A 111,131-nucleotide genomic window follows, 5' to 3' on the forward strand; every position below is an offset into this window, starting at 1 on the left:
CATAGAGAGACAAGGACAAAACAAAACTTTAGAAAAGAGAAGCCAAAAATTATTGTCAGGTAGCAGAAACATATAAACACATGTGGAGAGGAAATAGGTGAGTGGAGAAGAAGCATCGCAAAACTACAGGACGCTTCAGGGTCACCTGATCCAGCACAAACACAAGTGTCAAGCTTAAAAACTAAAGAGTGTGCATGTCCCAAAACCAAACTGGGAGCTGGATCTAAAGGAGAAGGAGCTGATAGCTAAAGGCTCAGCGTCCTATTCTACTTTTAGAAACTCTAAGATCTTAAATGCTCTGATGGATAATATGATACTATGAGGTCTCAATGATGTGATGGGGCCTAATTATTGAAGACTTTGCATGTAAGGAGAAGGATTTTAGTTTCAGTTGTTGATTTTAGAGGAAGCCAATCAAGCAAATATGGGAGAAATTTACTCTGTTATTCTCCCCCCTGTCTCTCTGCAGTGTTTTGGATTAACTGGCTTTTAAGAGAGATTTTTGAACAATCGAGTGTGGATTTTAATCCACACTAAATTGTGTGTCTTCCTTCTCTCACCCCAACCGGTCGCAGCAGATGGCCGCCCCTCCCTGAGCCTGGTTCTGCCGGAGGTTTCTTCCTGTTAAAAGGGAGTTTTTCCTTCCCACTGTCGCCAAAATGCTTGCTCATAGGGGGTCATATGATTGTTGGGTTTTTCTCAGTGCCTTGAGGCGACTTTTGTTGTGATTTGGCGCTATATAAATAAAATTGAATTGAGATGTTTTTCATCATTTCATCAGGTTTGAGTAAAAATAACTTCATTTTTGTCTGAATTTAAAGGTAGAAAATCATTCAAGCTTTTATTTCCCCAAGACATGTCTGGGATTTAAATAACTGATTTCATAGATAAACATGTGTATGACTGATAAGAAGTTGTAGTTAAATACATTTTGTTCCTCTCTTTTACTTAAAGATTTATAGACACTCCTTAGAATGACTTTATATTGTGTAACAGTTGTGAACCTGATGATTTATATGTAAGTGTGTGTAGAAAATATGTAATATTCTGCAAAAGAGAAAGTATACACGGTCATATCGTGTAGACACAAATCTCTTTACACACTGATATCATGGGCATCAGTCTTATTCTAACTAAAAGCAATTACCTGTGCAGCCAACTGTTACAAAATTGTGTGTGTGTGTGTGTGTGTGTGTGTGTGTGTGTGTGTGTGTGTGTGTGTGTGTGTGTGTGTGTGTGTGTGTGTGTGTGTGTTTGCTTGCTTGTGGGGGTTAGTCAGCAGTTTCTTAGTTTATTGATGGGGAGCAGGAGGAGGACTGGAATGCTGCTGACCACATTTCCTGACAATAAAAACAACCAATCCTCTGTTCAGTCACTGTACACTGATTCTCTGTCCTTGTGGTCACCCGGCTCTCTCTCTCTCTCTCTAACTGTCTCTGGCCATCTGTGCCATTTTAGTCATTCTCCTTGTCCCTTTTATCTGTCTGGCTGGAGCTTTGCCCAGTCTTTCTGTGTCTTTATCTGTATGTCTGCTCGGTGCATTAGCAGTCCAAGCAGTAACCTGAAGAACTCCAGTGATAGACCGCTGTTGAAAGTTTATTAATTAATTAATTTAAAAGAAAAAAGAAGTAAAGATGAAATTTCAGTCTATGGTCAACTTTAAAATTAGTTTCATTAGGCAAAACTTACAATTTGCGTTGTTGTTTGTTTACACATTTAATCTGAAGCTATTGATCTGATGATACTGCACTGGGTTAATGAGAGGTGCGGTGATCAGTGTGAGGCTAATCCATTCATGACAGATTAGATGATGCGTTGAAGATGAAGACAGGCAGGAAGACAGTAGCGGAGTGTAATAAGTGAAGAGAATAATGCACAGGAACAGTAAATAAAGACAGAGTGCGATAACCACTGCATGACTGATGAATGATGAGGGATTAAAGTAAGGGAGGAAAAATAGTGTGCTAACGGGAGTGAAATACTAGCTAATCTCTCAGGGATTAACATGTGAGAATGCTACCAGCTGAGGGCTACGTCATCCTCACACATACACACAATAATCCCACGCTGTCCTTGTATCAAGCTACTGTCTTCACAGTACAATTTCACAGGCTGCGACACGGCAGCTTTATGTGGCACTGAATGCAAGCGCAGATAGGCTCCTCAAAATATAGCTCCTGCATCCTACAACAGAGCAGAGACTGATAAAAAAGACTGCATCCTTTCTTTTCCTCTAACATTAGGCCTACTAACATTCTTGTCCTTTCTACCTTCCTTCATTGTTTGGCTCGTTCTGTCTCTATCTTTCATTTAAAAACACTCCATCCATCATTTCTCTGATGTTTTTCCTAAAGGGGCCTGTCTTAGGGAGCAAGGCGTCTTTGCTGTGTATTTTTTATTTTATCTTTTGATTGATGGCTCTGTGAATGTGTGTGTCTTTGTCTGCCCTACAAACAAACAATACAAGCTTTCACACACACTCAGAAATTTTCTCCAGTAGATGGGCAGAACTGAGCTATTGCAGCCTACAGTGGAGAGAGCACTGGTCTTATTCTGGATATTGTGTTGCAGTCATTAGTTTTGTGAGAAAATAGACCTTCAGTTTAGTTTCACAGCCCGACTAATTCTCTTCAAAGATACAATGAATCAACGTTTGAATCCCAGGCTTAAACCTCTGAGTGGAGTGGACAGTGGAAGAATTAGACGCCACAATGCATCAAAACATCAGTATGATGAGAGCTGCTGGACACCAGCTCTGCTGCATCATGGGGAGCCTTTGTTGATTAAGGTAACTAACTTATTTATGGTAAACTGAAAGACCTCTGAGACTGAATAAAGAGGTGACAATGAATATTATTATTATTATTCAATTCAATTCAATTTTATTTATATAGCGCCAAATCACAACAACAGTCGCCTCAAGGCGATCAATCAATAATATTATTAAGAAGAAGAAGAAGAAGAATTTGTTATTAAGCTTCTGAAAATCTGTATCCATTTTTTCCATGTGAAGTACGTTGGAATCAAAATTTTCTGTATATAACTTTAACTTATAATTATCTGTATTATGACTGTATCTGAAAGGACTCCTTTATTTTAGTGCATAAAAATGTTATAATACTGTACACTGATCATTAGAAGTACATTTATATTTACAAATCACAGTTTCATAATTGCACACTGGTTTCTCTAAACCTTCCTTGTTTGGTATGCATTCATTATCTGGTATAATTTGTGGTGCCTTGATGTGACCATTTTCTATAATGTTTACAATGCCAGACCTTATAACAGGCGGATTGTTACAGTGTTGTGATTTACAGTCTAAAGACTTAAATAACTGCAGTTAAACTTTTTGTTCTTTGTGTTAGTCAGAGGAAAATTTGATGTTTGACGTGGCAAGTTACTGGATAACGCACTGACCTTGGTGGTATTTTACTATATTTCATATTTGAGTGAAGTGCTTTATGAAACCTATATTTTAGGTTTCATATAGTTGGAGAAATGATCTCCAGCTCAGGTTTCTTCAAGGAAACCATATCATTGTCTAAAATATCAACAGTAAAGTTAACCAGACACTATCGTGCTCCAGTGTTCGTCAGTCTCACACAGAAAAATCCATTGTATTCGTGAGTCATGCATCCAATGCACATAAAGCGGTTTATTTTTTGTTTAAGCAGCGTGCCTCTCATGAGCATAACAAGTAAAGGCAGGCTTGCAGGCAGTGTGTCAAATATATAGTACCCCAGAGAATGAGGAATTCAAAAGCAATAGAGACAGATTGATGCAACAATTAAAAAAAAGACCACAACTGGACTCTGGAATGAATTAATAAACTTTTACAGGTGTCATGTGCTGTAAAAGGCTCAGAAAAGTTTTCCATTAACAGTACTGATACATATCTCTGTTGTCTTCAGCCTTTAAAAAGTAAAAATACAAAAAAAGATTTTTATTTTATTTTTCATGAAGTTGAACGCATGAAAAATAATTAAAAGAAGGTAGAATGAATTTAGAGCCAACTTATTAGATATACAAAATATAATAGTTCTGACCCTAGTCTATCAATGTCCTAAAAAGTGTCTAGAGGCAGCTGTTGTTGCTGCAGTGACAATGTCACATCTGTTTGAAAAGACAGTTTATGAAAGTAGCAGGCTGATGGACTGAATCTTGAGAAAGAAGGCCGAGTGAATGAATGGCCTTCATTCTACTTAAATTATGGTCAAGCAGGTGTAGTGCACAAAAGGAGCGGCAGGTGTGTGTCCTTCTGTTAAACAAAAACAAGCTGAAGCAGTACATCACACTTATCTGCATCACAAACATTCAGTTTATTGTCTAAATGCTCGGTCACGCAGAACAAATACCTTCACCCGTGGGGGAGGTGGGTCAGAAACCAGAAACCTCCATTGTCAGTAAGACAAAGACACTGTGGGACAGTAGACATGTCTTAACTGGAAGGAAGATAGCGTGGAAAAGGCAAAAAGACCATGTAACTTAAGATGAAATGGTACGAATAATAAATAAATGTCTATCCCAAAGATTAATGTGGGGAAAGTGCACTCACATTGCAGTAAATGTGTGAAATATGGCCCGAGGGGTAGCAGTGTAATAACCCCCACTCCTCAAAATCTCATTCAGATGATGAGCCTGTGCTGCTATACTTCACTATATTTCAAGTTGATGTAGATTTCAGGTTGGGGTTTGTTTGTTTTTTTGTTTTTGTTTTTGTTTTTTTTTGTTGTTAATAATTTCAGCCTTTAGCCATTTTTGATTCAGTTATCTAATGTGTGTCCCTTAACTTAGTCAGTATGACCCTGAGGGGAAAAAATATTACCCATTCCTGCTGAGCAGTATCCAGTGCCCACAGGAAACACTTCGTAATGTCCTTAACTTCCTGGTATGTCCCTGAGTTTAGAGAACCAAAGAGCAATAAGTTTCCCTTGAATTTCCTCACAGCTAGCCGGCAGCAGTAACTAAAGTGGCACTTTACAGCAGTCTGAGTAATACCATAACTGTGTGGCTCATTGTCTTCCTGGCACAGGCTAAACAGAATGAAACTTTACAACTTCCTTTTGACAGTAAAGCTCAAATCCTCACGTCTCTCCTCTTAATTACCCCCTCCCTCTTCTTCCTCCATCACTGGGTTTGCCTCCAAGGCATCAGCAGGCCCGACCAATAGCAGGCCAGAGGATGTAGCAATAGTTCTGTCTAGCCAATGAGCTTGCAGGCAGTGGGCGTGTCCTTTTCTGCGGCACTCCTGCCTCCCTCTCCCCCCCTGAGTGTCTCTCTCTCTCTGCCTCCCACAGCCAAACTTGCTGTATCATTCATGCTTCCTGGCTTCACTCACATGCACAGAGAAGGAAGAGTTAGAGTCTTAGCCACACATGAAGGAGCTCCGGCTATTTTAAACCACACTGGACTAGACTCGGGATATCTTTATACCTCTTGCAGATTATATTTACGAAACAGGGGCAGAGAAAAGTCTGAGTTAACTTTCTTATCTTTGGAGTTTTTTAAATCCATCTGCAGGTTAAGGCGTGTGAGAGACTGAGGAAGCGTTTGAGTGAGTCTGTATGAGTGTGTGAGAGAGACAGAGCGAGAACAAGCAGCAGAATGATTGCGGCTCAGCTACTAGCCTATTACTTCACTGAGCTCAAGGATGACCAGGTTAAAAAGGTGAGTGTTTACCTCTTTCCTCCCTTTTTGATTCTGTTTGTTTGTCTTAGATACACGAAGAAGACGAGCTTATAAAAGATGAGAGAAGCACATGTGTTGTAGAGGTCACCGGGTTTACTAGGTATCTCCATCATAAGTTTTTCCACCACACGGGTACATTTCTTCGAGGAAGTGAAAGAAAGCTTCATCCTGTCGCGAGAACAGACCGATTTCTCGGACCCGTGTCATTTTCACAGACACGCGTTTTAAAGGGAATGACCCCGGCCTAGTGAGACGTGACAAACTGCACAGGGAGGTGTGTGTGCGTAGTAAAATGTAGTCACAACATGAGTAAGGTTTTTGTCGTGATAGAAGATGTGAGGGGGCGTGGCAAAGAGCAAGAGAGGAAGTGAGCTGCAAGGATGAAAGGACGCATGAGCACAGGATGAATGGGTAGAAGTTACTTCAGGGGTCACAGAGTTTCTATTATATTCTTGTTTAAAAAATGCCCACACTTTAATTTACCTTCAGTGGAGCCCGAAGGGGTTCGGTACGGCCCGGCCGAGGAGGCGGAGGCCTTGAATAGGTTGAATTATTCATGGTGTGTTCATGTGTCCCTATTTAAAAGTGATGAGTGATGTGATGTACACTTCAGGAAACTTAAAGAAGTCTGTCTGATCATTAGGACCAGATTTAGTTGTCCTCAGAGAGGTGTGTGTGAGAGAGTGAGATCAAAAAGTTGATCTTTTCCAATCAGTTTCCAGCACCTCTTCATTGAATGCACCATAAAATCTGGTCGCCATAGTTACGAAACAGTAAAACTTAGTCAGAGGAGGTTAAATTACTACCAGGCCCACTGGTGTCACAGTTTTTAGTCTTTGTGTCTAAATTTAAAATTGCCGTTTCTCATCGTGTGCTTAAATTTCACACGGCACGGTGTCCATTTAAGGTCGCTTGTCGTGTCACACACAAGCTGCAGATTCAGCAACAAGTCTGTTATCACACTTCCTTCTTCCATTCTCACTTTCCCATTCTTATTCGAGCTAATCTTTGTGGTCTGTTCACACGGGGCCCTGTCGTCTCCAGCTGTGCCTGCTGTGCTGCACTAAAGTCAGAGCGCAGTCTGTAAAGGTAAAAGACATGAATCAGCAGCCAGGATCTGATGTAATACAACACATCTCCCTCCCTTTTTACTCCTGCTCTCTTCCTCTCCCTGCTTCCCTAAAATAGGCCAGCTTTGAACCATGTGACCACAGGTGGACAGCAGGAGGAGGCTTACACCCACACACGCATACACAGACAGGCACACAACGCCAGCTATTTTGGAGCTTTTATAAGAGCAGGGTTTGTGTAGCACTTTCTCTAGTTGTGAAATTGTCAAACATGCAGTTCAATATTTGAGCAGCTATAATTAAACGTGTACACACAATCTGATCAATAATGAGTTTCTAGATGACCTGTGGTTGCCAAAGAGACTCGATCAGCTGATTGTCTCTCCGGTCAACCCAATTCACCGCCGTGTCCTTGACCGTACGTTCCCGCTGCAGCTGGTAGGTCATCCAGAGTACATCGTGCGAGTACGTCTGTGTACACGGAGTTGAAAAAGGGAAGCTGCAGCAGGGGGCATTGTAGAGGATGGTATTTTTCCACATGGTGAGGATGCGTGCGCACAATTTCTTGTGTGCGCACACGTACACACAGTGGAGTCATGTTTCAATGCTTCCCTGAGCCACCTCGTGGTGAGGAGGAGAGCAAGGCATTGTTGAGAGAAGGAATGCAAACAAAAGGGAGAATGAGAAGGAGGGAGGGAGGGAAACAGCGGCAGAGAGTGTGACCTCTTCCTGAAACTTGCACCGAGCTCTGGGCGGAGGCACAGAAAGCTGTTTTAGAGGTGTGTTGAAGGGCCTTTACAAACTCTTGCCTCCTGTCTCCTCAAAAAGGGAAACTGTACAAATAAGAAAATGAAGTTGGTCGTGAAATCTAAACAGTCTTAGTCATCACACACACCTATTTTCTCTACAAACGGCAGCGGAGATATTTTTTATTTATGAGCAATATCGTATCAGATAGTGTCCTGATACGATGAAATGCTTAGACATGAATTTTTGCTGAGTCAGAGATGTTTTTTCTTTTCTTTGAAAGGAACTGTACAAGTAATATTTAGTCAGATTTTGGAGGGGATTTCATTTAGGTTAGTGTGAAGCAACTTTTTAATCCTCCTCCTTTGTAGCTGAGCATCAGGCAGGACAGCTGAGAACACATTGTTATTTAAGTAGAGGAGAGAATGCCCCCCTATTCACTTAGCTAATTGGGCACATTGTTTTAAACAAGGCAACAGAATAAAAACAGTCTCATGCAAGTATGTTAGCCAACAGCAAACATACACCAAGGGTAGGTGGCAGAGAGTTTGAAACCTCTGCCACCTATAAGCATTCATATGTTGTATGAATGCTTATGCAATTGTTGCTTTTACCGTTACAAAGTTCCTGCCAGCAGCAGTTAAAAACGAAATCTAGAAATCAGAACATGAGGAGATCCTCTGATGATAGGAGATGTTGAAGCAGCACTGCGGGCTAACTGGCTGGGCTGCCAGCAGTTGGAAGATTAAATAGCTCAGAGCTGCAAACCTGAATGGATCTATTTACATCAGCTGACAGTCAGTGCAGTGCACAAGAGCTGCACTAAATAACGAAATGCTTTCATTTCTCCATTCACAAAAAGTAGACTCTAAATATCAGCTTACTGCAAGCTTTCTAATGGGTGAAAGATAACTTTAAGAAGACTCCCTCTATTGGCGAGCCTGCACTCTTTTGGCCTGTGCAGTTTTCATTATTAAAAAGTGCCACTTAGCCTTTCAGCAGTTATTCACGTTCTGAATATGATACTCAAGCGAAAATATTGGGTTAGATACTAAATAAACTGAAACAGACTGCGCAGACCACCTGAATCAGTACTGATCAGTAGAGTCTAGGACATGTGCAGTATACACACATGCATAGCGAAATGGATAAAAGATGAGCTGACTTCCAAAATTGGGTGAAAAGTTAAAGATTACACTTTTTCAAAACACTGTTGGCGAAATTAGGAACTGATTTCCATCACAATAACAAAAATGTCCTTAACCAAACGTTTGACCCCCACTGCATGGACTTTCTTAAGGCCTTTTGTTGCAGCTAAAGTCTTTCATCTCTTGTTTGGGAGATTTTCCCGTGCTTCCTGATAAAGGCTTCTCGTTCTGTAAGATTTTGGGCCTGTCTTGTTATAGCTTGGAGGACTGTTCGAGCCCCACAAACCTTTAGGTTGTTCCTTTAGAGTGAGCCTGTTGTGAAATTTGAGGTACAGAAGCCATAAGCTTTTTAACTTTAGCTTATATTTGTCTTTTTAATCGATCTGTAATATGTAACTCCAGAAAACTGTAATAAAATTCATTATTCCATTTGTTGGAATAACATTTTTTGTTACTCCTCTACTCCTTGCTTAACAAAGAATTGCGTTTCGTTTGTAACCTGCAATTATTTAAATTTTGCTGGCTCAGGGGAGGCCAGGGCTGCAGAGTCAGACTATTTACAAGGCTCTGAAATATGATCCTCCTGTCCTTTCCTAAAGATGACTGTAAACAAGACATAACCCCAACAAGCTAGATGACAAGCGTGAAGCTGAAAAGAGGTCGAAAAGAATTCAAGATATTTAACTTCAAGCGTTATGGAGATCAGCCATGAAGAACAAAGACGTTTAAATAATATCAATATTTGTGTAATGCATGTAAACTGTATCAGTTCCATTTAGTTTAATTTAAAATCTCTAATCACTGTCTTATGAGTATGAAAAGCAGAATGGAAGACATGTTTGCATGCACGTGTAAATGTGTGTATGTGCACACTGTAAATGAAATAACAGATGTAGAGTTACAAAGGGAGGACGTTTGCAAGCAACAACATGTCACTGCTGTTAAACCATCCCTTCTAACTAAGGACTACATTTGGGTGTAAAATACAACCCAGCACAGGTGTGGACTTGTTTTTGGCTGTATCCAAAAAGTTTCCTGTGCCTGCATACTCTAACCCGAGTATGCAGTATATTCGGGTTAGAGGTTACATTTACTCAGCTGTGCCCTCCTGTCTGACAAGAGCTTGTGCACATAATGAGCCTTTATTCCACACACTCCACATTAGGCCCCATACAATGAATCCGTTAGACTACTTAACAGTTACTGCAGATAGGATGGTCACATACATGAGAATAGTACTATGGGTTGGAGATAAGCTTTTATATATTATTCATGAATGGCTGCAAGGTGAAACTAGCTGTTGGTCGCATCTACATAACAGTTGACTGACCATTTAAGCAGGTGAGAAAGACAAGTCTCTGCTGGTTGCACTGGATTTGTGCCTTAGTTTCACCACACATGTTTTCTGTGATATAAAATCCAACAGTTTTTCCTGTTTCACAGCAGACTGCCATTGTCATGTCACAAGGGCCAGATTTATAAAGGAAGTACAGTTAACACCCCTAAAAGAGGATGTTGCGACATTCCTATGTGACAGATTTGACAATTTCTGATGCCTGTAAGCTGTCACATTTCCCTGGCTTCACATTACACTGTGACTTTTAATACTTACCAGCTACAGAAGCTTAGCCAACATTGTTGAGAGAGATCATTGCAAGATGTGACACTAGTGACGATACAAGAACAAACTGAAAGATGCGAGTTTTGTCCATGCCTGCAGTATTTTTGAGTAGTAATCACAGACTGTATAAAAGCCACCCATTGGTTCCCGAACTCCACACTTTATCGGCTGCCGTGATTAAGTTAACATTGGAAAGCTTGGACAGCAGGCTGTATAATCTATAATCACAATTGAAGTAATGCACATTCATACCATAGATACCTGCTATTTAGGGGTAAGTAACAGATGAATAAAATTTTACTTCTTGGGTGGTCTCCATATGTCCATGTCTCTTCTCTGGCAGGTAATTAACTCAATTAAAACAAATTAAAATGCTCTGGATTCCTTCAACACCACAAATAGAGGTCCAGATCAATGAGACCAGGCAAGCAGACTGACTAGCTCCCTTTGTCAGCACACCTCTCAGTCAAAGCAGCCGTGGCCCCAACTTTTATGACCCCATCTACAATTCTTTAATTAGTTTTTCCTCCTTTGAAGCCTACTAGCGTTAATTAACCCTTTTCCTTTTTTTCTGGACTGAGTGGTTTTGCCATATTTTAGTCCTGCTTCCACAACAAAATGACTGAGTGTGTATCAGAAATTAGTGAGGATGATCTCTGCCTATGCAGCTTATTAGGAAAAACCGAGAAGAACCTATTCTGATGGTCGTCAAACCAAGTCTTTAACCACATCTTTATATAATACCCATGGGGCAACATGTTGTTCATTATGTGCCATGTCTGTGTGACCATTAAGCATAACATCCAGCCTACTGTCGACTGAGGTCAAATGATTGGGACTTTTACCCACAATTGAGAATATATTCTGTTTTTGGTTTCTGAAACCACAAAAGCATCTCTTTGCTTCATCACAGTGTGTGATGTAACACTGGATTTCAGCAGATTGTTTAACGTGCTGTTCCTGAAGGGTCAGACAGTTCAGCCTTTGCACAGTTGCTAAAGTGGGAAGTTTCAATAGGGAGACTTTAGAATTTCAAGACTTGATGGTTTAAGGCAATTTAAGACAACTGGCTCTTTTTCCTGGTAAGAATAATGTCTGACTGAATTCTCGGCATACCTCCTACTTTGCCTTATCACTGTCATTCGAGCAACCCTACCCTGCTGTGCAGTGTTGCCTTTTGCTAGGACTGAGTGACACACAGTGGACTTCCTTGTTTCACTGTGTCACCAAGGTGACCCTGTGCACACATTGCGATGACTCCGATCTGAGAAATTGATCTGATTATTTTGGAATAAAGCTATATAAGAAATCTTCATTACTGGTATATTATCCAGCTACAGGTTATCTAACATTTTATGATATCGAAGCAGGTTATCTTTATGCATGAGTCCAATCATTATAAGATAGGGAGTCATATTTACGATATCCTCATGCTTGGTCATTGTCACTGTGTGTGTGTGTGTGTGTGTGTGTGTGTGTGTGTGTGTGTGTGTGTGTGTGTGTGTGTGTCAGTTAGAAGTGTATTTATTGCAGACAGATGCTTAATAGTTTAGATGGAAATAATTTCTATTTTTTGTTTGTCGTTATTTTTACTCTTAGATCGATAAGTACCTGTACTCCATGCGTTTTTCTGATGAGACGTTACTGGACATCACGCAGCGATTTCGCAAGGAGCTGGTCACAGGACTGGGTCGGGATACTAACACCACTGCTACACTGAAGATGCTGCCAACATTTGTACGCTCAATCCCCGATGGATCAGGTTAGTCCATCTAAACCTGCTTTTATATCACTGTATCAGGGAACAGAAGCCAGTCTCCACAGGCAGTAAAGGCTTGGTAAAGTCCATGAGGTCATTTATATTTAGATCATATTTCTTCATGTTTGGTGTGTGAAAGTGTAGAAAAGCTTTACAGCTCAGAAACAGGAACACTGACCTTAGAGTTGCAGATCCAGGAATATCCTTTTATTATGCAGGTCAGTAAAATTCAGAGAAAACCTTAATGGGACAGTGTTTTGTAGAGAGTGTGTTATGCAGGAGCAAGGTGACAGACGGTCCCTTATCTTTTACTTGCTGTACTTCTGGGAGCATCGGTCCAACGAAGACTGACTTTTGTTACTTATGCACAGTCATCATCATTAACAGCAAAGCTCTTTGAATGAACACAACATTTCTGCCTTGCAACAAGTCTACTTTAGTTTACAGTGTAAGAGCTGTGAGCCCTGACACACATTACACACACAAATCAGAGATTAGCACTAATCCTGCTGCCATTGTTGGAGAAGACATCACTGTGAAAGCTGGTCCTAAACTTACAGAAATGCACATGGAGTCAATTAGAGTTATATAACAAATTCAAGGAAATTAGTTACTGTTGCAGTTGCAGACGAGGTGTAATAGCTCAGCCAGTGTTGCTTTGTAGCACAGTTTTTTACTTATTTTAATTCACAAATAAATAATTTGTGAACAGGAATTTTACTCCCTGATTTTTAAAGAGAGACAGCTTAATGTGTGGTGATTTAAAGTGAACAGATTTTTACAGCACTTGTCTATTCAGGGTTGTGGGGGGTTTGAAGCCTATCCCAGGTGTCACAGGGTGAAAGTGCAGGTACTCCCTAGGTCACCAGTCTGTTTGGGGGCTGTTTCATCACCTGCTTTTTTAAAAATGTGCGCAGATATCACTGAACAGCTGTGGGGGAAAATGGGTACATGTAGTGGAAGATATTCGATGTTTGTTGTTTTTGTTGTTGTTTTTTTTAAAATCAGGTCCAACAAAATCAGATTGCCCCAGTTGTGTTAATTAAAGGGTACGCCAAATGGGTCTGTTATTATCAACAGTGTCTCAGTCATGTAAGATAAAGAATAAAAAAAATTGTAGCTGTGTAGTTGAGCTCAAAATAAAAGCCAAGTTAAAAAATGCAGCCAGTTTTTGCAAGCTTCGTGTACTTTTAACGCTCCACATGATCTCTCTATATGTACTGTAAAAACAAAAAATTATTTTCCAAGAAGGATGTCGGCCGAGAACTCAATGGCTTCACTGCAGGAGTGACCCCATCGCAAAATTGTCCCTGGTTTGTACTTTCTAGAGTTACAGCTTGATTTGTTTGGACTGACTTGCTGCTCAGTAAGCGTTAGGAAGTGAACAGACCTTATGTGATGAATCTGAGATTACTGCCAGTTTTATCAAAGGTCAGTATGCTTTAAATTCAAATGAGCCATGATGACGCAGCCCGGTTTATCTAACTCTACTGTTTATCTAGTCAGAAAGCTATAAAGAAATTAAGTTCCTCGTTGAGATACACTAAATAAACTACTGTACCATTATTCAGCTAAATATACACATAGGACTTAAAGGGATATCGGTGGTGAGATTAAGTAGTACTTTTTCACAGCCCATCAACAGCCTATTGACCTCTCACAAGCTTTTATTATGCAGGGTATTGTCAGGAGTTAGGATTTCACCAGCCGTATAATTGTTTCATTTACCTATGAAGCACCATTTCTGATAAGCTGTTGACCTTGTGAATATATGTCCTTGATCATAATGCCCCTGGTGGTGGTAATCATTAACCAATGAATATACAGGAAGCCACAGCAGGACAGACAGAGCAAAGTAAACCTGAGCTATTCATACACATGAACAAACATAGGCTCACAAGAAACAGTAGGAGTTTATAGATGGGAGCTTTTAAGCAAACATTAATCTTATAATCTGATTCTTTACCTCATCTTCCTTATAGGCCACTCTCACTATATTTGTTTAAGCTTACAGATATTAGACATGCAGATGAGGCAGTGACATTGGACACATTCAATGCTTTCTGTAGGTAGAAGTCTCAAACACTAATGCTCATGTGTTGCCCCTTTCAGTGAATAAAATATTCCTGAAATGCTCGGACTCGCTTTTTAGTGTTACAAGTGAGTTTTTCCTTTCCCACATGGCAAAGTGTTCGCTCTAGGAGGTCACTCGATTGTTGTTTTCTACAGTACTGCTGGATCTTTACCTCACAGACTGTTGTTGTGAATTGGTGTTCTGTAAATGAACCTGAACTGTACTGACGTTTTTTTCGCTCTTCCCCTCTCCCACTTTTGGTCTCTCCCTGTATTCCAACTCTTTCCATCGCAACAGAGAAAGGAGACTTCATTGCACTCGATTTGGGAGGCAGCAACTTCAGAATCCTCCGCGTCAAAGTGAGCCATGAGAAGAAACAGACTGTGCAGATGGAGAGTGAAATCTACGACACGCCCGAGGATATTATTCACGGCACTGGAGCGAGAGTAGGTTTACAGAGAAATATACACATGTAAACAGCTTATTCTGAGCTCCACATGAGATAACTTCCCTCTCTTTCCACCTCCATTCCAGCTGTTTGACCATGTGGCAGAGTGTCTTGGTAACTTCATGGAAAAACACAACATCAAAGACAAGAAACTTCCAGTTGGTTTCACCTTCTCCTTCCCCTGCCAGCAGACCAAACTGGATGAGGTAAACTAAGCAGTCAACAAACTTCCCTCCACCCTTTTCCCGTAACAAGTCGTCACAGTTTGCAGACTCAGCCAAGAAAATAAACACTCAACAGAGACTTGAATCTCTTACTTTTTCCTCTGGCTTTCTTTGGTTGTCTCCAGGGCTTTCTGATAACATGGACTAAGCGTTTCAAGGCCAGTGGAGTGGAGGGGATGGATGTTGTCCAGCTGCTTAACAAAGCCATCAAGAAACGAGGGGTGAGTGTCTGCTGTCATCTCCCTTGGTACCACACTTTAGTTAATGTCATTAAACTGGGATATAGTTGAACAAAAATGGTGCTAAAAGGCTCTCTTATGTATTTTGGCTTTTAAATATTTCAGGACTATGAGGCTGACATTATGGCAGTCGTAAATGACACTGTGGGAACAATGATGACCTGCGGCTTTGATGACCAGCGCTGTGAAGTCGGCATTATTATCGGTATTGCAGATTTACTGTCCATAAAAATAAAGAAGCAAAATAAAAATTAGATGCTTATATGGGAAAAATTGAAGACAAATGGATAATTGTAGCCAGTCTGTGTAAAATCGATGTAACTGTAGGCGTATTTGTGCTTTAGGTACAGGTACTAATGCATGCTACATGGAGGAGCTGCGTCACATTGACCTGGTGGAGGGAGACGAGGGCAGGATGTGCGTGAACACTGAGTGGGGAGCCTTCGGGGACGACGGCAGGCTGGAAGACATCAGGACTGAGTTTGACAGGGAGATAGACAGAGGCTCTCTCAACCCAGGCAGCCAGCTGTAAGTCAAACCAAAAGTATCACACCTTTCCTCACATCATAAAATTAATACTTAAACTGCTCCCAGTTAATTTACCAGAAAACCATGAGAAACCTGTAAACATCCTTTCAGCTGCTACAAACACAACTACCGGCAGCTGTGAAAGAGCAGCTATAGTGAGTAGTGATGCATTTCTGAACCTCAAGCTGAAATGTCTTTTCTGTGCATTAGATTTGAGAAGATGGTCAGTGGGATGTACATGGGGGAGCTGGTTCGCCTCATCCTGGTGAAGATGGCCAGAGAAGGCTTGCTGTTTGAGGGAAGGATCACCCCCGAGCTGCTCACTAAAGGAAAGATCGAGACCAAGCACGTCTCAGCCATAGAGAAGTAAGTCACACCACAGTTTTAAACCGAGTAGACAAAAAAATTGAATGATTTTTAAATGAAATTGTAAACTTTTTTTTTTTATTTATCTCTTTTGTTTAGGAGCAAGGAAGGGTTGATCAAGGCGAGAGAGATTTTGAACAAACTGGGTTTGGAGCCATCAGCGGACGACTGCATTGCTGTGCAGCATGTGTGTATTGTTACTGAGAAAACACTTCAGTTATTTATTTATTTCTTTTTGGTTTCAGAGAGGGAACTTAAATCAGGAAAATCATATAAGATGAAATTGTATAGTTAAGTAGTTAATTTGTAACTTTTAGTCTGTTTAAAATATTAAGATCCATGGAACAAATGAAATCAAATATTTAAGACGTTTCTTAATAATTTGGATGGTCTTGATGCATTTTTGCTTGTCTTCCCTCAGGTTTGTGCCATTGTGTCTTTCCGCTCCGCCAGCCTTGTAGCTGCTACTCTGGCCGGCATCCTGATGAGGCTGAAGGAGAACAAAGGAGCGTCACGTCTCCGAACCACTGTAGGCATCGATGGGTCTCTCTACAAGATGCACCCACAGTAAGTGATAAGTTTAAAGACGAACCGTTTAGATTAGTGTTTACTTAAATGCTCTCTCGCTCTTTAGTTTTGTACTAGAATTGCCGTCCGGCATTTGGGAGTTAAATGTGTACCTATCGTCTTACTTTGATCTTAAGTAAAATGTGCATAGTTAAGCAGAATCTCATATGCATTTCAGATATGCCCGTCGTCTTCACAAGACAGTCAGACGTTTGGTCCCGGACTGCGATGTTCGATTCCTCCTCTCGGAGAGCGGCAGTGGAAAGGGTGCTGCCATGGTAACCGCTGTGGCCTACAGACTCGCTGAACAATCGCGACAAATCGCCCAAATACTGTCCGAGTTTTCCCTGACGACTGAACAGCTGCTGGAGGTGAGAAAAGATGCTGCAGTGTTTGTTCTGCCAATTTGCGTTTCACAATATTTAGACTCTGACAATAAAATATTAATTTTAGGTGAAGCAGAGAATGAAGATAGAGATCCAAAATGGCCTTTCTAAAAGCACACAGGACATTGCCACAGTCAAAATGCTGCCAACCTTTGTGCAAAGCACTCCTGACGGCACAGGTAATGCGCGCGCGCACACACACACACACACACACACACACACTTCAGCATATGAAAATATCCAACTAGATAGTCAAAGGAGCTTGCAAAGAAAAGCGTCTGGACTTCTTTAAGTTGCTAGAAGACATAGATGGACATAGTGGACATAGATGTCATAGATGTCAACCAGTATGACATAGATGGACATAGAGATAGCTCACAGTGGACATAGATGTCCACTGTGAGCGACCATCTTTGAACAGTGGCGGGGGTTTACGACACCAACTGTCTGCCATCTATAATCCAGTTCTGAGATCCCTTCCCAGACGCCTTAACGCCCACTCACATCCTGGGCCATCTGACCTCAGGAAATCGCATGATAAGGTGGGGCCAGGTTTCACAGTGAGCTCACCCGAAACCCTGGCTGATTGGGACCCACACCCATTTTCACACCTTGGCTCATGTGATTAGAGGACCGTCAGGGGGTCCTTTTGTCCCTCTTTGGGGGGAAACTCCCACAGGGTTTAAATCTGGGACTCTCCACCATTTGACCTTTGAACTGAAGAAGCTTCTCGGATGAGAAGCAACTTAAAGAAGTCCAGACGCTCTTCTTTGCAAGCTCCTTTGACTACGATGACCTGGATGACTGAGAACCTTCACAGTCAAACTAGATAGTTTGACCGCAGATCTGTTCGGGAAGAAGGAACCGTTGGCTTCACTACTTCACACCTTTTCTTTCTGCAACTCTTGCAGCTTTAACAAAAAAAAGATGTTTTTCTTAATAGAACAGCTTCAGCTCTGTACATACACAGCAACACACATGTACCCACATAACTGTATGAATATTATGGAAAACCTATGGCCATAAGATAAAAGATTAGTCTGTTTATTCTGTTTTTCAAGCTTACATTGCCTATTAAGTCTTTTCCTAATATGTTTGAATGTTTTGACCGCTGGTCATTTATCTTTCTCTTGTTTTGTTTATCTGTGTGTCCAGAACATGGTGATTTCCTGGCTTTAGATTTAGGAGGAACCAACTTCAGAGTTCTGTTGGTTAAAATTCGCTCTGGGAAGAGGAGATCAGTGGAGATGCACAACAAAATCTACGCTATTCCTCTCGAAGTGATGCAGGGCACAGGGGAGGAGGTGAGATAAACAGCCTGTAATCTAGAGTTAACGGTGTAAAATTATACCGGCAGGTAACTGCGACGAAAGGAGGACTGGTGAATATCTCCCCGTTAAATAGAGGGTAAAGATTAGGATGGTAGATGGGGGATGTGAGGCTTGTTGGTTTAAGAGATAAGTAAATAGGATAGAAGCTGGGAGGAGGGTCAAAAGTTTAGGGACAGACAATTAGAGAGGGACAATTAGAAAAGTTGACTGGCTTAGATTGGCATCGAGTTGACAATCTCTAAAACAGAGAACTTTAAACTTAACCCTTAAGCACCAGCTTAAGCTTATCCAGTCACCTTTGACTTCTTTAGTCTCACTCCTCTGGAAACAGGACAGGAGAGTGATATTTAACAGATGCTCTTTACAATAGGATAATTTTAACACCTTTACAGCCTGTGTTATGTATTTTAGCATTATCACATGTTTCTCAGTAATTCTCAGAGGTCCCATTATTCAAAGCAAGTGGCCATTAATGAATCAGATTTGCCACGCAGATCATTTTAAATGTCTTTGAAATCATCTGTGTCCTAATATAACAATGCATTTCACACACAATGCATCAGATTAGTGCATGGGCAAAAAAATAATACATTTAACCACAACACTCTAAACTGCATCATTCTTGAATTCCTCTAATTGAAATTATGCAGCGTTTTGGATGTTAAGCCACTAGTAAGTATCACAGTACATGCAGAGAGAGACTTTCCTCTGGTTTCTGTGATGAGGAGCAAATACGGTCTTATGGCGTAAAGTGCTTTGAGTCATCATTAAGACTAGTGATGTACTTTACAAATGCAATTTTTAATGTGTCACTTTTTTATTTTTCCAGTTGTTCGATCACATCGTGCACTGTATCAGTGACTTCCTGGACTACATGGGGATGAAGAATGCCCGTCTTCCTCTGGGCTTCACCTTCTCCTTCCCCTGCCGACAGACCAGCCTGGACGCTGTGAGTAATACTCCTGCTTCTTCGTCTTTTATGTACAGCCCTGTACTTTCTTCTATACTCTGAGAGTCTTAAACTGGCTGTATTGCAAACTAAAGCTGTGATTTATGCATAACTTGTCCACCGTTAAGCAACATCAAGAGGGGAAAAAAAGCCAAATAACATTTCATGAACTGATGCCTGAGCCATCCATGAAGTTGTCACATGATAAACTAAACTTGTGTGCGTCTGTGTACAGGGCATCTTGGTGACATGGACCAAAGGCTTCAAGGCGACAGACTGCGAAGGGGAAGATGTGGTGGGACTGTTGAGGGACGCCATTAGGAGGAGAGAGGTATGAGGATATGAGGAGCAGCATCACTCAGTACAACATGGAATCATGGTGTTTTTGTGGCACGTCATATTGTTTGTCTGGTCTGCAGGAATTTGATCTGGACGTGGTTGCTGTAGTGAATGATACAGTGGGAACCATGATGACCTGTGCCTATGAAGAACCCACCTGTGAAGTTGGTCTTATCGCCGGTTAGTTCACCTTAAAGTAACACTTGTTTTTATAAAATATTCAGCTTTTTTGTGCTATATCTATATAATGCGTCTCTCTGATTACAGGTACTGGCAGTAATGCGTGTTACATGGAAGAGATGAAGAACGTTGAGATGATTGAGGGCGATGAGGGTCAGATGTGTGTCAACATGGAGTGGGGAGCTTTTGGAGACAACGGATGCCTGGACGACATCAGGACAGAGTACGACCGTTCTGTGGACGACTTCTCCCTAAACCCGGGGAAACAAAGGTGCCTCATACACACCATCCCATGCTTGAAAAGATACAGGGCATTCATTCCTATCTTTGAGGTGCATGTAAATACCGTATATTTATGTTTCCTTTGTCTTTGCTTGAATTCTGCATTTTAGATATGAGAAAATGATCAGCGGCATGTACCTCGGTGAAATCGTGCGGAACATCCTCATCGACATGACCAAAAAAGGATTCCTGTTCAGAGGACAGATTTCTGAAACACTAAAGACCAGAAGCATCTTTGAAACAAAGTTCCTGTCACAGATAGAAAGGTAAACAATGAACGCTATCTTTGTTTGCGTCTAATAAGAGTGTCAGTTCACCCTTCCACGAGATAAGAAGTCATCTGGACAGGAGATTATACTCCATTAGCACCGCTTGCTATCGTACCACTGATTGTGTTGTCTATTTAATGATAAGATATTGCTCCTGTCTCCTTACTAAAGTTTCATTTGTCATCTTTTAATGACTTTCTGTATGTGTCTTTGTACAGTGACAGATTGGCTTTGCTGCAGGTGCGATCAATCCTGCAACACTTGGGCCTGGACAGCACCTGTGATGACAGTATCATAGTCAAAGAGGTAAAGAAGAGTTAGTTAGTTAGTAATCAAAGTCTTAGACTTGCATTTGGACACTGAGAGAGAACCATAATACTATCTTGTTAGCCTTATTTTATGAAAGACTATGTGACACAGGAGTAGGAGAGAAACTGAAACTTAGGCTGTATTTGTTCTCAGTTTGACTGATATGTACTGTACTTGTGTGGCTCAAAAAGCTGTTGCAATAATGATAAATGTCTTCTTTGTTAGGTTTGTGGAACAGTGTCACGTCGTGCAGCTCAGCTATGTGGCGCAGGAATGGCGGCAGTGGTCGATAAGATTAGAGAGAACCGTGGACTGGACCATTTGGACATCACCGTAGGGGTAGACGGGACCCTGTACAAATTACATCCACAGTAAGTTTAATCCATTAATTTATTTATTATTTCATATGTTAAAAATAATTCACTGGCAACTGAAGTGAAGAGGAATATGATGACCTCATAAGCTGCTGTGTTATGTCACCATTTTCACAAAAAAGTATCTTTGTAGTTACAATAATAACGCAGCAGACAGACAAATAGAAATGATAGTAGGCTCATCGAGTTAAGAAGAGCACCAGGCTGCTAACAGAAAGGATCATTCTTTGCTACTTTTTAAAAGGTTTTGTGAAAGTATTTTTTTTCTTAGTCATGGTGATAAATTTATTTGGAAGTAAGCTAAATGAGCTAAAAGTAAGCATTTGACATTAAATAGCAGTCGCAAGATAGCCAATGCAAAAATCCTTTATGATAAATGGATGATCCCGAAGTGTCAAAGTAGCATATTAACTAAAGCGTACACATAGCACAGAGAGTCTTGTGTCAAGTTGAGTCTTGCTTCAGTCCTGTTATAACTGCATATGAGATTCACTGCACAATGCAAGAGAAAAACCTCAGGTTAAGTAAATATTCTCTGCCCGTTTGTTCTTATGTCCAGTGTCACCACAAGAGCACTGCTTAGGAGACATAGTCATTAATAGGTCATTGGTTTGGACATGTTTTCGAACGAACGAATCAGTGGCAAGTTGATTTATTGTGCCTTAACCCTTGAGCTGACACATAAGCTTTCCTTTATTTATAAGATGGTGGTGCAGATCCGATTTTAAACTGTCATTAACTCTCCAAATCCCGTGTGGAAAGTCTGTGTGATGGCTGATTGCATTGTTTTGTGAAACCAGTCCAGATAATACTCCTGTGAATTCAAAGCTAGCAAGTAGCTATCTCCTGCACACCCCGAAACATCTCCACTGTGGTACTGCAGCTGATAGAAATGAGCTCCTGCTGTGTGCTAAAGCTGAGGAAGCAAAACTGCAGACAGTGTCCGTATCTGATTCTCTGATTTCTTTTTTGGATGTGTGAAAACAACTTTTATTTTATGCTAAGCTATGCAGAAAAGCCTGTTTCCCGGTTAGATAGTAGAGGCCTGGTTGTCTTTCTTTTGTTTTTGAACATGATTCATTTTGGCGAGGAGATGGTAAACCATATCTTCGCTCCCTCTTGTGTCACTTTCACACCCATTAACCGTATCATCAGACTGGCTCTTTTTGCTTTTCTGTCTAACGTGTACATCCTCTGTCTCTGTGTAGCTTCTCCCTGATCATGCACCAGACGGTTAAAGAACTGGCTCCAAACTGTAATGTCAAGTTCTTGCTGTCAGAGGATGGAAGTGGAAAAGGAGCTGCACTCATCACAGCCGTGGGCTGCCGGCTAAGACAGGAGCTGAACAGCAAATAGAACATTTTCTACATCTCACTGTTATCTCATCCCCTCTCCTGCCCCAGTTCTCAACCATTGTCTCCTTTCCTCCTAAATCAAACAAGACCAGTCGACATATCACGCTCCGGTAGCTGCTTTAGTCCGTCTACGTGAGGCAGAGAAAAGGAGAGGTTTTCTCTCTGTTGTGGTTAGATTTATTAACAGCACCCAGTCTCTTAAGGATATTGCAAGTTTGCAATTTCTGTGGATAAAACACGCACAAGTAGCCCTTTGTCTTCTTTTTTTTTTAATGCAGGACAGTCGCATGCCTGTAAACCCCCTTTGTCTCCATCTGGAGGAATTCTCTGGTAACTGCATTCTATTATAAGTTGCAGGTCAGCACACCAGTTGCAGAGAAACATCGCAGATTGACTTTTAACTTGTTCAGTAGAAACAAAAACATAAAAACGCTCTTTTAGACCAAAGTCTGTGTGTCTGCTGTAGATTACGCGCGTATGTACAGGAAAGCATGAAAGGGATGCGATATATAAATGTGTACTGAGATGAAAGGGAAACTTTTTTTTTCTTCTTTTCTTTTCTTTATTTTATTTTATTGCTTTTTTTTGGTATTTGATATCTTACCCACATATAAAACAATGTTATAAATACATTGTTGTTATTTATTGTATTTTTATATATCGGGAGATGTTGAAGAAAAATGTTACTGTTGCAAAATATGATGCACACATAGGAAGCCAGCGAAGAAGTTCCCTCACATGGTACCTGTCCTGTATTTATGTGCTCAAGCATGACAGAAGAGGGACTTCTGCAGTGGCAGATTTAGAGAACCAAGTGGTGCTCAAAGTCAACGCCCACACGTCTTTTAGCATTTAAAGTTCATTCCATCCTGTTCTTTGTTCTGTTTATGTTTCCTAAAAACATTTCTCCTCTGGTCCTCTCCGGCCCACCTGCAGTTGCTCCCTGCTCCACGGTTTGAGAACCACTGGTCTTATCTCAGAGAGCAGTATCTTTTTATTGTCTGTAGTGTAAACTATGTGTCCTGTTGTTGGTACCGGTCACAGCTGCTGTTAGTGTGTTCATTTCTTAAGAAGTCCTGGCTAACCTCATCACCATGATGATACCTTAACAGCTATTTAATTATGAAACAGAAATGTGGTGCTAACACGGATGCCAGGGGAATAACAACAGCAGCCATAGTGTGTATAAACTCACATGAACATTACAGAACTTTTAAAAGAGTTTTAACATGTTGGCCAATAATAAAAGCACGTACTCTACTCGCCCCTTTAATATCACCATGTGCTCCTAAAAGCTCAGGAGGATGTCTAAGGTAACTACTGTCAGGCTCATTCATGTAGCATAACTTATGCAAATTGATATTTATTTTCATTGTGTTAAAAGCAAAAGGGAAAAAAAAGTCTCAAAGTTACGACGGCTTAGATTCATTATGAAGCAATTAAAGAGCACAAGAAGAAAATATTCTATTGTTAGATCAGTGGTGCCCGTGGAGGACGGGATATGGTTGAGATGCCACCTTTTTAAATATTCAAATGAATACCAGCTGAGCTAAAAGAATGTCCTTTCCTACCTTTTAGTCATATTGTATGATTAAAGAAGTCAGGTAGCTCCTTTACTCTGCCTTCAGATTGACCCCAGAATGTCCAGTCGCACACAAACGCTTGAATCTGTGTGATTCTGCTAACAAAGGATGTATCTGTCCCACATCGCCAATCAGTCACTTAATAAAGTCAAACCTGTGTAAACATGATGTCGTGGTTGGTTTGTTTTTGTTTGTGCATTGATCATTTAGCACTCACGTAGTTGTGAATCTCTTCAGTGGTGTTACAAATGTATTCAGTGTGAGCTAAAGGTCAAAGCAACCCTGCGGTGCTGAAGTTGCACACTTAGAGCTCTGTTAACAGCTACAGCAGTTATAATTCAGGCGTTAGATGGGGCACAAATAAATGTGTGTCAGTACTTCCTGTATTGTAACTTTATTAGCACTGTCACATTATTTAAACTTTTTTATTTCAGCCACAGACGACAAAAATCCTGCTTCGTATAGACAACAAGACATTTAACACAACCACAGTGCGTGCTTAAAACATCAAAAAGTTTCCAATAATCAAACGTTTTTACTTCATCCTGAAACCTAATGCTCACAGGTTACAATATTTAAAGCGTCATTTTCTGACTCTTTAACTGTGCGACAACCACAAGTTTCATATTTACTTCTGGGTATTTTACATGAATGTCTTCAGTAGATAGCATCACTATGTTTCACATTTGATTGTACTAAGTAGCGGCACTTGAATTTTTAATGTAGACTTTATCCAGTGAACTCACAATATAAGAGGAAAAATACTGTATTAATGTGCACCATGTAACAAATGTGTGAAGGGGGAAAGAACTGCACAGCAACAAATACATGCAAACCAGACAACTGATTAATTTAAGGCAAAAATGGGAGAAGGAGGCGTATTTACTGGCGATTTTCTGACATCACTTTGAGCTTTAATTGATCTCTGAATGTTTTATGAGTAATCAATATGAGTAAAAGCCAGATTAAAAAGACTAACTACGCTGTTGCTGCCAATTCTGAATCCCAGCAAACTTAAAGAATGAGTGAATTACTTTGATTATCGAGAGTTAATATAGAAGAGAAATTAAATAAAACACCTATTTTAGCTTAATTGTTAAAGAAAGCCTTATATCAAATGAAGACGCTACACAACAACATTATTAAGGGTTTGGACTGTTTGTCCGTTCTCTGCACAAGAAAACCAGTAACCACAGTTAAATGTTTCCAGTAACACTTGAATGTCCAAGATGGAGGAAAGAGAGCATGTAGAGGTCTGGACGGCAACGGGGGGAGGACACTTTTGGAGTGGAATACACTTCTAAAAGCATGAAGGGAACACTTGATCATCACACTATGACACAAAGTCAGTTCAGCTTCAGGGAAATCAGTCTGTCCAGTTAGGATGAAAGTCACAGCCGCTGCACTGGAGGAGCATCAAGTGGCCTCAGACCACTGCTCCTTCCTTAACCCTTTTCTCTTGTTTTAATTTTTGCTAACGTCCTTGACACTACTATTTGCATGAAATTGTACCTGCATCCCATTTAGGACGCAAACGTAGTCCACCTCCTCCAGTAGATGTTTGCTGTGTATCCCAGCACAGTCCCGAGAGTGTGGAGGTGATACCAGGAGGAGACAGGCTGTGCCACAAGGAGAGCTGGACAGAGCTGTAGAAAAGCAACGACCTAGCAGCAGGACAAGTATCTGCTTCTTTGCTCTAAAGAGGGTGAGGAGGAGTACTGCAAGAGCTCTACAAAATAAGGCTACTGATGTGCATGCCCCTGACAAAACTGTTAGAATTAGACCTACAACGGTCTTATGTCCTTTAGTGAGACCTGTGCACACTGAGCAAATATGACAGCTTTTAAAGAGATTGTGGACGCCATGATAAACATGACCTTTTGGCAGTGGGTCAGTGATAGTCTGGGGAAGCATATCCTTGGAGGCTTGCACAGACCTCCACCTGCTTGGTCAGTGATACCCTGACTGCTATATGATACCAGAGAGAAATCCTCAGACTGACTGTCAACTAGCCAAATAGATTATCAAGTAACTCACTGATGCCTTGAAACAAATCTGGGAGGAGATCTTCCAGGATACTATCCAGTATCTCATCAGGAGTATATCCAGACATATCCAGTAAACATTACCGAGGCACATTATGACACAAGCTGGAACAGCCTGTGAATTTATGTTTGACTTTGGTGTGAGGATTTTGGTTTCCACTTTTACTTCACTTTAATTACACAAAGTATATCAGTAAAGGTTATCTGACCACGATGAAAACATATTTTAGTGTTCGCGTAATTTCTTGGAGCAGTGTAAATAGATCAAGGTTGGATTAATCTACACACAGCCACAAATGTTTCAGTGGCATAATTAAATGTTTTGCATGTGCTGCAATAGCTTGATAGTCACATTCATTCATCCATCGTGTATTATACAAAGTTCCTGATCCACAGGAATGAATGCCTTAGTTTGATTAACTCTGTCCAGTACTCCGCAGGGCTTCCTCTGTCTCCACCAGCTGTAGTGTTTTTATTCACAATTCAGAAAAATCCTGCTGCCTTCCCTTTGAGAATGTCCTCATCATGATGTCTGTCAGCGATCACTGGGTGTGCTCCATAAGCGCCACAGCTGGAGATTTTGTGTCGTCCAGTTTCTTCACCGGATGCGAGTTGCGTGTGTTCTTCTTAAGGTGTCTGCGAGCATCTCTCTCTGTGACCAGGTCACTGCTGGCAAGCGTGTTTGAGACGTATGTAGTGTTTGTTCTAATAGATGACATGTCATTGCGGTGGCTGCGGGTCATGGTGACTCTGAAGGTGTGTGTGTGCTGCAGTTCCATCTTGTCCTCCTCTGACACTTTGATGAAGGGACACCAAGCAAAGGCATGACGGAAACCAGCGCGAAACCTGCAGGAAAAGATGGATTTATGTCCGATTTACTGACGTTTTTGAAGCTATAATATTATTTTTAAACTCGGCACAATTACTGCCAGATCACCTTTGGTTTAGACAGCAGTAAATAATAGGATTGTACATAGTTGAACTCATTGCCAGCCAGAATATGGCCAGATACACCTGATGAAGACAGAAAATAATGAGTAAACACAAAACTACAGATTCAAGAATATAAAACAGAGAGGCATCCGTGAACCTGCTGAATGTAATGTTGCTTATAAATGTCTCTGTTAAATGATCCCAGTATGAAGTAGACATGGTAGGGCAGCCAGCATAGGGCAAACGTCACCACCACCACAACCATCATCTTCACCACCTATGGAAAATAAGAAGACATATGAGCCTGAGTAATTGCTGCTGTGTTTTTTTCTGTTAAGATCAGGTCAGCTCAGAGGATTTGTAGTCAAACTGAGTAGTAAAAAAAAAGGAACAGTGTAACCTTTCTCTTGGCATTTATCTGGCTATGGTAATGGTCTGACGCCTCTCCAGGGATGTGCCCACCCCACAGCGATCGGCCGACTATAGTGTATGTCACCAGCATCACCAGCAGAGGGAGAAGGTAGATCAGCAATATAACCGCAAACTGATAACTACATGGAGAAAAAGAGATGAGAAACGGTAACACAACATTCAACCTTTAGATTGTGTCAGCTGTTATCACCAAGCCATCACCACAAATCCGATGTTAGTGTGCCGTTTGCAAATTCAATACCATTTAAATTTTTTCAGTTTGTGCTTTTCTACATGTCTCTCACCGAGCAATAACTACTTTTTGCATTTGATGAAACCTGGAAAATTGCTTCGAAACTGTTTAGCAACATGGATATTAAATGCTTAATTTCTATGTCAGGCAGAAAACAACAACAAACATTTTAACCTTCCAGCAGTTTTAGTGCAAGAGGTCTCAGAGAAGCCAAGGCTCTGTCTTCCTGTCTGTGATTTTCTTTCTTTGTCAGGCTTTAGAGAATTAAGCTTGTTATTGGAGACCTAAGCCAATCACAGAGATCAGATGAGTACATAAAGATCAAATTGAAGGAGTCAGGCAGATGGATTTGTCCTTGGAGTTCAAAGATAAAGTTCAAAAGTAATCATGTATGAAGACACTTTCCTTCTTTTCCTTTCCTCAGCTGCCTTCTGCAGCTTGAACCTGTGTCAATAACCGACCTTTCTGCCACACTTCTAAAATGTATGCTCATTAGCAACTTATAGAGGTTTTGATGAATTATACAATAGATAAAATATGAAAGAGTCAAGTTGTTGAAACTATTTTCAAGTTTTAAACTATTAAAACTTGAATAACTGAGCTTTACAAATCTTTCTGCTACCCGTCACGTGCACAGAGTTTATGAGGACACACAACACAAGGTTGATGAACAAGAATGAATGTAAACATGAATGTGAGATCTGAACAGTTTGTGTGAAGGAGAGCTTCTTAGACTTAGATTTGTGTTATCTGAAGTGCACTTTGGAAGACATATATATAAGTTAAAACATGAAAGACTTCCAAGGCTCTTTTTTAAAAAGCTTAATTTTAATGCCATAGTCTTGTTTGACCTTAAAACCACCTACACGGTGGGGAATCAAGTTTGCCGGTAGTTGAAAAGCTGACTTTTTCTAAAAAATCTGTTTAGCTTTCCAATCAAAGTTCTTAAATACCTTTATTAAATGTTGCATGCCAAAATGCATTTTGGCATGCAACATTTAATAAAGGTATTTTAAAATGTTATTTAAAAGGAGAGTGCCTTGGAGTTCTTTGATGTTTTAGATGAACACAAGATTGATTTAACCTGAGCAGTCATAGCAACATTTAACACTCCTCGCTTGCTTTCATTGTAAATGTAAAAATCTGATCAACCTCGTTCACTTTTAAATGCTGTATTAGAAGAAATGAAGTCGAGCAGAAGAAAAACAATTTGGAGATCCAACTTGAGGTCAAAGTTTTTACCTTCTATGTAAACATTTATTTTATTCAGTTTTTGTCCAACTTTCTTTTAGATATTTTTGCCAGTGCTTAAGTAGAAACTTTTGCTCAATCCAAATAGGTAAACACACACATCTGCATTTAAAGAGTGGCACAAATAGCTCCTAAACTGACAGACCTGTTAGCGATGTCACCATCTATGCACGTGTGTGCCTCTTTATTTCACCTTAGTTGATGTGTTCCTCCATAATCATCAGGCCAGTCAACCATACACACAGTTCTGGGGTAATAAAATCTTGTCACACTGTAGTAGCACTGAGGAAACGCCAGTGATACTGCCACAATCCATATCAGGGCAATCACCACCTTTGTAGAGGTGGAGGAGAGGCGAGGCTTCAGAGGATGGATGATGGCCATGTACCTGAAAAAGACAGAAACTTTTGTATGATTACACCTTCACATGTCTTTGTCTAAAGAAACTCAGTCATAGGTGTACTGATAGGGAAAACAGGGCAATGCTTTAAAGCTTTTAGTGTGTGAAAAAAAGTGACATTTTCTTTTCATGACAGAAAACTACCCACTCATCAATCAAACCATCAGCTGCAAAACAACAGCTTCAAAGCTGAGCAGTAATCAAAAGGTTCCTGCTGAGTGTTTGTTTTAAACAACCTTTTTTCAAAGTGTTTTTCCTATTTTGAACAAACAAAAACATTTCTTTAGTAATTATTTATTTGTGGAATATATGCTAACTGTCAGAGGTCAAGTGATAAAAGCCCAGGATAATAACCATTTAAAACCCACGCAATCCTTTTAAAAAAATATTCGGATACAATAAAAATAATTAAAAATCAGTGACATCCCGTAATTCAGGTTAATGATGGTATATTAAAAAACTCCTTTCCCGCCAATCTACCATATAATACAGAAGTTACCTCATTAAAAGTTGAAGGTGAAATAATGTTAATAACTGCCAATGAATGCGGTAGCTATGGCAACCCATCTCAACCAGTATGCAGTCTACTTTTTTCAACTTAGCACTATTGCATGGTATTGTTAAAATTACGGTGAAATTGGTCATCTGTGGTTATGAGTCATAAACTTACATTATTGTGGAGTGGCTTTGTCAATGTTCTGTGGATAATAACAGCTTCATGAGATCTTACATAAACGTTTCGCATAAAGATGAAAGTTTGAAAGTAGAACCTATAACAAGTTTTTATTTCCTTTTTACCGACATCTAGTTCTCACTAGATGTCGGTAGCAACCCATCCAATCCACACATGGAAAGAAATCAAACCATATATGTTATGTGTAGTGATGAGAAATGACACAGGGGAAAAGTACTGAAAACACAAAGAAAGGGAGATGCAAAAAGACATGGAAATTATTGACACCAGCTGAAATTACTGCGGTGTTACACGAAACATGATGGGTAAAACCAATGAGCTCTCTCAAGACCTTTGCAACCTTATTGTTGCAAAGCATACTGATGGCATTGGTTACAGAAGAATTTCTAAACTACTCTAGGTCCCAGTGAGCACTGTTGGGGACATTAGCTGAAAGTGGAATTTCACCATAAACCAGCCATGACCAGGTGCTCCCCACAAAACTTCAGACAAAGGAGTGAAAAGAATTATCAGAAAAGTTGTCAAAGAGCCAAGGACTGCTTGTGGAGAGCCAAAGAAATACCTGGAAGCAGCAGGTATAATTGCTTCAAAGAAAGCAAGCAATGCACTCGCCCATCATGGCCTATATGCACGCTCACCATGCTGGAACATGACACAGACCACTGCTAAAGAAAGAGCATGTTGAAGCATGTTCAAAGTTTGCTGAACAATCCTGTGAAATACTGGAAGCATAAAGTCCGTGGGGCGGCTTTTCTGCATACATCACCCTTCATGTAACTGATCTAAGGATGAGAGTTCATAGGACCCAAGGAGCCTTCGGGATTTGAAGACTGTCTGTGAGGAAGAATAGGCCAAAATCACACCTGAGTAATTTGACTAGCATGTGACTAGTTTCTGTCATTACCTGCAAAGTCTTTTGTACAAAGTATTACATACATTTCAGTAAGCGGGTTCAATACTTTCCCCCCTCTGTCTTTTCTTATTATTACACATAATTTATGGAAATCAATGGTTTGATTTCTTTGCGTTTTTGCATTGGATGGGTTGTTACTGACATTTGGTGAGAATTTCATGTCAATGTTTCCAGCACCTTGATCAATCTGAGCCAAAAAAACCCCAGTAAGAATTAATGGATCTGCTAGAAAGATTTGGTTAATAAACTGCTTTTTTCAGGAAAAAAAAAAAGGAAAAAAGACAATTAATTGCATCAGATTTTTAAAAAGTCACATCAAAGTAGATACTATAAGAGTAATGGAAAAGAAGAGTATTGGGAATTGATTAATACCATTTAAAAATGATTCACACTTTCAAAATTAAAATAAAAAGCTAGTCCTTCTTCCATTATCTGCTCGTTATCCAGGTCCTGAGCAACAGAGCAGCAATCTAAGCACATTTTCCAGACCTTCCTTCCCCGTGAATACTAAAGATTGCTGATTGCTGTTATAATGTTTCAGTATTTAGTCCAGCATCATTTTGCTTGCAGAGCTACCTGAAAACACTTGGACACTTGGAAAATCAGAAAGTTGCTGCGACAGCTGTGGTTTCCTTCATGTTTCAGTCAAAGCTGTCAGGTCATCCCCACTAAAACATCAATGATCTGACATTTTTCAGCAGCCCACAGGTGTTCTGTGGGATTTAGGTCAAGCCTCCAAGAGGAGGACCACACTGACTTGGATGTTTTCTAGTTTTTCTTTGCATCCCATAATGGTTTATTTTATATAAGATAGCTTTATTACAATCATAAGAGTTTATGGATAGTCTAAATCCACAAAGAGGTTTTGCTGCATCATATATAGGTGAACAATTCTGAGTTCATCAAGTAAATCATGATGAAAATAAAACAAAAAACAAATAGTTCTTAATAACACATTTAATTCTCAGTTTGTGTTCCTGCTGTGTGTTCAAAATCATTGTACGGTTGTCATTAGGGTGAAACACCCTTCTTTGATGTTGATTATTTTTATCTTGAAGGAGTGTCATATTGCATAAGGTCGGTCCTATAAATTTGTAACTATCTTACTACAAGTATCACATACTGAGCATAGATTTTATACCTTACTCAGTATATGATATTTTATTCGGGCTGACCATTCATGCTCCAGTAAGCATTACTGGCATCTGTGTTTCATCTGTGTCCGCCTGCTGACCCATATCTCCTTCATGCAGCATTTTCATTTGTACTGCCTGCTGAGAATGAGAGCAAATCATGCTCCTCAAGGAGCTGTTGTTTGAGCTCAAATGTCGAAACCCTTATTCTTTCAGAAACTCTGAAAATGATCCGTGTTCTTGCAGAAAAGAGATGCCTTTGCCCAGATCTGCTAGTTGCTTGAAACAATATGCCACTATGTTGATTTTTTTCATTAAGTTGTGATGATTCCTTTTTTTGACTGCTTTCATAATGCACTTTCTAAATAGTGTTTGCATAAAATGGGGATCAGTCACCCCATTAGTGTCTGATTGGTAGCACAAAAGAGCCTCTGATGTAATGACTTGTTCATTTTAATAGCAGTTGACCTCATATTTTTCACATGATCCCTTTGGCTCCAGTGCTGAGTTCCCCTTTTTTCCCCTGTCGCTCATGCCCCCAGTCTCCCTCCCCTCACCTATTTAAATCCCTTTTTGTGTAGGTGTTTCTATGTTTTTGTTGCTGTTCAACTCTGTGAAGGTGGTGCTACTCCATCCCTGCCTTTTCCTAATCGCCTCTAATGACATTTAAACTACAGCTCATTAATCTGTAGACATGTTCAGACAACTAGATTTTCAAGCCTAACGCTGTGATTTTTTCACACTTCATATGCTCACATGCTGGTTTCCCTGTACTCCAGATTGCCTGCTGTGCCAGTCTGCAGCTCAGTGTTCAGTCTACCTTTTTTAATGCACAGTATAGTTCATTGTCGTTATTCACTTATTCTGAACTCTATAGGAGAGCGTTCTTACCTGTCCACTGCAATGGCAGCCATTGAGTATATGGACGAAAACATGGCAGTGATGGGGAAGAAGTTCTGAAACCTGCAGTAACCCAAGCCAAAGTACCAGTCATTGTGAAGCGCATACACAAAGTTAAAAAGGGTGTTAAAGCTCGCCATGGAAACGTCAGAGAAAGCCAGGTTGACAATGAAGTAATTGGTCACAGTCCTCATGCGCCTGTGAGCGAGGATAATCCAGATCACTGTGACGTTCCCAGTGATGGACACCAGGATGATGAGGGAGTACGCTATAGCCCAGAGAGCCACCTGGGAGAGGAGAGGAGACCTTTAATGTCAGCATCTTATACGCAGTTACAAAAAAAAAAACACAATAAAGGAACTCACAAATACGTATATATTTGCAAACCCCACCCTATCCCTGCACAGGATGTCTACAGCAAGTGGTATATGGACTGACACTTTTGTAGCACATTCCTAATTTATTTGAGCACTCAAAGCATTTTCTTACTACAACCCTCATTAGCCCATTTGTACAAACATCTTTTCCTGTGTCTGAGTGCTTTTATCCTAACGCTCACACTCGGATGGATACATCAGGGGAAACTAAGGGTTTAGTAGCTTGCTCAAAGATACCTCAACATAATGACAAGAGGAAAAGAGATCGAGCCACCAACCTTACAATTAGTAGATACCTCAGTCTACCTCCTGAGACGTAACAACTCTGAACAACAAACATTTTCAGAAATCTTAAGTTTCTTTACACAGGGAATTCCTAGTTTATCTCATCCCCCAAAGAGAGATAAACCGATCAAAGTCAGCTTCCAGGTAAAGTCTATTCTGTGATAAGCAACCACCAATCTTCAGCATTTTTTAATATCTGTAGACCCCGTTCCTTTCATTGTCTGACCTATAAGAAAATTAATAGGACAGACATGCTGCACTTTATCTGGGGCCAGAAATGAAAACCCTGACATCCATCACCTGTTCATACCCAGTCAACCACTGTCGCAGAAATGTAAAGCAATGAGCTACTTCAGACAGCCAAGCACAGATAGGAGGAGAGGACTGTAAACTGTGCACGGTGTGGTGCAGGTTTAAATGACTGTGGGGGAGTTAAAAGTGTTTAGAGGAATGAGCAAAAAGCCTTCAGATAACTTAACTAATATACAGTCTGTGAAGTGAAAATGTCCTTTGAATCAGCCCCACATTTTGTCCCTGAGACAAATCACATTCACCAGTAAGCCTTTACTTCATTCTGTTGAGTTTCTGTCTGTTTCAGGCACTTTACTTAGATTTCACAACAATGATGTCACTAACATATGGTTTTTACCCTTCAACATTATACAAGTAAAAAAAAGAATACACCTGTTTACTTCACTGAGTCGTCTTTCTTACTTCTTTCATTAATATCATCATCAAAATGTCATCTTTTTAAATTCTGCAGTTCTGACTTTAATCACTTTCATTTGTTATCTCAGTGTTTTTCTCTCACCTGCCAGTCGGGCTGTTGGAACTGATTCCAGGTCGTCTCGTTCCCGTCCTCCAACCACTCAGTGGTCATCGACAATGGCCACGAAGTGGTCTCTTCATCTCGTTCAATATGTTGTATCAGACTACCGGCGTCCATGTTGGCTTTCTGTCTTACCGGTGACAGAACCTGTAGATATAATTGTATATACGTTGTGCGTCATGCGTAATTATCCACAATGACCGACAAATTAAAACAAACAAACAAACAAACAAACACTCTCTTGTAGGGGGATTATGAGTAAATACACTCGCGTGTGTATCATTGTGTCTATAAAATGATTTCTTCATTTTGTACGCTATAATTAGAGGCACTGAAACCACCCCAATAATAGCTTATTTTCCCACTTCAACACGCACTAGCTTTAAGCTGCATCAACTCCAAAACAAGGTGCGAATGTGTTAATCTCCTTGCTGTTCATTGTAGTAGGGCGGTTTCAATTTGTATTAAAGTTTTTGAGTCTGATTTGAGACAACCATATCAATCGTTGTGACGGCATCCGGCTTTTGATTACAAGCATTAACAACAGGATGCAAGTATTACCGTGGTGACAACTTCCGGACTCTCCCGACAGCTTAATTTTTTTGCTACAAGACGATTGTTTTAAAAAAAAATTAAAAATGACTTTCTTTCTTATTTTGTTTTATTATATCTTAATTCATTTATTAATTCATTAAAGGTGCTTTGAGATTAACTAAATAGATGCACGACTGAGCATGAATTACGCACATTTGTCACATACAGTGTGTTTCTTTGGCTGCCTTAACTCCACAAGTGATAAATTCATGCACTGGACAATACCCGGAGAAAACCTAAACCTGAATCATATTATTAGTTTTCATCTGTCTTACCCGTCTATTAATGGTCAAGTTGAAACTCAATCCATTGCTTTTGTCCAAAAATCAGATTCCTTCTGCGTAAAGGACAAACAGGTCCATCCAATAATCCATTAAGGTATTTCTCCGGATTCCCCGCTCACTCCTTCTCACACACGCATATATTCTGCCTCTCTCTACTGGAATGTGTGACTTGCTCGTGTTGATCTGAGAGTGAGAAGCGCAGACATTCAGGCAAGCTACCGTGCGCGCAGAGTCGCGCCAAAATCCTCCACTACCAGAGGGAGAGAGATGAAGAGAGGTACGAGGTGTAAAATCCTGACAAAATAAACGTCTAACAAGAAAGATAAATGTGATGGAAAGAACTAAGAGTTAAACAGAAAATTTAAAAATTGCGAGACTTGTGAGAGCAGTGCCTGATTTACGTACTCCACCTCTAAAATAGCCGAATATCAACAAGATGATGGAGAGGGGGAAACAAATGTAAGAGCCTGGACAGAGAACGGGAAAGCTAGGGTGGTCCGAGAAGAAGGAAAGAGAGAGGTGTACCCCTGCATTTTACCGCTACTGCTGTAATTTCTTTACAGCCGTCAATTTTCACCGCTCGACAAGTCTGAAACACTTGAGATGGTTTCTTGTGAAATTGCCCGAACCCATCAGCACTACCCATCTTCTATGCCTACAAAAAAAACAAAAAAACAAAAAACGAGGACACACATATGTGTCTATCCTGGTGGTCTCATACTGAGAGCCTCTAGAAGAGAGAATGCTGCGCTCATTCACCCTTTTTCATTGTGAATTTGAGCGTGCTAAAAATGCACAATCAGGTGAGAGCTAGAGAAAAAATGATTCTTCAATTGAGTTTTCAATAAAACTCTGAAAGCAACAGTGAAGCTCTTCTATTATTGAGGTGTTCAGCCAAGCTGCAATCACTACAAATCCATCTAAGTAAGAATGTCCCCACCAAGAGATTACATTTGTGGATTTTGGCATGACTGTAGAGAGTTTGTCCTTCTTTTTTAACTGCATTGTTAAAAGCAGCAGGATTATGAGACTCTCTTGTCTACACCTTCTGCATGCTTTTTCTAGCCTTCCAAACTGTTGTTCAATTTTGAGGAACATGGTTTGTGTCTGTGAATTTTGTTTGAGGTTCTTCATCTTGTTCTTACCACTTAGTCATTAAAAAAAATGCACAGCAGAAATCCAGCATTTACCAGAATTCAGCTCACACTGTCCCACATAGCAAGCAGGTCTGGCCCGGATCTGGTATCAAGCCTGCACTGCTGGTTGACTTCTGGCATGATAAGACGTATTTCATCCAGATATGGGCCACGGCCGGCATAGATGGCACTGTTTATGTGATGGCATGCCACATCTGGCCCGATTGTAGTTTGGGTTATGTTGCCCAGGCTGATAGAAAACAGGTCTGGCCCAGATCTGGCATCAAGCTGGCACTACTGACTGACCGGTGTCATGGCAGGGTGTCTGTCAACCACATGTGGACTAGGTCCGGCAAAGATGGCACTATTTATGTTCCTATTTTAGTTAGAAGACCCAAATGCCATGTTGTAACACTATACTGCTATAGTAGCCAACTTTTCAAGTACAGATTTGACAGGTTTGTGAGTGTACACTTTATTCAAAACCTAGTGACGGTTTACTCATCTTTGCCAGTGGGTGGCTGTAGCTCAGGCAGTAGGGCAGGTCACCTACTGATCGGAAGGTTAGTGGTTCGATCTCTGGCTCTTCCAGTGTTCAAGAGTGTGAATGTAGTTAGGAAGCACCCGTTTTAGAGAAAGTGTGTCGTTGGGTGAATGTGGCATATTGTATAGAGCACTCTGAGTAATGTGGGAGAGTAGAAAAGCGCTATATAAAAATCAGTCCATTCACTGTCTGAACAGAGTTTCGTCATGTTACTTTTGGACTGTTATGTTCCGGCACATGTTGTTATTACATGGCTTGATTAAGGTACACATTAGGCTGACATCTGGGCCAGCAGTGTGTCTGCAACTGGCCACGTGCTGGCCCATGTGTGGGCCACCTCTGGTAAACCTGATCTGGGCCACCAAAGGGCCATCATTCTTTGCGGTATGTGGGCCATGTGTAAGCACATTGTGTGGGCCAGATCAGGGCCATACCAATTTTGCTATGTGGAGTCTGGGAATGAGTAATTTCTCCCAATGAAAAACAAAAGAGGTGCCCAAAAGAGTAGCAGTTTTGATATTTTATCTAATGCAGTTATCTGAGGCAAACAGAAAAGTGCCGCAGAGTTGAAAGTGATGTTAAAAAGTCATGCCATGATACTTGTTTAAGTCCAGCCCTGTGCTTGCAGTTTTTGAAAAGTCACACATTTAAAAAGGCTGCAGCTGTCTACTTTCAGTTAGAGCTGTGCCTCTGAAACATGACAAAACACTAACAGGTCTCCAGGAGATCGTATCACTGCCAAACTGCAGTAAAACATAAACCTGAATAAAAGTATTTACATGTGAGTTGTGTGTTGTTCTTAGGAACAATCCATGTGTTGGACTGGAAAGGGTTCTCTTCACATGAAATTATAGACAGTCTTTTTGTGCTTATATTGAAGAAACATGAAGCCACAAAAACTCAAATGCAGCAGTTTGTCACTGGAGTGGTAGAGTTGTCAGACATGTTGTCTGAACACCAGAGGGTCTGATCTGGTCTGCTGGTTGGCTTTGGCTTTAAAGTGTATGATAATTGCTGTGCACTCAGTGGTTTTTCATTGAAATTACTGTTATTCCTGGTGTGTTGATGTCATGCAAACATTTCTTCACAAGAACAAAAACGTACTGAAAGTTCTGGTTCTAGATGAAGTGTTTAAAACATGCTGTTTACTTTAGAAAAAAAACTGTGTGTGACAGCTTTACCTTTATGAATGCACTTTGATCTGTCAATGGGAAAGCATGTAATGATAGCTGAATCACTGAATGAGGGGAAACTGAGATGCATCATGTTTTTGAAAACGTTTTGCTCATTAAGTGTGAAAATGTTTCAACATGAGAATGATCCCAAACACATTGTCAATACAGTAAAAGCACACCTGGATAGAAAAGCACTTGGTGGAACACCTGTGGTGGACTGGGCTCCCCAGAGTCCAGATCCCAACATTAGTGATGCATCTTGAAAGAGAACAGAACAAAAGGCAGCCAACAGCCAAAGAAGAGTTTTGAATGTCCTTCAGTAACCCTGGACAACTACTCCTGAAGACCACTTAAAGAAATTAAAAGAAAGCTTGCCTAAGAGAGTTTAGACTGTGCTGAAGGATAAAGGTGGTCACACCAAATATTGACTTTTGTACCGACTTTGTTTCAGCCTAGTCTTGCTGGCAATTCAAAGCTTTATTTATCTAAAATTTGCACGTAAGGCTGTTAGATACACAGAGGACACAGAGACCAGGAATAGTCAACCAGGCAGCAACCCCCTCCCCATTACATCACCGATACAAATCAGATATAAAATTATACTACTTTGTATTAAATGTGTCTCATTTAAAGTCTAAGATTAAAATTTATTTTTGTGCATAATTTCTTTATCTTTATGTGTCAGAGTGTATCCTGACGCTGCAACTTAAAATTCAAAGCAAGTGTAGGTTCTGTATTTACAGAAACTTACTTTTATATTGTGCCCCTATTTCTAAGAGTGTGCTTTCTATCCACATTGCTTATCACCAGCTAGAAGGTGCCTCTAAGGACACGCCATGTACACTTTCTTTTATACTGTTTGTAAAAAAAAAAAAAACCCTCTTGTCATTGCATTGACTTTGAGTTTATCCTCGAAGAAATTCAACAACATATCTCACAGTGCAAACAGGCAGATTGTGACTCCAGTGATTTTTTTTTTCAGTCTCACTGTTACTGTTGTAGATTTTTGTGCTTTGTGCTTCTGTGATAGTTTCTCACTTTGTTACCTGCTTCTCGTTGCATGCCCGTTCCTCACATTCCTGCCTTGCAGGGGAAATCTACTGCATATGCCCGTGCATGTAATTAGTGAACAGAATGACCAAAGGTAGAGTTTGCTGACTGTGTACAATGTGCACTGCCTGTGTGTACTTTCATGTGATCACACAAGCTTGTTTGCCCAGTGACTGACACGCTGAAGGATGCAGGCCCAAAAATTTAAAGTTTCTGAGAAGGTGTAGCAGTTCTTAATAAATGTGGTTGCCCGAGTGAATCTGGGCGAGAGCTGGCTATCAAGGGTCAAAACCTAATCAAGAGGGGAAGAAACTCATTTTCACCACCTAAACTAGCAAACACAGAAATAGACACCTGCAGTGACTCTTCAGTTGCACCTGAACACATCTCAAATAAATACTTTACAAAAACTAGACAGTCTGTACTCCCAGGCAACCAGAGGACACAAAAATTCTCATTTTGCTGAAGGTTGAATTTCATAACACTTGAAAATCTTTGAGTTTCTTTGTTGCTTTCACTCCAAGGTCATTTTCTGACTGAAGAAAGTAATAAAGGTGATGTATAAGTAAGAAAAGTACCAAGAGGGGGGAAACAGCCAATCACACAGCTCCCTCCTATTGATGTGAAATGTTTTGTTGGCTGAGTCACTGCTGATTAAGATGTTGCTGCTTTTGGTGCTTAGAAAACTGCAATAAGGGCGCTACAGCAGCTAAAAAGGCGAGGGATGGCGATTTATCATATACAAACTAATGACTGGTTTATCACATCCGATGTCTTCTGATCCTCTGATATATATTCAGGGATTTGAATGTTTGCTTTGGATAGAGTCTGTGCTGTGAACTCTTTGATAGGCGGTTATTTAAAGAAGATCGGATATGCATGTGTAAGTTGTGTGTATCGGATCTGTTTATCGAGTCGCAGATGCCAACAGACTCAAGTGACTGATCCGCAAGGAAAGTAATGTTGTGGCGATGGACTCTCTTAAGGTGGTGTCGGAGAGTTGACCAAGATATTGACCAAGATAAGGACAATACCTCCCACGCACTCCATGATGCGCTTGCCAGTCACAGGAGTATGTTTAGTGAACGGCTGTGGTCATCAAAATGCACCACTGAATTACACAGGAAGTCACTCCTGCCTTATTTATATAGCTCCAATTTTAATTAATTAATGACAAATTTTATTTATTATAATATATTTAATTAATTAATTTTGGCGCTCAATAGCCTCCATACTAAAGCTGCTACCTCTGAAAATTCTTTGAAGAACCCTCCAGTGATCCAGTCAGTGATCCAGTCAATGATCCAGTCCCTCACAGCATGGGGATGCATGGTCCCTCTGCCAAATGTCACCACGAGGAGAGAAGGTACTGTAGATGTTTTTGTTTTGAGTAATGTTTGATGTACTTTCTGTATGAAGGTAAATATGTTGCAAAATGTGAGAACTTGCAGAATAAAATGTGAGAATTTTAAAAAAAAATCTGAACTTGTATTTTTTGAAATTTTCACTTGTAAAAAGTTTTCACATGCTTGTGTTTTAAATTTACAGTTACAAAAATATGAATAAATGTGGAGACTGATACTTACACAGATATACTGAGAGCTTCAAACTTGTAATTCTGATTTTATTGATATTTATTTAATTTCTTTTACTATTTCCACAACTCTGATCACAGCCTCTCGAATCAGTTAAAACAGCTGCTCAAGTTGAAATTTTTTTGCACATTCACATATTTCATTCTACAGCCTCTAATATTTGGCAGTATATTTACCTTCATATATCTGTTGCATTAGCGTAAAGAAAACAAACATTTTTATCTTTGTGAAAACAGTGATAAGAGTATGTTTGCCGTTCAGGTTTCTGCTACGATGACACATTTCTAACGGTTGGTTCATGCTCATCTCACATAATTTCTTATGGCCAGACAGACGGGTTAGTAAGCAGGTATCTGTATAAAACAAATGCCCGTGTGTGGGGCAATAATTCGGGTAGTCATTAGGTCAATTTACATGCTGAAGAAACTGTACTTTCCTGTTGTACCACTTGAGGCTTGGGCCCAGTTATGTAATAGTCCTGCACTTGTTTGTTCCTGTTGTTTCTGGTCTCTGAGTTCTGGCTGGAAGTGGCAGGTTTTGTCTTCACCTTTTGGTGGGGTCTTTGGTTTCCCGTCTTTCAGCCACTGTACCTGCCTCCTGTCATTGTCATCAGGAGCAGTATATATGGGCCCGCTTGCATTCTGTGGGAGAATGCTTCAAATCAAAGTTTATTTCTATAGCACATTTTGAAAGACCAATAATCATCATCGAAGTGCTTCACAGTCGACCACAAGACACATAAAATTCGGGACAGAGCATAACAAGCAAACAGGGAATAAAAAACACTTTTGCATAGTGCAGAGCAAACCAGATGAAGGTCAAACTAGTTTGATTCAAAAGTAAACAAGTGAGTTTTTAGGTGCGATTTGAAAGATTGGATAGACTCAGACATGCGAATATCAGCTGGGAGATTATTCCAGAGTCTAGGTGTAGCAATAGCAAAGGCTCGATCACCTCAGGTCTTTAACCTAGACCTTGGTTGCACTAAGAGCAACTGACTCGAAGATCTTAGTGCTCTCTTGGGGTTGTACAAGTGCAGGAGATCAGTTAGGTAGCTAGACGCCAAGTTTTTTTAAATTTTAAAAGTGATCAAAAGAATTTTAAAGTCAATACGGTATTTAATGGGGAGCCAATGTAAGAAGATAAATGCTTATCTTCTCAGGCTCCTAGATTGCATTTATGTATTTTGGTGTTTCCCCGGGTACATTTTGCAACATATTTGCTCTGCTTTTCTAGTCGAGCTGGTCCGTCCTGCTGTCTGCCTGTCCACCCACCAGCATCTCATGACAGCCTCGATGAACAAATCCTTCGCATTCAGATCAGAGCCTGTTGCATTCACTCTCTCTTCTGAGTCACTTTGTGCCAGTAAACCAGTTTCAGTATAACACAGTCCGTCTCCTTGAAGTGCACTTTGTCGAAAAATCCAGTCTTGTATAAAATGCTGAGTTAATACATTTTAATTGCATTGGTGTATTTCATACTTGTTTTGTTCTAATAACAGAGGGAATGAATCTTGTTCACAGTGGACTTTATCTTGTTTTTCCTTGACTTTTTGCTTTCAACAGCATCAGATTAGAGTACAAACAAGACTCAGATCAAAGTATGTGAATGTATTCATCTTCACTTTGTGGCCATGTTAATCTTAAAATAAAATGATAGCAGATAAGAAAGAGTCTACCTTCTCCCAATAGTTTCGGGTCCAGACGTCTGTCTTTATGTGGATCTCCACAGCATTTTTATTCCTTTTTCCCTTGTTCCACATCTTCAAACAATGTCCCACATTTTGACTGGCTCTGCAGGAAATGCACTTCTCTAAAGTCCCAAAACATTGATCCGGTTCATCTTTGCAAATTTTGTCAAATATGATGGAAACAACCCTAAAAAAAAGGAAGTGCCATTATGTTCCTAGAAATAGAGTTTCTATTCTTTCTGAACAGGAAGTGGAGGGGCACAGTAGATAAAGATTGCTAAAACTGCCAGCTTTGGCAGCCTGTGGCTACATCCAAACTGTGCTGTGTTTTAATTTGGATGCATCCAGACAGAAGAGAAGTTGAAATAACAGAGAAATAAAAGAGATTACAGGAGTATATAAAGACTTTCACGTGAAAGCAAAAGAACAAACTTTAGCTTCCCTTTATCCTTATTGTATTTACTCAGTAATAGAGCAAAATGTATATTTATCCTGCACAGTTTATTGCATTTTTATTTGTGAGTTATGAAAATTTAGGGTTACATCTCAGTCCCATTTTGTCCCATGCAAACTCAGTGTTTGTCATGTTTACTTCTGAACACCCTACAGCATAAAATGGTGAGATACAGATAATAACGTCAAACTGTAGACCTGCACAGTGTGGTGAAGCTATTGCTGACACAGGCTGCCCAAAAACTTCTAGATATTTACATAGGCGTGTACGTTAATGGGTTAGAAATACCTGGGCAAAGTACAGAAGATGTTGTGAAATAGCCGCACTGTTCATAAGTTGTTCTGCTGGTCTCCGGTTTGGCTCTTTCAATCATGTGTGTTGGTTTTTTAACCTATCATAGGAGCTTGTTATCAGTAACAACTATATGCTGGATAGCTTAGCTTGAAAGATACCTTTGTAATTTACTGTGATAGTAAAAACCAGGTAGATACTCAGTTTAAACAAAAATATTAAAAACAGGCTTAAAACAAACTGAACAGAAAGCCCCAGAAAAATCAAAGAAGTTTTTTATTGTTTTATTTTTTGACAATAAACAACGGGAAGCGAACCCATCTGTCACTTAAAATGACCACGTCCTTAATTGGGCAAAGATTTGAATCTTAATAAAATTTGAATTGGATTTTATTAATGTACTTATGTCACATAACTTCTACAAGTTAAAAGTCTTGCACAAGCTCACATCCACCAGCCCCCTTCGGCCGTCCATATATCAGACTGTACGCGCGTTTCCAGGTGCTATGACGAGGACAACGCGGAAGTGAATTGTCAACAGTCCAAAGAGCCGCTGAAAGAAACTATCTTCCGTCCAGACACGATGGCAGAGGGAGAGTCTAAATGTTGTGCTGATTGTTCCTATTATATCATCAAATTCATACTGTTCATCTACGCCTGCTGTTGGTGGGTGAGTACAGACACGATTATCCTAAAACCTAGAGTGTGCGCTTTGTTTGCTCGGAGATCCCGGCTGGCAGGGAGGGAAGGCTGGGTGTGTTTTTGTGTATGTGTGTGCTTGTGTGTTTATCTAATGCTTTTGATTTGTGGGTATGCGAGCTCCGGTCAGATCCGTGGGGTGGACAAAGGGTGATCCGGTCTTATTTCGTTTTTCTAATAAAACCATGGGCTTTGTAAGCTACACCTGTGGACGGACAGGTGCTGTAGGATATTGCTCACAGAAACCTTCCGCCGCCACACCCTCCTTGCTTACCTTTACCCTACCCGAATGAGAACTGGGTAAATTAAATTAAATTAAAACAGAGAAAAAAGGAAGAACGGACGAGGCGTCATTTTTCACGCAGGAGTCTTGTGTCCTCCCGTGGTCACTGTACCACAGTACGGGTCATGTGGACCGATGAGCCGCGTGTAAATCAAATGACAGTGACAGCACTGCAGCAGCGTCGCTTCAGTAGTTTTTCATTCAATCTGCTGACCACTTAACTCCACGCAGGCTATCAGTAAAGTTTCTGTTTTTCTTCCGTAGAATTTTTTTCAGTGTGTGGAGCATTTTTATTTTATTTTATTATGTTTTGGGGGTTTTGTAATTGAGTGGCAGTGTGAGATCAGGGCTGCACTGCTCCTTGTTCTTCTTGTCTGATTGTTTGGGGTCACTGATGCATTGAAAAATTATATGGGGACATTTTTATTCTGCAGAGGTTCATACTGACTTGGAGGAAGGACGCATTAGAGGATCTGAATGGAAAATGATCAGTTATGATGAAAGTATTACATTAAATGCATTTTAAAAATCCACCTAAAAGTTATTTAGACGTACTTTTATTTGTTTACATTTAGACTGCTGCTGTACAGGTCACTGATGAAACACTGCAAATGAGTCAAAACTCTCCAGCCATCATCAGTCATTCCCATCGAGGTTCCTCAGCATAATGCTGCCATAGCAGACTTTCTGGGAGTTATCTTGTTTTCCCTTTAGGATTTTTCAGGAACGACAGACATAGCCTGCCTGGAAACGACCTGCAGATCATCTTTTCCAAGTGTGTGTGTTTGAGTGATAAAGCCATCTGAGATAAGAGCGGGAGTGTATTGTAGCTTCTTGCATTAGAACAGTTTAGGCAGTTTAACACATGCACATACACGGCAGAGTAAAACTTTGCAGATAGTAGTCCAACACTATCTACTTTTCTTTTCTTTTCTTTCTTTTTTTTTTTTTATAGCTTTTCTTGGGAAAACCACACAATCTCCCAGACAGAAGCACCTGGAACTCCCCAAGCAGAGGAAGCCGAGGGTCCCAAATTATTTTGTATGCCCCTGTGAGGACCCACACTTCATATAGACACTGAAGGTTTTCAAGGTTATTAAAAGTAGTCGTACAACGTACAGTACCCAGTTTGCTTCAGTTTAAAACGACCAAAACACATACCCTTTTCATTAGTGTCATGTCTACATTAAAACTTGCAATTTCCTATAAAGAAATTTTTGATTTAGCCTTCTACATATTGGATCTATATTTGAATAAAATGGTGTGGTGGTTTACACATTTGCCTAACAAGTAAAATATCTCCTGGCTGCTTTCTGGGTGGAAACACAAACTCCAGCTTCAAACTCTGCCAGATCAAATATACAGAGCAACCTGTTGTGATGACGCTTTGTGATTTTTTTTTTTTTTTTTTAATTAATGTATTTTTTTGAGTGGCTGGAAGCCCGCCTTTATCGTTGCTGTCATTTATTAAATTTGATTTTTAATTATGAATTTGGCAACCAACAAATAAAACCAGGAAACCTTTGAGAAAAACTTCAATCTGACAATGCTGCTCTCATTTTGATGATGAAATGATTGCTACAGATAATAATAAGTCTCAGAGCAGACTGTGCACCTGATTTTAGTCATATAATCTTTCAGAATAGAAGAATATCACTATATATGATCCCAGTTTAGTTGACATGTTAGCATAGTTTTGTTCTTACATTTCTCCACCTTATCTTCTACTTTAATAACCAGATATATGGGGGGATATAAACAATGGCTAATTATTAGATCAATAACGCATTGAGATATGCCAATTCTGATATAGTTACAACCAAAGCGTCACATGAATTTAAACAGTTAGTCTACAGTTTTCAAAGGATGTCATGTTGGTTGTTGAGCTGTAAGTAAACTTTGACCTTTCATCCATCTGTTTAATTCAGTCTTACTAATGCTTGGCTTAAACTAACACAGAGTGTTAGTTTAAGCCAAGCAGAATTTCAATAAATGTTAACACTAAAGTGGATATACTATGTTTTCCTTTTTTTTGTCATATATAAAAATATTGTGACAGTGGTGGATGGAGGTCATTGTTTGCTTCAGTAATCCCTGTGAGCAAAAAGCTCAGGCTAAAGTCTAAACTCTCTGTTTCAGACAGGGTCTTTTTTCTACTCTTGGTTTTCACAGAGAATGGATATCCCTAATATGGTCGTCATGGCTCTGACTGCGGGTACAGAAACCCCACTGACCCATTCTTCAAACCTTTTGCTTACGAGGGTCAGCCAATCGGAAGAAAGTTGTCTTTTTGCTTTAGTAGAATAAAATACAGTGCTGGAAATCAACATTATAAATCCGCTCACCAAGTTTTCTAAATGATAGGTTTGTAGCTTGAACCCATCCGCTGGAACGTTAAAGGCAATATAATTACACTGCAAAGCAAGACACAAGTAGGCAAGCTTCTTCATGTTTCTCGTGCACGGGAGAGAACCGGACAGGCACCGTTCCTTCGCTTGACCCCAGTTGCTCTCGTCCGTTCTCCCGTACCACTGTTCTTTTATTGAGGTTACATGAATATGCATAAGTTCATTAACATATGACGTCTACATACACACAAAGAGTACCTTGCCTGTGTGTGTGTGTGTGTGTGTGTGTGTGTGTGTGTGTGTGTGTGTGTGTGTGTGTGTGTGTGTGTGTGGACTGCTGATCAAAGGGTCAAACATCCTTGGTCAGGAAGAGGGTAGCCTCCCCCTCACCCTAGATGGTTCATCCTAGATAACACGGTGAGGAAGTCCTGCAGTTCATCTAAACAAAGAGCACTTAGACTAGAACAGACGCAACTACGTTAATCCTACCATAAAACAATAAGACACGGTATGACCTCTCATGCTCCCAAAGTGCTGTCTAATACACACAAAGTTTGCAGACTATCAAGGATCAAAACCTCTACCAATCTACAACTAATTACAAAACTCTAAGCATATATAAGTAAATATTTCTAAGCATAAATGACAATCAACAATACAAATCTAACACTAAACACCTGAAAGGTATTACAGCGAGACAAGTTCAGTACAGCCAGGCCGGTTGGAAATGGGTATCATGACAGTAATTAACAACTTAAGCCGGGCTTTCCACTTCAGGTCTCTGCACATTTGCATTAAAAGGGACATTTTGTGGGTCATGTTACTCTTTTTTTTTCCATACAAACTTATCCCTATGATGTTATCTGATGATGATAAGTCCGATAAGTAAGTGATAAAGAGATTCTAAATAACAAAATTATAGCATTAGAATGCAAAACTTTTGCAAATAAGATGAGATTAATGCAGCAGAAAAATCATTAATCTTTGTATAGCGTGTTAAACATTTTAATTCAGGTTAATTATTTTATCACTGAGTGCAAGCTCAGTCCTGCTGTTTATTTCTAGAGCTCTGAAACTTTAAACTGGATGCATTTAAACTGTTACTGCCCCATAGGATAATAAAGTAAACGTGGAAATCTCTTTAGCTTATAAGCAGATTAAACTGAAATTCATTTCATTGTTTGAACAGGTATTCTTTGTGCGCTCTGTATTCCTCTAGCAGATGAATAGAAATCAATACATGCACGTTCCTGTGACAATGTGTTGCTTCATTCATTGTTTTTAGCAAAGCACAACTTAAAAAGTTGCACATTTAAAAATTGTTTCCCCACCAGAGAATGTAGTTCCTGTGGCACATAGACAGACACAGAAAACTTTAAGCTTGACATCTGGTTTTTCCACAGGTTCTTTTCTGTAGACAAAAGTAGTGGATCAGTACTGGAACACAGAGTTCATGCACACAGAGTTGTCCGACCAGTAAAAACTGGGCCACATTAGAGTATATTGACCATTTAATCCCGAAACAATAGCCTTACTTGTAACTATTTATTTTTTTTAAAGGCAGTAACATGAAGTGATATAATTAGATTCTTGAACGTGATGTTTATTTCAACAAATACCTCCAAATGGGAGATATGACTGCAACAGTTTATACTGCTGGCTTACAAGCTTGTCTTTTTTTGTCTTCCTTTCTGGGAAATACTGTATAACCAACCATGCAGCTGCTCCCTCTCATAGATGATGTGACAGACTGTATATTTTTGAAGACGGATGGCTAATTGAACTTGGTGCACTTAGAAAATTCATTTATTTGTCTCTTCTGAAAGAACCTTTTGAGAAGTTAATTTGCGATGGGAGGAAGCTCAAAAAGGAGTAGAACGGGAGGCAAAGGCATAAGACTCAGTAATGGGTTTATTATGGAGAATGAATGCTGCCTTGATAAGGAAGGTGAAACAGATAAACATGTTATATTTACTTTGAGCCTGCTGCTCGTTGACTCAGTCACATTAATAAGATATTTTTTGCCACATGGTGCCTCTGAATGAAGAGTTCTGGCACATCCTCCTGGAAACCTAGACACAAAGATTGAACGGCAACAGCGATTCTCATAAAATGTTTCCTGCAACAGGTGCTCAAAATCTTTTTTTCAGTTCACCGCATGATGCTACAGTAATCATTTCACACTATAATATAATATAATGAGTAATGAAAACAACAAGTAATGATGCACCAGTTGGTTTTGGAGAAACAGAGGACTCTGCAGTGTGAGTACTCTTGTGGAGATTTACTAGAATTCAGAGCTTCACTTACTAAAATGTCAGTCGGTAATTTAAACCACCTGTAAAAAGAAACTCGAGCGGGTTACTTTCAGATCTCTTTGTGCTTCTTCATTTGGTTTTGTTTTTCTTTTGCTCTTAATGACCTGTTTTTCACCCCCATTCAGCGTTTTTGCAGAACAGGATGTGCGCGTGCTGGCTATCAACTGCTTAGAGTGTAAATGTCCAAACAGTGCGGTGTATATTTTGGAGGAACAATGTACAGAAGATGATGAGTCATTTCCTGCTTACTGTGGGAATGATTTAACCCACATTAGGACAACAGATTAATCTCCTCTGGCTCTGTATTCAAATGGAGAACAGTTGACAAAGAGTAAACGCAAGATTCAAGCAAAGCTCGAGGGTGACGAGAATGCCTCGGGTCATATTTAACAGTGTTTGAACGCCGCTTTGATTTAAATTCTTATTCCGAAATTAGCATGAAGTGAAATAATGTAAACAACTGATTAGGAGGACAGAACAGAGGAGCACGACTGGAGAGGTGCAGAGAGGATTTGTCAGCGGTTTTGATTGCCGTCTGTAATTTGTCACAAATTGTTTGTTCCTGTCATCTGAATCTCAGAGAAATGTAAAAGCAGCTGGAGTTCTTCCAATAACCTTCCCGGCATGTTCCCAAGTTTGCTGCTTTCTTTTTGAATGATTGATTGATTGATTGAATCTTTATTTTGAACATGTTGAAAAAGTATAAAAAAAATAGAATTAAAAGAGACAAATGAACAAAGCAAACAAAAGGAAAACGAGGAACCACAACTCCAAATAACGTCCATGTTCAAAAAGGAGCAGGAAGAAGCATAAGCTTATTTAATCCCACCCCTTTTCCACTATCTAGTATCAATAGACTACAGAAATACCTCCTTGCAATTACATTATATGTTATGTGTAATTTTTTTTTTTAATATATACACATATATGTTTCTATCCATACATACGTATATACACACATACGCACATGTACACATTTTCAATAACCCCATTAACACCTCAAGGATACACAACCTATATATATATATATATATATATATATATATATATATATACACATACACACACACACACACACACACACACACACCAACAAACCCGTGCATGCGCACACACATGAAAATATTAGACAAGAACACCCTATCAAATCTCTACCTTTTCCCTGTACCCTGTAAAAACCATATCCTTAAACCGCTTTTTAAACTGCGCCATGCTTGGACATTGCTTCATATCTTTACTTAGTCTGTTCCACAGCTTCACTCCACACACAGAGATGCAAAAACTTTTTAATGTTGTACGGATACGAGGATGTTTTAAATTTAATTCCCCCCTCAAATTGTATCCCCGTTCCCTTTTAGAAAACATTTTTAGAATATTTCAGTTTGCTGCGTGAAGTTATTTGCTGCTCTTAACCTTTACTTATCCAGTGAAGGTTGACTGAGCTCACTAACACACAGGAAAACGCTGGGATGTCATATTTTTGAATTTTTGTTGCGTTTACTTTGAGACCATTAAAACATTCATCTGTAAAGCCCAAGGTACAAAATGTAAAAACTCAAATGCTAGCTCGTGCTCTGGTGAGATCTTTGTCCACTGTTCACAAGAACTCTGCCTACAGTGTTGGAGAATTTTGGTCTTTACCCAAATCGTCCTCATGATGAAGGTCAAATTTGTCATTTTCACTCTTGACACACTGATTTATTATTTAATCCAGTCTAATATTTTCAGTGTTAATACATTTTGCATACAATCATGATCTCATTAGTCATGAGCATTACTTATCTTCCACATTAGTAAGTCATGCTTTGGGTCTTCCTAACACCAATATCCTGAAATTAGGATCATGGTCAATGCTATGAAATGCTGATATGTTCCCATATTTTCATTCTTTTGATTTCTATAACTGACCGTGTAGTTGTAAAACTCCTGAACCCATATTTGGAGGTGATCACAGATTATTCGGGTATATATTTACCTCAATGATGCAATGCTCAGAGAAATTTGCAAAAAAACCTCAAGATCTACATCACAGACTCCACAGGCCTCGGCATGCTACATTTTAAAGTTCATGACAATACAAAAAAGACTGAACATGTATGACTTGTTTGGAAGGGTTACCAGAACAAAGCCTCTTCTCTGTAAAGAGAACACAGCAGCACAGTTGGGTTTGCAAAAATGCATCTGAACAAACTACAAGGTTTCTGGACAAGGTCATTTGGACATTCGAGGCCAAAGTGGAGATGTTTAGCCACATTTGGTGATTAACAAACATCTCATAGGAACTGTCCACTAGTGGTAGAGGGCTGAAGCTTGATTTTAACTTCTTTATATGCCAGAATACTCTATCTAAATGTGAGGCCATCTTTCCAACAGCTTAAGCTCGGCTGAAATTGGCTCGTGCAACAGGACAATGATCTCAAGCATAGAAAAAAAATCTTCAACAGAAGATGTTGCAGCAGCCCATCCCAGTCCAGACCTGAACCTGAATACATAACTGGATGCCCACAGTCCTCAGTGAACTGAAGCAACGTTGTAAAGAAGAGTGAGCCAGAATTCATCTGCAATGATGTAGCAGACAGAAAAATTGTCTCCAGAAGGCATCACAGACCCTTTCGCTATTGTTTTAGCATTGGCTTGAGGTCAATATAAACACACAGATCTGGATGCATATTTATTAGCCTTTATTATAATTTGAGGGGTTTTTGTAATGCATATGATCATTAACCAAAGGACTAGAGAAAGATTCTAACATTTTGTGATAAGGTACATCAGTGTAAATTCATGGAAACGTGGTATTTATATATGGTACACTTGCCTACTGCGCATTAAAGTCCATACTGACAAGGAATAAATGTGAAAGATGGAAATCAATGCAATAACTTGTGAAAAGAGATTTTTCATCCATAGACTGACCTTTTTAGAGGAAAGCTCATCAAAGTTTTTAGAACTGGCTGTCTGGCCACAATTAATAAATATGCTAGAAATTTCAGACAGGTTAGTAAATTGTTCTGTTATTTGTTAGATATTTACATCTGGGGAACAAAATCCACATTTACTGAGCTGCTGGACTGGCTAAAAATAGCCTATGATGTCATTCTGAATGTAGATGACAAGATTTCCTTTTCTCTCAGATCTAACAGGTGTTCTGATTATCACATAGGGAAAATATGAGAGCCAGTAGTTTACAGATATTTGTTAGTTCCATGTTGGTTTCTTAACTCTGCTTTAGCTTTAAAATGTCTCCAAAAGCTAATTTAAATTAGGACGCAATAGCAGTGACAATCCTAAAGTTACATTTCTTTTCCTTTTCTGTCTGTGCTATGTCTGCAGATTGTACCCTGGTTTCAAAGCTGCACTGCATGCCTTTATAGCTGTGAGCTGTGTCCAGTAATAGCACCACGAAGTTGTTTTAGCAGAGTGTAATAGGTTATAAACTACCACTTGATCTTGGCCTAATGCCCTGAAACTGTTGCCGAGCCATCTGCAGCTAAGTGCATGATGATAAACAGTGTGTGACCCGTTTTATTTTATTTTCCCGAGTACGTTTGTTAGAAATCTGTTTGCATGAATCAGAATGATCCTCAAACAAGACAGACTCTTTGTGGAGATTATCACTCTTGACTGTTGACATATTCTATCCTTGGCAGAAATTTCAAATTGCTGTTTAAAAGGCTCTAAGTGATCTCCTCTCCTCTTGGCTGAATGGAAGCGAGTTCGTGGCGTACAGGCCAGCGGCCAGTAAGAGACCATAACAGACACCAAGCAGGGACATGTAAGGGAAAGGCATCATGGTGGATTATAAACAGTGTCGGACCTTCTGAAATCTGCATAGGCCCCCTCCCCCTTTTTCTCTTTTGCTGTGATGCGCTGTGCATCTCACAGGATGGCTGAAATCAGATTGGGAGGGGGGATGGCGGCAAACAGCAATTAGCAATATGTCATACAGTGGTGTTTGCAGAAGCAATATGCCGTGATTATTGGATCGTTTAGTCTGCTTCTCTGCTCACGCCATGCATTTCCCTCTGCCTCTCGCTCACTCTCTCTCTGAAACATTGCTACTTTGATATTTCTGTCCACAATAAGCCAACAAGGCAGAATTAAAGCGATGTTTTCTCCATTTCCTCCTCTGATCTATTCAGTACCAGGGATAGCGCCAGGTGGCTTAACACAAATATCCTAAATTTGTCTGTTTACAGCATACCTCACAAGCAGAAAAATAAACCAGCTCTTCTATGTTTTCTCAGTAGCAGCCTTCCTGATAACAAGCTTCAATTATTATAGAAAAACAACAATTTCATTACAGTCATTGCTTTGAAAATGAAATGGGGAAAAGTTATTTTTTTCAGGGTACAGAAGAGAAAATGCTTGTTTTTTTGGTAATGGATATGTGGATGAATATTGCAAGAAGTCGTGCTCATTTTACCCCTTCCAGCATGCAAAAACAGACCAAATAACTGAAATCAGTATAAATGGATTGTTGCAATTTGGCCAGTTTCCACTTCAGCTGCCGGATCCTATTTCAGGACGTGCCATGTGCTATTTGGCAGTCAGTGAGTTTGTATAAATGGCTCTTTTAATTTTAATTTAGCCTGGAAGTCATTGTTGAAACACACCTGGGCATTTAAATTTGTTTCAGCAAATGCATAGTTGTTAACATTTAGCTGCTGTTATTGAGAAACACTGTTCTCAGACTGAAATTTAGTTTTATATGGTGCAAAAGCATTTGCCTCATAACTGATTTTTTTTCTTGTTTTGTTTATTTGCATATTTTTCACACTTAAATGTTTCAGATCATCAAACAAAGATGACGTGAATAAATACAAAATGCAGTTTTGAAAAGGGGGGGAAAAAAGTTATCCAAACATACATGACCCCATGTGAAAGGTAACTGCCTCTTAAATCTAATTCTGCCACCATTTGTAGCAACTGCTAATGAGTCTTTCATGTCCATGTGCAGGAATTTAGGCCCACTCTTCTTTGCATACTTGCTTTAATTCAGCAACACTGAACGATTTAAAGAACGAACAACCTGTTAAAAGTCAGGCCAAAGTATCTCGCTTGGATTTAGACGTTTCGTGACACTACCGCCATCCTGCATAACTCTTGGTATGATGTTCGTTTTCATAAAAAGCTTCATCAGTTTTACGCCAGATGTAACGGGACTCGAACCTTTCAAAAATGTAAACTTTTGTCTCGTCAGTCCTCGTCAGCTATTGTTGAGTTTCTTTAGATCACAGCATGATGTGATGCTTATTGAGATCCCTGTCCCTTTGTTGAAAGTGCTGCAGCTGCTATACCATCTTTAAGATAACTGAAGATGAGTTAGTGAAATCGTACTTCAGAATTGGTTTTAGTAAAAAGAAAATTATTTCTTCTTTAGCACATAAACACAGTGTGGTGATAAATAGAAGGATGCAGAAAAGATGGTGCAGAAAGCTACAATAGTCAGAAGGAAAGTACACAAGCCTGAAGGAGTTGGCCTGATTTGTACACAATGAAATAGCTGGCAGTGGACAGATGCAAGGATATTGATGGTCACACCGTTGTGCAATAGACAGGACGTATGTTAAATCACAAGACACAATCAGATGGCTGATCAGTTTGTTTCACTAACTTATTTACACAAGGCATAAAATTATCACTAATATATATACATTTTTTTAAATGTTGCCCTAATACTCCTTAAGAAAGATGTGACCATTTTACAAATGATAATGATCAGAAGGTGGGGAAATACTTCACAGCACTTTTAGCTAGATTGATATGCATAGAATAAGCCAAATATTTGAGGTTATATGGTGCAGTTTGCTCAAAGTGTGTCTGTAATAAACAAATAAACATTTTCAAAGTGAGCCAGAAGAGTATAGCACACACACAGGCTTGCTTTGACACAGTAGAACAGCCTGTCGTTTCTAAAGATAGGATTCAAAACAGCGTCACGTGAGGTGGTGATAAGTTTCCTCACGGTGTCATTTTAGATGCAGGAACCTGAGGATGTCAGCGCTGGAAACACCGCTGTAAGGGAACAACAAAAAAACAGTTTTATATTGAGACCGACCACTCATTCAGACGTCTACACACTTGACCCGGCTCCTCTCTGTGCAGGGGTTGTGTTGTGTTTAAAAAAAAAAAACTAAAAAAAAACCCCAAGTAATTTGGGTGAGCTGACCCTTTGCGCTCTCCCCTCTCTCATTTTGCTCCTCCTAGACTTTGACAGGTTTGTTTGCTGATTGCTTAAATAGCTTCTGCCACTGTTAATTTGACTTAATTGACCTTTTGATTAGGGTTCTCATTAACAATTCTAATGTCTACACAGGAGCATTCTTGTGATATATTATTCAGCTGGCGTGCAGCAGTACGTGGCTGTTCAACAGTGCTTCTTTCACAACACAACAGAAAGAATAATGGAGCTGTTGGTCTTTATATGTTTAAAAATATACCGATGTTGAGGTATAATTATGTGAATCCACTCTAAATGGAGGTTCTTGAGCTAAACCGGCCTTGCAAGTTTCGCTTGAATCGAATTGAAATTTATAGCATTGAGCACAAAAAGGGACAAAAAAACCCCACTAATTTCTGTCGAGAAATATAATTTGCTATTTGTGAAAGTTTGCTTTGTTCATGTGATACTGCTCTGTTTCACAGGAACATCCTGCTGAGTTTCCAATTATCAGTCCGTAATGCCAGTGCCCGGTTTCGTTTCTACCCATCTTTTGTCTTTAATGGGAAAACTAGCCTTCTCCATCCTGATGTGATGACTTTGTATGGATGATTGGTTACTTGAGAACTTAAAACTGAAGATTGCTTCTCTTTCAGTTCTCTTCAATGACAAAGACAGAAAAGTGTGTATTTATGGCTGTGTATAAACAATCTAGGCAATTTGCTTCACAGCACTGATGGTTCTTAAATGTTCTTTTGAATTGATTGTTGAATTATGTTGGAGTAATGTGGTGAAGGGAAACTCGAATAAAGACACTGTGTGCGTGCATGTGTCAGACTATACAAAACTTCAGAGAACCTAATTAAGAAACTATTTTTTACAATAACAACGCTGAATTATCTGTTACCATAGTTAGGGCTGCTCGATTATGGCAAAAATGATAATCATGATTATTTTCACTGAAATTGAGATCACGATTATTTGACGATATTTATTTAACCCTTTAAGACCTACTATAGAACCAAGTCCACCAGAGCTTATATTATTTTTTTACATGCTGTAGTGCCATTTGTGGGAGCATTTCAAGTTGCTATACATCAATACAACTGTTATAGCCCATATTTTAATAATATGTATGCATTAAGTCCATAGTAATTACATAAATTGCAAAAAAAGTGCAATAAACTACAAAAAAAATTGAAAATCGCTTTTGTTTTGTTTACATATATTTCTACTTGGAGAAATTTAAGAGGTTTATCCCTCAAAACTTTAAATACAATAAAGTTGCAAAAAATAGTTTCCCACCACAGGAAATTTATTTTGAGTGTCTTCATAGTTTTATTTTGGAGATACAGCAATTTTTATATACTGCAGGAAAAACAAAAAACAATCCTAGGAGGCAAATTTGCAAAGAAAACAGCATGTGCATCATTTCACTGTGGGAAGTGTTACGAACAGCTGATAGGAACGGCAAAGCGTGTTTCTGGAATATTATGTTTTTGTTCCTGCAAGCGCTTTTTATGCAATTTTTGCAAAGCTATATGTGGAACGAAACCGTGACCGAGGACAAGCTGATGGCATCAGATGTAAGTACAACTCCTCCGGTTTCATATGCAAAACAAATTATTGCGCTAGCTTACACGGTTCAGGTTCTACAGGGATTTAAAAATAGTTACGCAAAACGGAGCATGCAGCTCTGACCGGCTTTAAAGGGTTAACAATGACTTTAAAAAAATAATATAAAATAGTGTGCAACACCACTGAAGTTTGTTTTTTTTTTAAACTCTCTTTTCAACCAATGGCAGTCACTCTCCAAATAACTTCTGCTTAGCTTTCCGAGCTTCCCTCGGGTCCTCTTAATCAGCGGTCTCCAACCTTTTTTGCGCCACGGACCGGTTTATGCCCGACAATATTTTCACGGACCGGCCTTTAAGGTGTCGCGGATAAATGAGGGAGGGGCTAATAATCGGCTCAGTCATTTTTAATGATCGTTGAAAGCCCAGATCGTAATAGTGATTAAAATTCGATTAATTGAGCAGCCCTAACCATAGTCCACTACAGTCTGGCGATTATACAGATTATAATTGCTTAATTTATTTATCATTTCTTCTTCGGGAGAAATTTCATACCCTTGTAGCTCTACAAGGGTATGCCTATAATTATGTCAGTGTTTGCCAGGATTTCTTTTGTTGTTGTTGTTTGATAAAGAAACTATTAAAACGCTTTATACAATTGGCTTTAGAAATGGACAAAAACATTTTTGCTTCTGTATACCACCAAAGTGGAATTTAAATGAAACATTCATGATTTGATTGAGGTGCAGACTTTATGCTTTATAGGCATATAGATTTTTATGCTTGTTGTTGAGGTTTCTGTCTAAATCAGACAGACTCACATGGACCATCATCCATAGACTGTACATGAGAGATTGGGAGACTGGCACAGCTTACTGGTGTGAAAAGTGAAGTCAGTGTGAAAGTCCTGTTAAACTGCATTTTATAATTATTTGCTTTAGGGTGAGGCTAACGTGTGGTTTACAAACTGCTATAATATGAGTGTGCAGTGTCTCTTGGTTTCTTAGTCCGATTCACCTCCTGGTCATCACATACAGTGTGAGGGCTACACTAACCAACAGGTGATGTCACAGCAGTTACATTTATGTGAATACGTTTGTGTGACTTGTTATTAGCTGACGGTAGATGTATCCACTGTGGCCCATCTTTGTGGTTGTTTGAGTTCTTGTTACCTTCCTGTCAACTCAAAGCTAATTGGCCTTTCTCCTCTGACCTCCAGCATCAACAAAAATCCAAACCTATCTGTCCCTGTGTCGAAATATTAATTGCCTTATTGTTAAATCAAGCATTGACTGTGAAAACCACGTTTTTTGGGGAAGCAAAGTTCAATTTCACTAGCTATATCCAGCCCTGATTACTGCTGGACCTCCTGAATCAAGAAATCACTTAAATAGAACCTGTCTGACAAAGTGATGTTGCTGTATTTTCCTTCTAATATGTATGACCTTAAACTTAAGTATTGTACGCGTCTCTTTCTCTGTTGTCTTTGAGACCTGGTGGTCTAAGCACTTTCCATTTTTTTTCCACCTCAATATTCCCTGCTAAGTGGTAGCTGACGAACATGTAATTGTGGAAATTAAGCTTTGGCCCACTGAATGTTTTATTCTCTTAGTTATATTTAAATCTGCAGAAACTGAGCGAATCTAGAAACCTGCTGGTTTCCCATCATGTTCAAGCTGATGACTAATCTGTCCTAACTGCTTCGCTTGTGTGTTTCCAGCTAATAGGCGGATGTATCCTGGGTATTGGCATCTATGCAGAAGTAGAGCGACAGCAGTACAAGACACTGGAGGGTGTGTTTCTGGCCCCATCTATAATCCTGATCCTACTGGGCATCATCCTATTTGTTGTTTCATTCATTGGAGTCTTGGGTTCCCTGAGGGATAATATAACTCTATTGAAAGTGGTGAGTGGTGAAGTATTGGAAATTGCCTTTGCATCATTGTTATTTGTAAAGATGCAAATAACCCCCCCCCCCCCCCCACACACACACACACACACACACACACACACACACACACACACACACAGTTTAAACTAAACCAGTCTGTCTTACTTTCTGGGATTTAAAGAGAGACAAACAAACAGAAAAAGCTGTTACTGGATGAAACTGGTTGAGAGTTGCATGATGCTGCACCAAAAACCTAGTTGGAATTGCTTTGCTAGCAGATCGTTTGCTTATAAGATGCCAACTTGTCTGCAAACACTTTCCAACTGAAACTGTGTGAAGAGTGTGACACAAACCAGAAATAGAGATTGTTACGTTTTGGAAACATGTTTGTTTCACTGGTAAAAGCACAACTTTTACTTCAGCTGTAGCAACGTGCTAGCAACCAAAACAATCAATAGGAGGTATTTGGTGCAGCATCACATTTGCAACTGATTTCATCGCCAGCAACCAGTCAGACAATGTATATTTTCCCTAGCGACTGGAGGATGCTCACACCGGTCTCTAAGCTGGAGTGAGTAATGGCTTATTACACTAAGGAGAGTCATTTGACATAATGTACTAAATTTTTGCTTCTGTTATGTACTAAAACTATAGGAAGAAATGCAATGAACTGACTGGTGAAAAATCAAGACACACTGTATTACAAATTACTTAATAAGCAACTAAACAACTGGAGTCACTGCCAGATGCAGGAAAAGACAAACATGGGAAGATGGCATCTATATTCAGGATTTTATGAAAGCACAGAGCAAGACCAGAGTGTTCTGGTCACTGGTTGCTTTAGAGATTAACTAGGATAGGAAGGAAAGGTCTTTCTGTATGGACACAATACACAAACTGTTAAAAGATGCACACAAAGGCGCTTTAGAAAACGTTATCTCAATTTTTTTTTTTTTTTTTTTGGGGGGGGGGGGGGGATATGCTTGAACTCAATAGAACAATGAAATTCATATTCTTGTCTGGTGCACCACAGTTCATGTACACCCTGGCAGCGTGTCTGCTCCTGGAGCTGGTTGGAGCAATCTTGGGGCTGGTGTTTCGCAACCAGGTGAGTTGCCTCAAGTGTTAATCAGTTCCCTACCATTTTGAAATCCTCTGACTTCAGCAGGTGGGCAGTGAAGGCATGTGTTTTATTTCACGTAGCAGGGAGCAAGATAACAACCAAAGCAGTCTGACACTGACAGTCTGCTTACCACGAGGAAGAGATTCACTCTAGCCAAGAAAAGTAAAGCCACATTATGTAGTTTAATTTGATTTCTGAAGTCTTATTCTCTTTAACATGAGATAAAGCTGTTAAAAGCTGTTTTCCTGTGACCAATACAATAGATTAAACTTGCACAGGATCAGAATTCATATGTTTAGAAGAGTATGTAGAATTATCAGTTGTCTATGTGATATTTATGTCATCTTTCACAATGTCTCTGTATTTTGCACTTTTAATATTTCCCTCTTAAGTTCTCCTGTTGGTCCTGCTTACTGTCTCTGCCTTATGATCTCTGGCTTCTTCCAACATAGGTCATCATGTCTGTCAATACTTTTTAAACCAGAAAGGAGCAACTTTACATGACATAGAAACTCCAAATAGTTAAAATGTAAAGAATGGAAAGTTAAAGTCAGTGATTGTTGGAAATTACTGCAGTGTTGAATGTCAAACTGTCTGCAATAAGGCACTGCAGGTGGGTGATTCAAAATGCAGGGTCTTGTCTAATGTAGAGGCCCCCAACCCCGAAGTGTAGAGCACCTTTTAATGAATCCTGTTTAGACAAGAAAACTCGATTGCCTTTATTTGCTGTGCTGTTGGATTTTCCAGAGGTTGTTCCTGCTGCTGCGTCGTACCAAGAGATTTTAATGGTGCGCCATTTAAAGGCAGTTGTTAATAAAAGCAACAGAAATTGAGGCTTAATCATCAGGATTGTGATTTTTATTTTGTAATCCTTTTTTATGGGGAAGGCTCAGTTTTAAATGAAGTGTAAAGGGGACCAAAATGAGACACTGTGGGAGGCTCATTTGATTCATCAACAAATTCTTAAATGAAAAAACAACAACAACCAATTATGGCTGCATGTTGTAAAATTTATTTTATATGAAACAAATTATCAAACCTCCACCTCTTAATGATTTAACTCGATGTAAATGAGGCATCAGGGTTCTGTACTCCAACAACACTGTTTATTATGCTTTTATTAAAATGATGAAAATGGGTCCACTTCACATGGATTAAATTTGATGTTATGTAAACAATAATTTTCTGTATATTTAAAATAAACTTTGGCTCAAACTAAAGGAGGTTGTTCAAGCAGAATTACAAAAAAAACCAAGATCTGGATGTAAATATGTCGTTTTTTGTTGTTGTTTGTTTTTTAGTTAGTTTTTAAATTGTAATCCAAGCCTCTCTAGATGAGAGGTCTAAAAAATAATCTTATAAAGTTAAAGCTGCAGGGTTTTGTTTTTTGTTTTTGTTTTTTTTTATCATAATTACTAAAGAAGGGCTAACAACAGAAGGTAGATAAGCCAGTAAATCTAGGGTCTGTAGTGTCTGAAGTCCTCTTTATCAAAATCAACATAACAGAAATAAAGCAGGAAAAATAGACCCTCTGGACCCATCAAAAAAACCAAAAACACAAAACCCCCACACACACATACACAAAACACAAAATAATTAACAACTGTTCAACCAAAAATTACCGCTGCACTGGCTGGACGGTGTGTAGAGGAAAGGAAAGCACACCAAGGGTCCTGCCCCCTCTTTATTGCTTTTCAGTTAATCACACCAGACCAGCTACACCTGAGAGGAGAGCACAACGCACCGTGAGTCACAGATCATTTACACACCATAACCGGCACGAAGGGGGAGATAACATTGACATGACTTATCTCCTTCTCATTTGCATGTTACAGCGCCGTGTTCGTTAGGCATAAAATTCCTCATATAATTTTGTTAAATGAAAACCTTTTGATAATTAATTTTGAGGGGAAAAAACAGAATGGTGTTAATGGTTATTAAAATTACAGAATAAGTTTGTTAGGTGCTTAGCCTCTAGTCCTGCCCTGAGAAATGAGGTTTGCACAGAACACAACTGGTGGAGGATGATAACTAATATGAGCCATGATCAAAACAAGATTCGCGTTAATCAAGCAAACATCACCAATTCTCTGATAACATCCTGACGTCATTGGGTTTTCTTTATAAATAGCTCACTCTCATAAATATCTTGATGTGGATTTGTAGGGAAGAGCTTAAGAATCCTTCTGTCCTCTGCTGAGAACAACTCCACACCACATAATTTTGTCCACAGCCCCGCCTAGTTTTAATAAATTCTGCCAAGTGGTTTTTGCCTAATCTTTCAGACACACGGGTAAACAAATGACAATGGAAACTTTAATTTCCCTGAGGCTCAACCCGTTTTGACGATAAAGGCTTGTGTTTTATTTAAATCTATTTTAATTTTTATGTCAGAATATATGACAGAATAGAATAATCCTTTAATTGCCCCACAAGGGGAAATTTGGCTGTAACAGCAGCCAGAAAGACACATATACAACAAACAGGTCAGAACAGAAACATACAAAATTTTTCTTACATATTTACATCAAGGACAATGGGTTACTATAAACAGAGTGCCGTTATTAAATTAAATAAAATTAACTACAGATAAGAGGCAAACCAGGTTGTAGTGCAAATCGGTTGATTAAATTATTGCAGTTACAGCGCAGATGTAAACATCTATGTTTGTTGGGAGCAGTTCTGATTGTACAGTCTGACAGCTGCAGGGAGGAAGGACCTGTGGAAACGCTCCTTCATGCATCTAGGATGCAGCAGTCTGTCACTGAAGGAGCTCTGCAGTTCAGCAACATTTACATGCATGGGGTGGGAGACTCTATCCATCAGAGATGAGTCCTTCTGTCTCCCACCACCTGCACTGGGTCCAGGGTGCATCCCAGAACAGAGCTGGCCTTCCTGATGAGTTTATCCAACCTCTTCCTCTCAGCTGCCGATAAACCGCTGCTCCAATATACAACACTGTAAAAAATGACAGATGCCACCAAAGAGTCATAGAAGGTCTTTAAAAGCGCTCCCTGGACTCCAAATTCAATCACAAATCTGTTGCTGTCTACAGACACAGAAAATCACATCTACTACTTACATCCAGCAAGAGCCTCTTAGACGTGAAACTGAAATTCCTCCACCTCCCAGATGACATTCTTTGTTAATGAAGCTTTCCACTTCAGGCTCACAAACATAAGATCTGGGACTTGACTCTTTGTTTCACCCTCCTCTGCTCAAAGTTGTACGACTGAAGGTCACCTACTCTGGTCAGAACACAAAAAGGCTCCACTTGTGTTGAAAAAATGAATTAATCATTAATCTTTTTGAATTTGAGTTATATTTATTTAATTCCCTCACTATGCTCTGTGTGCTGCTCTTTGAAACTTTTGAACATTAAAGGTTACTTATTGCATTTCAGGTCTGACACTCTCATGTAGGAAACATAGAAATTGTTTTAATTGGTTGCCAAATTAAAGTGAAATTAATTTCACTGATTAACTGACTGATTCTTAGTGATACACTGGTCACATTTTTAATCTGTTCAGTGTAAAACCAACTATAACAGATTTCCATTTCCTGCATCACCATCTTAATGCATATGGATTTTCATGACAAGGCGTACTTTTACGATGTGGCTCAACAGGTTGCACGTATGAAATGTTGAGAGCACAATCGAGATTTCAATCTTTAAAAGAATCCCTGAAAATGGGCCAAGTGATGGAGTATGTAGACTTTCAAAAATACATTTTGAACGTCTACATACTTATTTTTGGCTTCCCGTTTTAATTAACATCCTGTTTGAGGAGATGATGCCCTTTGAGCTCTCGTTCTACAAATGTGCACATCGTACTTTGGTTTAAATGTGGGTGCCTTGTCCCAGTACATCCACTGTCAACACCTGATATGTTCAAGAGGGGAAGAAATGAAATGAAAAATTAAATCTCTTTTAATCTCTGTGGCTCTAATGGAGGAGGCTGCATTCTCGATTCGTTATTGTCGGCAGTGCTTTGAAGAATGAAATAAAGGAACAATATTAGGCCTAAGTAAAGGGTAAAAAAGAAAAACAGCGCTTTGTCGCTTTCATCGCCAATGAACTATAAATAAGACTAATGTATCAGAAACAGAGTGGAGAAATTAGTGGAGTAAATGAACCGTTCCCTGAATGAAAACATTTAATGAAAAGCTCTCAAAAAATTCTCTTAAGAGACCTCCAAATTATAAATATTTATGCCAAGTGACTGTATAAGCTTATATATTAAACTTAATGTAACCCCACAGCACCAGATTGTGACTGACAGATGTGAGCGGTCAAGTTCGCTCTCATTTTAATATCCTGGTTCAGTGAATCAGTCACCTTGACTTATGATAGCATTTGCTCTCAGCAGGCGCCTGTTTGACACACTGATTGTTGTGTACCGAAATACCCTTTAACATAGAGGGTATTTTGGTACACAACACACACAATTTGAGACACAATTGGCTGCTTTTTAAAAAAATATATATAAGTAGGAGGAATAAAAGCTCTAACATTAAAAAAAAATCTAAACTGTTTCATTGATCATAATTTTGCACAGTCAAAGCTCTTAAATCCTTAAATCCCCTAAAATGTTGATTAAGCTCAACAAGTCATGATTATGTTTGGTTATTAAAGCTTAATGCAATTCCACGGTTAACCCTGAAAGTCACACTACAAATAAAACCTGCAGCTTCTCCTTTCAAAAACATGGGTTATATTTGGCTCTGTTTTTATTTGGAGTTGTGGCTTCGTTTTAAGGCTAACAATGTCCGCATACTATAACTGTTGGGCAGCATGCAGTGTGCTATTAAAACAGGATGAGGACAAATACATCACCATAAATGGACTACTGCCGTTTTGCTTAGAGGACGTGCGGGCCAAAGACATTTCATACAGCACCGAAAATGGCAACTAAATGGTTTTTGACACATACAAGTAACTCTACAGCTCCACTGACAGATGTGATAATCTGACTTTCTCCTCTCCTGTACTATTCACAGTTTTGCGTTCTTTTTCTAACTCCCTCACAGGCGGAACGTTTATTGAACAAGAACATTCGAAAGGGCATAGTAAACTACTACGATGACTTGGACTTCAAAAACATCATGGACTACGTTCAGAATAGGGTAAGACGACTCTTAATTTCCTGTTACTTGATAAACGTCACCTGTCTTTTTTTTACATACGGACTGTATTAATCACCCAGAAACCCTCAGGACTTTAAATAAAGTCAGAAACCAAGGTTCCTTGACTTGACTTTAGTAAATCCCCAAATACACAGCTTTAAAGGATAAATAAATATTACAGCCTATACCTCTCCATCTGTACTAAGAGTGATTTTTTTTTTTTTTAGATCACTGATCTGTTTTAATAGTTTTAAGGGTTAAAGCTATGCCCTCTAATCTATAAATTATAAACTAGAATTAAAGACATGCTTCATGTGTTCTTAAAGATGCGTTAAAGAGTCAGGTGTTTAGCTTTTTTTTTTTTTTTTTTTCTCTCTCTCAGTAGGTGCATGTTGTTGTTATAATCCCTTTAATGACAGCTATAATGCGACAGCCAAGCTAGTTAGACAGAACTAGTATTAGCTGGTAAATATCCCGGTAAACACTCACATCCTGTTATGGTCATATCTAGTTAAAAAAACTAAAATGAGGCCAGTGCGCAGACTATGGGTGAAGTCACAGTAGTGGTATCCATCTTTTATGTATAGTCTATGTTAATAATCTCCTGCAGTAGAGACAAAGCCTGATTATTATTATTATAAAGCTGAGGATTTTTTGTTGTTTTAAAACTGCACAACCAGTGAACCTGAATCCTCACTGAAAATTTTTAGTTGCATCGCTGTGCATGACCATCAGAGCACACCGAGCCGCCATGCACACAGCCTGAAGCTGGAGATCTCTTTCCCAGCTTTTATCAAGCATATGGTAATGCACTGTAGGGGACAGCGGACTGGTCACACATTGAAACTAGCAGCCAGCTACAAACTCTGATTAGCACAGGAGAGGGGGCATATGTTCTGCACGCTACAGGCCTTCATCATTTTAAGGATTGTGTACTGTGGATTTGTGGCCTGATTGCGTGATAGTTGCAGGCTGCTTGAATTCCCTAAAGCTATTGTGTCTCAGGTGATTTGGTGGTTTAGAAAATGGGCTGAATTTTTTACACAGTTGTGGACTGGCAGATTTAACAGCATTTGAGCATTGTCCATGAAAGCTACAAGAAAGATCTTTGTGTGCATTTGGTCAGGTCCAGATAACTGATAACGGGTGTTTGTAAAACTTTCTCAGGATGAGAAACAGTTTATGCATGTCGATCTTTGAATGGAGGATACTGGCTTTTGCTTTGAGGGGGCTTTGTCTCTGTAATACACCGAGCACACCCTGATCTGTTTCAGGGTTAACACAGAGGGGCAGATGATGGTTCATGTGCACAATCATACTTATGGACAATTGTGGAATGACCAGTTAATCTCACATTAGTCTTTGGATTGTGTGAGAAAACTGCACTATCCAGAGGTTACCAAAGCAGGGACGAGGACAGGCAAACTTTACTCTATACTAGCTGGATGTGTAAATTGATAAATAAGGCATTTATACTGAGAGAACTGTTGCTCACTCGATAATTTCTGTTTTTTAACCAATCGCTGTAAACCCTAGAGATGGTTGCGTGTGATAATCCCAGTAGATCAGCAGTTTCTAATTCGACAGGTCTGAATTGCATCAACAAACACGCCACCTTAAATCACATTTCTTCCCTATTCACATGTTCAATTTGATCTTCAGCAGGTTATTAACAGGCAGCGGAAGAGGCCTAATAAATCTGGTCAGTTTATAAAGAGAGAATGCAACGAGAGTTTTAAAAATTAATATCTTTCTCTTTCACAGAGAAGGTTTGTTAATGCTGGAGGAAAAAACATCTGACAATAATGCATGTGCTTAGTTGGTTAGGACAATTGGTTGGTGTATTTATTTTTGTCAAAGATCAGCAGCACCTTGGTTATGCAGATCTTAGTTGGTTGTGTAGAAAAGAAGTGCCGATTAATTACCTGTCAAAGCATAAAAGGAGCCTCTTTTTTTTGTTTTGGCAGCCGATTCATCCAGTGACATGTTTGAAGAACTTTATAGCAGCAAAGATTGCTTCAGTGATGTTAGAAAGCCATTTAACAGAAGCCTGTAAAGGTTTTTAAAGCTGCTTGCTGGGCCCGTTGCCCTGCTCTTAGAGAGATTAAGTGTTTTTCTGAAGAACTTCAATGGAAAACCATGTTTGAAAAAACAAACTTGGAGGGCACTGAGACTATGTTCTGAACTTATTTTTGTTTGTGAGAACGGTACCAAATTCAGTCATGCATTTGTGTTTGCGTCGTGTAAATGGTGACATTTTTCTCTGTTCCTTTCATATAAGATTTAAAAAGGCGTCCCTTTGTTGTCGGTGGGTAAGTGAGAACAACTGAATAGGAAGTTTATGTTGCGTTTGTCTGTGAGCAATCAGAATATTTCACTGCTCATACCAGGTCTGTGCCCTGTGAGCACAGTTCTGTATCCAGCGGTGTTTTTAATGTTCTTCTACATTATAAAACCATCTATTTTTTATTTTAATGTGTTCTGTGTAATGTCGTCCCGTGTGCCCGCTGAACTCTGGAAAAGCTCATATCCAGTAAGAAGAAAAAAACATTTCTAATGTGTTTAGATGGCACCTCCGTCTGTACTGTCAGGTTATTTTATTTTTGTGTGTGTGTAATGCGAAAAGGGTCAGAGGAGTCTTTCCTGCAAAATGCCTGAAGGTGTTTTGAGTGTAAACTCAACAGGAGGCATCCTGTCCCAGTCTCCATGTAAATAGCTGCTGATGTTTTGGATGGGGCTACGTCTTAGCCATCTGTCATAATTGCAACAACAAAGAAAAATTGATTGTCGGGGCCAGTTTTCAGGCTTGAAAACGCCCTCATGCCTCAGAGCCCGAACAGTTGCGTCAGCACTTTTTCTTTTCTTTATTTTTGTTATCGAACCGTCTCTGAATCCAAAAAAGGAAATCGACAATCCAACATTCAGAGCCGGGACACACACATTGTTTAGTCAGAGGAGGCAGAATTTAATTTCTGCCATGCTATTTTTCTTCCATCCCCTCTGGTGACAGTCAATGCTGGACTCATTGTTTTCTGTTTTTCTTGAATGTGTCATTTCAGAAATGCATTTTGAAAGCTCTTAGCATGTGGCACAAATATTCGCTTTGGCTGAAGGATGAATTAATTGCATTAAAATAGTTAGATTTCACAAAAATCTCTAATAGGATAAAAAATATAATGATGCTTTTAAATCCGAAAGGTCAAAGCTTCACTTTCATAATTTTCTGGAAGTTTCTCACTAAAACTATTCTTACAGCGAAATAGTGACCATTATTCACATTTGGTAGGATGCCCAACTGGTGACACCCTCTGTGAATAAAGGACCAACTTTGATGAAAATTTGACACTTTTTTTTTTTTCTTGCCTGAACTTCCTTAATTAAACCATTGCCTAGTTTCAAGGTTATACCTTTGAGTTTCTCCATCCATCCATTCATTTATCCATCTCTTATATACTGTGATGGGTTAGAGGCAGGTTACATCCCTGGACAGATTGCCAGTCTGTTGTTCAGCCAACACAAAAAAAAAATGGAAGAGAATATTTCCAGTTAACCTCACATTTATCAGTATGGTCAGCTCCATAGATTTATAGATATTTCTGAAGTCAGTAGGGGCATGGATCAGAGAAAAGAGTAACTTGAGCAGAGAAATAGCTGTGTGAGTACTATTTTAAGATGGACTTTAAGTGAACCTCTCCTTGACAATATTAAAATCTGATTCTGTACAGGTTAAGACATCTTCACTTTAATAACTGAGATAAGACTCCAAATGTAGAGTCACTTGAAAACAAAAGCACACCCACTTTCTATTGTAAGAGTTTCTGTATCAGGACATGTTAAAAATAACCTGGTCCTTAGCAGGTTCTAAATTTCGGTAAATACAACCTCAAGTGAACTAAAAAACGTGTCATTTTACACCATGTCATTATTTAATTAACAAACATTAAGCTGAAATGCAGAAGCAGTGTGTGGGAAAATGAAGTACACTCTTACTGCTTCCATAGGAATGGGGAAGTAGGTGTTAATCAAATGCTCTTGATTAAATGATCATCAGCAAGCGTGACCACCTGTCTGAAAGCCGAATTTTTGCCAGTTTGCTGGTCCGGAGCATTCAGGTCTTTTACACAATGCCAGCAACGAAACACATCAACAGTGATGAAATTAAATTGGAGAGGTTTAGTCTTAATGGATAGCACCGCATCTGGCAAAAACCAAACACAGCATATCAGGACAAAGAGGCGGTCGAGGGATGATGGTTTAGACTGGTTTGGAATTGGAACTGGACATCCTGCAGTCACTGTCTCGACCATGAACTACTCTGTATACCAGAGTCAGATGTGAGGCTACATGTCTATCAGCTGAAGATCGTGCAAAACCGGGTCCTGCAACAGGTCAATGATCCCAAGCACAGCAACAAAACTGCAACAGAAAGGATGGGAAAGAAAAGACTTGAGCGAGCTGTGTCACCAAATGAACTGAAGCAACATTCCCCCACCTCATGTGAGAGATTGTGAGAGACTGATAAAGTCGCACAAAAAATTGCTTACTTCAAGTTCTTGACGATTGGCTCTACAAGCGGATGTGGAATGACTCTAGGGTTCAAACTCCAGACTGTAATAACCGCACCACCACTTCCTGTTTCTTAACCGAATAAAGCAAGTAGGACAGGCATGGGGTCACATAGAAGGGTTCTGCATATTTGTTTTTCTCATTACATTTACACACTAACATAGCAGGCATACACCTGAGCAAGACCAAGCAAAATCCATCTGAGGAGTTGACAAAAGTTAGAGTTGGGCCTTAAGTCTAATTTCCATTTTTTTACAAAATAACTTTTAACCATTTCGTATCTGAAATCTTGTATAGTGTCTGAAAGTGTGACGCTATCACTGGTTTTACTGTTAATGGCTCTTCCTTTGACACAGAATGATAAATGTCACATGAACCACAAAATAATTGATCTCTTAGTTTGAAGCATACTTAAAGATGTGTCTTCAGTGACAAACCACATCTGTAAGCTTTTTGTTCCAGCTGTAAAGATATTAGGAAACATCTCATTCTGAGCACAGAGTTCATGTATAAGTGGTAGGTCGCATCATATCCGGTATTAACTCGATTTCAAGCTGCCCTTTCTATCCACTGTGCCTCAGTATTGTAATGGAGATGTGACATTTATTCCACCAGTAAGCTGCCTCTTTCTTCGCCCCTGCAGAGGAGACAGAGGAGACATTTTTCTCACACAATTACATGCATAATTTATCAAAATAGTTGTCATATTATTGACCACTTGTTGGTTTCATTGCCAGGAGCAACAATTTTTCATTTCCCTCATTAGATAATACCTTAGTCACTGCAGACACTTGCTTCATAAAAACAGTTCAGCTTGAAAACGTCACATCATTTGTTAACCACAATCTGTGCTGCAGGCACAGCAATAAATACCCCCACAGCACTGCAGCCGGGCTTTGTTGTGTATACCAAGAAGTGTTAGAGCACTTCAAACAAAAAAGTCATTCAGGCAGACACTCTTTCAAACGCCATCTTTCCTGAGTGCTGCATGTTTCACTCAGAAGTGATCATGCATATTTATAAGCAAATTCTGGATTCATCACGGAAAGCATTGGCGCAATTTAAGCATAGCAGTTGTGCATAGACATGGTAAATTTCATTAAGAGACAACTGTGAGCATAACATTAAAATTCATCCAGTGGTGTCTGTCAATGAAAATATAATAAACACAGAAACATAACACAAAATGCAGTAACAAACAAGAAAAGTACGAAGTCCATTAATAAATCTTACATGAATGCACAAACACTAACCTTTGCCATCCACTTACTGGAAACACTTGTATTCATTTTCATGGGTTGAGGTAGAGACATTGAACTTATATTGCAGTATGGTTATGATTATATGGAACATTAACAGACCTGAAAACAAATCTTCACTAGATCTCCTTTTCCATCCATCTAATAGAGTTTAAAACTGTACCTATACAAATGTACTGAGTTATTACAGCACTTGTTTTTTTGTTTGTTTTTTTGTGTAAATGACAAAATACTATAATTTTTGGTAAAAGCAGAGAAAACTCATTTTCAGGAGCTATATCAGCCTCGGGGAAGTGGGTGAACTGGTTCCCTGCTGTAAAAATTTCAAGCAGCTGGTTTTACAAGACCTACTGGTTTGATGGGAACTAAAGCCCCAGTGACACACTTTTAGAGTCCAGACAGTGAACCTACCGGTATGTATTACCGTAAGTCACTAGGAAAAAACTGTATTCTTCAAGGTTGTTTGGCGTCGATAGGTGCAATTTTTCACAAACCGGTATTAGGTGCTGCATTGACAACTACCGTGCTTTGGTTGCTAGTGGTTCTTATGGAAGCCGCCAACGTCTTTGCAAACTCTCACTACTTAATCTCCAAGCAGTAGTGAAAATATAAGAAAAATACATTGGATTTAGTTCTAAGGCACAATGTTTACTTTGAAGAATGAGTTGCAAGCCAGAAACACTTCAAATTTTTCACAACTGTTCAGTGCTTCATTAGCAAGTGTTTGCATACAAGTTGCCATCTTCCATGCAAACTATGGGCAACTGCAGCAATCTGTTAGTGAACAAAAGAATTATATGCAAGTTTTTGGTGCAGCAACCTCTTTCAGTGACAGCTGCAAACCATTCGTCAACTTGGTTGGGCAAAATATTTTTGTAGAAAAAGAGGCTGCCAGGAGATGGCCAACCTCTAGATCCTTGTGAATGTCATTCTACTGAATTAAATCAGACTCTACAGAACTCAGCTGCCAGACTTTCAGCTAGAACGAGGAGACAAGATCACATTTCTCTTACCTTTTTACACAATGTTTAGCATTGAATTTAAGATTTTACTGATTTCTGTTAAAGTCTTTCATAGCTTTGCTCCAAGCTACATTTCTGACCTCTTAGTAATTACCATATGCACCAGAGGTCTTTTGCCTGTTCCAGGGGCCCAACTGAAAACTCAAAGGGACAAATCTGAAACAACCTGTCTGGCAAAATCAAGTCAAGTCAAGTCAAGTTGGCTTTATTGTCACTTCAACCATATACAGTTTAACAGTACACAGTGAGGCGAAACAACGTTCCTCCAGGAACCAAGGTGCTACATGCAACATAAATTTACAACATAATTTAACAGAAAAACTCTAAACTAGCTAACTAAGAGGCCTAGTTAGCTGGCTAGCAGAGACAAGACAGACTGACCTAACATAAATTACAACATAAATTAACAAAAAACTAACTATCTAAGGATGACTTTTTTTTGTTATCAGACAGCAGACAACAAAGTGCACGTGCAAATGTGCAAACAAGAGCAGCAAGTGACAGTGTGACAAAAAAAACCCCACAACGTAACATAATAATAAGGTTTTGTGATGATGAGTTGAGGTAGTGGAGGAACAGTAAACATTCCTTAGTGTAGCAGCAAAAATTAGGAAGTGCAGAAGTTAGTGCAAAAAGTCCAGTAATAATATTGTGCAAAAGAGCATTTACAGGTTGGTGTGTACGATGGTTTGGTGGTGTAGGTCAGTGTGTTTGCGCTTGTGTTGATTAGTCAGTCCAGTCTCAATGTTTTGAGGTAGTTGAGTTAAGCTGTGTGTGTGTGTGTGTGTGTGTGTGTGTGTGTGTGTGTGAGAGTCAGTCACTTCCTTGAAATCATCTTTTAAAAAATACTTTGATGAGAAAGCTTTTCCCTCCCCTTAAATTTACTTTAAAGTGTCTTTTTTCCCCCTCTATTTGTTAATTCTGTTTTATTCTGTTGCTCCTGTGAAGCACGTTGTAATGTGGAGCTTGAACAATGTTATATAAATAAAGTCATAATTATGGTTATTATTAATACAGTAACAATAGTAAGTGATCCTGAAAAGTTTAGCAAACTTTTTGGAAAAAAAACACCTCAGTCTTTAACCTGTAATCACATGCTCATTATGTTGCTGTAATTGCAACCCACGCTTTGAGCGGTTGGCTCAGAGGGGGACTTAACCATACGATTAGTCACAGTCTGCATGCAAGCAGCTCGTCATCAGTCAGCTGGACAGTCACAAAATTAGTCGCTTATTCTGCAAATATTTAATTCCAGGAGACTTTTGGAAATTTAATCACAATAAAAATAAATAAATAAAATAAACTCGAGCTACCAGCTTATTGTTGTATACCTCTGCAAACCAGCTCAGCTAAATATTTTGTGAGGGTGACTTTTTGACCAATTAATGTTTATACAAATTCCTGACATGTCACATTCATGAGGATGTAAACACACAGAATTCCTTCAGCCACACACTGGGGGTGAAAAGAGAGAGAGAGAGAGAGAGAGAGAGAAGTGAAGGGAACTGATTTAACAATTACTCCATGAAGGCTCTGTAATTGTCGAGGTTGCCAGTTTAAGAGCTACGGACAGATGGACAACCCTAGAACATAATGGCTTCGGTCATGACTGTCACCAGTGAGGGTCATAAAAATAAATGTGTCACATCACTTTTAAATGACTTTGTATTTCAATTTCAACTTTAGTAAACAAACTGTTGTGTAATCCATCCATCACTCTCACACGTCACATCAGAATCTCAGGAGATGGACGTGTTTTGAAAAGATGCTTCATTTTTATGTCATGAGGCTGTGTAATGAATTGAACAGTCTGCTCATAGACGGGATTAGATTGGGTGATACTGCACTGTTGCACCTACCACACTGAGAACTCTGTGTTCTTATATTAAGTTTTTGTTTGTTGTTGTGGCTTTTTTTTTTTTTTTTTTTTTTTGGGGGGGGGGTTTTGTGTGTGACCTTTCTTTGGGTCTTGACCCAGTGCTGGAAAAACAGCTGTGCAGAATCACACCAACAGAGGAGGGAGTATTGCTTTGGCAGACTGGCATCATATCAGCATACTGATGACGCCGCCTGACAAAGAGCGCTCTCATATCTATTCATTTATTCATCGTCCCTCTTTATCTCTTGTCTCATTCTCTCTTTCTGCCTCATGTTCTCCCTCCAAATAAAATATTAGATTCAATAAGTGACTACCAAGCAGAGGTACCAGTATTGGGCTCTGCTTCGCTCATTCTTTACTCTCTGAGGCAGCTGTGCAGTTGCTATCTACCCCAAGTGAAAGCGTAAATCAAACAAAAATAACTGAGATGTCAAACGGCAGCTGTAATTTACTCCGAGTGCCATCAATTGAGACATATTCCCCATTTTTATATTCAGATATTGAAAATCCTTTGGTACCAGATGTCATTTATATTGGGTCTAATTTTGTTTTTCTTTCTTATGCTAGTCAAATACAGGCGTAACTCCATTAACAGCTGTATCCCATTAATGCTAATTGTTAACTGAGGCGATACTGCTATGACAAGTTCATTTGCATTTCTTGTATAATGAGAAGTGCCAATTTAAGGCTTATGTCCTATTTTAACAGTGAGTTTGTTCTTCAGCACTACCTTAAAAACTGTCACTGTTATTGTCACTTTGGATGAAAATGGGAAATACAGTTCAGCACACCAAAGCATCGGTGTGGCAACTTTTCCACCCTGTACGATGAAAACTGAGCAAAGAAAGTGCACATTTGTGCCTTCAGCAAATGTAAGAATAGCTAAATGAAACGAATAAACTGATTGCCTAAGTAATAAACACAGAACGCTTAGGAAATGCCCCCTGAACCACCTTTTCTTATGTTGTAGATGCATAAACACTACAAATTCTCATTTTGGCTTGTTGGTTGGTGGTTGCTGGGAAACATGACATCATAATAAATTGTGCGCAATTCAGGTTTACATGGATGTAAATTAATGTTATTTTTATGAAATAAAACAATATTAGGCTTTTCATAGGTCTTGGAGCTAGATAAATGCTACAAATGGGTCATTTTAGTCCATTTCTAGTTGGTTGCTAGGCAATGTTAAGCCATCATAAAATGTCACACATTATTTAAGTATATCTGGATATAATTTAGATGTTATGTGCATAAACAGTATGAATGGGTCATTTAAGCTTGCTGGTAGGTGGTTGCTAGGCAATGTAATGATGTGAAAACCTTCAGGGTCCCAAGATGTACCTGTGTGCCAACTCTGGTTGCACAACTGCTGATCATTTAGGAAGAGTTTGGAAACAAATGAACAGAGCTTTTGTGTATTATACTGGATTTTGTGTTGTTTGTATATTGAAGAAGACTTAAAACTTTATTAAATACGTTGTTGTCTTACTAACGCTAATGTGTTTTCCCAAGTTTGTTTGCTGTTGATTTGTTTAGGTTTGTTTAGTCTCTTGAGAGTTTGCAAAAGAAGAGGGCAGTAAAAATGACTGGTGCAGCCTCTGCAGCCACTTGTTGATCCCACAACACGTGGCTGCAGGTGATGACACATAATGATTCACTGTTCTTGTGAAGATGATAATTTCCAAATTTGATGCAGGTCAGTGAAGCAGCAAATTCTCTTTGAGTATTCCAAATTAGTCCTTTTATCTCCTCCTGGTGAAGTATTTTGTATTTTCAGGTTTTCTTTCGAAATGGGAATATTTTCCTCAGATCTGAATATTAACATAAATTCTGATACATGGCCTGTGATGTACGAGCCACCTGTCCGGGTGGTATCCTGCCTCTCACTGAATGACATCTGAAATGGGCCCAAAACCCCCGTGACTCCGAATTGGATTAGTTATTAAGGAAATGGATGGATAGACAGATGGATGGACTTGTGCCGGAGTCGGCTCTGAGTATTTTGTACACAAACAGGCCAGCACTTTACAAGACAGGGACAAAGATGCATCCCCGAGGAAGAGCTTACATTTCTAGTGGGAAGGAAAAATGCACCTGCTCTTAAAAGTAATGAAGGAAGTAGATATAAGCAGGTTTTTGGATATGTGCAAATATCACAACACCTACCGACCTTTTCAAGAATGTGGTAGAAGGAATGAAAGGGGGAAGCTGTGTTTGCACAGTCAAATAAATTTGCCACCAGTGGAAAATTGTATTTGGATAGTAAACACAGCTGCATCTGAATGTGAATATTGATGGTATAGTTTACCTCATTTGTCTTGTAAACAGCTCAGTAAAATATTTTGTACAGGGAAACGTCACTTCTTCAGGGGAAAGCCCTTCAATCTGCTCCTTTGAAATTCTGTCTGAAAGGAAAAGTGTGAGAGAGAATCAAATACTAACCGGATGCCAAATGTTGTTAATTGTGATTAATTTCATCCTAAAATGCTACTTTTGGCATCATGCCAGCACAACATAGTTACTTATTGACTCTCTCTGTCTCTCCTGTGTTTTAAAACCACTTTCCTTTTCCTTCTTACCTTTAATATTGTCCTCTTTGTCAGTTTAAGTGTTGTGGAGGTGAAGAATTTAAAGACTGGAAAGTCAACATGTACCACAACTGTAGTGCGCCTGGTCCGTTAGCCTGCGGTGTCCCATATACCTGCTGTGTTACTACTAAGGTAGGTGTCATTATTGATGGTCTTACCACTACATCGGCTGGTACAATATATGCTTTTCTTGTTGCAATAATACCTCTTGTATTACCAGTTTCTATGCATGATGCTAACTGCTTCTGCCTCTTCTGATAATACTGCTATAGCACAATTTATGTTCAGCTACTACATTTAAAACATTTTTATTATTATTATAATTACAAGTACATATTTTACATGGTATATAACATTTAAATTATGTTTTTTTTTAGAAACTACTTGTGGGTAGACTTTTACATCCATCATGGGCATGAATGTCATGGAAATTTAGGGCATTTAATGGTTTCTTTGAACAGCTTTTGTTTTTAATGACCGGGTGAGGGGGGGGGACAAGAATTGGGTGCACAAGTTTGAATTTGAACTTATATTGCACTGACTACAACCAGTAGTTTTTCTTTTATCAGCATTAAAAAGATTTGTTTGACAGCACTCATCAGATTGACCAATATTCAGAACAAGGGAAATCCAAGGAATTCAGCAAAAATCTAAAGTGGAGACTAGTAGATTTGAACAAGTTGGAAAAGTCGCTTGGAGCCATTTCTAAACAACTGCAGATCATCAGTTCATCAGTTCAGACGGGTCTATGTAAGCACAATTTATCTGGAAGAATGCCAAAACTGTCATCATCACATAAGAAGAAATTGGTTGTAGGATGTTCAGAATAAACCGAGGCTCAAATCTGGTGTGAACTGGAAGCCATATGCCTTTTGGAGAAAGGTTTTATGGTCAAAGACTGAGCTTTTTGACTATAGTGACAGCTTGAGGTTTTCAAACTTTCAACTGTCAAGCACGATGGTGTCATGCTCTGGGGCTGCTTTGCTGCCTGTGGTACATTACATCACACAGAGTAGATGGAATAATGATCGATGAGTACCTCCAAATTCTTCAGCTTCATCTCAAATCAACAGCTAGACACTTAAAACCAAGACACAGATGGGTGTTCCAGCAGGACAATAACCCCAAACACTCATCAAGACTGATTTGTGGTTTGAAATGTTGACCAGTTTAATATATGTGTGGATTTGAGAAAATCCTAAAATACATTCAAACTTGTAAACCAAATGTTAAAAGACCAAAATGACACTGGCATTTATCATCTTAAACTGTATCTCATGCTGACCTATTTTTAATGGGGTCCAGTTATAAAAACATATGAAGCTAGAATACATTAAGTCCCCTGTAAAAGAGGATTGCACATATTTAACACACCTGTCTCTTCACTGGAGTTGATGAACACTTCATGCTAAGAGGTTTTTAAAAACAATTGTGTAGATGTTTTGTGGCTGCAGTGGGAATGAACAAAGTCTGATTAGTTAAAGCTAAAGATTCCAGGTTTGCTGTTGGGTGATATTCACGTGAAAATACGTGAATAAATGGCTTAATGGCTAAAGTGTGGCGTGAATTTATCTTGATACATCCTCATCTGTCTCATGAGAGGGTTTTTGATCTGCAGTTGTGCTGAGGAGAACTCCCAAAATCCCACGCAGCTTCACTTCTGAGAGACAAATTACACACTGTGAGATGCTGGCATTTTATTTGCTCAGGAAGGCACCTTCTCACTGAGGGCATGCAGTCTCACAATCACAGTGGGAGCTGAAGATCAGAGTTAGATACCAACTAATCTGTAATTTTATCATGTTTGTTCCTGAATTTGTTTTTTTAGTTTTGGATTTGTGTGTGTGTGTGTGTGTGTGTGTGTGTCATTAAAGCTCTCAGACACACAGGCCTAAAGATCTGTCGGCGACACCTTCCTCAACCCTCAGCCCCAAGCAACTGCTAAACAACTGAACTTCTGATTTTCATCTGCAAAGTGGTTGGCATTAAGGAATGCACATTTTTCTCTAGTGCTCGGTGGCTGCCAGTGTCTGTGTGTCTGGGTCTTAAAGTAATAGCTCTTGCATGCAGAGTGACATTTAAAATGCACCTCTTCACCCTATATTGTGATTAAGCCTTAGCCATGGCATGTGCAGGCAATTTTCTCCACCTCTAAGTAGCAAAGGCTCCCTGTAATCTGTACACCTACACTGTCCAGTAATTATAAGGACAAAGAGAACAAAGAGAAAGTCTCGAGCTAAACACACAACAGTTTGACGAACTGTCTGAACTAATGAAACTGATCTCATCCGACATTCTCTAAAATTTAATTTTATTTAAAGGTTTCTTTGTTGGGTCAAACTTTTTGTTAGATGTTTAGATCTATCTTTCGTTCGTTAGTTCGTTCTTTCTTTCTTTGACTAGCAGCATTTTTATGTGGCATAAAAATGGTCTTGACAAACTGTTTGGCAGAGAGAAAATAGCAAAACGATCCCTACCTGCCAGAGATGACTCACATAAGTGGCAACGGATGCTGTAGAGCAGAGCATATATGCCCTTAATGCAGACTTATCTTTGCGAACAAACATGGATATAATGATTTAGAGGTTTATTTTTAATTCCACTTAATTTTAGTTTTAATACAACAAGATGCAGGCTGCAGGTGACTCTGTTCTGAAGATAAAACCGTTAGATTAGATAAAAGCTTTTATTCTCCTGGCTGTCCCCACACTGTACAGCTTTCTGTTAATTTTCATTTGAAACATTTTACTTCTCTTTCAGAATAATGAAGTGCCCAACACTATGTGTGGGTACAAGGCCCTAGATGACAAGGTAAGACCACCAAGTCATAAAACACTTTATTATGTGCTGAAATATCCATTGTGACTATTGTGTGCTTTATATCCACAGAAGGTTCATTTAAACTGGGAATTGCAGACAGAAAACTGGCATCTCATTGACAGCTGAATGTTTCTTAGCAATAACTCTGGGTGTGCTGTGTCGCTCTCACACAACTGAGGACAAGTGTCAGATAATTAAGTAATGGACTGGTCTTATTATAAGCAAGGAACAGAAAGTTAAACAGTTGGAAGAAAGGAAAGGGAGCTGCCTTTGACTTTTTGTAGTTTTGAAATTGGACTAACCACCAGTGTTCTGTGTCCCACAGCATCAACCACTGCCTGACATCTATACCAGAGGCTGCACCGGTGCATTCATTTACTGGCTGCTGGACAATTATAAGATTATGATCATACTTCTGTTTTTGATCCTAGTGCCTCAGGTATACACACACACACACACACACACACACACACACACACACACACACACATACACACACATTTGTACAGTGAGATAGTGATACAGATGCTTTACCTTTCTACTCATTTTTTACAGGTTAGCTTTTCCCATTATCTGTGGCCTTTTCTTCTCCTAATATGTTTGTATAGGAGTGTTCATGCAGAAATGAATGAAAGACCATGTGCTTGACTCTGTTTGTATGTGCAAATATTTACACTCATTTTTAATGTGTTTTATCCCAACTGTGACTCACTTTGTAACTGTGTGTTTTTAAAAAGTTCGAAACAAATACAGTTATTATTGCGGTGACGGGAAAGCTGTCGATGGTGGGTACAAACAACAGCAATTAACTTCTTCAAAAGGGTGTCTGAATAAAAGTGCGGCGCTCTGGAGGGGAGGGGCACAGAGTAGAGGCATACATCTTTCAATTGTTGCCCATGGGACAGAAAATGGATTTAAAAAGATGCGCTGAAAAAGCCTTTTAGAAGCACAATTTAACATAAAACATTAGCTGCAAAAAACAGGCTGGTTTAGTATGATTTACCTGAGACAAGGATGACTAAGTTATATTTTAATGTGTAGCGCTATATATGAGGAGTTATTTATGTCACTTTGTAGCTAAATGAGTTTTATTTTCATTATTGGTATTTATTCCCACCATGGATGTTTATGGAACAATTACCATTTAATTTTACTTTACCTTTTTAACAATTAAATGTTTAAACTCAATACAAAAGTATAGACAGATGTACAGATGGGCAAATAGATAAATAATGTAATAAAAGTCTCAACAGAAAGCCTGTTTAAACAAAACAAATGTAGACTAAAAAGACTGTCTCATTGGCCTTTATTCATGTACGAGGAACAACTAAAAAATTCTGAGCTTGTAAATGGAGATAGTCAGCAGCAGTGTCTTTTGTAACAAGATGAGATAAATAATATGGAGCATGGCCAAATAGCACTCTGTGTGTAAATACAAGAATTTTAAACAAATGCTAAAATCTCTTGGGAGCTAATTTATTGAGTATAAGGTGGGAGTGTTGTGAGCTTGATTTCTAGAACGTGTTGTTAAATATCAACACGTTAATAGTCTGGATGCAGTATTTTGTACAGCTTGGAGAGATTATCTGTCAAAACCGGTAAACAGGGTATTACAATAATCTAAGCACAAATGCGGGAATTGTTGTTTTTTTGTGGGGTTTTTTTTTGTTTTTGGGTTTTTTTTTTGGTTCAGCTGCGCAGACCAGAGAAGAATTTAATATTGTACCGAGATTTCAAACACTGAACTTTACATTTGAAACAAAAGAAGCAAGAGCCGGACTGATTTTAGGATATAGTTCAGGTGCTATAATTATTGCTTCAGTAAAGTTGGCATTTAATACAAGGAAACTGCTAGAGAGCTAAACCCAGTTAAACAGTGGGTCCAGCTGGTGAAGCTTAAAAGACATGTATGGTTGAATGTCATCACCATAGAAATGATAAGAAATGTCATTAAAATACTAAATGATGCCAGCTGAAGCATGTAGAAAGAAAATAATACTGGACCCAGGACTGAACCTTGTGGAACCACACAGGTTAGGGAGATAATGTTAGAGGTGGCCAAACAGAGAGATTTCATGCAAGGTTGTACAGTTTTTCAGTTGACCTTTTTGTGATAGGTGTGGCTGCAGTGATGTGTACTTCAGATTTTGAGAACGCAAACTTGTATTTGCTTCTGTATTTACCAAAACAGCTTGCAGAGACTTATAGAGTGTACCTTTTAGAGCTCAGTGGAATAATAATAATAATGGATTGCATTTATATAGCGCTTTTCAAGGCACCCAAAGCGCTTTACAATGCCACTATTCATTCATACACTGGTGGAGGCAGCTACAGTTGTAGCCACAGCTGCCCTGGGGCAGACTGACAGAAGCGAGGCTGCCATATTGCGCCATCGGCCCCTCTGGCCAACACCAGTAGGCAAGTAGGGTAAAGTGTCTTGCCCAAGGACACAACAACCAGGACAGAGAGCCCAGGGATCGAACTGGCGACCTTCTGGTTACAGATGCGATTCCCAACCCCCTGAGCCACGGTCGCCCCGAATAAATCATCCAAAACCCAGATTAGCAAATGGAATAAAATGGAAATTGCTTCACCCCTTAGGCACATCTGACAGCTCCACAGCCTTAGGAGAGATAAAATCAGCTGTGCAGTTACTTGCTGGTCCAATTTATTTAGATTTGCTTGGACCAAACAGGCCATAATAAAAACACAAAAATTAACTTTTATTTTAAAATATTCTGTCTGAACTTAAAATGGACCAAATATTTTCTTTTTAAATCAGACTTTTGTTCTTTTCCAGCATTAAAAGAACAAATGCACACTATTCATTCACTCTGCACACCTTATACTCCTTCATCCTTCCCTTTTCTTGAACCAGATTCATTTGGTAGTGTGGATGTAACAGCACAGATGCTGTTTTTCATTACTTTGCCATTTCTACCCTCATAAATCCCATTTTCAATCATACATTTAATAATCCACACACTCTGGCAGCTATGAATATATGAATGTAGGCTGTGCTGGACTTTAATAAGCATGCTGAACTTCACTGAGCTGTGCAGAAGGTGTCAGTCGTCTGGTTCATTACACAGGTGCTTCTCTTTTGCTCTTTGTCACACATCCTGATTTCTCAGGTGATGCCCAACATTTAATCTGGTGTCCCACTCTGTCAGATATTTGAGGTTACTTACGAATGTTTAGTTCCAAGTGGAAAATTTCATCTAACTCAACAGAAATCTCTATATAGCAGGACAAGTCATTTTCATCTCAGCTTCCAGTTTAGATTCCAATTGTGTGTATTTCTGGACGTGTGGTTAGTGTAGGTCTAATTAATAAAAAATAATAAAATAAATATTAAGCAAGTTTTATTCAAGACATATTAAAATGGAAAAAAAAAATACACAAAGTGTATTTTTTGGCTGTGAACAATCCAAAAATGTGTATGTGATTAAAAGTACCTTTGTTCCTCTCATTTCTATGATTCACTGAGATTATTCTGACAAATTTCACAATCATGAAAAAGCAAATGGAACGAATACCAGCTCTAAATATAAATAAATAGATTAAAGTATTGCTGATATGTGTGCTTTTGTTATCTGAGATGTGAGCTTAATTTCTGGGATGCGTTTGCAGAGTAAGTAGAAAAGATTTTTTTGGTGAAGGCTGTGCAGATACTTGTCAGCTATTCCTCAAAACTGCATTAGGCACAAACTTAAACGAGTCAAAAAGAAAAGTCAGAAATGAAAATTAGAAAGCCCTTCCTCTTCTTCTTGCGTAATCTTTTTCTAAGTCATTACCATAAGACAAGCACAGATATTATACATAAAAGCCTTTTAGAGGGTTTATCTCTTGCATGGACTTTCTTGGCATTCACAGACCTGTATTTAATAATTAGCTGATTTCTTTCAGGTCTGAAAAACAAAAAACAAAGCTGGGAGGAGGTACAGGTGTCTAGTTTGCTAGTTCTCGTTTGGGAAACAGAAGCAGAGAGATTTCGCACTCAATTTCGTTGTGTGGACAGATGTGGCAGTAGTAGTCGCGTGCCCTTATTGCAGACTGTATCTCTGTATCTCTGCAAAGACAAACTCAGAAGCATACAAAGCAGCCTGATGTTGCTTCAGGTGATCTTTCAAAGGATGTCCAGTTTATCTAAACACACATTTCCTTTGTTCCTTCCGCCTCACATCTCTTCTTTTAATCTCTTTCTCATATCTTACATTAGGGAGGCTTAGATACAAGGTAAAGACACAAATGAGACTGATGAGAAGCAGCCACAGTCACCTTTCTTCCACCATGCTTATTAAGATTCTCTCTCTCTCATTCCCTCTGTCTAGTTCTTCGGTGTGCTAGTCACCCGGATATATATCACTCGTGTTGAAGACATAAGTGATCAGTATGCTGAACCCACCGAAGATGCACGACGTCAGAAAGGTCGCTTGGACAAATGGTTCAAATGTATGCCAGAATGGGACTGACAGAAAACTGCAAGTAGCGAAGAGATCTGATATTCAATTGTGCTTTTTTTTTCTTTTTCTTTTTTTCAGCGTCCACTGTTTTACTTACTTTTAACAACTTTGTTGAAATACAGTGTACTAATGGTGGAAAATACTCGTTTAGATATGAGCTTTTAACTGCAATGTGCCTAACATGGTCTCAGGGATAAAGACAAAATACAAAACAACCACTTTTGTTTCTTTCTTTTATGTGAAATGAGTCTTTTCCAGTGCAACACACAATCACAGTTTGTGGCGTTGCCTTAATTTTGATACTTTTCTGCCCCTGTTTCTTCTGTTGATTAAACCATTGCTTGACCTTTCTAAATAATCAATGCTGAATTGGTATTGAAGTGCTGGTATGCATAAAAATGGTCTAAAATGACTTTTTTTGTTTGTTGCTTAAAAACAGCTGGTCAGTTTACCTTATTTGTATCTCCTGATGTGTCCAGGACAAGTGTTACCTATGATGCTCAGATGTATTACAGATATTTTATTAAAGCAAACAAAACCTTTATTATGAAATACAATTTTGTCAGTGGGAACAGAAAAAAAAAAATGAATCTTAGTAAAGTGGCAATGCCATAATCTCAGGGTGCCTATAAGCAGCAACCTTGTCTTTTAGAATATTGCCACTGCATGCCAGTTTGAATACTGCTGTTAGTAGACTTGCATGTAGTATGTATCCTACTCCTTATTTGTGTAGTGGTTGACAATCAGCACAGTACAACTGTCTTTAGTCAAACAATTATGCAGTGGAAATGACGATTTGTGATTGACATGTTAGTCATGATTGCATGTTTTCAAGCTGCCTTTTCACAGAATAGTGAAGTTATAAAAGCAGCACTTTAGATCTGCCGTGGCCAAAGCTGCGGACGTGGCACAAATTTTGTTTCCTGTAATTTGCCGCTTGACTTTTTTTATTTAGCTTTTTTTTACATGTTTCTGTGATCTAATGAAGAACAATTTGGGGCGTTTCATAATTTTCAAAGACTTTTATTGGCAAATAAATCAGATTTATGTAAACAGTGCCTGTTTGCAGTGTTGACCCTTCGTCGTAACAGCTCCCTCTGGCATGCTGAATATCAGTTTCTGAGTTCATGAGTATGCTTCTGATCACTCTGCGAAACAGTATACGATCACTGTGAACTGCCAAAATTGAAGCAGTAAATTGTATGAAGAAAAAAAATTGCGCCACTGCCAACAACAAAAAACCACATGATGCCAAACAACAGGTTCAAAGGGAACAATACAGAGATATTTCCCACTGACTATTGTTGTGTGGAAAGATGTAACAGGAGTAGTAGTGTGGCCTTGTTATTTAGACAGAGCATCATTACAGCAGAGCTATAAGTGTAACTCACTCGGTAATGAGTGTGGGTGTAGAAGTATACAACGTGAGGTATAGCGACATTTATTTACCACTAATTACCAGCAGTAAATCAGTCACAGAGTTCTTCCTGAACATGGTGAAATGCTTGGAAGTATAGTCGCAAAATGTCTGTACAACACTACCATGAGTTCCCAGAACCTCAAACTTCACAAGCTATGGAAAGCTGACTGGTAACCACACTCCCCCCCCCCCCCCATATATTGCTAATATGCTAACCACATAATAATAATAATGGATTGGATTCATATAGCGCTTTTCAAGGCACCCAAAGTGCTTTACAATGCCACTATTCATTCACACACTGGTGGAGGCAAGCTACGGTTGTAGCCACAGCTGCCCTGGGGCAGACTGACAGAAGCGAGGCTGCCATATCGCGCCATCGGCCCCTCTGGCCAACACCAGTAGGCGGTAGGGTAAAGTGTCTTGCCCAAGGACACAACGACCAGGACAGAGAGCCCGGGGATCGAACCGGCGACCTTCCGGTTACATAGTGCACATTGGATTCAAACTCATACCTTCAGTGACTACCTCCCTACTACTTGTCAAAGTGACGTCACCGAACATAATGCAACACCATTGGTTATTTCTCAAGTTAGCACGACGGTTCAGTGGTTTGCACTATTGCCTCACAACAAGAGGGTCCTGGGTTTTCCACAGGACCTCTAGTTTCTACACTGGGACACTCTCTTGCAACATAAAGCTCAAAACCTAAAGTGTTTCACATACTTAAAGTAAAATAAAGGTTAAAAAAACAGATTGGTCTAAATGAATTAACATTGTAGAGAAGCAGATATTGCTTTATAATATATTACAGCTTATCGTCATTGTGGTTTTACTATTGACGTTTATATATGCACTTGTTATGACCTAACTGAACAATGTGAATTTATTGTACTGTTGAACTTCTTGCATCTGACGTAACATCAAACCAGAGATCGAAGTTGGGTTTATTTTTTTGTTTGGTTTTTTTTGGGGGGGGGGGGGGGGGGGGGTTTTGTTTGTTTTTCTTCCTTTGTCAGATGTACACATTATTATCTTTAATTTGTATCTATTCCTGTAATATATTATACTGCAGCTACATCATGGCTAAAGCACATTTGCAATCGTTTCAGGTTCCACTCAGTTCTTGCCTTTAATTATTCGACCAAGGTTTACAGAATATTGCAGTGGTCCAGAAAAATTTTTGTTTATTTATTTTTTTTGTTGCAAATTACATATTTTATTAATTAGGTGTTGGTTGAGCTTGCGCATTTGTAACTACTGGCTGGTGTATGTACTCTGTTGTATGGGGGTTTTATTATGTGTTACAGTTATTTTATACTCTTTACTGTGAGGATGCGTTTAGAGAGAATCAGTTTCAATATAAAGCGACAACAGCTTCTAGCATTAAGGAAATTATTTTTTTATGATTTGATGCATTTAAAAATGAAAACTATTTTTAGTTACATGGATTTAATTACATGAATGTCACTCAATGTGCTTCGTTTGTCTGCTTCGTTAAACTAACGGTGCTAAGGGAACTATTTTGGCTAATTAGTTTGTCACAACTACATTTTTTTGGAAATTTGATTGAAACTGTAATGTAAGTTAAATAAAAATATATTGACCCAGTTCACCGTCCATGTGATATAACAATATATATGGGTAGTTCTGTTATTTTCATATTCATTATTTGTCACTGGTTGTATAAATATGTACAAAGGTGGTCTCAGCTCCAAAGTTTATACAGTGTTGGAAAGACTGCACAACATAATTTGAAAGTATGTTTTTGAAATGCTTTGTTGGGTTTAGGTTGGAAAATAAAATGATTAAAATATTTTAAGAGTCCTGTTGTTTGTCTTTTAGTGGACTGTATTTAAGGAACAAACCACAAAAGCAACTCAATCACCAAACATCTCCCCAAGTCTACACCCTTTCCTAAAAATTGTCACCTCTGGCTTAAACATTAAAACCGCTTTAAAATTATAGTACTCAATAGGTCGTCCTGTGAAGGTATTTCGGGTGATGCTGTATAAATGATTGTTGATATCATACTGTGTATTTTCTAGGCCAGGCTTCATCCTGAGTTTACAGCTGTGTGTAAATTTTTCATGTTGAAGTATGTGAGCATCTACAGACAAAGACGGAACAGATGAAAAATGTAAAAGTTCCTGAATTATTTCCATAAAAGTCTCCAAACAGAGCCAGTTCTTGTAATAATTCAAGCTGTCACATTCAGCTCCACTGTTACAAACCGTCACTAATGCTTACATGTAAAATGCCCAAGAATGGTCCGTATAACAGGACATTCATACCAAAACATACGAGACAACATAAGAATATTTTATTAGATTCGCATTGGAGAAAGAAACCTACTCGTTGAATTGTTTGTTTGGTTTAAACATAATATCAAAATAAGTAAACACATTTATCAAAGACTCAGGCTGAGTGACAAAAATCTTTGTTGTGTTAAAAACAATATGTTGCAATAGTAACATTTTACAGTATATTTAGGCTAAAACAGTGACCAAAATTTGTGGCACTGAAAACCTCTAAAATTGAAAGATTAGTTTAGAGTCAGTTTATTTCTAATTTTACTTTTTACATTACCAAACAGTGCTATACTAGAAGCTTCTCAAACACAAGCACCATGTGTACATGACGTCTCTTCTGTTTTACACATTAGAAGAGTTTATGTGAAAAGAGCAGGAATGTCCACAGAGGCTTGGTGTTTATCTGTTGTACGATCTTTCTTCCTCCTGCTCCTGCTGCTCCACAGACTTCCTGCTGAATCGAACCCATTAATATTTTACTTCGACCACCACTCAGGACCAGAAAGTTATTTTGTTTTATCACAGAAAGAAGACACTTTGGGGAATGATCTGAAAGCAATGGCCATGTTCCACTCACCAAAACGATATAAATAATCATAGCAATACACTCAGACTCTGGCTCAATTTTAAAGCAAGTACTGTAAGCTGTCCATGACACAAAATTAAAAGATGATCACAGCTATTCATCTCCTTGAGAGCAGTCATGTGGTTACCCCCAGACCACTATGAAATTGAGCTGTTATAGAAATACAACCTTAGGCAGAAATTTAGGGACAAAGGATACTAGATCCTCTTTTTCAGGGAAAAATAAAGTTAACCTTTTCAAGACAGCATTGTAAATATACCTATAATATCTCATAATATAATATACACTCACACCAATTCATCTTGTGGTAATTATATTTGTAAAACAATACATTTTCAATTAATTCATTTTGTTAGCTGCACCATAACACAGTTTATGATCTTGTATTTCAGTGCAGCAGTCGTATTATGTTGTCTTCTAATGCATGACTGTCGAGAAATGGCCAAAAAAAAAGAAAATCGCCCAATAAATTTCTTTAATCTTTTCTAAACTTTTACTTGAACTTCAAAGAAAAAAAACTGAAGTGAAGGAAAGACATTAAGAAGAATTCATAATGATTACTGGTGCGCTCAGAGAGTCTGACTGCACTTAACACTGGCCTCCTTAATATTGTTCTTGAATTAGGTCTCAAACGGCAATGTCCCGAAAATGTGGTAAGCTCATCTTAATTGCTTCAGTTCAGTAAAAGAGAACAACTGGTGAACAATATTACTTCAGCTGCAAGATTAAATTCCAGAGGGAATAAATTGCCTATAAAAGGAAATAAAATGCTTGTCACATTGAAATTACTTGCGTATCCTTGGCCACTCATGCTTTCTCTTCATAGACAGATGAGCAAGTGTAACTAATGCCTTTATTAAGGCTTTCTGTGACAGAAGAAAAATTAATTATGATCATCCTAAGGCAGCAGCACCTAAATTGAGGATATAATTAATGCAAACTGAATTATGGTAAACCTTAAATTGACTCTGATCAGTTTTATGTAGCTCATAATCCTTCTTTAGATTAGCTACGCAAGAAGCAGTTTTTATAACAGTAGCAAAATGTTCAAAGTTCACCTGTGGGTTTAACAGCCTGCCGCTAAAGGTTCAAAATATATCAGCAGGATATGGCAGAAAATATCTCTTATCTGACTGACTGTTTTCGCGAACGAGTGTTACTTTGAACTCTGGGACGGCGTTATCGGCTTTCCTTTTATAAAGGATGGTCCGGTGTATAATAAAGGAAGCACTGAAGCACCTTTCCTAGGGATTTAAAGAATTCAAACAGCTCTTGTTATGACTGCCACACAGATACTCCACAGAATCCCTTCACTCTGTTAGGAACCTTGCTAAAACCATAGGACTACAGCCTGTGTTTATCCAGACAGGGGGCCTGTCCACAACTACAACCATTGTTGTATTTGCTTAAGATAGAATTTCACAATTTCCCAAGCACCCACTGGTGGGAGTCAGTGGTTACTTGATATAGTGAGATAGTTGAGATAGTCACATATTTCTTCCGGCAAGCTTCCAGCCGAGTAGTTTGTCCTTGACAATTAGTCATGAACCATCTTGCCTCATCTGCAGGCAAATTTAGGAGGGCAAACCTCTCTTGGTGTGGGAGTCATCTTGTGAGCTTATGGTTTTACATCATGAGAGAAAAAGTATGTGTATCTCCCTCTCAGTCTGGCTTTCTGTCTCCCCCTTGACTTTCACCTCTCCTCTTCAGCTGTTTACACCAAAACAAGCAGACAGCTGTACAGACAGCAGAGTGATTGGTCTGTCAGGCACACGGCATGTCTTATATGACCATAAGTGAAAGGGTTACAGAAGCAAACAGTATATGCTTTAAATCAGACTCTTCGCTGGTTTTAAAGTTTGTTTATAGTTCCTCTGAGGATGTAGGCTGTCTGCATGTCTGCTGCTTCTGTCTCTTTGTGGAATCCAAATCTCAGCGATGTTCAGGACTCAGTGGGGGTCACACCATCTGTTGCAGCATTCAGTCACGTTAGTTGTCGCTGAAGATGGTTCTTTACAACAATGACATTTGCTTACGAGCAACAGATAATTACTGGCACTGGGGTGAATTCAACCTGAAAAGTGTTTGTTTGTCAGGGCAGTTTACCGTTAACACTTCAGATATTTTATGTGCACCCTCCTGAGAGGTTTATACTCTTTTATTTTTTTTATTTCATTTTAGAGTCATTTTAAGAACAAAAATTTCTGTATATTTGAAAAAAGCAAATATGCATAAAAATTAAACGAACTATACTCATAAACCGCCTGATGACATTGCAGAACAAGTTTCAGCCAGCAGCTGTCAGTTGACCTTTTACCTGTTATCAGACAGAACATATATATAAGATATGTAGAGTCATGTGACAAAGAAGTACCCTCAGATAACCTTCACCAAATGTAATTTTACTATGTGTCATTATTTATTAAACAAAAATTAAACCAAAATGCAGACGCAGTGCACGCCAGCTTTCTCTTCACCCTGACATGAAGAAGACGATGGATGGATGGTTTTGTCAGACATGAAGCTGTGTACCAAACCTTTCAACTTTGGCCTTTTCTGTCCGAGGGACATTTTCCCCGAAGTCTTGTGGTTTGTTCTGAATGTTTTTGTTCGCAAACTTTGCAAACCTGCTGCTATGTTATTTTTATAGAGAAGAGACTCTCTTGGCAACTTTTCCAAACAAGCCATACTCTGTTTTTTAATGGTACTGTCATGAACTTTAACATTTGACACTCTAAATGAAGCCTGTATGTCTGAGATGTAGCTCTCGGGTGTTCTGCATTTTCTCTCTGCATTACTCATTCTGACCTCGGGGTGAATTTCCTGGCAATATTGAATGTTTTCCATTTGTGAATATTCCTTCTGATTGTAGAATGATGGACTTTGATTAGCAGCACCTGGTTGCTATTTACCCTCTTAATTTCTGTGAAAGCAATAGGAGTATACTGCTTCTGCATTAAATACATATAATGAAACACTGTAACAAATTATGGTGACAAAATACTTTCAGAGTCAGTGGAAGCACATCACATTCGACATGGTAAAAATCCCATTGCTGAGTAATCTATATTCAATGTAAGATCAAGATAACCGTGTGTTGGCTAGTCTCATGTTTTAAAAGTTCAATTAGCGATTATTTTTAATTAACATTAAAAAAATTCTAATTTATTTAGCTAATAAGAAACCATAGCATTTCTTTCTAAAGCAAAGACAGGGAGATACACATATAAGAGTGCAATCAATAGTGTGTGATTTATCATTGAGATCTATAGCTCTAAAATTACTTTGTTACTTATAAAGAAAGAGAAATCATTGTGCAGTCAGTTTATTGGCAGACTCATAAAGATCGCAGAGATGCTGTATATTCACTCTTCCATTGCAATTATTTATACACAGGTGCTTTCTCCCACACACTGACACTATGTCCCAGTATGCAGCAATGTGTGGGAGTGAGCTGGCCTATTAGTGTTGTAGATAGCCCTGTGTCTGGACTGATGCTGACATTTAGCCCTGACCCATGTAAGAAAGTAATCTAATTATTTTTGTGGGAGCAGTGAACATTTTTTCTCTTTGCATACTTAAACAGTTAAACTGTAGCTTGCCAATGATACACATTGTTCCTGTTTATATCGTTAGTTAGCTCAACTTGTTTGTGTCGACATACCACATCAGAGACACGTCTAATGGGCTGTGGCCACGGATGTATACTTGACATGCGTATACTTCTCTCTCTGTGACTATTACAACAAATTAGCTAATTACTCTTCAGAGCAGACATGATTTGTCTGATCTGAAGCTGGCATTTAGCACTGACAACGACACTCAATAAACTAACAACAGAAATAGATGAAAAGCAGCAACCACTACAGGATCCCCTGAGAGTACTGCAACAGATGTAATGAAAGATGCATTCATCTAAATAACTTTAAATAAATTATATTATAAGTGCTATTTCAAACTTGTCAGAGGAATAAACAACTGCTTTTACTTATGAGGGTACATTTGCAGTCAGCACTTCTTCTATGCATAATTAAAATGGTCTATCAGTAAAGGAAACTGAATGTGTGTATAGGCAGAAGGGGATTTTGGTAGTGTCCCACATTAGCAGATCGGGTCCAGATCGGGTCATAAACCAGTGTACTTCTGTCGAGAGGCATTTCATTCTTCCCTATATTATCATTAGTCGTACAGCTGGAGCATCTCTATACATAAAAGTTTAAAACGTTGTAAATAAAAACAATATTCAGAATGCAGACATTGAAATGTTACTTCCTTTAAATCCTACGTGCTTATGTTTGTCATAAATTTTAGGTAAAGAGTCCTAAACACAGACTTACAGAGAGGCAGATGTAGACATTTGTGATACAAAGAAAGCCCACAATACTTCATGAACAGACAGAAAATACAGAGAGACAATGGGAGATACAGAGACTAAGGGTTACAAAAGGACCTCCTAGCTACTAATCCTACCCATATTATTAATATATAATATTAATTTGTAAATTGGACAAATTAACACCAAAAAAGCAAATTTTTTGCCTGCTGTGGTTGTGATAGTTACTACTAGGAGACAGTCACTGTCAGTGTTTTCATTACTTTGTAAGTTATTTAGTAGTGCCATAATCAAATCATTAATTACAATACTTTTTTAGCCTCTGCCCCACACGTTCATTTGTGCCCACACTAAAAGTTGATCGGGCATCAACACACAGAAGCTCCTACTGTGGCAACTCTGCAAATTTTCTACTGATTTTGTTTTAGTAACTGCTGAGTATAACAATTAGTTTCAGCAGAAATGTCAAATACACAGTGTCCAATCAAAGGCACAACACAACAAGAACTGGATTGGCCCCCAAACCCCCCAGATCCCTGTCCAATCAAACATCTGTGGCATGTACCAAAACAACCATGGAGGCCTCAAACACCCCACAGGACCCTGAAGATCTGCTGCCAGTTGGAATGCCAGAGACTACAAGAGGCCCTCAGTTGTACTGCATGCACGCCCTGATTGGTCCAAGCTGTTTTGGCAGCACAAGGTGACCCTACACAACATTAGGCACTGGGTTTTAATGTTGTGACTGATCTCTGTAACATCATATTCACTGTGCATTTGATTTGTCAAATAAAAGACAAGTTTTCAAGAACATATAACATTTTCTGTTCAAGTGTTTTGGTTGAGGTTACTTTATGTGCAGTATAAGGATGTGATAGAGAGCAGCTTGAATTAGACACCATACGTAACAAACAAGACAATCATCAACATATCAGTATCAAGCAATATAATAAACAGCCTTTAATGCCTATACAGAGATTATCGAGCCTGTCTTGTAAAAGCAAATATGTTTGGCACAGCAGTGCATTCAGACCATAATTCTGACTGCAAAAGCTGCCTAACAAAACAGGCTAGTTTCTTCAAAAATAAAACTAAGGTGAAAAAAGAAGTCTTTTTGAATGGCCATATATGGAGCAGGTGGAAAAGTAGTGTTTATATATTGTGCTTCCTTTACACCACCTGAAATCTTTCAGAGTCAGCTGCGGGGGGGTTGAAGGGGAAATGAAAAAGTTTAATTTGTCACTCAGTTTCTTTTTGACGTTTTTTCCTTTGTTTCATGATTCTCTGCTAGTTTTACTTTTGAATGTTTGATCTAAAGGTTTTCTTGGAGTCTTTTGTGTTCTGGTTTCATACTTTCTTGTAAGCATTCGTTGGTTTAAGTCTGGTTTATGAATCCCTGGTTTTTCCAGTATAATCTCTTTGTTTGTTTATCTTTCTGCCTCCCCCGTCATTTCCTCTTCAGTCATGTCCTGTTCATATGTCTCACTCCTGATATGAGTATTTGTTACATCCTTTTTTATTTTGATAGTTCCTTGTCCTGTGCGTGTTCTGTTCAGTTTTGCATCCCTGGCTCTTTAGTCTGATAAGTTTCACCTGTTGCCTGTTCTTTCGTCAACCTGTGTGTATATATCGTCTTAGTCTCTCTTTATCTTTCGTCATGTTCCTCATCAAGCTGTGTATCTCATGTTTGTTCCACGGTCTCTTGTTAGAGCCTCGTAAGTTCCTAGTTTCTGCCTGGCCTGAGTTGTTCTGTATTATGTATTTTCTCTGACTTAGCTCAGCAACAAAGCCGCTTTTGAGTTTTATCGTGTGAGTTTGAGTCCTGTATCTGGGTCATATCTTCCTGCCACAGAGTGCGCACAGATTCAGGTCGAAATCTGGCTAACATGTATTAATCTTTTTTTGACACAAAAAACATTACTTTAAACTAATTTTATTTATTAAAATCAATAACATATTGAATAGAGTTTTATATAATATTGCACAAACATACAACATTATCGACGATCGCTGAGCGTGACCTGCTACAGCTCCCCAAAAGCTCCCCTCCCTTTTAAAGACGCCACTTATTTCTGCCGCTCTGTGCTTGCAAGACAGTAATCGAATATATGATAATCTAATGAAGTAAATACGTCATGCACCTGCTCCAAGCAGGCACGGGCCGGGTAGAGTTGGATCACTTTTTTCCCTTAATAAATAAAATCGTAAAAGTATGGCCGCAAGGTCTCCTAATCAAATCTCCATTATTATATGGTCCAAAATGAAACAAATTTTGCTAAAACTCTACACACTTGGTTTGGAGATGGTTTTAAAGTCAGGTTTTTTAAAATATGGTAAATAGACTGGTACTTTACAAATGTTTCTTTTCCAAATATTTATTTATAAGTGACTTATGTATGTATGTATGTATATATATGTATATATTGTACTATTCTTAGTTAGCGTATTGTCTGTCTTGTCTTAATGTTGGTTTAAAATGGAGCACTGTAACAAAAAATAATTTCCCCCAGGGATCAATAAAGTATTCTGATTCTGATTCTGATTCTGATTCTGATTAATGGTACTTTTCTACACTGTTTAAACACTCAAAGCACTGACACAATACATTACAAATATCTCTAATATATAAATATATTACACAAATTTGAATATAGATACAGCTGAAATTGAGATGCCCTGCTTATCATCCTGACTTTTATCCATTTTTTATTCATCCATATCCATCTGTGACTGTGATGATTTCACACTTGACTTGGGAAACAAATAGATTATGATGTCCTATCACTTTCTTGCAGCACGTCTTATAATGTTGTCCTCAAATTGAACCTGGACTTAGTTTTGCACGCAAATAAGTAATTCCTGATACAATCTTTAACTCATTCTTTCCTTTTTTACAGGGAGTCAGTCTATGTGTGTTCTTTCCTTTTTATACTCACAGCTGCAATTAGTTTTAATTTTGGAAAATAAACCTTTGTTCGGCAAATCACAGCTTCACGGCTCATTTTCTTCATTGCTTTCTGACTGGATGCGAATGATGATGGCAAACTTTTCTTTCGGAACCTTCTAATTAACAGTTATTCAATTTGTGCACTGGAGTTCTACCTGTGAAAATCCAGACTTTAAAACACCAAAGCTATATCTGCTGCGAATGAGCCATGAGTGACTGTGCACATGAAAAACCTTAATGATTAATATGCAGAACATGAATGAAAGATCAATTCAGTCAGGGGATTCAGGTGCCTTGTCTAATGAGTCTGCTGAAGAGCAATTATATCTCTGTCTTTGCCTCTGTCTCTTTTTCCTTCTTTAATTCTTTAAGTTTGGCTCTGACCTTTATAAATAAACACTACAGACGAATCAGTGGGGTGAGTGGGTCAGATTGTGTGTATATGCAGATTGTGTTCTAAGCCTCAAGTCTAAACAGACGATATATAGTAGTGGTATTTCTGGCATTTTAAAAAGGTTTGGCAGCTTAGGGACACAATGGGGAGAGAAACAGGAAACATATGATATACAATATAGAATAGGAATTATTGTGAAATAAAGATCCTTGATTACAAATGAAAAAAGTCTGTAAAGTATATTTTAAAGAAATCGTATTCTTGTTTTTTGGAGGATAAGGTAGTTGTATGGTTTAGAATAAAAGTACATACAGTGATTCAAGATTGGGGTTAAATGATACAGATTTATTTTCGTTTGCAGGAGAAATGAAGACAAATGGAAGATAAGATCTAACAAAACAGTGTTTCTCAACTTATGCTCTCTGAATTTTTTCCACGATATGTCTGAAAAAATGCGATAAATCAGCCGTTTGTGGCTACAACGTTGCCCAAGGTAAACCATCTGTTGCTTTGTGTGTGTTGCTGACTGGGAGCTTTATTTGGATATCTGCTGCCATCTCATGGTGGACAACTGCAAGAGGAAATCTGGTTAATTACTCGGGCAGGGCGAAATTAACCAGCTGGGGGAAAAAAGTTTGAGAACTCTTTGGATTTAATGGAGATTTTTGATTTGAAAAAGAAATTAAACCTAATTGAAGTAATAAGGGGGGAAATTAACTTTTCATGTCTTTTTTGAATATGTAATCACTCTAAAACAGGATATTTACGAGTTTTAATTCAGGAGATAATCCTGGGTGTGCAGGGTGTAGAGATGTACCTACAGAGAAAAGCATACAAACATTGGTTAGTGGTTTGAGCAAGACTGGTGCTTATGTAGCAGCTTTCTACTCAGTTGCTACTGCAGATCTCATTCATGTAATCTTACATATTCATTCAGCACTTTTATCTATACCTAAGTGCTTTCCAACATTTGCACCTGCACTTACATGGACGCTTTGGGAGCAACCTGGGATTCAGTATCTTGCTGGAAGATATTCAGCGTGCCAACCGGAGGAGTCAGTTGATCCACAAATCATCCAATCAGTAGGCAGCCCACTGTACCACCTGAGCCGCAGCTGCCCCAGTTTTGTTGGCTTGATCGTGACAGCATTCAAAGGCCTTAGGTGAAGCATTTTAAAGATGCCAAAATAGAGCACTGGACATGACAACAGCAAGAGTGAAAGTGAAGTTTTAGAAGATGGGAGTGAGAGCTGTGTGGTCTAGAGACTGCGGCATTGACGAAGAGACGGGAAGCTGTGATGAGATGTTAAGAAGAGCTTTTCACTGGGACTGACCAGGATGGAAAAGAGTAAATCAAAGGGAAACTTTAGCTGAGATGGTTTGAGCAAGTGCAGAGAATCGATAATGGATATATTGGATATATCCTGGCTGAGCATGGAGCTGCCAGCCAGGAGGAAAATAGGAAGATCGCAGAGAAGATTTATGGATGTAAGGGAAGGAGAACACGCAGAGGGTTGAGACGACAGGGGTCTGGTGAGATTAAGGAAGGTGATCTGACCTTGCAGCCCCTAAAAGAACAGCAAAAAGAAGAACTTTCTCTCTTTCTTTTTAACTTTCCTCTTGATGGGCAGGGGGAGAATTAGAGACCTCTGATATGTAGGCAGCCTGAAATCAAACAGCACTGAAATAGGTGATCAATACAAACATGTACGTCATTTTTTTTCTTTCTTGACCAGTAGGTGGCAATAAAGCTCTATCATGGAAATATAATCGTATTACAGTGTGCCTCGGCAATCCTTTGTTGCCATGTCCTTCTATAAACGTGAATTCGCTTTTACAGCGTGCCATTTGTATTTGCTGCAGACAGCTTCACTGGGCAACTTCAGCATATTTATGTCCTTGAAAGTTCGTATTGCATGATTTAAACTTTTGTTTGTCCGTTTCATGAACATTGTTTTATAGTATAATACAGTCCTATACAATAAAACACACAGTTAATTTTATGGTATATTTGTGATTTGCAAATTACGAAAAGATACGATGATTGTGAGTGATCACGTGGATGTGGTTACACTTGTGTTCAGAAAGTCATTTTAATGTTGACAGTTCTTGGTTTTCTCGCGATATCTGGCAACCCAAAAGCAGCCTTTCACCCCTGAGCTCGTCCAAAAACAGACTAGAGGACTCTTATCGCCCGCAGAAATGTTCAAAACAGAGAAACTAAGAGCTGTGGTCAATGAACGACTGCAGGCGGCTGCCGAGGAAATATTCAACCTCTTTGAAGAAGCTGTAAGAGACTATGAGAAGGAAGTGCTCTGTTCAAAGCAGGAGGTCGAGCAACAACGGCGAAGCCTGGCCGGGTGGAAAGGTAACGGCAGGACAACCCTGAAGCTGCATGGACACTTTGTAGCATCTGTTAAGCTCAGCCAGTGTTCAGTCTTAGGAAACATCTAGTAAACAGTTTACAGAAGCCAGCAAATAGCGCCATTTTGCATCCCTGAAAGAGGGAGGGGGATGCAAAATGGCTGTCAAATGAATAAAAATGAACCACAAGAGGATTTCCTGCATATCTTAACCAAGATTTAGGTTTAAATTTCAGCGCTTTTCATCTCTCGGCTTCCTTGTTTAAAATAATTTGTGTGGTAGCTAGCTTAAAGAATGGAAAAATAAAAAAAAATAAGCTTTTTCTTTTTTTCATTTTTAAAGATATTATTATGAAATGAACCTGTTCCAAGTCCAGAATATGCTTCACGATAGTGTTCGGTGCTTGGAGACAGCTGATTAGTAGCCACTCTTTTTCCTATAGTGCTCATTGGTTCATTAATTAAACAAATAGTGACTGTACAGAGTAATATCTGGTCATATTATAGTTTCAAACCTCAGTATCAAAAAGGAATTTGACTGTTTTAAGCCTGGTTTATGTATCTGCATCTTTACAGCTGGGCTCACCTGTCAATTAAAGTGCCACATCAACAACAGAGTATCTTAATAATCTAAAGACAGAATCCACCGTACCAACAGTAGGCTATTTATAGCATCTTTATATCCTAGCACAGGTAAAGGATTTGGTCTCTATAGCCAGTTTACCCCTTCAGAACATTCACTACTGTCATGGATTTTTGATAACTCATCTATTTAGTAGGGGTGCAACGATACACAAAATTCACGGTTCGGTTCGGTTCGATACTTTGGTGTCACGGTTCGATATTTTTTCGATACAAAAAAATGTTCATGCCTTTTTAATTTGTCATTTATTAAAATTATAAATATATATTTTAACTCAAAAGTACAGTTTTTAAATTTAATGTTGCTGAAACAAAAGTAATTTAAAAAATAAATATCTCTCAGGGCTCTCAAAATTTCAAAACCCCTGGTAGCCCTTCGGACAGGGACTCTTCAGTTTTTGGTAGCCCAAAATAAATGTAAGTAGCCCGAATAAAAAAGAGAGCAATTTTTTTGATTAATGTTTTGTTTCCTTTACAATATTATACTTTAATGTATAATATTGTAAAGGAAACAAAACATTAATCAAAAAATTGTTGAAAAACAAATTACAACATTGTATAAAAATTACAATCATCAACTCAAATACTTGGTTCTAATTGAACAGAAACTTGTAAGAACTGTGTAGGACATGAATCAGTCTGTGTCAGATCCTGAATTTGAAATTTCCACTGAAGTCACAGGTAAGAGGCAAGTGGAACCAAGATCTAGGCCATTTGCTTTTTGAAGTTTGCAAAGACTGCTAAATTTTGCCAGTGGTAGTTCACTCTTTGCAACATAGTACGCTGTTCTAAACAGATTTTTCAGGTTTATTTTTAGTATGTTATTTGCAATTGGTGTTTGTTCTGGGAAAGATATTGCAGACTGAGCAATAATGCATTTCTTGCATTTCTCATGGGTTCTAATGGGGGCCTTTCTTAAAATGACTGGTCCCAGTAACAAAGGCGCTTGTCGACTCAGAAATCGAGAGAAAACCAACAACACACCCGGCAGAACATTGTTATTTACATGCACATAAGTGGTCCGCATGTGCGCATTCGCTGTCAAAATAAAAGACGCGCACCAGATAAGAAGTTGCAACGCGCGTTTGTGTCCATATAAAAAGCACTGTTTTTGTCCGCTAAAGTGGGATTTTCACGGCACATTCCGCACCACATCTCTGTGCGTTCATCATTTGTTTGAAGCCAGCTCACCTCCTGCAAACACTTTTCCGAGAATACCTGCTTCTTTTGTGGTTCGGACTCCTTCTGACATTTGTTTGGAGGTGGAGGAACACCAAAGTAATTGCTTAAAGGAGCTTCTTCGACATCTTTAAGAGTTTTAAACAAATGTCTGTCCTCCTCCAGAAAATCTTATGTATGCAAACACGCGTTGCAACTTCATATCATGTGCGCGTTTTTTTTTTTTTTTTTTTTTTTTTGACTGCGAATGCGCACCTGCGGACCACTTATGTGCAGCCCCGGTTATATAGCTCGTCATATTGCAGCCACAGAAATTCTTTTGTCCATGAAACCATAAAGCTGCACTTTCTTTTTGCCTTATAGTCTGATTTGTCATAACTTTTCCGTTTTGTGGTAAGCTTTTCTTTGGCTGTCACTTCTTCACCCTGACCTCTCTTATTTGGCTCAGCAGAACTAAAATATATATCCTGCTGCTTTTACACACACACATATAACGGTCAGCGATTCTCTGCGCGATCAACCTCTCATATGTTTAAGCTTGCTGCGGGAGATTTCACTTGTCATGTTTGCATAGTAAGCTAACGATTGATAAGACGATGTCAGAGGAATTGGTGCACAAATTATCATCACTCACCAATCAGTGCTGTCGCTCTCTATACACAGTTCGCGCGATTGCAAAGTGAAACAAGTGAAAGCAAAAAACAAGGCAAATTCAAACGCGATTTCAATATGTCACATATTGACAGTGACTCACCGATGCCAATGACATAATTACCCAGCTACATTTCCGAAAGAATGCAAAAGCATTGACATATATTTTTCCTTCCTACAATAGCCCGACGGGCAGGGCAGAGATAGATTTTGGTAGCCCGACTGGAAAAATCGCTAGCCCCGGGACGTCGGGCTAGCGATTTTGCAAGCCCTGTATCTGATTGAGGAATCACTCATCTTTGGAAAAGAGAGTTTATTACAGAGAAATGGCTCTTTCCAAAATAAAAGCTATACTATCCGCTTCTTCTGGGCTATATTCTCAGCAGCATATTGTAGCGGGTCAGGGCTGTTCAGGGTTCTGTTTGTACAGTTATGTTTTGTTTATGTTGCCATAGTGACGGGTGACGCCCTCTCGCTGCGACGGTGTGTCCTTCCGGGGTCAGAGGGCGCCCTGTGTGTTGTTGTTGTTGTTGCTGTGCGGTTGCCGCGCTGAGCAGTTAGCTAGCGGCAGTGTTCTTCTGCAGATGTCAATAAACGGCTGTGCTCCCTGGCTAGCTCACGGGAAGCAAGACCAAACGACACCTCCGTCTCCTCCTTGTCTGAGCTCGCCACAATATTAAACATATCAGGTCCCCATGAGGAGAATCATGTGCTAACGGCTATCTAAATGACTCGGGTAAAGTTTGTAGCAAGCATGCTTGTTGTTTTTGTCTGCTTCCACTTGTCTTTGCACTAGGATGATGTCGACGTAAATGTGCAGTCATATTCGTTGTGTTCCCACTAGTGCTGTCAGCGTTAATCTCGTTGAAATGACGTTAACGCCACAACACGGCAAATCTCCGTTAACGAGCTACCCCTGATCGCCCCGTGCGTGGGGCTAGACGGCTAACACGTTAATGAGCTAACTGCACTAACACACTACTTCCCACCCATGTAATTGAGCATTGCGTGGCACATCCAACATACTGTTTTACTTTAGTCCATGACGCGCTTACCTTCAGGGTCATACGTCACATGAAAACCAAAATAATTCCAAACGCCAGATCTGAATGAGGGTGGGGGAGGTTCAATTTGCCATGTTGCAAGGAGAGTTTAACTTCTGTCTCGCTAGCTTGCCCTGCGCTCTTCCTTGTGACGATGCTGTCTGTGTTGAACGCTCAGTGGATCTGCGCTCGACAGTGCAGCCTAGGCGGAGTAGTCGAACGCTGATCCACTGAGCGCTCAACACAGACAGCATGGTCAGAAGGAAAGTTGATAAAATAAATTACAAATTTTGTATTGTTCGATACATATGCGTACCGAACCGAAAGCACTGTATCGAACGGTTCAATATCGATACGAGTATCGTTGCACCCCTACTATTTAGATATTATGGAGGCTAAAATGGAGGAGTGACAGGTGTGCAAACAGACCTGAACCAAACCTGTGATTGTGTTTATGCTGATCGTGCCTTTTGCAGCATTTTTTTGGAATTATATATATCCTGCTGTGAGGTAAAGGCTGTCAACAATGTTTAATGGTCTTTAATTTAGTGCTGAAAAGCAGACTTTAGTGTCTTTGTATTGCATCCATACATTTTATGGATTCAGCTTGCTAACCAACTATGCTTTGCGTTAGTTGTTAACTTAGTACTCTGCCCTCTACTCTAAATAGTTTCATGCCTGGCTCCAAAAAAATCAACATGGTGGGGACACAAAAGTTCCCAGCTTCAATTGTCTCTAACTTAAGATGTCAGCTGAGGTTGGAGACAGTTTCTGAAATTGGGACAGAGCCCCATAGCTGTTTAGGAAAGAGTCATCTTCAAGTCTCAGCTCCTTCTCTGTGGCTCTGACTGTGTGAAGGACCTGCGTCTCCCTGCTCAGAGCCTCCAGCTTCTTTTTCATCATTCTCCTCTTATGCCCCACTGCTTCCCTGAGTGCAGCCAGCTTGGCATCTTCCTCTGTTTGGAACCGGTGAGGCTTTTTAAACTGCTTCTCGGTGTGGTGTATTATTCTGAGGATCTGTTGAAGAGACACAGTGGCTGCTGATGGTTCAGGCAGAAGAGTCATGAGTTTTTCAGACTTTAGAGGGCCAGCAGTGCTAGCAGTCTAAGCCCAGGCGCCCACACCCTAATCTCTCCAGCCACAGCCTCTGACTGTTATGTAGGGATACAGAGGCATCCCCATGAAAGCCAAAAAACCTAATCTTTCCAGTGTGTTGTGGGTCTACCCCTTTGGTGCAGAGGAGCAGTTTCTCACAGGGATTATACTTTCCACCCCTGCGAGTAAACTCCAGCCCCAGTGACGTAAGCTTCGTCATTATGTAGTTAGCCCCAGAGTCCAAGGAACCAACCAGTGACTTATCTCACTCTACACCACAACAGCCAGATACATCATCACATTCATCATCATCATCAGTGCAGAAACCGTTCCAACCACCAGAGTTATTACAGTCCTGTATTTTCTAATTAGTTGTAATTTTTATTCTAATTTTGAGGTTTTTTAAGTCAGTTTCCAGAAGTTTCGTTTTTAATAGTTTAAAAATGTTCAGTTTTAGTTTAGATTTTTTAGTTTCAGTGTTAGTTTTGTTCTTTTTTTATTATTATTGTATGGAGGGCATATGTCACAGGCAGGATTTAGGAAAATCAGGACATGTATTATAATAAAAACGCAGAACTTTTTGGAAGTAGTTGACTCTTAGGTCAGGTGCCACAGTCTCAAATCTAAACCACAGCTTTGTGCGCTCTCTGAAGTGATTGTTCAGTTTTTCACCTCTCTGCTGATCAAGCACCACATTCTCAGTTTCTCAGCTTTGCTAGTCGGCCAGACTCTGAGTCCCTGAGTCCTGGTGGTTCAAAGCTTTTTCATTCACATTTAACATGTTTTTGTGCTCTTTTACTTAAGCTGTTTAGCTGGTATGTATGTTGTATACTTATATTGACAATAAATAAATAGTGAAATATGGAAGAATTGAAATGATTTTCCCAATAAACATTTTGCAAAGAACAATGTAATCTGTTTGGTTCAGGAAGCCTCAGATAGAGAAAACTTCCAGTGAAACACAAGGACCTGTTTCCACCTTTCATCTTCACTACTGCATCCAAAACAATGAAACGTGACCCAGAAACCTGTAGTTCTAACACTGTAAAATAAAAACCTAATTGCAGTTTTGATATCACTGCATTTGAAAGTTTATTTACGGTATTTTTGTTTTATCCGAGCTTCATAATAAAGCAGAGTCTTTGCTTTCATATCAAAAACAAGAAATCATCAAGAGAATAAGTTCCAGTGCATCTGTTATTGTTTTATGCAAAAGAAGTAGTAAGATGTCTTTTTCAACAGCAGACTACACGTCATAATTTAAAAATTAAAAATCTGAGATTTGTATTGTAGAGCTTTCTGCTTGATAAAGTGAAAACCTAAATCCATTTTCTGATATATGATGTTGTCTAGTCCCTCTGCAGTTCTCCGTCCAGGAACATGGTGCTTGCTCTGAGCAGGATCACCCTGAGAAGAAGACAGACCTGTGTGAGGATGACCGAGAGCCCCGGATTAAAGAAGAACAGGAGGTAGAACTGTGGTCGGCTCCAGTGTGTGAAAAGCAGGAAGAGGCTGACACCAAAGACGCCATGTTTAATATAGTTTATGTGGAGAGAGGTGAGGATGGGAAGCATTCAGAAAATCTGGGCCAGACTGTCAGGAATGGTGAGGAAGATCACTCGCCCAGCTGCTCAGCTCGAACTGTTAAACAAAGCTGTGGCGCATCAGAGCCGACCAGCGAGTGTCCATCGAGTGAAATAAGTGATGATGAACAGCAAGACAGTGTAAAACGTCACTCGGGTGTAAACAGTAAGAGAGAAGAGAAATCTGGCGAAACAGTAGAAAAACCTTACACCTGCAGCGTTTGCAGCAAGAATTTCAGGAATAAATCCATTCTGACTCGTCACATGAAAACGCACAGGGGAGAGAAACCCCACAGTTGCAGCGTGTGTGGCAAAAGCTTCATCCAGCGCTCATATTTACAGACTCACATGAACTCACACTCTGGACAGAAGCCGCACACGTGTAGCGTCTGCGGCAAGGGATTCACTCAGGTGGGAAACATGAACGCCCACATGCGTATCCACACAGGAGAGAAGCCTCACAGCTGTAACGACTGTGGTAAAAAATTTAGAGAGAAAGCCGACCTTATCAAGCACATGATAATTCACACAGGTGAGAAACCCTACGGTTGCACCCTGTGCCATATTAAATTCAGTGCCCACTCGAATCTGACTCGCCACATGAAGACTCACTCAGGCGAGAGGCCGTACAGTTGCACGGCTTGTGGGAAAAGATTCATCCGACGCTCCCATCTAATTATTCATATGAACACTCACACAGGAAAGAATATCTAGACTTCAGAAATTACTTGCTCTTTTATATTTTTCTTAAATGAAAAAGATGAAACACAAATGTCATACTGAAAAGTTTCTTTGTGCTATTGTGGAAGAAGACATGAAGAAAGTTGTAATACTGTAGGTGATTTGGTAATGCTTCAGTTGCACGAGTCCAGAGACCGGCAGTGACCTCTACCAACCACCGCTGGTCAGTAAGCGAAAATGCATATCCCTGAAAGGTTTGCAAGTGGTTGCTGGCTGTTGCCAAATAAAATTGGTGGCAAAGAGATGCATGGTGCTGCACTAAAAATAACTTAGTTACTTTGGTCGCTAGAAGACCAAACCAGAAATGGAAAACATTCACTTTTAAAGCAAAGGTTGTGCCGTGCAGCTGCAGCCAACATGTTTCAGTGTTCCAGTTTGCACTTTTAGAGTACTTGGTGACTGCTGTTGACTTTACAAACAACTGTAATGTTTTATGCTTCTATTATGTAATAATTATGTTTTATTCCAGGCTTTCTGGAACAAATAAAATAATCATTCTAACACACTTTATAAATATTTCTGTATGCGTGTGTGTATGTGTATATATATGTGTGTGTGTGTATATATATGTGTGTGTGTGTATATACAGTGGGGCAAAAAAGTATTTAGTCAGCCACTGATTGTGCAAGTTCCCCCACCTAAAATGATGACAGAGGTCAGTAATTTGCACCAGAGGTACACTTCAACTGTGAGAGACAGAATGTGAAAAAAAAATCCATGGTAGGATTTGTAAAGAATTTATTCGTAAATTAGGGTGGAAAATAAGTATTTGGTCACCTCAAACAAGGAAAATCTCTGGCTCTCACAGACCTGTAACGTCTTCTGTAAGAAGCTTTTCTGTCCCCCACTCGTTACCTGTATGAATGGCACCTGTTTGAACTCATCATCTGTATAAAAGACACCTGTCCACAGCCTCAAACAGTCAGACTCCAAACTCCGCCATGGCCAAGACCAAAGAGCTTTCGAAGGACACCAGGAAAAGTATTGTAGACCTGCACCAGACTGGGAAGAGTGAATCTACAATAGGCAAGCAGCTTGGTGTGAAAAAATCAACTGTGGGAGCAATCATCAGAAAATGGAAGACATACAAGACCACTGATAATCTCCCTCGATCTGGGGCTCCACGCAAGATCTCATCCCGTGGGGTCAAAATGATCATGAGAACAGTGAGCAAAGATCCCAGAACCACACGGGGGGACCTGGTGAATGACCTGCAGAGAGCTGGGACCAAAGTAACAAAGGTCACCATCAGTAACACACTACAACGGCAGGGAATCAAATCCCGCAGTGCCAGACGTGTTCCGCTGCTGAAGCCAGTGCATGTCCAGGCCCGTCTGAAGTTTGCCAGAGAGCACATGGATGATACAGCAGAGGATTGGGAGAATGTCATGTGGTCAGATGAAACCAAAGTAGAACTTTTTGGTATAAACTCAACTCGTCGTGTTTGGAGGAAGAAGAATACTGAGTTGCATCCCAAGAACACCATACCTACTGTGAAGCATGGGGGGGGAAACATCATGCTATGGGGCTGTTTTTCTGCCAAGGGGACAGGACGACTGATCCGTGTTAAGGACAGAATGAATGGGGCCATGTATCGTGAGATTTTGAGCCAAAACCTCCTTCCATCAGTGAGAACTTTGAAGATGAAACGAGGCTGGGTCTTCCAACATGACAATGATCCAAAACACACCGCCCGGGCAACAAAGGAGTGGCTCCGTAAGAAGCATTTGAAAGTCCTGGAGTGGCCTAGCCAGTCTCCAGACCTCAACCCCATAGAAAATCTGTGGCGGGAGTTGAAAGACCGTGTTGCTCGGCGACAGCCCCAAAACATCACTGCTCTCGAGAAGATCTGCATGGAGGAATGGGCCAAAATACCAGCTACTGTGTGTGCAAACCTGGTAAAGACCTATAGTAAACGTTTGACCTCTGTTATTGCCAACAAAGGTTATGTTACAAAGTATTGAGTTGTATTTTTGTTATTGACCAAATACTTATTTTCCACCCTGATTTACGAATAAATTCTTTACAAATCCTACCATGTGGATTCATGGATTTTTTTTTCACATTCTGTCTCTCACAGTTGAAGTGTACCTCTGGTGCAAATTACTGACCTCTGTCATCATTTTAGGCGGGGGAACTTGCACAATCGGTGGCTGACTAAATACTTTTTTGCCCCACTGTATATGTGTGTGTGTGTATGTATATATATATATATATATATATACATACACATATCCAATTTTATTGGAATTCCACGTGAAAGACCAATACAAAGTGGTGTACACGTGAGAAGTGGAACGAAAATCATACATGATTCCAAACATTTTTTACAAATAAATAACTGAAAAGTGGGGTGTGTGTAATTATTCAGCCCCCTGAGTCAATACTTTGTAGAACCACCTTTTGCTGCAGTTACAGCTGCCAGTCTTTTAGGGGATGTCTCTACCAGCTTTTGCACGTCTAGAGACTGAAATCCTTGCCCATTCCTCTTTGCAAAACAGCTCCAGCTCAGTCAGATTAGATGGACAGCGTTTGTGAACAGCAGTTTTCAGATCTTGCCACAGATTCTGGATTGGATTTAGATCTGGACTTTGACTGGGCCATTCTAACACATGGATATGTTTTGTTTTAAACCATCCCATTGTTGCCTGGCTTTATGTTCAGGGTCGTTGTCCTGCTGGAAGGTGAACCTCCGCCCCAGTCTCAAGTCTTTTGCAGACTCCAAGAGGTTTTCTTCCAAGATTGCCCTCTATTAGTGTCACGGTTCTGGGTCCGTCGGACCCAGTAGTTTGAGTTTTATTATGTTTTGGTTTTAGTTTGCATCAGGGATTGTTTTCTTGTTCTCTTGTAGTGTTGATTATGATGATGTTTATTATTTGAGTTTCATGTTTCTGTGGTGTTTAGGATTTGTTCTTCAGTTGTGTCTGCTTAGTATTTGTCTAGCTCCATGTGCCATTTTCTGTCTGTCTCTCTATGTCGAGTTTGTGTCTTAGTGTGATGGTTGCTTGTTCCTGTTTTATTGTGATGGTCTGCGTCTCATGTGAGTGTGTTCAGTTTTACCTTTGTCTCGTCTTGTTGATTATTCCCAGCTGTGTCCACCACCTGTGTGTAATTCCCCTGTGATTCTCTGTGTATTTAAGTCATGTCTGCCGTCATTGTAGTTGCTGGTCCGTCTGTGTATTCCACCCTGCGTCATCTGTGTGTTTCCCTGCTGTCAACCGCCAAGTGTTTCTGCTCATGTTCAGGTTCGTGTTCTGTAGTTAGTTTGTTCCCAGTCTAGTTAGTCATAGCTCCCTTTGCCGTTTGTATTTACTTTCATGCTCAATAAACCACCTTCACACCTTCACGACTGCCTGCGTTTGGATCCTCCTTCATTGCCTCCACACGGCTCACCTCACTCGCCGTGACAATTAGGCTCCATCCATCTTACCATCAACTCTGACCAGCTTCCCTGTCCCTGCTGAAGAGAAGCACCCCCAGAGCATGATGCTGCCACCACCATATTTGAAAGTGGGGATGGTGTGTTCAGAGTGATGTGCAGTGTTAGTTTTCTGCCACACATAGCGTTTTGCATTTTGGCCAAAAAGTTCAATTTTGGTCTCTTTTGACCAGAGCACTTTCTTCCACATGTTTGCTGTGTCCCCCACATGGCTTGTGGCAAACTGCAAACGGGACTTCTTATGGTTTTCTGTTAACAATGGCTTTCTTCTTGCCACTCTTCCATAAAGGCCAACTTTGTGCAGTGCACGACTAATAGTTGTCCTATGGACAGATTCCCCCACCTGAGCTGTAGATCTCTGCAGCTCGTCCAGAGTCACCATGGGCCTCTTGGCTGCATTTCTGATCAGCGCTCTCCTTGTTCGGCCTGTGAGTTTAAGTGGACGGCCTTGTCTTGGTAGGTTTGCAGTTGTGCCATACTCCTTCCATTTCTGAATGATCGCTTGAACAGTGCTCCGTGAGATGTTCAAGGCTTGGGAAATCTTTTTGTAGCCTAAGCCTGCTTTAAATTTCTCAATACCTTTATCCCTGACCTGTCTGGTGTTTTCATGTATAATAAAAATAACTCTTTGGAGAAAGGTTTGACTTTCCTCCAAAAGACAGGGTTAGGGTTATCACATATGATAACTTAGATCCCAGAGGATACAAAAGTTTATTCCTACTGAATGTGTAGTTCTTTGGGTGTCTCCTACAAAGACAACAGCTCAATGATTTCCCAATAAACCTCTTCATTTACCAGGTAGGAGCAAACGGTGCTTTTGTTGGGAATATTTTCAGACATGTCTAACACACTAGTCATTTCAGCAGCAGGAAGGTGCTTTTTGTGATTGACTCAAATTAACTGTGATGACTGTGTTCATTTAAGTGTAAATGCATATTGTCCTGTGCAGCTGTGGGTTCAAGGTTTCATTCATGAGACTATATTAAGAAAAATTGGTGATGTGGGTGATTGTGATGATTCAGTTTTCCTTTAATCAAGAAATCATCAGGCCTCATCAAGATGACGGGATGTTGAATATGTAAAGATGTCTGATGGGATTGAGAAACGGATCACAGACAGAAACAGGTGGTAAAGTAAAATACCCAGTTTGATGCTTTCACAGTCAAAGTGGAAGCCTGGAAATGAAATTAAAGGTCACTCTATTAAACTTACTGTTTGGAGTTTTAATTTTACATAACTTTTGTTTTAGTGTATTGAATTATTTTTCTCTTTCCTGTGTTTTTATTCAAATATACCACTGCATTTGAGAATTGCACAAAACATCTACTCTTCATTCATCGTGTGTGTGGGTGTGTTCCTGTCGAGTTATCTTTGTGAGGACCGAAATCTGCATTCTACTATACTTGTGAGAACCAACAGTCACTTGTGAGGACACACACACCGGTCCTCACAAATTTGAAGGCATTTTTGAGGCTCAACATGGGGTTTTAGTGTCAGGGTTACACAGGGCTTGTGTGTGTGTGTGTGTGTGTGTGTGTGTGTGTGTGTGTGTGTGTGTGTGAGTGTGAGAGGCCTAGTTAACTTCTCTTGCTATTAAAAAACCTTGTGTTTTTGATGTAAGGCAAGGTAACAATAACTTTGTGTATGCGACATTTGTCACAAGCATGTGAAATTAGGTTAATTGTGTGAGGTATTCACACTCTAGTTTTCAATTTGTTATTCATTACCAGAATTATTATGGATGTGATGAGTCACAAAGGTTATATGAGCAATCGACAAAAGTCAAAGTAGCACAAAATGTGCCCGGATTTGCTTTTATTGGGTTCTTTTAAAGTATTTCAGATCCCACATTTGAGCAGGGGCTGTCAAACATGAGTAGGAAATGACACCAGCTCAGAGCACCTGAGATAGTTTTGTCTTTGACATTTCTATTATTTTTTTTAAACACATGAAAAACAACACATGCTTTAATATACCTCCCAGTCTGCATATGGAAATAAGGTGAGCGAAGTGTTTTAAATCCAAACAGCATAGCTATCTGGATTTCCTAAAGCTCCTGTCAACCTGAAACAAAGCTCATTTTCTGCTAAAATACCTTCATTAATTTATATGATTTATCTTAATTCATTTATTTTTTTGCAGAAACCAATCCATCCATGGATCAATGTTTCGAACAACTCGGCACAAGCATGTCAGGAGAACACCTTCAACTCCTGGAGCTGTGCCTCCATCAATGTATTATCCAAACGAGACGAACGTGCCAAAACTTTCTGCTATCTTTTCCTATGACAGCTGAACTTTACATTTTGAGTAGTTGCTATTTACACCTTGAAGAAAACGATTTATTGTCCTATTCATGATCCTCCCATCAGCCTTTTTAGATTATATATTTTGGGCAACATAACGTTGCAGTTGTAGAAGCTGAAATGTAGCGCAAATATTTAAAAATATTTAGATGTCAAAGGTGAGATTTTACACAAAGACTTCAGACACTTCAATAAAACAAAGTCAGCTGGTGTACTAAATGGTGATGACTGATTCAAAAGAGTACAACAAGATTTAAATGTATGTCTGCGTCATTAAATCAGAACTTTGTTTCTTCTCTGATAAAATAACATGTTGAAGTAGCTGCTCTTTACAATTACTCAGTTATTCAAACATTCAAATGTGCAATAAATTTAAAAGAAAAATCCAGTCCAATCCACTGGGCAGCTATGGAAAATGTGAAGAAGTGCAATTTTGGACTTTTACCTGTATTTATAGTCCTGCTGATAAAGACTTCTCTCAAGACCACTCACACTACACTAATAAAATAATAGATACACAATTAAATGACAATGGCCACAGTAAAATAAAAATTAGAAACTTTATGTGAATGAAAAAAAGACTTTCTGCTTTATATTTAGAGGACAGTCTGGGCAATGAGCTACCAGAATTTTCAGTAATTTTGCACATTTATTTCCTACAATTTAAGCCCAAACGTTTGTGCTGACAGGTTTCTTTCATTTGCTACAGCAGCATTTCTTTATCATATAGAAACACTAAGACATACTGTTACTCTTCTCATATCGAGTTTTATGTTATGTTAAATGTTAGTTTAATGTCTTTACACCGTCAGGAATGGCATTTTCACTGGTTCTGCTCGCTTAAGGTCAAAGTGGGCTGTATGCAGCTCACAATATAAAACGAGTTTGCCATCCC

At 39.3% G+C, this 111,131-nt stretch overlaps 4 protein-coding genes across 7 annotated transcripts; 3 read left to right on the top strand and 1 right to left on the bottom strand.

Annotated features, from left to right (window-relative positions):
• The first annotated feature begins 5,288 nt into the window (after positions 1-5,288).
• LOC113023978 (hexokinase-1) lies at positions 5,289-24,007 on the top strand. The gene is made up of 21 exons (XM_026170502.2): positions 5,289-5,670; positions 11,877-12,039; positions 14,408-14,556; positions 14,645-14,764; positions 14,908-15,003; positions 15,127-15,226; positions 15,366-15,549; positions 15,760-15,915; positions 16,015-16,102; positions 16,337-16,482; positions 16,661-16,853; positions 16,936-17,047; positions 18,024-18,172; positions 19,029-19,148; positions 19,384-19,479; positions 19,568-19,667; positions 19,755-19,938; positions 20,060-20,215; positions 20,437-20,524; positions 20,753-20,898; positions 22,110-24,007. The coding sequence occupies exons 1-21, from the start codon at positions 5,608-5,610 to the stop codon at positions 22,255-22,257; spliced, it is 2,757 nt and encodes a 918-aa protein (XP_026026287.2). The 5' UTR covers positions 5,289-5,607; the 3' UTR covers positions 22,258-24,007.
• Positions 24,008-24,217: 210 nt separating this feature from the next.
• tacr2 (tachykinin receptor 2) lies at positions 24,218-36,348 on the bottom strand. Of its 2 annotated transcripts, none has more exons than XM_080299382.1 (8): positions 35,133-36,348; positions 34,246-34,410; positions 32,764-33,059; positions 28,926-29,120; positions 27,218-27,368; positions 26,975-27,094; positions 26,822-26,898; positions 24,218-26,730 (listed from the first exon to the last, which is right to left on the bottom strand). In XM_080299382.1, the coding sequence occupies exons 2-8, from the start codon at positions 34,378-34,380 to the stop codon at positions 26,427-26,429; spliced, it is 1,278 nt and encodes a 425-aa protein (XP_080155508.1). In that variant the 5' UTR covers positions 34,381-34,410; positions 35,133-36,348; the 3' UTR covers positions 24,218-26,426. The 2 variants fall into 2 exon arrangements, with proteins under 2 accessions (XP_080155508.1, XP_080155511.1); XM_080299385.1 differs by lacking the exon at positions 35,133-36,348 and adding an exon at positions 34,641-35,124.
• Positions 36,349-43,585: 7,237 nt separating this feature from the next.
• tspan15 (tetraspanin 15) lies at positions 43,586-84,260 on the top strand. The gene is made up of 8 exons (XM_026170546.2): positions 43,586-43,746; positions 58,179-58,364; positions 59,383-59,457; positions 64,504-64,599; positions 75,932-76,048; positions 78,677-78,727; positions 79,062-79,175; positions 83,071-84,260. The coding sequence occupies exons 1-8, from the start codon at positions 43,660-43,662 to the stop codon at positions 83,209-83,211; spliced, it is 867 nt and encodes a 288-aa protein (XP_026026331.2). The 5' UTR covers positions 43,586-43,659; the 3' UTR covers positions 83,212-84,260.
• A 12,128-nt stretch (positions 84,261-96,388) lies between these two features.
• On the top strand, positions 96,389-105,005 carry LOC113022637 (uncharacterized). Of its 3 annotated transcripts, XM_080299457.1 has the most exons (3): positions 97,333-97,562; positions 102,011-102,041; positions 103,521-105,005. In XM_080299457.1, exons 1-3 carry the CDS (start codon positions 97,494-97,496, stop codon positions 104,462-104,464), a joined length of 1,044 nt encoding a protein of 347 aa, XP_080155583.1. In that variant the 5' UTR covers positions 97,333-97,493; the 3' UTR covers positions 104,465-105,005. The 3 variants fall into 3 exon arrangements, with proteins under 3 accessions (XP_026024075.2, XP_080155583.1, XP_080155584.1); XM_026168290.2 differs by lacking the exon at positions 102,011-102,041 and having other exon boundaries at positions 96,389-97,562; XM_080299458.1 differs by lacking the exon at positions 102,011-102,041 and having other exon boundaries at positions 103,532-105,005.
• Positions 105,006-111,131: the final 6,126 nt, after the last annotated feature.

The sequence above is a fragment of the Astatotilapia calliptera genome, chromosome 1 (assembly GCF_964374335.1).
Source record: "Astatotilapia calliptera chromosome 1, fAstCal68.1, whole genome shotgun sequence".
NCBI classification, from domain to species: Eukaryota; Metazoa; Chordata; class Actinopteri; order Cichliformes; family Cichlidae; genus Astatotilapia; species Astatotilapia calliptera.

Excerpts from the sequence above, each read along its gene's own strand:
- LOC113022637 (XM_026168290.2), top strand. The coding sequence starts at position 97,397 with ATGTTCAAAACAGAGAAACTAAGAGCTGTGGTCAATGAACGACTGCAG. Across the intron at positions 97,563-103,520 it reads AAGCCTGGCCGGGTGGAAAG|TCCCTCTGCAGTTCTCCGTC; the intron begins GTAACGGCAGGA and ends GATGTTGTCTAG.
- tacr2 (XM_080299382.1), bottom strand. The coding sequence starts at position 34,380 with ATGGACGCCGGTAGTCTGATACAACATATTGAACGAGATGAAGAGACC. Across the intron at positions 27,369-28,925 it reads GGAGGAACACATCAACTAAG|TTATCAGTTTGCGGTTATAT; the intron begins GTGAAATAAAGA and ends TTCTCCATGTAG. Across the intron at positions 26,899-26,974 it reads AGCAACATTACATTCAGCAG|GTGTATCTGGCCATATTCTG; the intron begins GTTCACGGATGC and ends TGTCTTCATCAG.
- LOC113023978 (XM_026170502.2), top strand. The coding sequence starts at position 5,608 with ATGATTGCGGCTCAGCTACTAGCCTATTACTTCACTGAGCTCAAGGAT. Across the intron at positions 14,765-14,907 it reads AGCAGACCAAACTGGATGAG|GGCTTTCTGATAACATGGAC; the intron begins GTAAACTAAGCA and ends GGTTGTCTCCAG. Across the intron at positions 19,668-19,754 it reads TGAAGTTGGTCTTATCGCCG|GTACTGGCAGTAATGCGTGT; the intron begins GTTAGTTCACCT and ends CTCTGATTACAG.
- tspan15 (XM_026170546.2), top strand. The coding sequence starts at position 43,660 with ATGGCAGAGGGAGAGTCTAAATGTTGTGCTGATTGTTCCTATTATATC. Across the intron at positions 58,365-59,382 it reads ATATAACTCTATTGAAAGTG|TTCATGTACACCCTGGCAGC; the intron begins GTGAGTGGTGAA and ends GGTGCACCACAG. Across the intron at positions 59,458-64,503 it reads GGCTGGTGTTTCGCAACCAG|GCGGAACGTTTATTGAACAA; the intron begins GTGAGTTGCCTC and ends ACTCCCTCACAG.